The sequence below is a fragment of the Oncorhynchus mykiss genome, chromosome 10, assembly GCF_013265735.2.
Source record: "Oncorhynchus mykiss isolate Arlee chromosome 10, USDA_OmykA_1.1, whole genome shotgun sequence".
NCBI lineage: Eukaryota > Metazoa > Chordata > Actinopteri > Salmoniformes > Salmonidae > Oncorhynchus > Oncorhynchus mykiss.
Genome location: NC_048574.1, coordinates 42,722,461 through 42,848,920, shown reverse-complemented (window position 1 = coordinate 42,848,920; position 126,460 = coordinate 42,722,461). Strand labels below are relative to the sequence as shown.

Here is a 126,460-nt window from a genome sequence, read left to right as displayed (position 1 = left end):
GAAAGATGCAGGGATGGGAGGGATGGGAGGGATGTTTGCCATAAAGACTCCATTTGATCAATACCGCAATGGGATGTGGACTGCCATCAGGAGGAAATACCCCACTCAACCCAGGCCTCAGGTGATGAAATCATTGACCCTAGAAGAGGATGAAACTGTGCCGGTTTATATGAAAAAAGCCAGGATCCTGTGGAGACAGGCCTGGAATGCTGAGCCAGATAAGAATGAGATGAAACATATATTTATGGAACAGTGCATGAAAGGGCTGCCGGACCAGGTGCGCACAGAGTGTGAAAAAGTGATCACTGCGAAGAATGTGATGGAATTCACTGAGATTGCTCAACACCATGTGGAGAGATGGAGAGGAGGAAAAAGGAAGGAAGAGGATGAAATAAAGCAACTACAGAAGAAAGTCTTGAAGAAGCAACTGGCAGACGATAAGCCAGCAAAACAGATGCCTCTAACCAGCACTCCTCAACCTGCACCGCAACCTTCTAGAGCCAACACCAGTGACACTGTTACTGCTGTGGTGCAGACTATGGCGGGATTGATGACACCCCAAAGGAATGCGTATGGGGGGCAACCACCTTCTACAGGATGGCCAAGCTACAATCAAGATCCAGACAGAGGGGCTAACCTCACCTGTTATAGATGTGGAGGCTATGGTCACTGGGCATGGAGTTGTGGGCAGTCAACTCAGAGAGCTGGCAGGGTCAGAAAGGGGGTTCACAAGGTCAACAATACCAACAACCACAATGGATTGCAGGTTGAGTTTATTTGGAGAAAGATTGAATGAGTTACATGAAACATCGAGTAAATGTAAAATGTAAATGATTGGAGGGAGTACATTTCCATTTTCCCAGAGTACACTCACATATGGAATATTAAAGTTTTTATTTCCTGAGTCTTAATTTAAATAGGGGAAATCTTTTGATAAAGGAATGTTGTTTAATATACACTGCTCAAAAAAATAAAGGGAACACACCAGTTGAGTCTATGGGGGCGCTATTTCATTATTGGATAAAAAAACGTGCCCGTTTTAAGCGCAATATTTTGTCACGAAAAGATGCTTGACTATGCATATAATTGACAGTTTTGGAAAGAAAACAGTCTGACGTTTCCAAAACTGCAAAGATATTATCTGTGAGTGCCACAGAACTCATGCTACAGGCAAAACCAAGATGAAACTTCAAACAGGAAATGAGCAGAATTTCTGAGGCTCTGTTTTCCATTGTCTCCTTATATGGCTGTGAATGCACCAGGAACGAGCCTGCCCATTCTGTCGTTTCTTCAAGATGTCTGCAGCATTGTGACGTATTTGTAGGCATATCATTGGAAGATTGGCCATAAGAGACTACATTTTCCAGGGGTCCGCCCGGTGTCCTTTGTCTAAATTGGTGCGTAATCTTCAGCAGCGGGCATTTTCTCCTGGGATTCAGAACAGAAAGCACACTTCCACGAACGATATATCATCGAAGAGATATGTGAAAAACACCTTGAGGATTGGTTCTAAACAACGTTTGCCATGTTTCAGTCGATATTATGGAGTTAATTTGGAAAAATGTTCGGCGTTTTGATGACTGGATTTTCGTTTTTTTTTGGTAGCCAAACGTGACGCACCAAACGGAGCGATTTCTCCTAAACAAATAATCTTTCAGGAAAAACTGAACATTTGCTATCTAACAGAGTCTCCTCATTGAAAACATCTGAAGTTCTTCAAAGGTAAATTCTTTTATTTGAATGCTTTTCTGGTTTTTGTGAAAATGTTGCCTGCTGAATGCTAACGCTAACGCTAACGCTAAATGCCACGCTAGCTAGCTGCTGTTACACAAATGATTGTTTTCCTATGGTTGAGAAGCATATTTTGAAAATCTGAGATGACAGTGTTGTTAACAAAAGGCTAAGCTTCAGAGCTAGCATATTTATTTCATTTCATTTGCGATTTTCATGAATAGTTAACGTTGCGTTATGGTAATGAGCTTGAGGCTGTATTCACGATCCCGGATCCGGGATGGCTAAGTGCTAGAGGTTAAACAACACAATGTAACTCCAAGTCAATCACACTTCTGTGAAATCAAACTGTCCACTTAGGAAGCAACACTGATTGACAATACATTTCACATGCTGTTGTGCAAATGGAATAGACAACAGGTGGAAATTATAGGCAATTAGCGAGACACCCCCAATAAAGGAGTGGTTCTGCAGGTGGTGACCACAGACCACTTCTCAGTTCCTATGCTTCCTGGCTGATGTTTTGGTCACTTTTGAATGCTGGCGGTGCTTTCACTCTAGTGGTAGCATGAGATGGAGTCTACAATCCACACAAGTGGCTCAGGTAGTGCAGCTCATCCAGGATGGCACATCAATGCGAGCTGTGGCAAGAAGGTTTGCTGTGTCTGTCAGCGTAGTGTCCAGAGCATGGAGGCGCTACCAGGAGACAGGCCAGTACATCAGGAGATGTGGAGGAGGCCGTAGGAGGGCAACAACCCAGCAGCAGGACCGCTACCTCCGCCTTTGTGCAAGGAGGAGCAGGAGGAGCACTGCCAGAGCCCTGCAAAATGATCTCCAGCAGGCCACAAATGTGCATGTGTCTGCTCAAATGGTCAGAAACAGACTCCATGAGGGTGGTATGAGGGCCCGACGTCCACAGGTGGGGGTTGGGCTTACAGCCCAACAGCGTGCAGGACGTTTGGCATTTGCCAGAGAACACCAAGATTGGCAAATTTGCCACTGGCGCCCTGTGCTCTTCACAGATGAAAGCAGGTTCACACTGAGCATATGTGACAGACGTGACAGTCTGGAGACGCCATGGAGAACGTTCTGCTGCCTGCAACATCCTCCAGCATGACCGGTTTGGCGGTGGGTCAGTCATGGTGTGGGGTGGCATTTCTTTGGGGGGCCGCACAGCCCTCCATGTGTTCTCCAGAGGTAGCCTGACTGCCATTAGGTACCGAGATGAGATCCTCAGACCCCTTGTGAGACCATATGCTGGTGCGGTTGGCCCTGGGTTCCTCCTAGACCTCATGTGGCTGGAGTGTGTCAGCAGTTCATGCAAGATGAAGGCATTGATGCTATGGACTGGCCCGCCCGTTCCCCAGACCTGAATCCAATTGAGCACATCTGGGACATCATGTCTCGCTCCATCCACCAACGCCACGTTGCACCACAGACTGTCCAGGAGTTGGCGGATGCTTTAGTCCAGGTCTGGGAGGAGATCCCTCAGGAGACCATCCGCCACCTCATCAGGAGCATGCCCAGGCGTTGTAGGGAGGTCATACAGGCACGTGGAGGCCACACACACTACTGATCCTCATTTTGACTTGTTTTAAGGACATTACATCAAAGTTGGATCAGCCTGTAGTGTGGTTTTCCACTTTAATTTAGAGTGCGACTCCAAATCCAGACCTCCATGGGTTGATAAATTTGATTTCCATTGATCATTTTTGTGTGATTTTGTTATCAGCACATGTAAAGAAAAAAGTATTTAGTAGGAATATTTCATTCATTCAGATCTAGGATGTGTTATTTTAGTGTTCCCTTTATTTTTTTGAGCAGTGTAGTAAGAAACACTTCTTTGGAGGGATGGTATGACTTATGACCTCCATTGTAACTTTCCTTTGTGGTCTGATCAGCCTCATTGGAAAGCCATTTGGATGGAGAATCTAGGGTCATTTGTAATACTGATATTAAGGTAATTTAATCCAAAAAGGCAGTGAAATTTACATTATAGTGTCATTATATTTTCTCTGATGAATGTGGTGTGAAAATGAGCTAGGATAAGTTTTAATTATGGTAGACTCATGTTAAGTATTTGGGACATATTTTGAGCCAACAGGGCAGGGAAGAAATTGAGATATTTGTGTTTGGATTTAACACCTGTGTATAGGAGGGTGCCAGTGTACCTGTGTAATGGGGGAGGGAGGGTGTCCGTATGGGGATTACATGATAACCAACTTGGGACAATCTTGGGATTGGAGAAGAGGGTATCCTTTTAGCATAGGGGATCCCACAAAGGTGGATAGGTTTTCCATGATATGGGGAAAACCTGGGAGCACTGTTGAACTCTGTAAAGGTGATGAAATCCTACTAACCATTAAGTCCATTAAGCTTTCTGATGCAGGAACCTATACCCTCGGTCTGGAAAGGAATGGGGCTGACACGATGGGTGTGTTCTCTGTAAAAGTGCTGCCGAGGCCACAGCTGTCCCAGATGAACCAGAACCAGACCCAGACACACTCCTCCACCACTCCAAGCCCAACCCTGCCTCCACCAACCAAATTACCAAACCCTATCCAGGTAATTAATGTTGAGGATATCACAGATAGCGACCAATTGGGTACTGAAATTGGATATGACGTTAGGGAAAATATGTGGTTGGCATACATGCGATATACTGCCAAGACATTACAAAGGAAGGACTGTGTTATTTGTGCCCATACTAGGCCTGTATTGGCTACTCATCCATTTGCCTTGGGAAAGGGGGAAGGATGGAGGTGTATGCTGGAACGTTTTTACCATGTTAAACCCAACTCCACCCTTTGTAAGACTCTGTCTCTAGTGTTCCCAGACGTCCCTCCTCAAAAGGCTCCATGGGGTGTTAAGGCGTACGGAGGTAACTGCAGTTGCATCACTGGTACAGGTAGGGGTTTTGACTATGGGCGGTTGCCTGCAGCAGATTGTAGTAATAACATAACCATTAATGCCACCGGGCCAGTGAAAGGCTTGAATCAAACTAAGGGTGTTGCTGATGTATGGTGGATGTGTGGCCCAAACAGGCATTTAACACCTGTCCTTAGAGGTAACTGGCAGGGTACGTGTGCTTTAGCCAGTCTGATAATACCACTAACCATTATCGAAGTTACCGCTAATCAGCTCCTGGGATCTACTAGAAAAGCACCTAATGATGTTCACCCGTACTCCAGATATAAGCGTGATACACCTTGGTCTGAGGAAACAGATAATATACATTTCAACCTACTAGGTGTGCCAGTAGGTGTTCCTCAGGAATTCCAGGCCCTAAACAGGAATGATGGTTTATGGCATCTACTACCAATTCTTGGCCCCGCTATTGTGGATGCCAAACAGACCTCATGGATAAATTATATATACTATAATCAACAACGGTTTGTTAATTACACCCACACAACTCTTACTGGTATGGCTGAGCAATTGGAGGCTTCTACCAGGACCGCCAGGCAGAATAGATTGACTTTAGATATGATCCTGGCCAGTCAGGGAGGGGTTTGCAAAATGTTTGGTGAACAAAGTTGTACATTTATACCTAATAATACCAGCCCTGATGGGAGTATATCAAAAGCATTGGTTGGGTTGGACGAGCTTTCGGCAGAAATGAAGGGCGTGGCTGGGGTGGAGGAGTCTGGCTGGATGTCTTGGATGGGGGTGTGGCTGGGTGAGTATGCATCACTGGTGGTTACTGGATTTCTGACCCTAATTCTTGTATTTTTGTTATTGATGTGTTGTGCTGCTTGCATCATACCTTGTTTGAAGAAGTCTGTTACATATGTGGTACAGGCTTCAGGTATGATGCCCTTGCTTGGTGCTCCTGAAGGAGATGCAGATATGGAATCTAACTTCCGTGGAAAGATGGGGCTGATTGAGGATGACCCCTGGTTTGCTGTGGGTGAGGATGGGGCTGACTGAGGATGACCCCTGGTTTGCTGTGGGTGAGGATGGAGCTGACTGAGGATGACCCCTGGTTTGCTGTGGGTGAGGATGGGGCTGACTGAGGATGACCCCTGGTTTGCTGTGGGTGAGGATGGGGCTGACTGAGGATGACCCCTGGTTTGCTGTGGGTGAGGATGGGGCTGACTGAGGATGACCCCTGGTTTGCTGTGGGTGAGGATGGGGCTGACTGAGGATGACCCCTGGTTTGCTGTGGGTGAGGATGGGGCTGACTGAGGATGACCCCTGGTTTGCTTATGGGTGAGGTCGTGGAATGATAACTTCTTAAATACATTACGTGTACGATATAACTTGTCCTCTCTTATGTGAAGGTTTAGAGTCCCTGGGTGGCAAGGAGCCCACCTGGTACAGGATAGGAGTAGCTGAGAGGACCAGATGGTTTATAATAATGCTTTGCTTTGCTTTACTCTGTTTTCCATGACCAAAGTTTTATCCTATATCTAACATGTCAATAAACAATATAGTTGTATCCTATTTTTGGTAAGTGACACCCTTGTGGGTGTCAAAAGGGGAGACAAAAGCATATATCATTTGTTGATTTTTTTTTCTATCTTTCTTTGTTGATTTTTCTTTTTTGTATTTCTGTAAAAAAAATGTATTTTTTTGTAATAATAAACTTTTTATTATTTTCATGAAATGCTATTAACATATTACTATGTTGGGACTGCTGAAATAAAGGATAATGAGTGACACCCTTGTGGGTGTCAAAAGGGGGAATCAAAAACAGTTTATATATATGTTAATCAACAAAGGGATGTGCATCACTTCATATATTCACAAAATAAAGGTTTAAAGTTCCTGGGTTCATCAGCAACCTAGTATATTGGATGGTGTGGTTACACCCATCGGGGGTGTAAAAAGGGGGATTATGAGAATTCTGTGTTATGCACTATAACCCGTTACCATATACAGTATGTGATTGAATATTATCTGCTGTTGGCTTGTGTGGATGTATGTGTTGTGCAACATAGCTGACTTGAAACATTGTTAACAGTTTCAGGGCCATGGGCCTTTCTCATGATGGAAAAATACAGAATGACATGAAGACAGGAACTGTGCAATGAGTTGGGGGGGCACATTCAGAACGTAGGTTGGATGGGGATTGTCACTGCACAGCTATTTCAGGTCTCTCCAGATATGTTTGATTGGGTTCAAGTCCAGGCTCTGGCTGGGCCACTCAAGGACATTCAGAGACTTGTCCTGAAGCCACTCCTGCGTTGTCTTGGCTGTTCTTAGGGTCGTTGTCCTGTTGGAAGGTAAACCTTCGCCTCAGTCTGAGGTCCTGAGTGCTCTGGAGCAGGTTTTCATCAAGGATCTCTCTGCACATTGCTCCGTTCCTCTTTCCCTCGATCCTGACTAGTCTCCCATTCCCTATCGCTAAAAAACCACAGTATGATGCTGCCACCACCATGCTTCACCGTAGGGATAGTGCCAGGTTTTCTCCAGACGTGATGCTTGGAATTCAGGCCAAAGAGTTCGATCTTGGTTTCATCAGACCAGATCATTTTGTTTCTCACGATTTTAGAGTCCTTTAGGTGCCTTTTGTCAAACTCCATGCGGGCTGCCGTGTGCCTTTTACCGAGGAGTGGCTTCCGTCAGGCCACTCTACCATAAAGGCCTGATTGGTGGAGTGCTGCAGAGATGGTTGTCCTTCTGGAAGGATCTCCCATCTCCACAGAGGAACTCTGGAGCTCTGTCAGAGTGACCATCAGGTTCTTGTTCACCTCCCTGACTAAGGCCCTTCTCTCCCGATTGTTCAGATGGGCCAGGTGTTGGGAAGGGATCACAGCAGTGATTGAATGAGGGTGTGAGGTATGAGTTGAGGTGTTCAGAGGTTTGACTTCAGTGCACGGCAGAGGTTGAGGTGTTCATAGGCTTCAGTGCAGGACAGGCTCATCATGGATGGATGGTGTTGGAGAAGAGCTCAACTCTTCCACTGAGGGCAGGACAGGATTTGACTGGGAAGACAAAAAACAATAACACAACAAACTACACAGTTAGACAAAAGAGCTAAGAATGAGTTAGTCTAAGCAAGTAGTAAAATCATTGATGTGTAATAATGTGATTGTGTTTGTGTATATGATTGACTCTACATACAATAATGAGCTACAATTGACAGGTCTACTCACAGTGCTTGGAGAGGAAACATTCAATGTGCCTGTGGATGAGAGGGCACATGAGACGTGGCTTCATTTCATGTCAGGAGAGAGTTGACAATGGTAGTGGAGTGGAGTAGTCATCACCTCTTAAACAGGGAACATGAGGGGACTTGGCTGTAAATACAAATAGCAGATACATTCCACTACAGCAGCTCCATCACTTGGGCAACACGTTTCTCCATGAAGTTAATCTCAGACATCTCAGAATTCCCAAAGTCAAACACAGACTGCTCATCTCGCCCACTTGACACATCAAAGTAGCCCAAGAAATGTTCCTGAATGAAGCCCTGATCAACCACACCATCATCCACATCATCCGTACCTGACGATAACTGACAACTGCAAGCAGACTGGTTGCACCATAGGTCCCAGAGTGGTGTAGAAATGATTTCTCCCTGGGGCCTGGCGTTTTCCCTTATTTGGTAACCTAACCAGGAAAACTCTGCACCCTAAAGTTTTATACGGTCTAATCAGGTCACACTGCAGCTACCTTATACTTGTTCATATATGAATTATATTTAGACGAGACTACCAAGACACAGAGACAGCAACTGCTAGACAATAGAACTCACAGGGCTGAGCTTGCTTTATGCATGTTTGCATGTAGGCCTATGCAACTGTAGGGCTTATAAAAAATGTATTCACAGTCTATGTCATCACTATTATGTTGATTGATTATTTACAGTTAATAATTTTGGATCGAAGAAACTCCAAAATGTTGTGAGGTACAAGCCCAATACACCACACTAGGATCATTCTCTGATCCTAATCCTTTGATTGGTTGGAGGATGTCCTCCGGAAGTGGTCATAATTACCATGTAGGTCTATGGAAGGGGTTAAGGCATACAAGCCTCCTAGGTTTTGTATCGAAGTCAATAGCTGTCCTCCGACTACACCATGGTGCTAGCCTAGAGTGTGTTGTTGAGACTACTGTAGACCTTCATTGCAAAACAGTGTGTTTTACTCAGGTATTTGGTGACGTGACTATATTTAGTACAGTTTTATCTAAAAAAGGAGAACTTTTTTAATGTTTAATTATTTTTTTAAATTCTGAAATTCACTGAGTAGGATGGTCCTCCCCTCCCTCCTCTGAGGAGCCTCCACTGATGCTGACATGTTCTGATTTACTTTACCCATTCTCCTATCACAGTAGCTTTTATTATGCTTATTCTTGGGTAATTATTTATAACCAGTTCAGGTTATTGATAGTTAGTTAGCATTATAGTACAGGTACTTTAGGTAGAGATATAGAAATTGCTGTTTGAACAGGACGTATGGTTTCCCTTTTCTCTATGAACTAATCAAAAACCACAGTTTCCTCAGAGAAGTTCCTGCACACTTTTAGAACTGGTGTTTGTCCTGACCATGTGACCTAACCAGGAGAAACTCCAAGCCCTAATTTATGCCTCAGAATTAATTTCCCTCTCAGAATTAATTTCCCTCTCTTTATGTCAGTCAAAGATGACTTTGACTGACATAATGTCATCCTTCAAAATGTCCCCATAACTCAGAACACGTTGAGCTCTAGTCAATTAAACAAAGTGTTTGACATGTGCATGGTCAAATTTGAATGAATGGTGTGTGAGTGTGTGCGGTACGACAATTATTGCATAAAACTTCTGGTAAACTACAGCCACTCATATCTGATGATGAGGAAGGACCATTTATTAGGCTGCCTACTGTTCTCAGTGCAATTAAACATGAGCATTTGAACATGTGATTCGTGATGTGGGAATGACAAGAACTGTGAGTATCAAGGTTACAGGTGATTCCTGGCCAATCTTATATAACACTGATTTGCATAGGGGGGAGTCGTGAATACGTTTAGTGAAGGAAGTGCCGTAATGCTGACATACTGCTGAATGGTGCTGACACAGAAAAAGTGACAGATGAGTGTGAAGGTACCAGGGCAGTATTAAATATGGGGCTATTTATATAGACTTAGCATGGGGTCTATATGGTGGCAGCCTTGGAGTGCTGCTGTGTTCATTTTCCTCTGGGTGCTCTGGGCCTGGTGTGGTGTGGTGGAGGACTTTAACCATGTGGAGCACTGTAATGACTCTCTACATGCTCAGCCCACCATGGGGCTACCTGGGGGGGCAGCAACCGGAAGAAGATATGCCAGCACCTGGAGGACAAGCCCTGATTTGTCACCCTCTATGACCCCCACAGACACATGCCCCTCTAATCTGCCTACACCTTCAAATGGTCTGACGGGGAGAAGTGCAAGGATCAGCCCTGAGGTGAGTTAAGGTCTGGGGACAGAGGGAAGATGATCATTGTAACACACACTATGACAATTCACAGTTCTACAACTTCAATTGTGTTCTTATATGAAGAAGACTATTCTGGTCCCTTAGAAATGGACTTATATATAAACTAAAGCTCACTATCTTGATCAGAGAACGTGTGAGCCTTTGTTTCGCCCACACATTCCATAACTCACTATCTTCCTTTAGTAATAGCATGAATCCCCGCAGTAAATATAGAGCTCTTGAATTTCACCTAATTACAGCAGTAGGTTATAATTTAAAAGATAAGATACTAGATCGGTAGACAGTCGGGCACTGCTTTCCCGCAGTTCTGCTAACGACGCCAAGAGCAGGTGTTCGGGTACAGATTGTAAGAAGCTCTGGTAAGCAGGTGCATGGGGTTTCTCGGCTAGTGATTCCGAACAGATGGGAATTAAATCAGGAAGCCCCTTTGTTAAAGAAACAGACAATGTCACACAGTATACAGTCTGATAAATAAAATCTTTGGCTTTGGAAAAAAAAAAAATATTTTCTTCATTCCTGAAATGTTAAATCTGCACACCCTGTACAAAACAGTCTGTATCAATAGGCACCTGTCTCGCCGATAATCAAATTGATGACCTCTCTCTCTCTCTCTGCCTCTTTCTCTCTCTCTATCTCTCTGCCTCTCTCCATGTCTCTCTGCCTCTTTCTCTCTCTCTATCTCTCTGCCTCTCTCCATGTCTCTCTGCCTCTCACTCACACACTCTCTCTCTCTCTGCCAATCTCTCTCTGCCTCTCTTTCTCTCTAGTTCTCTCTCTGCCACTCTTCCTCCTTCTAGCTGGCCTCCAGTAAAGCCAGTAGTAATATGGAGCCCTTCCCCCAGTCGGCCTAGATGCACATGCGTCTCATGGACAGTCAGGCGGTGCTGGATGACTTTGCAGATGTGACCCAGAACAAGAGAGGCCAACTGAACCCAGGCCAGCACCAGTCTGAGCCCCTGGAAAAGGCAGCCACCTACATCCTGACCAACGTAGTGCCTTAGATCCGAGAGTTCAACACCGGCCCCTGGGCCCAGCATGAGGACCGCATCAGACAACACCTCAACAACTACTTCCGTGGCAATGCCTAGGTCAACACCAGGAGTCACCTCGGCCGGGAACATGCTCAGACGGTGACAACCAGGACTGTGTGGGCATACCAGAGTACATGTGTACGGCCTACTGCTGTCCAGACTATTACCACAATGCCCCCTACCTAGAGCGCTACCGCCTCCCCGTATTTGGGGCCTACGGCCTGAATGATAGGGTCAACAATGTTGTGGTAGAGGTGCCTATCAAGACCCTAGAGAAGTTTCTGAAGGGATGGATGGACGTGGACAAGAACTACCAGATATTCTACAATTAAAGTGTTCCTGATGACATGTAGCCATACTAGGAAATATTTTGTCTCTAGCTAAATGATGACAGACATAAAAGCAAGGTTGTAGTATTGTGATGTGGATGCATTTATTCATACATACACTAGAGGGCGCTTCTGACAAACATCTGTGGTCAAATGTTTCTTCATGTTTCTTTAATCTGCTTTGAAGCGACCTTTGATGGTTATGTGATTGTGAAGAAACGCATAAGACTGACGCAACAATGTAATTTCATTTGTGTTGATTGACAAAGAGCCGGGAGGGAGAATCGTGCTGTGCTTGGTGTAACATTCATCTATTACATCCAGGGGAGAATGACTGCCCCTCACAAGTTGACCGACCACGGTACTGCAGGTATTGTTTCCAGAAAACAGGATACCCATTATACAGAATTGGGAAATGGCGATCTCCTTGGTCAATATTCATGGTATACAGTGCACTCGGAAAGTATTCAGACCCCTTGACTTTTTCCACATTTTGTTACGTTACAGACATATTTTAAAATGGATTAAAATCCTCATCAGATCTACACACAATAGCTCATAATGACAGAAATATCTTATTTACATAAATATTCAGACCCCTTGCTATAAGTCTTGAAATTGAGATCGGGTGCATGCTGCTTCCACTGATCATCTTTGAGGTGTTTCTACAACTTGAGTGGAGTCCACCTGCGGTAATTTCAATTGATTGGACATGACTTGGAAAGGCATACACCTGTCTATAGAAAGTTCCACATTTGATAGTGCATGTCAGAGCAAAAACCAAGCCATGAGTTCGAAGGAATTGTCCGTAGAGCTCAGAGACAGGATTGTGTTGAGGCACAGATCTGGGCAATGGCACCAAAAAATGTTTGCAGCATTGAAGGTCCCCAAGAACACAGTGGCCTCCATCTTTCTTAAATGGAATAAGTTTAGAACCACCAAGACTCTTCCTAGAGCTGGTTGCTGCCAAACTGAGCAATTGGGGGAGAAGGGCCTTGTTCAGGGAGGTGACCAAGAACCCAATGGTCACTCTGAGAGATCCAGAGTTCCTCTCTGGAGATGGGAGAACCTTCCAGAAGGACAGGTTCTCCCATCTGAGCCACTCCTCAGTAAAAGGAACATGGCAGCCCTCTTGGAGTTTGCTTAAAGGCATCTAAAGAATTGTCATACCATGAGAAACAAGATTCTCTGGTCTGATGAAACCAAGATTGAACTCTTTGGCCTGAATGACAAGAATCAAGTCTGGAGGAAACCTGGCACTATCCCTACGGATAAGCATGGTGGTGGCAACATCATGCTGTGGGGATGTTTTTCAGCGGCAGGGACTGGGAGACTATTTAGGATCGAGGGAATGATGAACGGAGCAAAGTACAGAGAGATCCTTGATGAAAACCTGCTCCAGAGAGCTCAGACCTTAGACTGGGGCAAAGGTTCACCTTCCAACAGGTCAACGACCCTAAGCACACAGCCAAGACAACGCAGGAGTGGCTTCAGGACAAGTCTCTGAATGTCCTTAAGTGGCCAAGCCAGAGACCAGACTCGAACCCGATCAAACATATCTGGAGAGGCCTGAAAAGAGCTTTGCCACGAAGCTCCTCATCCACCCTGACAGAGCTTGAGAGGATCTGCAGAGAAGAACGGGAGAAACTCCCCAAATACAGGTGTGCCGAGCTTGTAGCATCATACCCAAGAAGACTCCAGGCTGTAATTGCTGTCAAAGGTGTGTCAACAAAGGGTCTGAATACTTATGCAAATGTAATTTCATTTTTTAAATTTGTTATGCATTTGCAAACATTTCTAAAAACCTGTTTTTGCTTTGACATTATGGGGTATTGTATGTAGACTGATGAAGAAAAAAAAACAATTCAATCCATTTTAGAATAAAGCTGTAACTTAACAAAATGTGGGAAAAAATCAAGGGGTCTGAATACGTTCCGAATGCACTGTATAAAAAAAATCTGCAAACACAATCATGGTACCAGTAATTGCTCCAATTTCACCACAAGTCTTTCACCAGATGCCTTGAAACGATAACTTTAAAATCCCTCAGCCTGCAGTACCTCGTCAGCCGTCGACTTGAGAAAGTCAATGAGAGGGAACAATACTGAGCTACCCTCCAACGTCACTTCCTAGAGTAGCTCACATTGTGTATCTAATGTTTCCAACAATTCCTCCACGTAGCAAGATGGTGACACTTCCTGACATTCTTGCGCAACTGAGCATTCTCATCGGCAACAATGAGATGACGTCATCGATGGCATTGTCAGATTTTTTTTTTTTTACCGTCTATGATTACATGAGAGTAAACTTAACATTAAAATTCGGGTTCTTAGACAAGCATTGCATCACTGCTGAAACATTATGCCTTGAGCCGCTGGTAACCTCAGGGGCCCACAGACAGGAAAATGTGTAGAATTGCAAGACATTTGTTTTAAAACGGCTAAATATTTAGCTCAGCCTCATGGCAAATTGTGAACAAAAGCAGACGATGAGCTTAAAGAACAGCAAATAAAGATCTCTGCCTCATGACAAAAATGTGTAGAATAGCATGACTAAACAGTACAGTTTTCTCTCTGCACCGTGGCACAATGTGTTGAAATGCAGTAAGTTAGCTGATTCCCCACTCCAAAACCCCCCCAAAGTCGGTGCCCTGGGGCCCGAAACGCAGTAGCCTGGTATTGGTTACCGAAATACATCAATGCCATCTCATTTAGAAAAGACCGTTGAAGAATGACAGCCTCTAATTGCAGGCTCAGAATTCAGTGGTGAGATAAATTCATAACTGCATAGTAGTTTGCCAAAACACGACCCAGTTAAAACTTCTTTGGGAACGGGGGGCAGTATTGAGTAGCTTAGATGAATAAGGTGCCCAGAGTAAACTGCCTGCTACTCAGGCCCAGAAGCTAGAATATGCATATAGTTAGTATATTTGGATAGAAAACACTCTGATGTTTCTAAAACTGTTTGAATGATGTCTGTGATTATAACAGAACTCATATGGCAGGCAAAAATCTGAGAAGAATCCAACCAGGAAGTGGGAAATCTGAGGTTTGTAGTTTTTTAAGTGATTGCCTATCCAATATACAGTGTAAATGGGGTCGGATTGCACTTCCTAAGGCTTCCACTAGATGTCAACAGTCTTTAGAACGTTGTTTCAGGCTTCTACTATGAAAGGGGAGCGAATAAGAGCAAAACACACATTTATTGTCTAACATGGGAGTCCTGGGAGTACCATCCGGTGCTATTTCTGTCTTTTGTGATACCTCTCCTTCTTTGGAAAATGGCTGTATGGTTTTCTGTGGCTAGGAGCTGACCTAACATAATCGCAAAGTGTTCTTTTGCCGTAAAGCCTTTTTGAAATCAGACACTGTGGCTGGATTAACAAGAAGTTTATCTTTAAAATAGTTTATAATACTTGTATGTTTGAGGAATTTTAATTATGAGATTTCTGTTGTTTGAATTTGGCACCCTGCAATTTCACTGGCTGTTGGCGAGGTGGGAAGCTATCGTCCCACATATCCCAGAGAGGTTTTAACCTGTAATGAAAGTATTCCCCCATAGTTCTCCTCGCCTGGGCATGTTCAGTACAAAAACGTTTTTGGGAACGGTGCAGATGGAAATCTATGAACGTAACTGTAACTGGTTCTCCTCGTCATCTGAGGAAGAGTAGTCAAGATCGGACCAATGCGCAGTGTGGTATGTGTCCATGTTAATATTTAATAAATCAACTGAACACTGAATAACAAAACAACAAAGAGAGTGAACAAAACAGTCCTGTAAAGTGCAAACACACAAAACAGAAAACAACTACCCACAAACACAGGTGGGAACAGGCTACCTAAGTATGGTTCGCAATCAGAGACAACGATTGCCAGCTGCCTCTAATTGGGAACCATACCAGGCCAAACACATAGAAATACAAAACCTAGACTACAAAACATAGAATGCCCACCCCAACTCACGCCCTGACCAACCTAAACAAGAAACATAACAAAGGAACTAAGGTCAGGACGTGACAGTACCCCCCCCCCCCCAAAGGTGCGGCCGCAAAACCTAAACTCGTAGGGGAGGGTCTGGGTGGGCATCTGTCCACGGTGGCGGCTCTGGCGCGGGACGTGGACCCCACTCCACCATAGTCTTGGCCCCTTACGTGGCGCCTTTGGAGCGGCGACCCTCGCCGCCGACCTCGGTCTGGGGACCCTTGCAGCGGGCCCGGGCGACTCCGGCAGCGCCGGAGTGAAGGGTGACTCCGGCAGTGACTCCTCTTTCACCCCAGCTGCCAAACTAACCCTGATACAGTTGACCATCCTACCCATGCCAGATTACGGAGACATAATTTATAGATCGGCAGGTAAGGGTGCTCTCGAGCGGCTAGATGTTCTTTACCTTTCGGCCATCAGATTTGCTCCTTATAGGACACATCACTGCACTCTATACTCCTCTGTAAACTGGTCATCTCTATGTAACCGTCCTCACTCCCCCCTGAAATATCTACTGCAGCCCTCATCCTCCACATACAACACCCGTTCTGCCAGTCTCATTCTGTTAAAGGTCCCCAAGCACACACATCCCTGGGTTGCTACTCTTTTCAGTTCGCTGCAGCTAGCTACTGGAACGAGCTGCAACAAACACTCAAACTGGACAGTTTTTTCTCAATCTCTTCATTCAAAGACTCAATCATGGTCACTCTTGTGGCTTCTTTCTGTGATGTATTGTTGTCTCCACCTTCTTGCCCTTTGTGCTGTTGTCTGTGCCCAATAATGTTTGTACCATGTTTTGTGCTACTACCATGTTGTGTTGCTACCATGTTGTTGTTATGTTGTGTTGCTACCATGCTGTGTTGTCATGTGCTGCTGCCTTGCTATGTTGTTGTCTTAGGTCTCTCTTTATGTAGTGTTGTGTTGTCTCTCTTGTTATGATGTTTGTTTTGTCCTATATTTATATTGTATTTATGTTTTATTTTTAATCCCAGGCCTCTGTCCCAGCAGGAGGCCTTTTGCCTTTTGGTAGGCCGTCATTGTAAATAAGAATTTGTTCTTAATTGACTTGCCTAGTTAAATAAAGGTTAAATGAAAACAAAAATAAATAAAATGGTATTGTAGAATTCTAGTGGCGCTGTTTACTCAGTAGTGCTGAATTTCAGCCTCAGCTGATTTTCTTTAAATCAATCAAATGTATTTATAAAGCCCTTCTTACATTAGCTGACGTCACAAAGTGCTGTACAGAAACCCAGCCTAAAACCCCAAACAGCAAGCAATGCAGGTGTAGAAGCATGGTGGCTAGGAAAAACTCCCCAGAAAGGCCAGAACCTAGGAAGAAGCCTAGAGAGGAACCAGGCTATGAGGGGTGGCCAGTCCTCTTCTGGCTGTGCAGGGTGGAGACGATAACAGAACATGGACAAGATGTTCAAATATTCATAGATGACCAGCAGGGTCAAATAATAATAATCACAGGGGTTGTAGAAGGTGCAACAGTTCAGCACCTCAGGAGTAAATGTCAGTTGGCTTTTCATAGCTGATCATTCAGAGTATCTTTACCGCTCCTGCTGTCTCTAGAGAGTGGAAAACAGCAGGTCTGGGACAGGTAGCACGTCCGGTGAACAGGTCAGGGTTCCATAGCCGCAGGCAGAACAGTTGGAACTGGAGCAGCAGCACAACCAGGTGGACTGGGGACAGCAAGGAGTCATCAGGCCAGGTAGTCCTGAGGCATGGTCCTAGGACTCAGGTTCTCCGAAAGAGAGAAAGAATTAGAGAGAGCATACTTAAATTCACACAGGACACCGGATAAGGCAGGAGAAATACTTCAGATATAACAGACTGACCCCCGACCCCCTAGCCCCCCGACACATAAACTATTGCAGCATCGGTCGGGAGACACTGTGGCCCCGTCCGACGTTTAAACATATAGATTTTTCTTTGTACTTCCTTCATTCCAATGCATTAGCTGTATCAGTTGATTCATCATTGTTGCTTTTGTCAGGTCAGTCAGCTGTTTAGAGAACTCATTGCTTTGTTTTTCAGGTGTACGCGGGTATTGGAGGTCTCCTTGCTGTCTGTGGTCAGAAGAGTATCCCATTTATTTAGCTTTATTATTTTCTATCAATATTTGTTGTCTTTCCTGGAACAGCTGATGATGGTCGACAATATCAGTAGACAACTAGCCAATAGCTAGACACCAATACGCATCCAATCCATCCAACAAGTATACGTTAATGACAGTAGGCCTATAGTTGACTCTTTTGGTTAGAAGCATTTGATTTGGCAATGCCACAGGCCTACATTATTTTGTGTGCCCATGAAAACAGTTTTCAAGGTGAAACATAATGAAATGTTATGTTGGCATAGAAACACTTACAGTGGATTTTCTGAGATCTCCAAGATTCAGATATCGTACAGAGTTTAAGTTCAATGTTTTAATTCAGTTGTTAAATGCTTAATAATGACAAATACATGTCATTAATGTACGGAAAGAAAGGTAGTGTTTTATTTCACAGGATCTGTGAAGACTCCAAGTGTTCAACTCATGTAGGGCTATTATATGGAATGCAGGCTACCTGTTCTGCATGTGTTCATATGTGTAAAATTTCCTCGGCTGAAAGGGTAGGCTACCGGCAGTGTTTTATGCCTAGTGGAGGGTAAATGCAAGTAAACGCAGTTTACACTCCTTTTTTTTCAGAAAAATACATTAAAAGTATAGGGAGCGTAATTTATTTTCTCACCGCGACCGGCAATCAGAGTTTACCCAACTATTTAAAACATTTTTTTTTACCACTACATCACTGGCTACTGGTAAGCCTATTTGACATTCATGGTAATACACAATAGCCTATACAAGTAAATTAACTGTGTGTTAGGGTGACCATCACGTTTTTCCGGGAGGCGGGAGGCCTGTGTACCAGAGTCCTAGCTTAAAAATGGACCAATAGAAGTATAAAGAGGGGTTCCGGTGGAATGTAGGAATGGCAACATGCAGGAACGCCCCGCATTGCTGGGCGCAAATGCACCCTTCTCGAGATGGAGAACAACAGATGCCGGTGACCCAGTGGCATGTATTCATGTATTCATGAATGCCAAGGGAAGCCAGGCTTCCACAAAAAATGTACCAAGAAAAAAATGACCAATACTAAATTATTTATCTTTTGTCTCTCTGAGGTTTCATCATTTCCCTTCCATTTGCAAGAGGCTGAATGTATCTCAATGGAGGAGGGGCGAGCGAAACAGCGCCCCTCTGACTCTGTATGTGTAGCCCATCTATCTGATGCTGTCTGGTCGAAAAGAGTATGACATTGTTGCTGCCCTTTGCATTGAATGCAAGGGGAGCTAGCGAGCATTTGGTCTCCCTTGATATTTTTTAAAAATACAATAATATCCAAACAGCTTTGAGCTAAACTGAGTGAGCTAAACTGTGAACGGTCCTGGCACACCAAAAAAAAGTGTGAAGGGACGCCAGTTTGGATTTGGCTTCACACCAATCACACCACATCAAGCCAAATGTCATTGACAGAAAAAAACATGTGAATTGTTTCATCTTGTTGTGTTGTTGTCCTCAGGTGACTAGCTAGCTAACTAAAATTGTCCCTTTCCTAAATTAGCCATGGACTGAGATAGGGATTTGGACTTGTGGTTTTGCTTAATGATCCAACCATAAATTCATACATTGTGCCTCTGGCCTGAGAGGATGGAAGTTCAGTATGTAGCTAGACGTAGTAGGCAAATGTTAAGTAGCTGGCTAATCGTTTCCCATGAAAGGAAGTTAGGCTAGTGATCAAGCATTTTAGCCAGGTAGTCTAGGACAACAAAAACTAAAAGTGTGCACTGCGTAACAAAGTCATAGACTGTTTTGGCAACATGAAAAAGGAGGATGGCATTGCAGTTTCTCTACAAGTAGTATGAGTCAACATGTTTTTTCTCCTTATGCACACACAAACACACAAATCAGTATCACGGACTGCAACATGAATGTTTAAAGTCATCAGTGTATTAGACTAAGCATAGGTGGTTTGATGATGTTGAAATGTTGAAGTTGAAATGTTGCTGTGGTACTGTTTTCTTTGCGAATTGTGTTAATTTTCTGGTGTTCTAAATCAATAGTTGTTTAGTAGTCTGAAAATCTCGGCAACATTGACTTGATTGACCATGCTGTAGGTCATGTAACTTCGTTACATGCAATACGCTTTTGTGAACTCCACCAGACATGTTGCTCTCCGTTTTTGTGATGAAACAAAGGTGTGGTTGAATCTATTCTGTGTTTTATTATTGTCTTGGCCTTATGCATATATATCAAGGTGGCAAGTCATATGAACTAGCCGGTTATATAGAGCAAACAACGCAAGTATCACAACACATCGGTTGTAATATGTTTTTTCCCTGGCTTGGCTTCCTCAGTGACTTTACTCATGAGCCACTACTGCGGTGACCATAGCAACGAAATAAACAAACATTTTCAACATGTGAAAAAGTGAATAGTTGTAACACCAAAAGCATTCATAAAAAAGTATTTAAAGGCAGGATAAAATATTAACTCAAAATGAGGTTAGAAAACAATGATTTGTTATTGTTAGACGTAACTCTGTAAACCTATAATCATATAATTTCACAGTCAGCTAAATTAGATGATTTGTTAAAGGACGTGCTGATTTATCACCACGCAGGCTACTTTGTGTTGAGCGTGTTGGAATGGGAACGCGCCTCAACCAATGAAAACTGTTGGTGGGCGAGGCCGGTACGGGCCGAACCCCCCTCGTTACATGTGCTGCAGCGAGGGGTACTTGCTCCGGTGTGCACGCGGCATTTCTTTGCGCTCGGAACAATGGACAAGGATACAGGTGGAGAAAATATAAACGAATTTCGAGAGAATTTCATATAGGCTGCTGGAGTGTAGGCCTACAAAATAGATAATTTGGTCACGGATGTGTTTTTTTTTTTTTTACTGTGTATATTACACATTTACTTTGTTTAGCAATGCATTCTAAAAATGTTGGACCATTTTGCGAATGTCTTCCATTTCAGGTAAGATATCTATAGCACACGATTGAAACAATTCTTAATTTGATAACCATACTGTGTTGGTGATATAGCTTAAAACTGAGGCAAACATATTCAGGAGAATATATCTATCTATCCATGAACTTTAGTGCGCAAAGTTCCAAACGCATTCTTGACGGTTTCCAAAGTACCCTATATTTTCAGAGGGGCGTGCCTACGGTGCCTTCGATGGTATCCGTATGGTCTCATATTTAGGTATCTTAATAATAAATGCACTATTACAACGACAACGTCGAATCATCATTATGGCTGTTCTCAAACGTGTGCTTCTGCCATACCAGTTAGTGAATATGCCAAAAGACTAAACCACGTTTTGAAAACTGTGCTGATATAGCTGATACCAGCTCCATTTCCCCCACTGGCCAGAATAGGCCCGTGATTTAACTTCTTCTCACTGAAGGTCAATGGTGCGTAAAGAACCCCTCAGGGTTGAATCCACAGGGCACATTTTACGGATCAAATCGTGTAGTTGAGGGTAAAAGCTATTTTGTAACTAATTTATAGCCCTCCACATCACAATCAAGTTGGTCATGCTTGTCTATAACGCACACATGAAAGGTCTATGTATGAATTCTATGAAGTCAAAGTAATTTCATCTATTTTCCCATTCACAAAGCATGTATAGCTAAGCACGTCATGGTAATTAACTGTGCAGTTTGCCACTCTGATCTATAACACCAACGTTAAAGGTCAATGTTAGAATTCTATGTAGTCAATGTAATGCCATTTCCATTCATATAAACATACCTCACTTATCAAAAAGAACACGGACACAACACAGAATTTTCGGCCTAAAGAAAATATGACCATTTTCTAGATGAAGCACATTAAACAATTACGGAGGACTTCGTTTTATATGTTTACTTTTTCTTGAATAGATTTAACAAAGATTCATATTAAAAGCATTCCAATTAAATTCCCCATTTCAGACTCATAGCATTAACTATTTAAGTGAGTAAAACATACTAACACAGGGTGTTAAAGCTAGTAGCTAGCTAGCCATTTCACACCGGTTACACTTACCCCCCTTTGACCTCTTTCTCCGCAGCCACCCCAGCAGCTGGGCAGAGCCCAAGTGAGTTATCTGTTAGCATCAATGTAAAAATATACATATGATGTCATCTATCGAAACGCTTCTAGCGCGCAACGCTAACTAGCTAGCTATTTCATACCGGTTACACTTTGAATATCAATCTTTGTTAAATATATTGAACAAAAATATTATCGCAACATGTAATCATTTCAAAGATTTTACTGAGTTATAGTTCATATAAGGAAATCAGTCAATTGAAATATATTCATTAGGCCCTAATCAATGAATTTTACATAACTGGGAATACAGATTTGTATCTGTTGGTCAAAGACACCATAAAAACAAGGTAGGGGTCTGGATCAGAAAACCAGTCAGTATCTGGTATCACCACCATTTGCCTCATGCACCGTGACACATTTCCTTTGCATTGAGTTGATCAGGCTGTTCATTTTGGCCTGTGGAATGTTGTCCCACTCCTCTTCAATGGCTGTGCAAAGTTGCTGGATATTGACGGCAACTGGAACATGCTGTCATGCACGTAGTCCCAGAGCATCCCAAACATGCTCAATGGGTGACATGTCTAGTGAGTATGCAGGCCATGGAGGAACTGGGACATTTTCAGCTTCCAGGAATTGTTTCCAGATTCTTGCGACATGGGTCCGCCGTGCATTATCATGCTGAAACATGGGTTGACGGCGGCGGATGAATGGCACGACAATGGGCCATCAACAAAATGAAATGTTTTCGTTGTCTGTAGCTTATGCCTGCCCATACCATAACCCCACCGCCACCATGGGGCACTCTGTTCACAACGTTGACATCAGGAAACCGCTCGCCCACTCAATGCCATATACGTTGTGAGGCCGGTTGGACGTACTACCAAATTCTCTAAAACAATGTTGGAGGCGGCTTATGGTAGGGAAATGAACATTAAATTCTCTGACCACAGCTCTGGTGGACATTCCTGCAGTCAGCATGTCAATTGCACGCTCCCTCAAAACTTGAGACATCTGTGGCATTGTGTTGTTTGACAAAACTTCACATTTTAGAGTGGCATTTTATTGTCTCCAGCACAAGGTGCACCCGTGTAATGATCATGCTGTTTAATCAGCTTCTTAATATTCCACACCTGTGAGGTGGATGGATTACCTTGGCAAAGGAGAAATGCTCACTAAGACTGATGTAAACAAATTTGTGCACAACATTTGAGAGAAATATGCTTTTTGGCATATATAACCTTTCTGGGATCTTTTATTTCAGCTTATGAAACATGGGTCCAACAATTTGCATGTTGCGTTTATATTTTTTCTCAGTGTATATTCAAGAAAAGTCCAACTGAAAAATGTAAGTAGTATTAACTTTAGTAGGAATGATTATTCAGCGGGGCCTCCCGGGTGGCGCAGTGGTTAAGGGCCATCAGAGTCCCTGGGTTCGCGCCCAGGCTCTGTCGTAACCGGCCGCGACCGGGAGGTCCGTGGGGCGACGCACAATTGGTCTAGCGTCGTCCGGGTTAGGGAGGGATTGGTCGGTAGGGATCTCCTTGTCTCATCGCACACCAGCGACTCCTGTGGCGGGCCGGGTGCAGTGTGCGCTAGCCAAGGTTGCCAGGTGCACGGTGTAGCCTCCGACACATTGGTGCGGCTGGCTTCCGGGTTGGATGCGCGCTGTGTTAAGAAGCAGTACGGCTGGTTGGGTTGTGTATCGGAGGACGCATGACATTCAGCCTTCGTCTCTCCCGAGCCCGTACGGGAGTTGTAGCAATGAGACAAGATAGTAGCTACTACAACAATTGGATACCACGAAATTGGGGAGAAAAAGGGGTAAAATTCAATAAAAAAAAAAATTTAAAAAATTGAATGATTATTCAGCAATGTCCTCAACATCCTCAGCAAAAAACATTTGGTGCTAGCTACATCTATTAAATTGAAATAAAATGTTCATATTATTATTATTTTGATATACAGTACTAGTCAATAGTTTGGACACACCTACTCATTCAAGGGGTTTTCCTTATTTGTACTATCTTCTACATTGTAAAATAATAGTGAAGACATCAAAACTATGAAATAACACACATGGAATCATGTAGTAACCACAAAAGTGTTGAAGAAATCAAAATACATTTTATATTCTTCAAAGTAGCCACCCTTTGCCTTGATGGCAGCTTTGCACACTCTTGGCATTCTCTTAACCAGCTTCACCTGGAATTATTTTCCAACAGTCTTGAAGGAGTTCCCACATATGCTGAGCACTTGTTGGCTGCTTTTCCTTTACTCTGCGGTCCAACTCATCCCAAACCATCTCAATTGGGTTGAGGTCGAGTGATTGTGGAGGTCATCTAGTGCAGTACTCCATCACTCCTTCTTGGTCAAATAGCCCTTACACAGCCTGGAGGTGTGTTGGGTCATTGTCCTGTTGAAAAACAAATGATAGTCCCACTAATCACAAACCAGATGGGATGGCGTATCGCTGCAGAATGCTGTGGTAGCCTTGCTGGTTAAGTGTGCCTTGAATTCTAAATAAGTCACAGACAGTGTCACCAGCAATACACCATCACACCTCCTCCTCCATGCTTCACAGGGGGAACCACATGCGTGGAGATCATCCGTTCACCTATCTGCATCTCACAAAGACACGGAAGTTGGAACCAAAAATCTCAAATTTGGACTCATCAGATTAAAGGACAGATTTCCACTGGTCTAATGTCCATTCCTTGTGTTTCTTGGCCCAAGCAAGTCGCTTTTTCTTATTGGTGTCCTTTAGTAGTTTTTTTGCAGCAATTTGACCATGAAGGCCTGTTTCACGCAGTCTCCTCTGAATAGTTGAGATGTGTCTGTTACTTGAACTGAGGTATTTATTTGGACTACTATTTCTGAGGTTGTTAACTGTAATGAATGTATCCTCTTATCCTCTTTTTTTTTCTTGTGGCGGTCTTCATGAGAGCCAGCTTCATCATAGCGCTTGATGGCTTTTGCGAATGCACTTGAAACTTTCAAGGTTCTTGAAATGTTCCAGATTGACTGACCTTCATGTCTTAAAGTAATGATGCTGTTTCTCTTTGCTTATTTGAGCTGTTCTTGCCATAATATGGACTTGGTCTTTTACCAAATAGGCCTATCTTCTGTATCCCACTCCTGCCTTGTCACAACACAACTGATTGGCTCAAATGCATCAAGAAGGAAAGAAATTCCACAAATTAACATTGAACAAGGCACACATTGTTGATTGAAATGCATTCCAAGTGACTACCTTATGAAGCTGTTTGAGAGAATGCCAAGAGTGTGCAAAGCTGTCATCAAGGCAAAGGGTGGCTACTTTGAAGAATCTAAAATCTATTTTGATTGGTTTAACACTTATTTGGTTACTACATGATTCCATATGTGTTATTTCATAGTTTTGATGTCTTCACTATTATTCTACAATGTAGAACATTAAAACTTGTTTTTCAACCACTCCACACATTTCTTGTTAACAAACTATGGTTTTGGCAAGTCGACATCTACTTTGTGCATGACACAAGTCATGTTTCCAACATTTGTTTACAAACAAATTATTTCACTTATAATTCACTGTATCACAATTCCAGTGGGTCAGAAGTTTACATACACTAAGTTAACTGTGCCTTTAAACAGCTTGGAAAATTCCAGAAATTATGTCTTGGCCTTAGAAGCTTCTGATAGGCTAATTGACATAATTTGAGTCAATTGGAGGTGTACCTGTGGATGTATTTCAAGGCCTACCTTCAAACTCAGTGCTTCTTTGCTTCACATCATGGGAAAATCAAAATAAATCCTCAGAAAACAAATTGTAACCCTCCACAAGTCTGGTTCATCCTTGGGAGCAATTTCCAAATGCCTGAAGGTACCACGTTCATCTATACAAACAATAGTACGCAAGTATAAACACCATGGGACCATGCAGCCGTCATACCGCTCAGGAAGGAGACGCGTTCCGTCTCCTAGAGATTAACGTACTTTGGTGCGGAAAGTGCAAATCAATCCCAGAACAACAGCAAAGAACCTTGTGAAGATGCTGAAGGAAACATGTACAAAAGTATCTATATCCACAGTAAAACAAGTCCTGTATTGACATAACCTGAAATGCCGCTCAGCAAGGAAGATGCCAATGCTCCAAAACCATAAAAAAGCCAGACTACGGTTTGCAGCTGCACATGGGGACAAAGATCTAACTTTTTGGAGAAATGTCCTCTGGTCTGATGAAACAAAAATAGAGCTGTTTGGCCATAATGATCATCGTTATGTTTGGAGGAAAAAGGGGGGAGGCTTGCAAGCCAATTAACACCATCCCAACTGTGAAGCACTGGGGTGGCAGCATCATGTTGTGGGGGTGCTTTGCTGCAGGAGGGACTGGTGCACTTCACAAAATAGATGGCATCATGAGGTAGGAAAATTATGTGGATACATTGAAGCAACATCTCAAGACATCAGTCAGGAAGTTAAAGCTTGGTTGCAAATGGGTCTTCCAAATGGACAATGACCTCAAGCATACTTCCAAAGTTGTGGCAAAATGGCTTAAGGACAACAAAGTCAAGGTATTGGAGTGGCCACCACAAAGCCCTGACCTCAATCCTATAGAACATGTTTGGGCAGAACTGAAAGAGCGTGTGCCAGCAAGGAGGCCTACAAACCTGACTCAGTTACACCAGCTCTGCCAGGAGGAATAGGCCAAAATTCACCCAAATTATTGTGAGAAGCTTGTGGAAGTCTACCTGAAACATTTACCCAAATTAAACAATTTAAAGGCAATGCTACCAAATACTAATTGAGTGTATGTAAACGTCTGACCCACTGGGAATGTAATGAAATAAATAAGAGCTGAAATAAACAATTCTCTCTACTACTATTCTGACATTTCACATTCTTAAAATAAAGTGGTGATCCTAATTTTTTACTAGGATCAAATGAAAACTGAGTTTAAATCTATTTGGCTAAGGTATATGTAAACTTCTGACTTCAACTGTTTACAACAAATACACTGCTCAAAAAAATAAAGGGAACACTAAAATAACACATCCTAGATCTGAATGAAATATTCTTATTAAATACTTTTTTCTTTACATAGTTGAATGTGTTGACAACAAAATCACACAAAAATTATCAATGGAAATCAAATTTATCAACCCATAGTCACACTCAAAATTAAAGTGGAAAACCACACTACAGGCTGATCCAACATTGATGTAATGTCCTTAAAACAAGTCAAAATTAGGCTCAGTAGTGTGTGTGGCCTCCACGTACCTGTATGACCTCCCTGGGCATGCTCCTGATGAGGTGGCGGATGGTCTCCTGAGGGATCTCCTCCCAGACCTGGACTAAAGCATCCGCCAACTCCTGGACAGTCTGTGGTGCAACGTGGCGTTGGTGGATGGAGCGAGACATGATGTCCCAGATGTGCTCAATTGGATTCTGGTCTGGGGAATGGGCGGGCCAGTCTATAGCATCAATGCCTTCCTCTTGCAGGAACTGCTGACACACTTCAGCCCCATGAGGTCTAGCATTGTCTTGCATTAGGAGGAACCCAGGGCCAACCGCACCAGCATATGGTCTCACAAGGGGTCTGAGGATCTCATCTCGGTACCTAATGGCAGTCAGGCTACCTCTGGCGAGCACATGGAGGGCTGTGCGCCCCCCCCCAAAGAAATGCTACCCCACACCATGACTGACCCACCGCCAAACCGGTCATGCTGGAGGATGTTGCAGGCAGCAGAACGTTCTCCACGGCGTCTCCAGACTGTCACGTCTGTCACATGTGCTCAGTGTGAACCTGCTTTCATCTGTGAAGAGCACAGGGCTCCAATGGCGAATTTGCCAATCTTGGTGTTCTCTGGCAAATGCCAAACGTCCTGCACGGTGTTGGGCTGTAAGCACAACCCCCACCTGTGGACGTCGGACCCTCATACCACCCTCATGGAGTCTGTTTCTGACCGTTTGAGCAGACACATGCATATTTGTGGCCTGCTGGAGGTCATTTTGCTGGGCTCTGTCAGTGCTCCTCCTGCTCCTCCTTGCACAAAGGCGGAGGTATCGGTCCTGCTGCTGGGTTGTTGCCCTCCTACGGCCTCCTCCACGTCTCCTGATGTACTGGCCTGTCTCCAGGTAGCGCCTCCATGCTCTGGACACTATGCTGACAGACACAGCAAACCTTCTTGCCACAGCTCGCATTGATGTGCCATCCTGGATGAGCTACACTACCTGAGCCACTTGTGTGGGTTGTAGAATCCGTCTCATGCTACCACTAGAGTGAAAGCACCGCCAGCATTCAAAAGTGACCAAAACATCAGCCAGGAAGCATAGGAACTGAGAAGTGGTCTGTGGTCACCACCTGCAGAACCACTCCTTTATTGGGGGTGTCTTGCTAATTGCCTATAATTTCCACCTGTTGTCTATTCCATTTGCACAACAGCATGTGAAATTTATTGTCAATTAGTGTTGCTTCCTAAGTGGACAGTTTGATTTCACAGAAGTGTGATTGACTTGGAGTTACATTGTGTTGTTTAAGTGTTCACTTTATTTTTTTGAGCAGTGTATATATGGGGGATTGGAAATGATGCAGACAATAACATTGATGGAAGGTACAATCTATCTGCAATATCAATACCCCCCCCGCCCCCAGAAAAAAAAAAATTAGGCCAACAAGGTTTCAGATGGCACTCTATCCCAGATCTTCCAAAGTGAAAGTGGCTTATTTTTTTGTTCGATGCGGAGATAGAGCAGTGTCTGAACTAGGGCTAATGTTGTCCAATGACCTCTTATGATGCGTAAAGTATGCAATGTCTCCTGTCACTCCCAAATTCGGGAGGACTATCAGGGCAATCTACCCTTCCAATGAGTTATTGCATTAGAAAGCAAAATAGAAACCACCTAAACTAAATGCAAAACTGTTTGGACAGCTGAACAGTCGGCAGTCAGTTACTCTACAGTATTTCCAGTAAATCTGCTTAAGGGATCCCGCTAGCTGACATCCTCTGTTCTCTGGTTGACATCACGGTCTGTTATATGACTGTCTGTTATGTAAAGCTGCAATTGTTGCCCGTCTGTATCTGCTCTCAGCCACCATTTCCAGCGTCTGCCTGAGGATGTGTGTTGTTCCCCCAGGGCTGGTGGCGGTACTGCTGACGGTACTCCAGTGGGCAGGGCGAGGCCTCCCTTCTCCTGTCAGGCCCATCTGTGACCCCCGCGTTCTGGACCGCTTCATCATGGAGGCCCGCGACACAGAGACCGCTCTGGTGAGACACTGACTGACTGGGCCTAACCACCACTAGATGGACCTGGGCAACTTTTACATGTCTGGAAAATGTCACATTAGAAGTGAAATGGATGAGGATATTATTACAGTGTATTATGTACAGAGACACTTCATCTTTATTTGTGTGTCTGATCTTGCTCTAACTGTCAATCTGTCTTGCCTTCTTTCCCTCACGCAGCGAGGTTGCAAGGCAGGGTGTGGCGTGACAGGCACCTTTGTGGTTCCACTGACCAACGTTGACTTTGTGGTATTGGAGACAAAGGATGTGAGTAACTGTCTATCAGTTAAATACCTACTGTACATGAATAGCACAAGCCAGGGCCATATAGTATAGAGAGAAGTGTTTGGCCCATTTCCTCTGGTTTCTCTACACTGAGTGTACAAAACATTAAGAACACCTTCCTAATAAGAGCTGCAACTCCTTTTGCAGAACAGACTCAATTTGTCAGGGCATGGACTCTACGAGGTGTCGAAAGTGTTTCACAGGGATGCTGGCCCATGTTGACTCCAATGCTTCCCACAGTTGTGTCAAGTTGACTGGATCTCTTTTGGGTGGTGGACCATTCTTGAGACACACGGTAAACTGTTGAGTGTGGAGAAACCCAGTTCTTGACTCACTCAAATCTTCAATCTGCCCATACCGTAACCCCACCGTCACTATGGGACATGGTTCACGTTGACATCAGCAAACCGCTCTCACACACAACGCCATACACTTTGTCTATGGTTCAATCTTTTGTCTTGCCCATTCACCCTCTAAATGGCACACATACACAATCCATGTCTCAATTGTCTCAAGGCTTAAAATCCTTCTTTAACCTGTCTCCTCCCTTCATCTGAAATTAATAAGGGATCGTAGCTTTCACCTGGTCAGTCTGTCATGGAAAGATCCTGGTCAGTCTGTCATGGAAAGAGCCTGGTCAGTCTGTCACGGAAAGAGCCTGGTCAGTCTGTCACGGAAAGAGCCTGGTCAGTCTGTCACAGAAAGAGCCTGGTCAGTCTGTCATGGAAAGAGCTTGGTCAGTCTGTCATGGAAAGAGCCTGGTCAGTCTGTCTTGGAAAGAGCCTGGTCAGTCTGTCATGGAAAGAGCTCTGGTTCAGACAGATCTGTGTTGATGACCGCATCTGTGTGTCCTGCATGAACTATATTTAGGGGGTAGATCAGCTTTAACATAGATTGTGGCTTCTATCAATGTATCAATGTAATTGTCTGCATAATTTCCAATCTCCCATATATTATTGTCAATATATACACAGTACCATTCAAAAGTTTTTGTTATTTTTACTATTTTCTACATTGTAGACTAATAGTGAAGACATTAAAACTATGATTATAACACATATGGAATCATGAGGTAACCAAGAAAGTGTTAAACATCTATTTCTATTTGAGAATCTTTTGAAGTAGCCTCTCTTTGCCTTGATGACAGCTTTGCACACTCAGGTAAATGTTGCAATTCTTCAGCCATTACTGAATCTGCAACCAAAAACAAGCTACGTATGGACAGTACCAAAACAAATGATTCAAGGATTCTGTCTCTTCGCAGCAAAATCTGCAGAGCTGGGATGGTTGTAGCCACCATATTGCCCAGAAATGTGTATAATTTAAATTGAAAAATTCAAAGTTTTGAATCCGGTGTGATTTTGTGTATCAGTTCATAAACCACATGGAATCGGTACTTTGGAAATCTCTTCACAACTATTTTAAAATCTGAATGGCACAGCTGTCTTCTTTGGTCCTTAAATGAAACTGGTATAATTTTCTTTAACCTATTTTGGTCTTTAATACAGGGCCGACAGACAAGTGCCTTACTTTTTCCCCCTTTCACTTGCCTCTTCCATTTTTTTGCGGTAATGCTACAATTAGTTGGATGTAATTTTGGGTAGAGCAGACATTTCCATATATTTCTCTTAGCTGCATGTGTGACGTAACTCCAGCAGTAATTTTTATGATATCATTATCAAAGATTAAAGCGTTTTTAAACATTTCGTCGCCCAACATTTTTTTTAAATCAATTTGTATATTTGAGTTTAACCATAGTATTTGTATATTTGATTTTAACCATAGTATTTGTATATTTGATTTTAACCATAGTATTTGTATATTTGATTTTAACCATAGTATTTGTATATTTGATTTTAACCATAGTATTTGTATATTTGAGTTTAACCATAGTATTTGTATATTTGAGTTTAACCATAGTATTTGTATATTTGATTTTAACCATAGTATTTGTATATTTGATTTTAACCATAGTATTTGTATATTTGATTTTAACCATAGTATTTGTATATTTGAGTTTAACCATAGTATTTGTATATTTGAGTTTAACCATAGTATTTGTATATTTGATTTTAACCATAGTATTTGTATATTTGAGTTTAACCATAGTATTTGTATATTTGAGTTTAACCATAGTATTTGTATATTTGATTTTAACCATAGTATTTGTTGTAATATTTGTGTGTTTTTTTCTGTGGTGGATTAAAGTTAAATTGCGACCAGCTTTCTATGGCTTGTTTTTAAAAAAGCAATATTTTGGAGATGATTTCATTTTTAAATGACCAGAAGTGAGTGGTTGTAATATGAATAAAGTCCTGTATGAACTTCCATTGAGTCCATTGAGCTCTTTCTGCCAATACATGTATTTACCTACAGTGTACCCATTAATACTGGAATACATTGGCCCTAATGTGCATGGTTCTTTTGCTATATACGGCAATGTATAATGACATATTCAGGGAGTTTTGTTTTAACGTATGTGTTTATGTAATGTGTAATTTGTGTGTGTTTTCCCAGACTGAGGAGCAGGCTCTGGAGGTCCAGTCGGGGCTGTTTCTGTTCGGCCAGGCCCTGGGTGCTGTGAGGGAGTCAGTGAGCCGTGCTGCCGTAAAGAGCCTCATCGACAACAACAAGAGCAACATCCACAGCCTGGGCCAGGTGCTGCGCAGCCTCCACATCAAGGTGACTCACTGAGGACTGTGAGTGTCTCGTCTACAGCATGACCAGTGGATGGGACTGCGGTGTGAGCAGGGGTTCCGTGTGGCTCAGTTGGTAGCGCATGGTGCTTATAACGCCAGGGTTGTGGAGTATGCACTCGCTGCTGTAAGAGTGTTTACTAAAATGTAAACAGTTTGTTACGTAAGACCAGGAGATGTTCCTGGTCTGATCAATTGACCAGGGAAAAACTCCTGTCCCTTTTTAAGTGGATGTGTCTCAGTGTGCACATACTGTTCCTCCACAGCAGAGAGCCTAGTTGTAGATTGGAGTCCTTGGAAAGATCATGGACCCTGGGTACAGTCAGTCAGACGTTCCTCTCCCCTCAGCATGCCACCACCTGCCTGCTGTGTTTGTTTGCTTCTCGGTCAGAAGCCAGGAACTTTTCAGGGCAGGGCAGTTCAGTGACTGAAACGGCTTTGAGCAGGCCAGACATAGCAGTGGGAGTTATGGAAAGGGAACAGAATGTGTCTTCTATTTGGGCGCGTACCGTTTTTGGTATGGAGTAGCGGGGCGGGGCAGGAAGAAAACCTGGAATTAGAACCCCTTCCACAGAACAGAGGAGTGGTGCTTTCTTTTTAGGGTTTGTATGTTAGCCCTTGTTCTTCCTCTCATCCATTGAACAGGACCTGTCCCTCTCTCCAGTGCCAGCAGTAGGTGACTCGGCGACCAGGAAGGTGTCGTCCCTATCCGAGCTGCTCCGTGTCCACACCAACTTCCTACGAGGGAAGGTTCGCCTGCTGCTCACCAACGCACCTGCCTGTCAACAGAACAGCACGTGATTGGAGCTTTCCCGGAAGACAGAGGCTGTGATTGGACCGTTGTTTAGAGAGAGGATGAGGTCATTGGACTTCTGCTGAAATCTCTGAATGGACTTCCAAGTATGGAATGTGTAGACAAGGTCGTTGTTGACTGGATAGAAACTGGTGGGAAAGTCAGTTGATGTGGGTGGAGCTGATGAGAAACCATGAACGAGTGAGAGAGGAAAAAAGGTCACTTCTACAACTCATTGACCTCATCGGTTCCTAGTACTACCTGTCAGTACCACAATGAGCTCCGATGCATGCAGCGGGAATAAGCCACAGACAGTACCCGCTGGGCACAGACGTCAATTCAATGTCTATTCCATGTTGGTTCAACTTATTTTCATTGAAATGACGTGGAAACAACATTGATTCAACCAGTTTGTGCCTAGTGGGTACAGATCATATGAGAAGATGATATATAAAGTCCTAAATCCAATGATTTCGATTTTTCATTTTATTTATACATTGTCTTAAAATGTGTTTTTGTATAACTTTTGTGTTATAAATCTCTATTTTCATATACGAGTGTGTACTTTGAAGTCTTTGAACCATATGTTATGATTGATGCTCAGGTTTAACATACTGTAGTCAGTGGTTTGTGTGTTCATGTAATATGCTTGTCAGTACTGTTGTAATTCAGACAATGTATTAGTCACTTCTCACTGTGTGCTCTCTGCACTCGGACTGTCTGTGTGGCCCTCCCTCCGACTTACCCTGTCTTTGGGGTCAGAGTAGACATTGTAATTTCACCACCAGGCAGCACACACAGCTCTCTGGCCTAACAAGCAGAGCACTGAGTCTGAGAATTGAGATCAGTTCCTAGTGGAGACCGTTCTGGACTCTGCTGCCCTCTGCTGGATAGACCTTGGCATCGTTGCCCTACTTCTGCCCTGGTTATACAAAGAACAGAAACCGGCTCTGGCTCTAAAAATATCATCAAGAAATCATCTCATTATGTGTATATAGACCTAGTCATTTTCACAAAAAAACGAAACAAAAGAACACCAATCAAAGAAGATCAGTAATGTCAACATGGGTAATCATTAATCAGATTAGCAACCACTCACAGATTAGCGATGATAAATCATTGGATATTGTGTGTTAAAATATAGGGAGGCAAATATGATCATTTGTTTAAGGATATCTTTTTAATGTTCTCCAGTTCAGACACACAACATACAGTGTGTCATAGCCTCTATATGAAATGTTAACGTCATTCTTTAAACCCGTTCGTTACGCTTCCTTACAGTGTCTCAATCCTCCAGTAGGTTACGGATTCCAGACTAAATGAAAACAGACACAAACAGGTGCAAGTCTTTTTCGGCAACCCAGCGCGAACCTTGGAAAAGTAGAGATTTGCATCTTTGCAATGTTTTTTTGTTTGTAACATTGAGCCAACGCCAGACTTAGTGTCACCGTGTAAACAGGTGAGAGTGTGCTTCCAGTCTGTTGGCTGTCATATCCCCGGTTTCCAAATTTCAGTCATATTTTTTAAAATAGAAAAATACTGCCTTTTCTTTCTTCTTTTTTTGGAAACATGGGCATCTCAAATGGACAGCAAACAGGTGAGCTGATATTCCAGAAAATGACTTAAACAGTGTGCATGGCAGACATTATAGTAAAGGATAGCAAAGCAACCACAACCATCAGAGTCTGAAACAATACTGAAAGAGTACTGACTGAAGGTGTTGACAACATACTGTACCTGCTCTAAGCTATTCGGTAATACTATGTCACTTCTCAGGACAGTAAGTGTCACTAACAATTACCAACAGCACCACCATCAAGATTCAAGTTCCCTTGTTTTGTAGGTTTGGGTTGAGCACAGTTTCAAACCATGCCTATCTCTACCATTATCACTGCTTTCCTCTACCATTATCACTGCCTTCCTCTACCTCCATCATTATCAATGCATATCTACCATTATCCCTGCCTTCCTCTACCTCTACCATTATCACTGCTTTCCTCTACCATTATCACTGCCTTTCACTACCTCCATCATTATCAATGCATATCTACCATTATCCCTGCCTTCCTCTACCTCCATCATTATCACTGCATATCTACCATTATCCCTGCCTTCCTCTACCTCCATTATCACTGCTTTCCTCTACCATTATCACTGCCTTCCTCTACCTACATCATGATCACTGCATATCTACCATTATCACTGCCTTCCTCTACCTCTACCATTATCAATGCCTTCCTCTACCATTAACCCTGCCTTCCTCTACCTCCATCATTATCACGGCATATCTACCATTATCCCTGCCTTCCTCTACCATTATCACTGCCTTCCTCTACCATTATCCCTGCCTTCCTCTACCTCCATTATCACTGCCTTCCTCTACCTCCATCATTATCACTGCATATCTACCATTATCACTGCCTTCCTCTACCTCCATCATTATCACTGCCTTCCTCTACCATTATCACTTCCTTCCTCTACCTCTACCATTATCACTGCCTATCTACCATTATCCCTGCCTTCCTCTACCATTATCCCTGCCTTCCTCTACCTCCATTATCACTGCCTTCCTCTACCTCCATCATTATCACTGCTTTCCTCTACCATTATCCCTGCCTTCCTCTACCATTATCACTTCCTTCCTCTACCTCTACCATTATCACTGCCTATCTACCATTGTCACTGCCTTTCTTTCCTTCAGTCTCTCTCCCTATCGCTCTCCCTTTTTCTTTCTCTCTGTATCCACATTTTCTCTCTAAATCTGCTATCTCTGCAGCTCTTACCATTGGCCACTTAACAGATGCAAAATAACTCCTCTTAAATGAATTGTCATTCCAGACAAAAGCTGTCGTCGTGATTGATGTGGCAGTTGACAAAATGTGCAAGTAATGCCGACCGCCCCCAGAACCCCACCCACGTCCAGTATGTCCTTCCTACCCTAGAGAAACCTGAGCCATATCCCTGTCCCCACTGCTATTTATGTTGAACTCAACCATGCTAGGATTTTAGATGTAGTTTTCATTCACAGATCATTCATGTATGTTAATAACTGTCTATATGTGCCCATAACTTGTTGCACTTTGACCTTGAAAATCTAAGATATGAAAGAAAATCAAACAACAAGAGCTCAAATCAGCCGTCTGAACTTGCACCTGATTTGTCCCTTCACTCATAAACCAAACCATAAACATAATATGTACAAATACCACTTTGTTCTCTTACACTTTAACATTTTTTTACAGTTTGTTTTCTATGTGTCTTTTGTTCTTTTTCTGAGTCCCGGTTCTCTGTCCAGTCCCCTGTGATGGACCCCAGTCTATAACCCCGGAGTGTGATCATCATCATCCCAAAACAAGACAGGAAACAAAACAGGAAAAACATCCCACTAGGTGTGTTGTTTGTGTTACATGTGAGTAATGTTTATCAAATGTTTTTCGACTCAAGTTTTAGAATGTATCCTCTGTGCACCGGCGACATGTCAGGTGCCTGCTGATGATTAGTCTCTCCATTGCCATTGTTGTTTTCAACGTCAATGCTTTCCTAGCGTCGTCTCAACTTCGGTAACAGTTTTGTTCCTCACGAATGTCCAGAGTTTGACGTGTCCCTGTGTTCAGTTGTGCAGTTGAAAGATCTGAAACGTGCGTACAAGGTTTTTTTTTCCACCTTTGACCTACAGTATGTCAGTCTGACCCCCCTTCATACCCCCTGCCCCTCAACAACAGAGAGAATCTCAGAACAACAGAAGAGATGAAAATACTGACATATCCAGTATCCAGAAACCTGTAGCACGCAGCTAAAAGTCCACTGAGGAGAGGATAAGAGTGCTTAAAACTAAGATAAATTGTTCAAAGACAACCCTCATTTCCAGGAAAATATTTAGAATTATATCCATTTTTACCATTGAGGCAATTCACGTGAAATATGACATTTTCACAATTGAAAAACGAGTATTGGCCTATCATGGATAAACACTGCAGGCTGACGGAGTGGTAAAGTCCAACAATATTTTTTTTTACAGAGGAATGATCAAAGACAATCTTCAGTTGAGACGGTAACGCGATGACCGTGCAACACTTCACAGCTGAAGTAAGGAGAGAAAGAGTGAACTAAAAAGAGAGGGGGGGAGGGGTGAGACAGGGCTTCAAACAGTCTCTCAGGGCAGCAGGTGCTCGTGGCACAGCCTCGGTGATAAGAAATGAAAAAAAAATAAAGGACATATTTGTTCTTCTTGCTCTAATCATAGTCAATATTCATCCCCTGATACCTCTTTTGAAGTATCTACAGAACAGAACATAGTTTCCTTCATGAAGTGCACAAAGTTCAGCAGATATAGAAAAAACAAAAAGAAATGACTTTTCAAGAAGAAAAGAAAACAACAATAAGAAAACAAGGCCAAACGTAAAAATAAACACACTTTCCACTCCGATGTCCGTGCTCCGTTTAGAAGGAAAAAAAAAAAAAATCATGCAAAAGATCCCAGACAGCAAACCAGTTATGAATCTTAATATTCTCTTTATATATTTTACAAGGATATATTCAGTCTTTTCCCCCTTGAGTAAAGCCCAGCCACAGTGCAACACTGAATGCAAGAAAAAAACGAAACAAAGTGCGATAGATCAAAAAGAAAGATGAAACATTTGGCACTTTTTTGAACGTAATTCCTTGTGTAAGATCACGTCAGGATGAGCCTCTCCTGGTGGTCCGTTGGACCCTCATTGAGAGAGGAGCGTTATCACAGTTCTTGGCACCAAGAATGCTGGTAAAAACGAGATATCAGAATAACCACTTTTTTTCATTCATATCCTTACAATTGATCAATAATACATCATTTACATGTATGTGTTTGTATAAAAGACTCCAAAGAGGGAAAAAAAGGAGTCATGAAGAGGTTTATTTGAGAGAGAAGGGAGGACGAAAATGAGACTGGGAGGATTGTGTGAACGTTGCGATCAAGAGCCACAGGAACAGACAGGAAGAGAAAGTGAGTGGGAGTCAGAGAAGAAGAGAAGCAGTAATATGGGTTGAGAGAGAGGAAGATAGACAGAGTGAGAGAGAGGAAGAGAGTGAAACACACAGATTGTACAGACATATGAACAGGTTGGAGGATGTGTGATAGAGTTGTGTTAGTTGTAATGATGGGTCTTTGTCCCAGCAGTCCACAGCCTGAGTCAGACTGAGCCATGTGTCCCAACGGTAGGGGGCGACAGCACAGCCTCACGGGGAGATTGACAGAGAACAGAACAACAGAGAGAGAGAGAAAAAAAAAGAAAAAAGCAACACAGAAAAAGAGTCCCAGGAAAAAGCTGGAGGATAATCCCAGTGAGAGAGAGAAAGAACAGGAGGGGATCCATCTGTGGTGTTTGTTTGTATCTCTGCTGAACCACAGGTTGTGCCTGGTCCTATACTCGGGTGGTGGAGTGTTGGTGTGGCAGGGCGTTGTTGCTGTGGCCAGGGGTGGGGGTGGTGGGGGGGGGGGCGGGGCGGGGGGGTAGGTGTTGAAAGGGTGGAGGGGCTGCATGCCACTGATGGTGCTTGGGATCATGGTAATGGTGTTGGCCGTCATCAGCGGCACGTCCTCCGGTGCCCGCCGCAGGGCCAGCGTGTAGTCTGGTGGGCCCACCTGCGCCCGTAGAGGCTCCAGGTCGCCGTGGAGACCCCGGGAAGGGAGGGGCGTGCCGATGCCGTGCTCCATCTCCACCCTCTGCTGCTTCATCTGCAGGGACATGAGCTCCTCCTCCTGGCTCAGCGCCAGGTCGTTGTGGGACGGGGCGCCCACCCCTCCCATGGTGGTGCCCATGCCGCGCTGCGGGGACAAGCGGCGGTGGCGTCTCTGCAACAGCTCGTGGCGTTTGTCCCGTTTGTAGTAGAGGGCTGCGAAGGCCAGCACGTTGAGGAAGAGCAGCGAGGCGCCCACCGCCACTGTCACACTCAGCTCCGTGGAGTAGTCCCTTATCTCGTCAGGGAACGGGTTGCGGCGGGGCGGCTCGGAGGGGTCTGGCTCGGGTTCGGGGGGGTTGGTGGAGATGACGGGGTGGCGGGTGGAGCGTGCCCCAGGGGGGCCAGGTCGGTGGGCGCGGGGACCTCCTCCTCCAGGCGGCAGGCGGGTGGTGATGGGGTAGATGTCCTCATGCATGGAGTGCAGGTGAGGCACCAGCTCCAGCCAGAAGGCCACCTTGTTGGCCCGGTAGTTGTCCCTGACGCGGGGCTTCAGGCCAATGTGCAGGTACTGCTTGTCCTTGGAGCTGAACTTGGTCCAGATTACCTCCTCAAAGCGGTTGGGCTTGGTGTGGATGAATTTAGTGTCCTGGGGTACAGGCAGGTTGGGATCCCTTATGGGAGGGAGTGTGAGAGAGAGAGAGAGAGAGAGAGAGAGAGAGAGAGAGAGAGAGAGAGACAGAGACAGAGAGAGAGAGAGAGACAGAGAGAGAGAGAGAGAGAGAGAGAGAAAAGATTATCACAAGTATTGAGCATGTACTGTATGCATCTGATAAAGTTTCTAATCTGATATTTCAATGCCGTGTCTAGGTCTTGTCTAACTCCAGTACTGACCCGGTCTTGGCAAAGTTGGTCCAGTACGTCATGACCACAGCACTGAGCATGACGTCATTCTTGGAGAAGTTACAGGGGAACAGGTCGGTGGCTCCCACCATGGGGACCCCAAACACGTAGGGCAGCTCATCCCCGTGGGCCGCGTCCGCCCACTCTGGCCGGGCCTCCGTCTGGCAGTGGTGGTGGAAGGTGTAGAAGTAGACAGGAGACTGGAACTCAGCGTGCAGCTTGGCTGTGGCCACCGCTGGCGCCACCCACTGGTGATCTGTGAACAGTGCCAGCAGGGTCTTCCTCCTCATGTCTCCGTTGTCCCTGTCGGCCCAGTCTGTGTACATGAACTTTATGGTCTCCCTCAGGATGTCCTTACCTGGAGACAGAGACAGACCGAGAGCAATGGAGAGAGCAAGCAAAAGAGATTAGAGAGAGACAGAACGAGGAGGGGGAGAAAGAGACATAGACAGAAAGGGGGGAGAAACAGAGCAAGAGAGGGGAGAGACAGAGAGAGGGGGGAGAGAGAGAGAGAGAGGGGAGAGACAGAGAGAGGAGAGAGAGAGGGGGGGAGAGACAGAGAGAGAGAGGGGAGAGACAGAGAGAGGGGGAGAGGGGAGGAGAGACAGAGAGAGAGGAGGAGAGAGAGAGCGAGAGGAGAGAGAGAGCGAGAGGAGGGGAGAGAGAGACAGAGAGAGACACACAGAGAGAGGAGAGAGAGAGAGAGGGGGGAGAGAGAGACAGAGAGAGAGAGACACACACAGAGGGAGGAGAGAGAGAGAGGGGGGAGAGAGGGGGAAAACAGATGGGAGAGAAAGACAGAGGAGAGAAAGAGAGAGGGGGATAGAAAGAGAGAGGGGGGAGAGAGATAGATAGGGGGAAAACAGATGGGAGAGAAAGACAGAGGAGAGAAAGAGAGAGGGGGATAGAAAGAGAGAGGGGGGAGAGAGATAGATGGGGGAAAACAGATGGGAGAGAAAGACAGAGGAGAGAAAGAGAGAGGGGGATAGAAAGAGAGCAACAAGAGACGGGGAGGAGATGGGACAGAGAGACCTTGAATAGCCAGCAATGAAATACTAAACAATAGTAAAATAAAATATATATCTACTCTTAGCACACACGGGTAACTGGAGCATTACTTCTGCTCCTGTGGGGGTGTCTAACATGCAGTGGTGTAAAGTACTCGAGTAAAAATACTTCAAAGTACTACTTAAGTAGTTTTTTGGGGTATCTGTACTTTACTTTTTCTATTTTTGCCAAATTGTACTTCTACTTCACTACATTCCTAAAGAAAATAATGTATTTTTTACTCCATACATTTTCCCTGACACCCAAAAGTACTCCTTACATTATGACTGGAAAATGGTAGAATTCACACACTTATCAAGAGAACATTCCTGGTCATCCCTACTGCCTCCAATCTGGCGGACTCACTAAACACAGATGCTTCGTTTGAAAATGATGTCTGAGCGTTTGAGTGTGCCCCTGGCTATCCGTCAGAAAATTGTGCCGTCTGGTTTGCTTAATATAAGGATTTTGAAATGGTTTATACTATTTTTGACACTTAAGTATATTTTAGCAAATGCATTTACTTTTGATACTTAAGTAGATTTAAAACAAAATACTTTAGATTTTTACTCTAGTATTTTACTAGATGACCTTCACTTTTACTTGAATCATTTTCTATTAAGGCATCTTTACTTTTACTCAAGTATGACAATTGAGTATTGTTTCCACCACTGCTAACATGTTTGTGTGTATGAGGACATTTATAACAAACTCTCACCCTCAGGGTATCCATACAGGTTGTCCACAAAGTTGGAGATGGTGTAGTCGAAGGAAGCTGCAGAGATCCCATCATCCCCCTCACTGTCGTCCACAAACTTCAGCCCTTCTCCCTGGTTCACCCCCAGCAGGATGTCATAGTTCAGGAACTCCCCCTGGTGGCAACACACACACATAGCATCACAGAACAATGGAGGAAGAAAAAGACACTGCTACAGCAACAGTAATCGCATTAACATAAGAGACTGAGGAATCCAGATATTTTGTATTTTTTTAATGGTGACTGGAGCCAGAGGCTGAGTCTGACCTGTTGCATGAGAATCTCGGGGTCGTCGGGAACCACGTCTCCATCCACCACGGGGCCGAAGGCGATGTGATACCTGGCCGGCTGGATGTCCTGGTCCACCAGCTCCCTGAAGCTCTTCCTCCTCAGACACTCCACCAGGTCGCCCGTGTCCCCGTAGCTGCAGCCTACCTTCTTAGCCAGGATCTTGGTGTACATAAGGGGCCGGTAGTTGACCGACCAGCTGGAGATGGCTGAGCCGCTCTGGGCTATGGCCCTCTGGAACAGCCCTGGGGGCCACAAGAGGGTCAGAGGACTTAGTGTAGTGTAGAATGTGTAGATCCCTGAGTGTATAAATATAAAGTGCATTTGGAAAGTTTTCAGATCCCTTAACTTTTTCCACATTTTATTACGTTACAGCCTTGTTCCAAAATGGATTAAATAGTCCCCCCCCCCCTCAATCTACACACCATAACCCATAATGACAAAGCAAAAACATGTTTCAAAACTTTGTAAATCTTTATAAAAATAATAATAATGAAATATCACATTTACATAAGTATTCAGACCCTTTGATCAGTACTTTGTTGAAGCACCATTGGCAGCGATTACAGCCTCAAGTCTCCTTATGTATGACACTGCAAGCTTGGCAAACCTGTATTTGGGGAGTTTCTCCCATTCTTCTCTGCAGATCCTCTCAAGCTCTGTCAGGTTGGATGGGGAGCGTCGCGGCACTGCTATTTTGAGGTTTTTCCAGAGATGTTCGATCGGGTTCAAATCCGGGCTCTGGCTGGGCCACTCAAGGACATTCAGGGACTCAGGGTACTCTTGCGTTGTCTTGGCTGTGTGCTTAGAGTCGTTGTCCTGTTGGAAGGGGAACCTTCACCCCAGACTGAGGTCCTGAGCGCTCTTGAGTAGGTTTTCATCTCTGTACTTTGCTCCGTTCCTCTTTCCCTTGATCCTGACTAGTCTCCCAGACCATGCCTCTGAAAAACATCCCCACAGCATGATGTTGCCACCACCATGCTTCACTGTAGGGATGGTATTGGCCAGATGATGAGCAGTGCCTGGTTTCCTCCAGATGTGACGCTTAGCATTCAGGGTAAAGAGTGCAATCTTGGTTTTCATGGTCTGAGAGTCCTTTAGGTGCCTTTTGGCAAACTCCAAGAGTGCTGTCATGTGCCTTTTACTGAGGAATGGCTTCCGTCTGGCCTCTCTTCCATAAAGGCCTGATTGGTAGAGTGCTACAGAGATGTTTGTCCTTCTGAAAGGTTGTCCCATCTCCACAGAGGAACTCTGGAGCTCTGTCACCTCCCTGACCAAGGCCCTTCTCTCCAGATTGCTCAGTTTTGCCGGGCGGCCAGCTCTAGGAAGAGTCTTGGTGGTTCCAAACTTCTTCAATCTAAGAATGACGGAGGCCACCGTGTTCTTAGGGACCTTCAATGCTGTCTCAGAGCTCCACGGCCACGGCTTGGTTTTTGCTCTGACATGCACGGTCAACAGTGGGACCTTATATAGACAGGTGTGTGCTTTTTCAAATCATGTCCAATCAAGTTTTAGAAACATCTCAAGGATGATCGATGGAAACAGGATGCACCTGAGCTCAATTTTGAGTCTCATAGTAAAGGGTCTGAATACTTATGTAAATAAGGTATTTCTGTTTTTTTTATTTTTTTAAAATACCTTTACAACAAAAAAATATTTGTTTTCGCTTTGTTATTATGGGGTATTGTGCGTGGATGGAGGATCCACCACCGTGGCACCGTGAAGTATTACATATGGAGGGAGCACTGTTCCGGGTACACTGCCTCTCTCCAAAGCCCCACTTAATCATTGTAAACATTAGGCTTGGCAAATCCGCTGGTTTCCTCACATCACATACGGAGGCAGCGACAAGAAAATGGCGACAGGCCCGGCACACAGTCGTGTTGGCGTTAACACTGACTGGTGGCTGTGTTAAACGGAGAGAGAGAGAGAGAGAGAGAGAGAGAGAGAGAGAGAGAGAGAGAGAGAGAGAGAACTGCTGCACCGTTATGTAAAGTGCCTTGTTGTCCCCCTGTTTTCATCTGCAGATTCTGACATTAATAATTAAGACCCCCTCCCCTCCATTCCATCCCCCATCCTCTGCAAGTGCCCCCTCCCCTGCTCCTCTCCCTATGAAATCAATTAAGACTCGTCTCAGCTGCGGCTCAAGTCCTGAGCTCAGCTCAGCTCTGCTCTCTCCTGCTCAGACAGACATCCATATTTTCAGTCCTCATTAGAGTTCTGTCAAACACCTGTCTCACATACACAGGCACACATCCATATTAACACAGTCCCAAAGTCCTGACTCACACGCCAGTCTCTCCCTCTGATAGCTACACAAACTGAGACTCCTATTCCTATACCAAAGTCAAATTCATACAGCTGTCTGGTGCATATTGATCTGATTCTACGAAACCTATTCTATGTTTCTGATAGTCGTATCCACACGGGCCGAAAGTTATATCCAATTTTATACCTCATTCAAATTCACACATCATCCTAGGGTTCAATTCCATACTACCTTGTTGCTCAGTTAGACACTATGAAACTGAGGCAAGAGGGACGTTTGTCTTTAAGAACACCTTTCTGGGTTTCCTTGGTGACACACACCTGAAGTACACTTAAAATCATCTTGGATGTTGCTATGGTAGTGAGGATGAAAATGACAGTTTGTGATAACGATGACAGGTTTGACAGTGACGGTGGGGATTGTTGTCCTAGATTCGTTTCAGTAGCAGTTTATTACATGTTTACATGTAGGCCGTACCTGGCAGCTAAACAATGAATTTCAGTACACGTCACACACAACTAAATACATCTCAAGGCGCTTTAAAAGCAACGATGGTGATGATGAGATCGCTGTCATTATAGAGGATGACTGATGAATATTTTTGATGATGTTGGCTATGCTGCTGTTGTTGCTAATGACTAAAACGATGATGACTGGTCCTTACCCTCAGAGTGGTGGGAGAGGATGAGCAGATTGACACAGGAGGCTCCGGCGCCGGAGCCAAAGATGGTGATCCTCTCTGGGTCTCCTCCAAAATGGCCAATGTTCTCATTGAGCCAACGTAGAGCCTGGATCTGGTCCAACAGACCATAGTTCCCCTTGGCTGACTGGTCCCCGGTACTCAGAAACCCTGCAGGACAGAGAGCGAGAGAGAGGGGGATGAAGGGAGGGATGGAGGGATGAGGCATGTGAGGGTGACAAGGGTGATTCGATGACAGAGGGAATATTAATGAGAGAAGAAAGAGAGCAGAATGAGAGCGAGGAAGAAATAAGAAGGCAGAAGGGGGTTAGTTGAAGAGGAGTAGGAAGAGATTCAAGGAGAGAATACCAAATAATTTAATATTTCATCCGGGTCTTTTTCTGTTCTCCACAAACAAAGATGGCAGCAGCATTCGGTGACAGTGGCCTGGGTATTTACGAGGCTGCAGCTCGTTAGCATCCTCAAGTGCTTTAACAGAAACTTTGCTAAATTAGTCAAGCACTGTATTATCTGATAAAAGCAATGACACTCATTTTTAATACCCATGTCGTTAAATGAACGCAGTAAAGAGAGCTCGTTAGGAGAGGCACAGGAGACACGTTTCATATGCTTCCAATATAGAGGAAGAAATGAGTGCAAGTGGCTTGCGAAAGTATTCACGCCCTTTGGCATTTTTCCTATACTTATATTCCACCATAATTTGCAAATAAATTCATTAAAAATCCTACAATGTGATTTTCTGGATTTTTTTCCCTAATTTTGTCTGTCATAGTTGAAGTGTACCTATGATGAAAATTACAGGCCTCTCATCTTTTTAAGTGGGAGAACTTGCACAATTGGTGGCTGACTAAATACGTTTTTTGCCCCACTGTGGATATATATATATATATATATAATGCAACAAATATATATATATTTATATATATAGCGTATATATCTATAAATATATGCTATATATCTATAAATATATGCTATATATCTATAAATATCTATAAAAAAAAAATACATAAAAAAATTAAAAAAATAAATAAAAAAAAATATATATATATATATATATTTAAAAAAAAATGGTAAAAAAATATATATATATATACTGTATATATAAACCTGTTACCACTTCATAAACCCATTATCTCCTTCACCATCATTGTTGGACAGCTAATTGGTGTTGCTGGTGTTTTCACATAAAACCCTGGGCACACTGGTAGCAGAGCAGCACTCTGTTATCTGTGGGTCTGAGGCCTAGCTACTGCTTTACGAGACATACACACACTCATCGGCCTGCCTCTCTGCCTGTCTGCCTGCATCACTGTCTGCTGGTTAATTGGTAGTTTGGACTTGATAGTTACTGGGTGGATTGTAAACAATGCCGGCAGTGATTAATACCTGTGGTACTGACATGCTACAACTGTACCAGGAGAGGAGCACACGTGTGAACTGACATGTGTTAGACATGACTTTATGAAAAGGGATTTGATAGCTAGGAAGTGGCATTCTGCGATCGGTGATTATACATATTATACAGCGTTTTGCCAAAAACTGTATTATTGCCTGAATAATGACCTTGACAGGCAGATTAAATGGATCATGATGTGTCAGTAACAGAATCCTAGCTAAGCGTGTTGTGTAATTGATTGTCCTTGAGCAGAGCATGCCATCTTGCCTCCATGATTCCACACCATGCAGATCAAGGAAAACACCACTCCAGGAACTACAGTACAAGGAACTACATGGGAAAATATGGTGAAATCCTTCCATGGCTCCGGGAGAGGGTTTTGTATTCTCGGTAGCCCTGTTTGTAAGGAGCAAAGGGCAGAGAGAGGGAGAGAGAGGCCTGGGGAGAGACAGAGGAACAAAGACATATGAAATGCAGCTATTCACTCATCCACTGCTGCTTAACTATCCCCGGCACCAAAGTCAAAGAAAAGAGACCAAAATAATCTGACCTCTAACCCCTGTGCGAGCGAAAGCTCTTGGCCTCCTGTGACTCAGTGACCCTACGACCCTTAAACTGTGACCCGTGCTGCTGGCCAGGGCCAGAGGTGTGAAGATGTGTCAGCTCTCATAACATCCATGTGCTGAACTGTCTGCCTGCCTCTGTTGCCTGGCAACCGGCCAGAGCTACAGTCACAGAGATCTAGACACACACACATGGACTTAGAGTCAGAGACACTTGCATGCTCACATGAGCTTCTCCCCACTGCCTTTGATTGGGTAAGAGGGAATATGGTTATCTGCCAATATTTAAGATAAGTCTCTCTCTCTCCTCCTCCTCCTGCCGCTCTCTCTCCCTCTGTTTTCTTTTCCATACTCTTCCTGTCTGCTAAGTTGGGCTTCCTGCCGACTTTAGAGCTGAGAGCAGCAGTTTATGGGGGCCGAACTCATGCATATTCAATACTCGCTTTAGGTAATGGCCAAGGAACTGTGAGGAGAGTCTTCAACCTCGGAGAGCGAGAGAAGGAGAGATCTGGCAGAGAGAAAGAAAGAGGAGAGAGACATAAATGAAGGCTAGAGAGCACTAGATTGAGAGTGATTTGAACAGAAATGAAAAATATGAGACGAAGAGCTCTCTAAGCATCCACCAGACAACACTTCATGAAAAACTACCCCTTCCTGCTACTGGAACCATGGTAATACCATCACAGCTGCTGGTAATACCCTACCACCACATACCAATATGATGGTTGTTTAAAATTCTCAAGTCTTATATTGTGAATGATTGATGTTTCTTCTTCAGGGGAGACGGTGAGAAACCATTATCATTAATTAATTGTAGCTTGCATAACTTAAATAACTTTATAAATCATACAGACCTGGTATGTGTGGGATTGAATTGTATGTTCTAATCATGAACTATGAGCAATGACACACACACACACACACACACACACACACACACACACACACACACACACACACACACACACACACACTGAAACAGTTGGCTATGAGTGGAGTCAGAGCTATGAGTGCCAATTAGGAGTAGTGATGTGCTGTTCTCCATTACAGTGGCTCAGTAAAAGCCTGCAGTGTTCACTGTTCCAAGGACAGAGCTGTCAGTGTGTGTGAATAGTTGATTTGTTCTGTGAAAACTGTATTTCACACCTCATGATTCATGAGGTGGGCGTGTCAGGCGGTGATCAAATCAGGTCATTAAATTAGATAAGCACGTGGTCGCCACATGTTGTATGTAAACACCTTTGATCTGACTACTTTGATATGGATTACTTTGATGTACGTTCTGCTGCCGTGTGTGTGTGTGTGTGTGTGTGTGTGTGTGTGTGTGTGTATGTGTGTACCCAGGTGTGAGGGGCTTGTTGTGATCCTGGGGGTAGTGTTTTGGGCTATATGTAAGACAAAAGACTTGATGCTTTTAATCAAGTAGAGTCCTTGGTCAGTTGTGGGACAAAGATGTGTTATGCCGTTGATCAGGGGCAGTGTATTAAACTATTTGAGGAACTAAGGTCTATTGTGCCTTTTGATACATTTTGTGGGGTGGAGACGAGAGGAGGGGGTTGGCCATGTTGAAACAGTTCTGGTGTTGAGGGTAGGGTTTTGGTTGGGGGGCCAGTTGAAACCGTTTTGAATGAGGTGCGTTTTAGGTTCTGGGCTGAAATCCAGCATTGTAATCAAACCGGTTGGGGCGAGGCTTACATGCTGACCACACCGCTTACGTCGCGTGTGCGAGCATGGCAAAATAAATGTAAACATACATGTTTTTCAATTATTGCACCTACACTGCTCGCATGCGCCAACAAGCGTCTGCGTTGCCAAGTGCTAAAATAGAAGTCAGTTCTATTTGTGACGCTGAACGTGGTGCAAGTCCTGCCTCTCCCATCTCCTCATTGGTTTATAGAAGCAGATACCCACGTGCCATCTCCTCATTGGTTATACACACATGGGTGATTGAAAGTTGAACTCAGTTTGGTCGGTCGTCATGGTAATTATGAAAGTTAGATGCAAATCGCCATATAAAGTCCAAAGAAGAAATAGCCTGGAAGGAGGAGAGATGACTAGAAATGATTTGGTTGACAGTTTTGTGTGTGGATTAATTGTTGGAGTAGAGGACCTTGTGCATTTCAGGTAAAATAACAACTCAACGTTTATATCCCATGACAAATTAGCTAGCAATTGCAAGCTGGCTAAATAGGACAAATTAGCTAGAAAATGCAAGCTAGCTAGCTAAATTGCCATAAATATTTAATGCTTTTGACCTGTCCCCAAATTAATATAATTGGTTCAGAGTTTGTTTTGATATTTCAACCTGCGTGTCATAATCGCGTTTGGTGTGGGGTGACAAAATCAATTTGCGCGCGGCCAGTTTGGGTACGGTGTTAGGGCTCCCAGAGCATTCACACCTGGCCCAGTGGGGAATCAACAAGCAGTTGGCTGGACTTCACAGAGCCTTGGAAGTTCACTTTGGTGCAATTTTTCTATGAAATATTTTCACAACTCTGAGCACAAAGATTTTAAATCTGATCATCAAAATGTCTCATGTTTCAAAACTCTAAGCACATTTTCAATTGACGGAGTACAACAAACACATTCACTGCACCAAATAACTCGTTCAATTTGGATACACATTCAATCTAAGTGTCTGCTTTTCAAAATGCAATATTCACTTCACTTTTGATATGATTTACTATCAGTTAATCAAACTGTTCAAAATGGATAAGTAACGAACCAAAAGTATGTAATGCCTAGTTAACGGATATAGTTTGATAACGGCTGTACACCGTACATTTCTATATTTTTACCTCATAAATGTATACATTTGAGTCAATTTATGTTGGAAGGTAAAACCAAATCATATCTGGATGTGGCTTAAAATACTACATCATAGGACAAAGTAGAAAGAGTCACTACGTGCTACAATTTGGAATTAAAGTGTACAGTGCACTGCTGAAAAACCTGGGTTATATCTAACAATATATTCCACTCATTATCTGAATGCCATTGATACTTCGTAAGCTGATGCATTTCAAGGAGCGAGACAGGCGATACTGTATCAGTTGACAAGTCATATAAGAAAAGGCGATCTTGTGGTGTTGCATGGAGGGCAGAAATGACATACAACACCGTGCAACGTTTTTAAAGCAGCCAAATGCTTCACAATACTTTTCTTTACAAGGAGAATGAGATTGTAAGACTGGAATACAACCTGCCGAGGATAGAAATAATAATAACAATTGCATGTCAAGTTATAGTCAAATACTGCATGGAATATTATATATTTACCATGTACTATTCTTTCTATTCAGCACTTCAAAAATAACAGTTTTGAAATGTCTATGTTATATTTTTGCTATTGGGTAACATGGTAGTTAATAAGACAAGAAATGGTGAGCATATCATTATCTAGTCGATGTTTTTCATGTGCTTTATCACACAACTGAACAATCATTCAGACAAAAACACACAAGTGTTTATATTTGTGTTTTTCCATAAATCAGCTAGTCTCAGGTTGTCTCGATATGGATTTTGTTTGTAGCATCTGTTACAGTTGCATTTTTTTTTTAAAGATTTGTTTTCAGCATGCTTTCATTTATACTTTCTTTTGTCATTCATGTGAAGCAAGTTCAGGGAGTGAGTGTTGTAATAAATACAAGGAACAATGAACACGAAACACAAACAACGCACCGACACGAAAACAGAGTCAATAACACCTGAGGAAAGAACCAAGGGGAGTGACAGATTTTGGGAAGATAATCAAGGAGGTGATAGAGACCAGGTGAGTTTCATGAGGCGCGCGAGACGATGGTGACAGGTGTGCGGGATAATCAGCAGCCTGACGACCTAGAGGCCGGAGAGTGAGTATACGTGACAATAACTGTGTGTTATGAATTTACAATGGAATCAGTTCCTAATCTACTGAAAGTTCATGGCCAAATTATTTTATTTATCATTCCCCCCCAGTGTCTTGGTACTAAAGGTTTTCTGTACCAAATCCTTGGATTTTGATGGATACGACATGACATTGACAGCCCCATTTCACCCCCCTTGGCATTTTTCCTTATTTGATGCCGTACAACCTGGAATTACGCCTACCACAACACGCCTACCACTTTGAAGATGCAAAATATTTTTTATTGTGGAACAACAAGATATAAGACAAAAAAAACTGAAAACTTGAGCAGGAATAAATACTCACCCCCCACAAAGTCAATACTTTGTAGAGACACATTTTGCAGAAATTACAGCTGCAAGTCTCTTGGGGTATGTCTCTATAAGCTTGGCACATCTAGCCACTGGAATGTTTGCCCATTCTTCAAAGCAAAACTTCTCCAGCTTCTTCAAGTTGGATGGGTGCCACTGACGTATAGTAATCTTTAAGTCATACAACAGATTCTCAATTGGATTGAGATGTGGGCTTTGAATAGGCCATTCCAAGACATTTAAATGTTTCCCCTTAAACCACTCAAGTGTTGCTTTAGCAGAATGCTTAGGGCCATTGTCCTGCTGGAAGGTGAACCTCCGTCCCAGTCTCAAATCTCTGGAAGACTGAAACAGGTTTCCCTCAAGAATTTCCCTGTATTTAGCACCATCCATCATTCGTTCAATTTTGACCAGTTTCCCAGTCCCTGCCGATGAAAAACATTCCCACAGCATGATGCTGCCACCACCATGCTTCACTGTGGGGATGGTGTTCTCGGGGTGATGTGAGGTGTTGGGTTTGCGCCAGACATAGTATTTTCCTTGATTGCCAAAAAGCTCAATTTTAGTCTCATCTGACCAGAGTACATTCTTCCATATGTCTGGGGAGTCTCCCACATGCCTTTTGGCGAACACCAAACGTGTTTGCTTATTCTTTTCTTTAAGCAATGGCTTTTTTTCTGGCCACTCTTCCATAAAGCCTAGCTCTGTGGAGTGTACGGCTTAAAGTGGTCCTACAGACAGATACTCCAATCTCCGCTGTGGAGCTTTGCAGCTCCTTCAGGGTTATCTTTGGTCTCTTTGTTGCCTCTCTGATTAATGCCCTCCTTGCCTGGTCCATTAGTTTTGGTGGGTGGTCCTCTCTTGGCAGGTTTGTTGTGGTGCCATATTCTTTCCATTTTTTAATAATGGATTTAATTGTGCTCCGTGGGATGTTCAAAGTTTCAGATTTTTTTTTAACCCAACTCTGATCTGTACTTCTCCACAACTTTGTCCCTAACCTGTTTGGAGAGCTCCTTGGTCTTCATGGTGCTGCTTGCTTGGTGATGCCCCTTGTTTAGTGGTCTTGCAGACTCTGGGTCCTTTCAGAACAGGTGTATATGTACTGAGCTCATGTGACACTTAGATTGCACACAGGTGGACTTTATTAAACTAATTATGTGACTTCTGAAGGTAATTGGTTGCGCCAGATATTATTTAGGGGCTTCATAGCAAAGGGGGTGAATACATATGCATGCACCAATTTTCAATGTATTTGAAAATATATAAGTAATTTTTTTCATTTCACTTCGGACTATTATGTGTACGTTCATTACATGAAATCCAAATAAAAATAAAATGGGAAAAATGCCAAGGGGGATGAATACTTTTGCAAGGCACAGTAGTTTATTACTTTTAAAGGATGTTATAATATATATTTTAGTTATCAAGATGTTAGTACTGTACTACTACACTAATACTACATTGTAACATTCTACTACTTTCTAAGATGGTAACCTTTTACACGCATACCCATATACGGGTTGTAAATGGCAGATTTGGGTACTGATAAGCACAAACTGGAACGCAGTGGCTGAAAGTAAGATTATGTAAATGACGTCAGAGCTCAGGCTCTGCGCTTCATAGCTCTGTATGGGTTTTGACTGACAGCCATTTTCTATAGGCTAGACCTACTATATTTATTTCTTAACCTTCCTAATATTAAGCATATTGCTTATCTTTACAACAGGAGTATAGCCTTCCTGGTTGGCATGAAAATGAACCACGGGAAAATCATCTTCCATTTGCTATTTAAGTGCATAGATTACATGTATTTTTTTTTTGCACACCTCATGTAGCCTAGCCCATAGGCCTATATGTTTTGATAAGGTTTGAATCACAAATGAAGTGGCCAAATAACTTCTTAAAATTAAGCACATTAATCCACTTTACAAGGGGTATAGAGCATAACTTGCATACATATGCAACACATGAGTTTCAAGTTTGGGGGAAGATATTTTTCACCATAAAAAACAAAAACAAAAAAATCGGTCACTTTTGATAATTGTGTATTTCTGCTATTTGGCCATTCGCGCTTGTTCTGCTGTGTACGCATTGCTGCGCTGTCACGTCCTGACCTTAGTTCCTTTGTTATGTTTCTTGTTTAGGTTGGTCAGGGTGTGAGTTGGGGTGGGCATTCTATGTGTTGTTCTAGTTTTGGTTTTCTATGTGTTTGGCCTGATATGGTTCTCAATCAGAGGCAGCTGTCAATTGCTGTCTCTGATTGAGAACCATACTTAGGTAGCCTGTTTTTCCCACTTGATTTGTGGGTAGTTGTTTTCTGTCTCTGTGTCTCTACCAGACAGGACTGTTTCGGTTGTTCTTTTGTTTACTTTGTGTTTCAGTGTTCAGTTATTGAATACATTTAACATGGACACTTACCATGCTGCGCTTTGGTCCTCCTCTTCTTCCACCGCCAACGGCCGTTACATGCGCTTATAATGTGAAGAAATAGCCTAATAATTTATCAACATTTTAGGCTAAATGTTCTGATCTGCTACGTCAGCCTCATTGCGTAAAAACGTTTTTTTGATGCTAGTGGTTGTATTAATTTGGGATCTATCGCATCCCACAACTGTCCCAGACTAATATACTGTCTCAGACTAGTATGTTTGGAATATTTATTTATTGCACAGAATAGGTAAACTTTTCTACTATGGGGGATAGTAGATTGACATAGGCTAATGCTTTTGCTGTTCGTTAGGCCTACTTATGTTCTTGGCTGACGAAAAGTACATGTGAACAGTTCTTCCAATATCTTCAATATGCACCTCAAAATTGGATAAGGACGTGCGCAGTTGCGTCCCCGATGTGTCTGTCTTCACTTGTAGCCTGTGAGAAAGACCCAATCACATGATGGAGAGCCATGTGAGTGAGAGGTGCTTCGGCGCAAGCAGCACTCAGGGAGAATAGAATTCAAATTATTATATTTTGCACGAGGGCACAACGGCCACAGGCCGCAAAAGGCATGAATATTTTTAGGGGGTTTTACGGCGACACAATTTTCAATTTGGATACACATTCAATCTAAGTATCTGCTTTTCCAAATGTAATATTTAATACATTTTTTCTATGATTTTCATGTCATTTGATAACAATACAATTAACTATCACTTTGAAAACTATTACAATCAAACTGCTCAAAACTGATAAGTACTGACTCAAAATGATGTAATGCCTTGTTAATGTATATAGTTTTATAAAAGGCTGAACACTGTAAATCTATCAATTTGACATCAATTTATGTTGAAGGTAAAACCAAATCATATATGGATGTAAATACATCATAGAACAAATTGGAAAGAGTCACTGTGCTACCATTTTGAATTATAGCGTAGTGTACAATAGACTGCTGGAATATCTGGGTCTACTTTTAAAAATCCACCTTTCCAGAAAAAAAGTATCTCCATTGCCACTTGTTATAGACCCCCCTCAGCCCCCAGCGGTGCCCTGGACACCATAAGTGAATTGATTGCCCCCCATCTATCTTCAGAGTTTGTACTGTTAGGTGACCTGACTGGGATATGCTTAACACCCTGGTCGTCCTACAATCTAAGCTAGATGCCCTCAATCTCACACAAATGATCAAGGAACCTACCAGGTACAACCCTAAATCCGTAACCATGGGCACCCTCTTAGATATCATCCTGACCAACTTGCCCTCTAAATACACCTCCACTGTCTTCAACCAGGATCTCAGCGATCACCGCCTCATTGCCTGCGTCCGTAATGGGTCTGCGGTCAAACGACCACCCCTCATCACTGTCAAACGCTCCCTAAAACACTTCACAGAGCAGGCCATTCTAATCAACCTGGCCCGGGTATCCTGGAAGGATATTGACCTCATCCCGTCAGTAGAGGATGCCTGGTTTCTCTTTAAAAGTGCTTTCCTCACCATTTTAAATAAGCATGCCCCATTTAAAAAATTTAGACCTAAGATCAGATATAGCCCTTGGTTCAGACTTGACTGCCCTTGACCAGCACAAAACATCCTGCGGCGTTCTGCATTAGCATCGAATAGTCCCCACGATATGCAACTTTTAGGAAAGTCAGGAACCAATATACACAGTCAGTTAGGAAAGCTAAGGCTAGCTTTTTCAAACAGAAATTTGCATCCTGTAGCACTAATTCCAAAACGTTTTGGGACACTAAAGACCATGGAGAATTAGAGCACCTCCTCGCAGCTGCCCACTGCACTGAGGCTAGGAAACACTGTCACCACCGATAGATAACTCTATGATAATCGATAATTTCAATAAGCATTTTTATACAGCTGGCCATGCCTTCCACCTGGCTACCCCTACCCCGGACAACAGCTCTGCACCCCACGCAGAAACTTTTTCAAGTCCCCCCCGCTTCTCCTTCACCCAAATCCAGACAGCTGATGTTCTGAAAGAGCTGCAAAATCTGGATCCCTACAAATCAGCTGGACTAGACAATTTGGACCCTCTCTTTCTAAAATGTTCAGTCAAAATTGTTGCAACCCTTATTACAAGCCTGTTCAACCTCTCTTTCATATCGTCTGAGATCCCCAAAGACTGGAAAGCTGCCGCGGTCATCCCCATCTTCAAAGGGGGAGACACTCTAGACCCAAACTGCCCTGCCTTTCTAAAATCTTCGAAAGCCAAGTTAACAAACAGATCACCGATAATTTTGAATCCCGCCGTACCTTCTCCACTATGCAATCTGGTTTCCGAGCTGGTCATGGGTGCACCTCAGCCACGCTCAAGGTCCTAAACGATATCATAACTGCCATTGATAAAAGACAGTACTGTGCAGCCGTATTCATCGACCTGGCCAAGGATTTCGACTCTGTCAACCACTGCATTCTCATCGGCAGACTCAATAGCCTTGGTTTCTCAAATGACTGCCTCGCCTGGTTCACCAACTACCTGGTTCACCGACTGCCTCGCCTGGTTCACCAACTACCAACTACTTACTAGAGTTCAGTGTCAAATCGGAGGGCCTGTTGTCCGGACCGCTGGCAGTCTCTATGGGGGTGCTACAAGGTTCAATTCTTGGGTCGACTATTTTCTCTATATATCAATGATGTCGCTCTTGTTGCTGGTGACTCTCTGATCCACCTCTACTCAGACGATACCATTCTGTATACATCGGGCCCTTCTTTGGACACTGTGTTAACAAACCTCCAAACGAGCTTCAACTCTCCTTCCGTGGCCTCCAACCACTTTTAAATGCTAGTAAAACTAAATGCATGCTCTTCAAACAATTGCTGCCCGCGCCCGCCCGACTAGATTCACTACTCTGGACGGTCCTGACTTAGAATATGTGGACAACTACAAATACCTAGGTGTCTGGTTAGACTGCAAACTCTCCTTCCAGACTCACATTAAGCATCTCCAATCCAAAATGATATCTAGAATCAACTTCCTATTTCGCAACAAAGCCTCCTTCACTCATGCTGCCAAACATACCCTCGTAAAACGGACTATCCTACCGATCCTTGACTTTGGCGATGTCATTTACAAAATAGCCTCCAACACTCTACTCAGCAAATTGGATGTAGTCTATCACAGTGCCATCCGTTTTGTTACCAAAGCCCCATATACTACCCACCACTGCGACCTGTATGCTCTCGTTGGCTGGCCCTCGCTACATATCCGTTGCCAAACCCACTGGATCCAGGTCATCTATAAGTCTTTGCTAAGTAAAGCCCCGCCTTATCTCAGCTCGCTAGTCACCCTAGTAACACCCACCTGTAGCACACGCTCCAGCAGGTATATTTCACTGGTCATCCCCAAAGCCAACACCTCATTTGGCTGCCTTTCCTTCCAGTTCTCTGCTGCCAATGACTGGAACAAATTGCAAAAATCACTTAAGCTGGATACTTATATCTCCCTCTCTAACTTTAAGCATCAGCTTACCGATCACTGTACACAGCCAATTCTGTAAATAGCTACCTCATAACTACCTCATCCCCATATTGTTATTTATCTTTTTGATCTTTTACACCCCAGTATCTATACTTTCACATCATCATCTGCACATCTATCACTCCAGTATTAATGGTAAATTGTAATTACTTCGCCTCTGTGGCCTATTTACATTTGTACACACTGTATATAGATGTTTCTATTGTGTTATTGACTGCACGTTTGTTTATGTGTAACTCTGTGTTGTTGTTTTTGTCGCACTGCTTTACTTTATCTTGGCCAGGTCGCAGTTGTTCATTTGAACTTCTTCTCAAGTGGCCTACCTGGTTACATAAAAAAATACACATTCATATAGCCCAATACACCATCCTTAGGATCACAGCAAGCCTAGGTACACACACACACACACACACACACACACACACACACACGAGGTGTGAAATACAGTTTGACAGATCAAACTCTACATCAACTACTTGTATGTGTGTGTGTGTCCAGCCACTTAGGTATTGTATAGGAACTACCTAGTCTGCAGTGTGAGGGAATAGGCCCTACATACTAGAGGTCGACAGATTATGATTTTTCAACGCCGATACAGATTATTGGAGGACCAAAAAAGCCGATACCGATTAATCGGACGATTTTTTAAAATGTATTTGTAATAATGACAATTACAACAATACTGAATGACTACTTATTTTAACTTAATATAATACATCAATAATATCAATTTAGCCTCAAATAATGAAACATGTTCAATTTGGTTTAAATAATGCAAAAACAAAGTGTTGGAGAAGAAAGTAAAAGTACAATATGTGCTATGTAAGAAAGCTAACGTTTCAGTTCCTTGGTCAGAACATGAGAACATATGAAAGCTGGTGGTTCCTTTTAACATGAGTCTTCAATATTCCCAGGTAAGAAGTTTTAGGTTGTAGTTATTATTGGAATTATAGGACTATTTCCCTCTATACCATTTGTATTTCATTAACCTTTGACTATTGGATGTTCTTATAAGCACTTTAGTAATGCCAGTGTAACAATATATAGCTTCCGTCCCTCTCCTCCCTCCTCCCTGGGATTGAACCAGCAACACGATGAGAATTAGCACGCGCTAACTAGCTAGCCATTTCACTTCGGTTACACGAGCCTCATCTCGGGAGTTGATAGGCTTGAAGTCATTAACAGTGCAATGCTTGATGCACAACGAAGAGCTGCTGGCAAAACGCATGAAAGTGCTGTTTGAATGAATGTTTACGTGCCTGCTTCTGCCTACCACCACTCAGAAAGATACTTAGATACTTGTATGCTTGTATGCTCAGTCAGATTATATGCAACGCAGGACACGCTAGATAATATCTAGTAATATCATCAACCATGTGTAGTTAACTAGTGATTATGATTGATTGTTTTTTATAAGATAAGTTTAATGCTAGCTATCAACTTACCTTGGCTTACTGCAATGAGCGAGAGGCAGGTCGTTTTGCGTTGGACTAGTTAACTGTAAGTTTGCAAGATTGGATCCCCCGAGCTGACAAGGTGAAAATCTGTCGTTCTGCCCCTGAACAAGGCAGTTAACCCACCGTTCCTAGGCCATCATTGAAAATAAGAATGTGTTCTTAACTGACTTGTCTAGTTAAATAAAAGGTATACAAAATAATTTAATAATAAAACATTTTTAAAAATGGCAAATCAGCGCCCCAAAATACCGATTTCCGATTGTTATGAAAACTAGAAATCGTCCCTAATTAATCGGCCATTCCGATTAATCGGTCGACCTATACTACATACCCAGTGTCTCAGATACGAACAGGACAATTATCAGGAAGTAACCGAACAAACAGCTATATTAAGAATACATGAGTAGGTGAATAGAGCTCTACCCAGAGAGGAGAGGAGGAAGGGGGGTTTGGAATGGAAAGAAAAAGGAGATGTGAAAGGCGATGGATACAAAGGAAGCATATAGATTATGTGCATTATTCAAACGGAACGTGGATGATGAAGAGTGATGGACAGATGGGATGAAGATCACGGAAGGGACTTTACATTGTCCAAACACATCTCTGTGTATCAGAGGGAGGGAACCAACCCATCATAGATACAAGGCCATTAAGAGAGAGACCGAGATATACACTGCTCAAAAAAATAAAGGGAACACTTAAACAACACAATGTAACTCCAAGTCAATCACACTTCTGTGAAATCAAACTGTCCACTTAGGAAGCAACACTGATTGACAATACATTTCACATGCTGTTGTGCAAATGGAATAGACAACAGGTGGAAATTATAGGCATTTAGCAAGACACCCCCAATAAAGGAGTGGTTTTACAGGTGGTGACCACAGACCACTTCTCAGTTCCTATGCTTCCTGGCTGATGTTTTGGTCACGTTTGAATGCTGGCGGTGCTTTCACTCTAGTGGTAGCATGAGACGGAGTCTACAACCCACACAAGTGGCTCAGGTAGTGCAGCTCATCCAGGATGGCACATCAATGCGAGATGTGGCAAGAAGGTTTGCTGTGTCTGTCAGCGTATTGTCCAGAGCATGGAGGCGCTACCAGGAGACAGGCCAGTACATCAGGAGACGTGGAGGAGGCCGTAGGAGGGCAACAACCCAGCATCAGGACCACTACCTCCGCCTTTATGCAAGGAGGACCACTGCCAGAGCCCTGCAAAATGACCTCCAGCAGGCCACAAATGTGCATGTGTCTGCTCAAACGGTCAGAAACAGACTCCATGAGGGTGGTATGAGGGTCCGACGTCCACAGGTGGGGGTTGTGCTTAAAGCTCAACACCGTGCAGGACGTTTGGCATTTGCCAGAGAACACCAAGAATGGCAAATTTGCCACTGGCGCCCTGTGCTCTTCACAGATGAAAGCAGGTTCACACTGAGCATATGTGACAGACGTGACAGTCTGGAGACGCCATGGAGAACGTTCTGCTGCCTGCAACATCCTCCAGCATGACCGGTTTGGCGGTGGGTCAGTCATGGTGTGGGGTGGCATTTCTTTGGGAGGCCGCACAGCCCTCCATGTGCTCGCTAGAGGTAGCCTGACTGCCATTAGGTACCGAGATGAGATCCTCAGACCCCTTGTGAGACCATATGCTGGTGCGGTTGGCCCTGGGTTCCTCCTAATGCAAGACAATGCTAGACCTCATGTGGCTGGAGTGTGTCAGCAGTTCCTGCAAGAGGAAGGCATTGATGCTATGGACTGGCCCGCCCGTTCCCCAGACCTGAATTCAATTGAGCACATCTGGGACATCATGTCTCGCTCCATCCACCAACGCCACGTTGCACAACAGACTGTCAAGGAGTTGGCGGATGCTTTAGTCCAGGTCTGGGAGGAGATCCCTCAGGAGACCATCCACCACCTCATTAGGAGCATGCCCAGGCATTGTAGGGAGGTCATACAGGCACGTGGAGGCCACACACACTACTGAGCCTCATTTTGACTTGTTTTAAGGACATTACATCAAAGTTGGATCAGCCTGTAGTGTGGTTTTCCACTTTAATTTTGAGTGTGACTCCAAATCCAGACCTCCATGGGTTGATACATTTGATTTCCATTGATCATTTGTGTGATTTTGTTATCAGCACATTCAACTATGTAAAGAAAAAAGTATTTAATAAGAATATTTCATTCATTCAGATCTAGGATGTGTTATTTTAGTGTTCCCTTTATTTTTTTGAGCAGTGTAGTAAGAAGACTAGGAGAGATACATAGACAAAACAGAATTATAGAGACAGAGGGACAAACACAGGGGTCAGGTTGTGTATAAAATCCCTTAATGGAGGTAAATCCACAGATGTACACGTCAAATGTCCTGTGTTTGTTCTTTACAGATGGAGTATTACTGTAAGCTGTTTGTCCTCCACAGATGAGGCTGTGCTCACAGAGAAGTGCTGTGTTTTCAGACTAAATTGTTCATGGACGGTTTGCTCTTTTTAATATTGTTGTAAACACGAGCCTGTGTCTAACAGCGTAAAATTGGACTCATAAGTGAAATTGCTCATTGTAAGGTAACCTTTGAGATCAACTGTATCCACCGTGGCCTTCATCGGTATCTGTGTGTTTTATAGAAACCACTATGGCACTGCATTCTGTTATTGGGCTGTTGTGCTCTCTACAATGTTATCCTGTTGTGGTATGCAGTATTGGGTTGTGGTATATTCTATTCTCGTGTGTCGTTTGACCATCTAAATTATGATTCCATACAGTAACATCACAACCCTTTCTCTTTTCATTTCATGCTTCCTCCACTCGGTTAATTTGTGCAAGGGAATTCACTCTCTCCTGACAGCCCCATGCAACAATAACCATATGATCGCAATACTGGCTCTATTTATTCAGTCTGAGCCGGGGTTGTAATTATATTGTACATCCAAACCAATAGAATGTATGCTGAAGTATTAATAACTAAAATAACTCCTTGGCTGCATCAGGAGAGAGCTGGGAATCATAATTCTGTGATTTGGTGTTTGTTGGTTGCAGAGGGAGAAAAACAAACACATGAGATTAACTCATTAAGAGTCATCCGATTTTGTCAATCAGATGGGACTGATCTGATGGAGAGAACGGGGATGAGATGAACAAAAAGAAGAAGAAGAATGAGGAGGAAGAAGAAAAAAGGAGAAGGAGGAGAGCGGAGGGTTCTTGATGTGAGACAGCCCCTCTCTCTCTCCCACAGCCCAGTGACGGTGGGCCCTTTCCCAGAGTTCATTAATTAGTTAATTAGTCAGAACAGATGGCTTTGCAGCACAAATCAGGAGGCTGCATGGGCCTGGAGCAGCCAGGAGGAAGGTAGGGGCAAGGTGAGCAGGCAGCAGCGTTGGGGTGGAGCTCTACTGTAGGTAGGTACTAGTATACACACTCCTAACTTCACCATGCTAAACACTCCTGGACTGTACATGGCAGACATTTAGGATTTTCTTATAGACATATTCCCCCCTTTCACAAATCACAAGCATATCATGAATTAACTTAACATCCACCAAGCGCTAAAAAAGAAAGTGAAACCCCTTATGTAACTGTATGTGAGTATATAGAGATGTGTGTAAGCCTATATGTGTGTGTGTGTGCGTGCGCGCCGTGGCCACATTGCATTAACATTTGTTTGAATGAATTTTTTTTTGTTGCTTCGCCGCAGATTTAAAAAGCACTTCTGATGGTTTATTTTTAGATTGTTCCCATCTCCCCCTTCTGTTGCTCCTTCCCTCTCTTTAGCTATGTCTCTCTGTTTCTCCCTCTCTCATCTGTCTCTATCCCCCTTCTCTGTCGTCCCCTCCCTCCCTCCCTTCCATCTCTCTGTTAAAGGCACAGGCTGAAATACGGTTGGCATATGTGAGTGTGCGCGTGCATAAGTATAGGATAATACTGTGTGATTATGTGCTAAACCTATTGTAGAAATGTGGAGCAGTTGTCTTTCTCTTTTCAGGCCAAAAACGTTTTTGTCCATTGAGAGTGTGGGTGGTGAGGATGGATGGCACATTGTACTGTTACATATTCAAACATACACGCACGTATGCAAACACATACAACACACACCCACATGTACGGACACACACACCACACACACACACCACACACACACACACACACACACACACACACACACACACACACACACACACACACACACACACACACACACACACACACACACTTCAGTACAGTAGAGTAACCCATTAAAAGCAGAACAGAGGGAGCGAGAAAGAGGAAACAGAGAGAGAGAGAGAGAGAGAGAGAGAGAGAGAGAGAGAGAGAGAGAGAGAGAGAGAGAGAGAGAGAGAGAGAGAGCGAGAGAGCGAGGTTAGTCTACTCGCCCACGTACCAAAATGTTCAACCATGTTAGAGGAATCGAGGGCACTGCATCATCTCTCTGCATCGCTCAGCAGGATCTCTCTCTACCTCTGTATGTCACTGTGTGTGTGGTGCATAAATACTGTACACTACACACGGGCAAACTACACACAGCACACATACAGTATGTAAATCACACAGACAAAGACTACTATTTGGCTTGGGAATGATGCAAACATGGACTCCATTGAGGACTGTTTGGATCAGTGAATTAGAGGCATGCAGAGCAAGGATTAGATAGTGCATTAAGGAAACTTAAGTTCACACAGCGGATTGTTCTCACGCTCCACTCGCTAATGTTTCCAGTTTGTCAGACAGATGTAGAAAAGCATAACAGCCCATGACACATGCACCTCAAAACAGGCAGGCCCAAATCTAGCAGGCAGGACAGAGCTGCTGCCAGGTGCACCTCAAACTCTCAGTATGTTCCCTCTACTGGCTGGCCCCGTCTGTCAATGCCTATGTGGATCACGTTCCACTGTGTTTACACTAGTGGCAAAGCTTGGACTGTATCCTAAAATACTCCCATTTCTCTCTTTATGAATACTCTGATGTGTTGAGACAGGCTTGATACAATAAACCAGATCCCATTACCCAACCTGGCAACCACAATGGAGACTGTGGATGCTCTGTGGTGTACAGTACACAAACAAACAGCTGTAGAAACAAACAGGCAGTCAGCCCCTCAGAGCAGCTGACTAAACTCCTGTCCACTGGCTCAGAGTCTGTACACAGGGACAGGGCAGAGCACACAAAACTCAGGTCACATGGTACAGCTAGGGCCAGATGGTTCTACTGTTCTGGTCATGTGATCAAGACCAACTCCAGGACCTAGACCTGTAGACTATAACTAGGACCCAGATATATTCCTGGTCAGTCCATCCATCATTAGGAAAAGCGCCTCGTTCTATATAAGTGTAAGTCGTCTAATTAAGCAGAGTGAAACCATAGAATAAGAGTTCTGGGACCTGATGGTGCAAGCAGGAAGTGGTGTCATAGTATGCAGACAGACAGACTCACCGAGCACGCCCAGACGGTAGTTCATGGTGACCACGATGACGTTGCCGTAGGCTGCGAGGATGCTGGCGTCGAACATGTTTCCCGTCCCCTCCATGTAGGAGCCGCCATGGATGAACAACATCACTGGCTTCTTCCGACGGTCACGGATATCTGTGGCGAAGAGCGGGACGTGGACATACACAGAAGTATGCACAAACACAAAAAGATGAGAGGATGAGAGAAAGAGAGTAGAAACACTTTAGATTCTGAGAAAGAGATGACAACTTTCGGTCTATCTACAAAAAAACAATCCACAGGAATGTCCACAGAGCCATTCACAAAAAAATCCTTCATTTGCATACAGATGTAGGATCTTAATTGGATCACTCTTTCGTTGCTGAGATTTTTCCTGCACAGGCTAAAAAGGCTTCTAAAGTTTAATTTCCACTGGTCCTAAAGGAAAAATGTATCAATCCCTACAAAAAAATGTCCATTAATTATAGTCAACATAATAATACACATTCCCTGTTGCTCCAGGATTATTTACCTGATGTAGCAAACTGGCTCAAATTAAGATCCTACATCTGTATGTGCCTTTTGATCTCCCTCATCTTTAACTTTATCCCCAAAGTTTGAAACATACACTTCTTCTGCTCATTCCTACTCTTCATATTGAACTGAGGTGACATTATAGGTTGACGCAATAGTGTTGAAAGCAAAAGGTTGGAACCTATCCAGTACTGTCTCTTATCAATGGTTAGCCATTTTAGATATTGGAACATCGTCTTAGTGTTGTCATGGCAGTCTGTATTTTTCTGTCCCCTCTTGTAGTGTCGTGGTCCTATCTGTAAGTTTCCCTGCATCCCCTCTCTCTGTGGTATTATGGTACAGTCTGTAACTCTCACTGTCGCTTCTGGTGAGTTATGGTAGTCTGCCACTGTCTCTCCTACTGCAGTATAATGGTACGATCTGGGTTTTTCAGGGTCCCCCCCTCTCTGTGAGGTACTGTGGTACAGTCTGCGTATCTTTAATAAGGCAGAGCTGCCAGTGGTTCCCAGTTAGCCTAGCGTCTGCCCTGTGGATAATTCATATGAGAGCCAGACCAAGTGGAAACATAAATAACAGCCACAGCATCTGTTTACCCTGATGACTTTCTGGAAGGAGATGGGAAAGAGACAGAGGGAGAAAGATGGGAAAAGAGAGAGAGAGAGTGATGAGAAAATACATACTGTAACTTAGAGAACGATGGGAAAAGAGACAGGAAGGAGAGCGAGAGAAAGAAAAGAAAGAGAGAGAAGAGGAGAGAAAGAAAGATACATGGCCCCTGAACCGAGACAGAGAGAGAGGGAGTGAGCAAGAGAAGGAGAAAGAGTAATGTCACAAGAAAATGGTGGGATGGGATGAGATTAAACAAACCATTACAAAGTTGTACATGGCAAGGTCTCTGCACGGACACAGAGATGCATGTAGGAAAATGCACAAAAGCGCGCACACTGACACACACAGAGACACAGGCAGGCAGCTGCGATGCTGAGTCGCTATGGAAACTGCCTCCTCTCGCTCTAATAGAACCGCACCAGCCATTCCATTGCATTGACTCACTCAGAGCCTGTTGCCGTGGTAACACATTCTACTCACGTATTTGCACACCCGCCTGCATCACAACCTGAATCTCAGGTTACACATGCACCAGAACGCATCACTCACACACCACTGCAACAATGTACAATTTATCAATACACATACATGCAGTCACCTTTTATAGAACATACAGTGCACTCGAGAGACATGAACATTCACACACAATACATTAAAGCCCTAACACACACACACTCGCACTCTTTTCCCATCTCTCCGATATTCACACTTATGCAACCAACATTGCATATGCACACACTCAGCAATGGAGGAATTCACACACTCTCCCACCCTCCATTCCCTTCCCCCCTCTCTCCGGTGTGTTGTGAGCCTCTGGTGATTTCCCAGAGGAGATGTAAACAAGTTCAATTATCCCAGCATTACCAGGCCAGCAGAGCCCTGGGTGTGATGCCTGGCTAATGGATCAGCTCTCCTCTCTGTCACCAGGCAGTCACACTCCACAAGCACATGACAAATGACACACACACACACACACACACACACACACAGGGACAGAGAGGGACACGTAGCACTGGACTGGCGCTCATCTAGAGCAGAGCTAGGACACTTGGAATACCTGGAGCAGGAAATACGTTTCCCATTTCACGGAAGTTCAGCATTCATGGCGCAATTGAAATGTAAAGCATAGTTTACTGTGAATGCCGTCTACGCACACATTGCCTTTAAATGACATTCGGCCTACGCTGAACTTCTGCGATCAGGGTTGAACTTCTGCGATCAGATTGAACTTCTGCAATCAGGGTTGAACTTCTGTAATCAGGGTTGAACTTCTGCAATCAGGGTTGAACTTCTGCAATCAGGGTTGAACTGAGACCTTTGTCTCTGAGACTGTCGCTGTATGTCTGTTGTATGCATGTGTGACCTCCAAAGGAAGCAGGACAATATATCTCATTGTATAACCCACACAAAGCATTCAATTATCTCTGTGTGAATAAGAGCTAAATTAAAGTACACTGACTGTACAAAACATTAGGACCTGCTCTTTCCATGACATAGACTGACCAGGTGAATCCAGGTGAAAGCTATGATCCCTTATTGATGTCACTTGTTAAATCCACTTCAATCAGTGTAGATGAAGGGGAGGGGACAGGTTAAAGAAGGATTTTCCTTGAGACAATAGCAACATGGATTGTGTATGTGTGCCATTCAGAGAGTGAATGGGCAAGACAAACTATTTAAGTGCCTTTAAAAGGGGTATGGTAGTAGGTACCAGGCGCACCGGTTTGAGTGTGTCAAGAACTGCAACACTGCTGGGTTTTTCACACTCAACAGTTTCCCGTGTGTATCAAGAATGTGCATTCTGAAATGATTCAGGTCCCTGGACCTCTTCCACATGTTGTTACTTTACAACCTCATTCTAAAATGGGTTAAATAAATTATTTTCCTCATCAATCTACACACAATACCACATAATGACAAAGTGAAAAACAGTTTTTTTAGAAATTTCAGAACATTTCTTAAGAATAAAAAACAGAAATAGGTACAGGTGCATCCTGTCTTCATTGATCACCCTTGAGATGTTTCTACAACTTGATTGGAGTCCAACTGTGGTAAATTCAATTGATTGGACATGATATGGAAAGGCACACACCGGTCTATATAAGGTTGAAGGAATAGTCCAAGACAGGATTGTGTCGATGTAAAGATCTGGGGAAGGGTACCCAAGATTTTCTGCAGCATTAAAGGTCTCCAAGAACACAAAGGCCTCCATCATTCTTAAATGGAAAAAGTTTAGAACCACCAAGACTCTTCCTAGTGCTGGCCGCCTGTCCAAACTGAGCAATTGGGGGAGAAGGGCCTTGGTCAGGGAGGTGACAAAGAACCTGAAGGTCACTCTGACAGAGCTCCAGAGTTCCTCTGTGGAGATGGGAGAACCTTCCAAAAGGACAACCGTCTCTGCAGCACTCCACCAAATCAGGCCTTTATGGTAGAGTGGCCAGACGGAAGTCACTCCTCAGTAAAAGGCACATGACAGCCCGCTTGGATTTGGCCAAACGGCACCTAAAGGACTCTCAGACCATGAGAAACAAGATTATCTGGTCTGATGACTGGTGCAAAGGTTCACCTTCCAACAGGACAACAACTCTAAGCCCACAGCCACGACAACGCAGGAGTTGAATGTCCTTTTGTGGCTCAGCCAGAGCCTGGACTTGAACCCGATCAAACATCTCTGGAGCGACCTGAAAATAGCTGTGCAGCAATGCTCCCCATCCAACCTGACAGAGCTTGAGAGGATCTGCAGAGAAGAATGGAAGAAACTCCCTAAATACAGGTGTGCCTGTAATCGCTGCCAAAGGTGCTTCAACAAAGTACTGAATCCTTATGTAAAAAAAAAATGTTTTTGCTTTGTCATTATGGGGAATTGTGTGTAGATTGATGAAGAGAAAACAAGCAATTCAATACATTTTCAAATAGGCTGTAATGTAACAAAATGTGGAAAAAGTCAAGGGGTCTGAAAACTTTCCGAATGCACTGCACATGTGCGTTGGAGGTTGATTGCATGTTTGTGCGTACATGTCTAACATGATGTTGCAGCATGTCTGTTCATGGTGAATAAATAGGTCTTTGAGCCACATGCAGCAGTCTCCAGGTGTACTTGTCTCCTCAGAGAGATCTCCCTAAGTGATTGACTCACATCTTGTCAGACAGCATTTCATTAAACTATTAACAATGTTAGTAACATACCCAGTCACAGGAGCAGATTTTAGACACTGCCCCACGCATGTGGCATGCATGTAATATGCATATGTATATAATATTTACAGTGCCATAGATTTTCAAGCCGATTTAAGTCAAAACTGTAACTAGGCCACTTAAGAAGATTCAGTGTTGTCTTCGTAAGCAACTCCAGTGTATATTTGGCCTTGTGTTTTAGGTTATTGTCCTGCTGAAAGGTGAATTTGTCTCCCAGTGTCTGTAGGAAAGAAAACTGAACCAGGTTTTCCTCTAGGATTTTGCCTGTGCTTAGCTGTATTCCATTTTGTTTTATCCAAACAAGACTCCCTAGTCTTTGCCAGTACCAGCGTACCAATAACATGATGCAGCCACCACCATGCTTGAAAATATGAAGAGTGGTACTCTGTGATGTGTTGGATTTGCCCCCAGCAATGCTTTGTATTCAGTTGATTTCCTTGCCACAATTTTTGCAGTACTACTTTAGTGGCTTGTTGCAAACATGATGCACGTATTGGAATATTTTGATTCTGTGCAGGCTTCCTTCTTTTCACTCTGTCATTTAGGTTAGTATTGTGGAGTAACTACAATGTTGTTGATCCATCTTCAGTTCTCATATCACCACTATTAAACTCTAACTAACTGTCTTAAAATCACCATTGGCCTCATGGTGAAATCCCTGAAGTTTCCTTCCTCTCCGGCAACTGAGTTAGGAAGGACGCCTGTATCTCTGTAGTGATAATGAATAACTTTGCCGTGCTCAAGGGGATATTCAGCGTCCTTTTATTCTCTTTCTTTACACATCAACCAATCGGTGCCCTTCTTTACAAGGCATTGAAAAAACCCTGGTCTTTGTGGTTGAATCTGTGCTTGATATTCACTGCTCGACTGAGGCAACTTTTTATTAATTTCGAACATTTTCTACAAACAAAATTCCACTGACATTATGGGGTATTGTCAATTTAATCAATTTAAAATTCAGGCAGTGACACAACAAAATGTAGAAAAAGTAAAGGGGTGTGAATACTTTCTGAAGGAACTGTACATCATATATATGTAGCTGTACATCCCTTTGTACAATATATATAATTCATTCATTCTCATGGAGGTGTTGCTAAGCTTCAGCACCGGAGCGAACATGGCAGCAGTGTCTGGATTCATGTGTATGTGAGAGTGCTTGGAGGTCATATGTGTGTGTTTTCACGCATGATAAGATTGCATGTGTTCGTGCATGTGTTCGTGCATGATAAGAGTGCATGTGTTCGTGCATGATAAGAGTGCATGTGTTAGTGCATGATAAGAGTGCATGTGTTAGTGCATGATAAGAGTGCATGTGTTAGTGCATGATAAGAGTGCATTTGAGTGTGAGAACGTGTGTATCAATTTCCTCTCTAACCTTGCAGTGACAGTTGGGGATGAGCCTGTGTCCAGATGGGGAGAGGACAGGAGCAGTCTCACTCAGCCTGAATCCCAGGCCTACAGGGCCAACAATGCCCTCACTGTCCTGCCTGCTTCAAAACAGCCCCGAAAATATTCTCCCTCTCTCCCTCTTCCCCTCTCTCCCTCTCCAAACGGATTAGCAAGCTCTGTCTCCTTTTAAACCATAGCAATTAGAGACGGCATAATGGGACAACTTAACACGTAAACAGCATACACACTCTAACACATGCACGCCCACATCATCACACGCACATATATACAAATCAGACACACAAACACCTGATCAGATGCACACACAAAGATGCACGCACACACAAAACACTATGGTAACAGTCTGATCTTTCAAACCTATTGATTACATAAAGTCAATGCATCTTTTCCTGGCTAGTTTTAACAACTGATTACCTGTTTATTTGCATGTGTAATGCATGTCAGTTAGCAAGCTCCACTGCTTGTAATCCATTCAAATGACAGCCTACAAGCCCCCCGCCCCCACCACCCACCCAAACTATCATGCTTTTACTCTAAAAATCCTCCCCTATTCCCCAACAAATAACTTAATAAAGAAATGGTAAAGTGGATCAATCAAATGACCAAATCCAAATGATGGAAGGTAAAGAATATTACACAAGGTTAAATATTCACTGACGCAAGACAGAATACAGTCAAAACAGCATGACTTTGTAAAAAGTTCTATGCATATCAAATTCTGTTTATTGGTTGATTAACCATATAGCGAAAAAGGAGAAAACTGCTCTGTGGCAAGGATGGGTGGAACAACTGAGGTGTGTGTGTGTGTGTGTGTGTTTGTGTGTGTGTGAGAGAGAGACAGAGTGAGAGTGAGAGTCTATATCAGTCTACTTCACACCATTAACTAGTGTAGCTAGTTTTAAGTATATGGTATAAAATAATATATAATTGTATATATTATATTATTATATTATTGTGAGACGATTAGAATTACAGAGAAAAATAATAAGTGATTACACTTAGACACAAACTAATAATATAAGTTTGTTATTCAATTTAACTATCCCCTCCAAAAGTTTGAAAAATACAACAAAAAGGGTAAAACATGCAACAAAAATACCTTCATCCCTCGGTTTGTTCATTGTAGACTCATCGTGTTTTTTTGTGAGTGGACCTAAGGTTCAGAAAAAAGGGAGGGAAAAGAGAAAAGAGAAAATTCAAAAAGATTGCACTTTGCTGAAAAAGCAAAAAACTAAAAAGTGAACAAGAACACAAGAGGAAAAAAAATGACAAAGCAGGAAGAGCAACCTCGATCTCATTTTCAAAAATCTCCGAAACAACCCGAAAGCCAAAAGTAAGAGAGCATTACAGATACAACTTGCCCTGTGGAGACAACTAGCCTGTTCCCCTGCACAGTGCCTAGCCAAGAGCTGCCTGGTCAACGACCCCAGAGAACATCTCATTGTTTTTCTCTTCCCATTTATTCCCTACACGTTAGTGCTTTGTAGAGGAAAATCAATGAAGAGAATCAAGCCATCATTCTTTGCCGTCAGAAGGCAGACAGGGGAATGCCAACCCATCATGAAGCATGTGCCCACTTAGCCCCTTAGCCCAGCGCTGCAGCCCTCAGGCTACAGGGTATCTGGGCTCTCTACACCACGTCCATGGGGACTGGTCTGCCACTATACACAACTACACTGGAGGGGATGACCAGGGACACACACGCACACTCCAGCGATGTTAATGCACGTGATGAGTGTCTCTCCCTCCTCCAGTGTAACCATACAAGAAGCCGGCCAGGGAGTGGTGGTTCAGTATTTACGCAGCCATGTGAGGACGTCTGACAGGGCTCCCCTATGCCAAGGTCACAGAGGTCCACGTTCCGTTTTAATGGTGACGGCAGTTAAACGCTCCATAGGGGAAAGACAATAACGCCGCTCTCTGTAAGCCTGGCCAATATGGATCCTGTTCATTTGTTTATTGTCTCCATCTGTCAGCGGAGCGCTACATGGCCAGCCCAATCACTACACAGCTTTTATCGTCCCTCTCAATCACTGTTAGCATTTAGCACGCTAGCCTGTACACACACACACACACACACACACACACACACACACACACACACACACACACACACACACACACACACAGTGTGCTAATAACATAGTGCCACCTGGATTGCTAGCTATGCTAACAACACACTCTCCCTTTATGGTGCTAACACACTCCTTACTGGGCACACAATGGTTGAATCATTTCAATGAAATTATGTCGCACCAATGTGGAATAGATGTTGAATAGACGTCTGTGTCCAGTGGGTCCTCTCTCCCTGTGTGTTGGCGATACACTCTCTCGTCTAACAGACACAGTATACTCTCTGTTGGTGAGCCAGCAGCTTTATCAGTCTCACAGTGTGCTAACTACATCTCTCCCATTGTCTTCTGATGGCTCCCTTATAAGGTGCTAACAACAGCCTCTGTCACGCTGTGCCACAAAGACAGATCTATTGGCAAAACGCATGGCCAACACTCTGCACTGCTGGACGAATGGCTGCTGGAACAGGGACACACCCAGAGCACCAGCACTGCTCTCTCTGCTCTCTCTCTGCTCTCTCTCGTCATTACTATAGTGCTTCCTCAATCCTCATATGCAAGTGCTATTTTATAAGGGGAGTGATCAATGTTGACCCGATTCCCTTCCGCCCCCAGTCCCCTTGGTGTAAGGGCAGTTCCAGTAAGGGGGTGGGGGTGAGGGGCGACAGGTAGACAGCCTGTAAATGGAGGGGAAGGAAGATTAGCCCCTCTGTCCAGTCAGCACTTTCCCAGCAGCACTTTAATACCACACCTAACTGCTTAATGGAGAGCACAGTGATTTCATACCTGCTCTAATACCCATTAAAAAGCTTAAGCTGCATACAGAGAGCAGCTCTGCTGAAATGGAACCCGTCTCCCTTTGAAATAGAGTGGCAGACTTCAGTTAAAGACTTTGCATGGGCGTAATGCTTCCTGGAAGCCCAATTCTGTCTCTGATGGGAGAGGCTCAATCCGGGATGATTGTTGGATGTGTTTTGTTGGGATCTGTTGTGCTGTCAAAGGATTTTTTTTTTGTCGTGTTGGAGGAGAAAATGTAATGTGCTGGAGCGCACTTTGGGACATTTTCTGCAGTGCATTTTGGGATGCGACAAGCAGGTATGATAGCGTTGTTTCCTAACAGAGACATGGCTCTGTGGGGAGAGAAACAAACAGGTTTGTCTTTGTGTTCAGCGACGATGTCAGCATGTGCAGTGGTGCTGCATGGGGCTGTAGCTGGGGCCTTCTCTCACATCTAATTGACAGAGCCAGTTCTACAGAGTTGTCAGCTCCACGTGGACAGCCAGCCACTTAGAGTAGGACATAGTTACAGCACCTATACGCCTGCTTCAATGGCTTGACATTGAACAAGATGTCTGAGAATGGCCAAGAACACCTTAATACACACATCCATCCTTGAAACAGTCACAAATACTCCACCGGACATAAGTCATAAACACGTATACCATACTGCAGTATTTACATACGGTACATCAAATCAAAATCAAATGTATTCATATAGCCCTTCTTACATCAGCTGATATCTCAAAGTGCTGTACAGAAACCCAGCCTAAAACAGCAAGCAATGCATGTGTAGAACACTACCTGCCTCATTTTAAAAGGGACAACCTCATTGCCACTTTCCTCATCTCTCAGCCATCAATCTCATGCCAATGAACTCATTGTTTCACTTCCAGGAAAAGGATGGCGGCACAACAAGTTTGGTAAAGAACGGTAGACACCTCATTTGTCTGCATACTACTGAGCAAGAACAGTGTTACTAGATGTGAAAGCCTTCCCTTCGGTTTCTAGACAGGTCAATAAGGGCACAAATACATTTTTCATTCTGATTATTTTACCTTGCAGAATTCTTCTGCAGCTTGGCCCCTGATTCTAACACCATTTATAAAGTGAAATTGGCAGGAAGATGCAGCCAGGATCAGTCATGGAACCAAAAGAGTGAGAAAATAAAGAAAACACATCTTACGCATAATAATCAACCACACCGATGAAAAAAACACGTCTAAAGAATTTTAACAAGCTTGATTTGAATATATGTGCAGTTGAAATGTAGCTGGGTCAACAGAGGAACAGAGTATCCATTTCAGCCCTTACATGTGCTCCAATTAGGAGCTGGGCAGCAGACTGACTGACACATGATGTAATGGGCTGGCGTTCAGTGAAATCCAGTGGTCCACAGATGATCATTTAGCTCAGCTCCTGTCCCCCTCCTCCAAGTCAACACTGTTTCTCCACGGTTGAGTGAGCGTGGAGCGGCCTGAACATAAGCTGCTGTCTGCTGTCCTTCTCCATTTCCCCAGTGTGTCATGACCGTACTGTGCTGTGTGTTTGACGAGGTGTGAGACACAGCATCAGGCCCTCACCGTGCTTCTCCAGCGGCTCACAGTGTTCACAGTGCCATTCCCATACCCCTCCCTCCGTCCATACCTAGCTCTGTGGCCCCCGCCTGCTGAAATACGGACGATCCGACCGTCTGGGGGAAATAGGAATGCAATGACACAGTGCTCTCGCCGAGCAGGCTGGCGGCTAATACAGTACAGGGGATTCTCCACGTGAGGAACCCAGGCACAGCTGGACTAAAAAGAGCCCCTGTGTGTGTTTGTCTCTGACATTAGGTCAGCTTTGTTTTCATTATTCTAAAAAGCAATTCAAATTTCATTGGCGTTGAGGGCGCAGCAGGCTACATAGCGGCCTGGTGGGGAAGGACATGGAACTGATTTGCATTCAGAGCCTGTGACCTCCTCTACCACAGCCCGCATAGAGAGGAGGAGGGAGGGGGGATACAAAGAGAGAGGGAGGGAGGAGCTCAGAGGCTGAGAGCAGAGGGGGTTCTGTCTGAGTATTTCCTCCTTCCACGGTACTACTCTTAAAATTGGGCAAAAGGGTGTGATGTGTGGTTTCCTCTATGGTCTGTGAGTGTTGGGTCATTCTGAGGCCTCAGATGAGGGTCCATTAGAGGGACAGTCAATAAGGGGGATACATAGAGTGGTGCACTAAACAGGCCTTGAGCGTGTGGGATATTGAACTGTGATGTGTGGAAACTGTAATAATCCATAGACCCGAAGCAAGTCAAAATATGTCAATACTGTATGAACTACATCTGCTGTATGAACATGGAACATTGATATTTTGACTTTCAAGAACACTCAATTGTTTCACACACAGGAAGTAATAGATGAGGACAGTGACAGGCCTGTGTGAGCAGTGACCCCTAACAATATGTGACAGAATATGACAAGAACACAAGCCACATGTAAAAAAACACACTTTCACTCACAGATAGGCACTCCTGTACCCTTGGGAATAACCAAATCACACACAATCCATTTTCCTCCCAAGCAGCATAACCCATAGCAACTTGACATAGAATATGATTTCAGCCAATCACAAGCCAATCGCAGGCTTCCCAATTACAGTAATCTCCCCTTCTCTCCAGTACCTAGACATTATTTAGAAAATATTTACAACATAACTCACTACCCTATTCATACACTATTTAGTGTTCAAGGTGCTGCCTCACTTGATTAAACGCAATTAATCAACAGGATGAAAAATGTCTGTTGGCCAGGTCGAGCTAGAATCCAGCAGTGTTTCTGGTGCCCCTCGTTTCCCATCCCAGCCCAAAGCTCACTTTCAAAGGCATCCCTCTTTTGTGTACATGGAATTAGATAAACCTTCAGTTTCTGGGCTAATTAGCTGTGGAGTTGTGCACTAGGCAGGAGCTAGCAGAGGTGCGACTGCTACAATACAGTACACAACGATGTCTCATTTCCCCCGAAGAACAATCCTGATCCAATTTTCACCAGATCAAGGGCTGCTGCGATAGCAAAAATAGAATAATTTGTTTGAGGTTTGTTCTTGCATCAGAGGCAATTCACACGGTAGTTCTTCTGCAGTGTCAATTGTTATTTATTCATTTATTTATACATTCATATCAGTTTCCCCTCCCCCACCAATCATCATCACCCTACCAGTCTTCATGTGTTTTATACTCTGAAGCTTGAAATGACTCTTGAGCACGTACCATCTTTCTGTTTGGCTGTGGAACATATTGATCGGATTAAAACGGAAATTAATTTGGAACACTGCCAAGACGTGGCCTGGTGGATTGTGATGTCACATCCTTCGCAGTGTATTGCTGCTGAGTAGACATCACAATGGGATTGCAAACACTCAAACTCTCTGTTACAACGCCTCATACACAGTGAAATATGCATGTCGGCTAAATGTAGACTGCAGCCTAAGCCCATTACATCTAGTATACTGTGTGAGCTGGGTTTTGACATATCATGGGGTGAAGCAAAGCCCAATATGTTACTACAGTAACACTATAGAGCCTAGACATTTACTTAGGTCTATAAAAAGCGTCTCTATTGTGAGGTCAGTGTTACAGTACAGGGGGATCGACATACTGCAATTCTGTGTGGAGTCAGTACTGTGTGTGTGTGTGTATATACATGTATATACACATACTGTGTGTGTGTGTGTGTGTGTTTGTGAAGGTGGCTTATGTTAAACACTACCTGCTAATTAGCTTTACTGAATACTGAACAATCTTTGAAGAAAAATCCTTTCCTTTCCAAATGTGTTTAATTGGTCCTGATTGAAGAGAATATTGAAGTTACACTGTTATGTTCCATTATGCTTTTATTGAGTCAAAATAAATCAATGCTTGGACAACTAATCAACTACAAGGGGGCAGAGCCTGTCAAAAGAAAATAGTAAAACACTTTTTTATCCCTCTCCTTAAAGCCAATCCAGAGTCTGTACTTCAACCCAACAGCAGCCCAAACTCTGGTTTGGGCTATGCTACGGTATATCAATAATACAAATTTAAAAAAACATTAAACAGCAGGAAATCTTACAGATTGTGCCTTTAAGTTATTACGTCAATCTTCAGCAGTAGATTTCTGTCAAATAGAATATAATCAGAGATCAGCAGACCCCCGTCAGAACACTGCTTGATGCAGATGGAAGCAGGCTGATCTGCTGAGGCAAGCACTTCTTACTGAGATGATTGGTTTGTGGCAGATAGTGGGAACCAACGAGGCTAGGATTCTCAGGCCCTCTATTGCAGTGATGCTTTGGGTCAACCAATTATGACAAGCTAATGTATAGAGGTTGACCTCCATGACAACCAAGGAGATGAGCTATCATCTGCAGCATATGAAGTCTCTCAACCTGATCATAGGTGCACTGTGCTTACTGGTTACTGAGCTGAGCATGTTAACATGTCATACCTACATTATCATCTTCAGGAAAGGAATTTAACTTTGGAGTGTATGTGTGTGTGTGTATTGGTGTGCTGGTCTTGAAAATAATTAAATATGAGTGCTATAAATGGCTTAACCCCAAACGGACTGGTAACACTGCCTGAAATCTGATTATAGCTAATGCTCAACTCCAATGAGATTCAGTACACAAAGGATTTCAGGAGCACAGCTGAAATTCTCAGAACCGAATGCCCTTGATACAAGCAAGCCCACTGGGCAGCCTAAAATGGAGATACAAATCCCGTATATGTAAATGCTAAACCTAGAAGTCTCACAAGTATGTGCACAATATTGTTTTCCCGAGCACACAGCGAGGAAACAAACACAGCCCAGTTGGGTCAGACAATAGAGATGATCTGGTGTAAACATACAATTCATCAATTTGCTTCATTAGAGGGACATGTTTTTTTTACTGTGGTCTAGATTTTCGGTTGTCCCTCGCCAAGAACTCATGTTCATTTTACGTTTATGTTACCTAGTACATTTTTGTCATTGACATGTCTCAATCCTCAAGCCATGGGTAAATATACTTCCTCAACAAATGTGGACACACAGTGAGGGAGTAGCATAGCTAACAAACACTGACCTTTTGACCGAGCCGACCCTTCAACAAAGTGATGGGGGTTTGACAGTTATGTATCATTTTGGAGGATGTTATATCAATAGTTTGGACTCCAAGGTTGTTGTTTTTTGTTGCTAGCTGGCTCTAGTCGGCTGTACCTGTGCCAAGACTCCAGTATTTTTCATCCTATAGCGTGTTATCCATCTTCTTTTTAAACAGTGAGCCAACATGTTTTGAGCACTTTTATGGTTGGCCAACACTCCTTTTCTCATGCTCCCTCTCATCTCTCTGCAGCAGACACATAATGAGAAACATGTTTGGAACGTCAAATCGCAATGCATATAGAATCGTGAAAATCTCAATAAATATCGTGAGTATAGTGTATATTGATTGACACATTGCTTGATGTGTATTGATGAGTATAAAGGGCTCATTTGTGAAACAGACCTTGGTCTCGGCATGACTCCCTGTTAAAATAAATAGAATATCCTATTGTGAGGTCCTGGGCAATTTCCAGCTCTTACTATACACTGAAGCTAAAAATCCCTTGCTCTGACAGGACTAGCGTACAGTATGCATATCAAGGAAACCTTGCCTGAACAACAGACTAAACAGTAATCGAGGCTGACATGAGTGTAAGTGCTGCTATTCTTTGGTAATCTCATGGGTGTCTATTGGCTCAGCTTAAGAGCCCTTGTGTCTCTGATTACAATCTCCTGAAAGAATGATCCAAATGATACCACTCTATAAAGATGCTTCAATAGCGTTCCCTCTTGCTGGGACCAAATAACAGTTGCACTGTGACATAAAAAGGCTGAGGAGGATGACACATGCAATGCATCCTGGTCATTTTCACACTACCGTCTTACTCTGGAGTGAGATAGCCAAGAAGGACCTGCTTCTCAACCGGAGACGAAACAAACACAAGGTTAGTAGTGATCGGTGTAAATGTGGTATCTTACTGCTAACCTTAAATGAACCTAACCTACTCCACACCAGTTAGAACAGGATGTGAATAAACTATCTGACCAAAACTGAGGAGATCTCTTCATCCCCAGCAGTAGAAACCCTAGACAGTCTGTCCTAGCCTGAGCCTGCCTGACTGGAAGTTTACTCTGGCCTGATAGATGGAACAGGAGCTGGACTCACCATCCTCAGTGGGCACGTAGACATTGAGGTACAGACAGTCCTCACTCTGGTTCTGAACGTAGCCTGCTGCAGCATCCAGGTTGTCAGTGAACCACACCGGCAGCATAATCTCAGGCAGCACCCCGTGTACGTTCTGCGGGCATACAGGGGCAAACTGGGTGGCGTTGCGAATCTCCTGCCAGGAACCTGGTGCCTCAGGGGGCTGGAAGCGACGCTCGCCGATGGGCGGGGTGGCATAGGGCACGCCCAAGTACTGCTCCACGGGCCCCAGGATCTCGTTGTTGAGCTCCTTCCTGACGCCGCGCAGCTTGCCATAGCCCGTGGTGACCATGGGGTGTTTCCCGCTGAGGTCGGCCCGCTGACAGGAAGACAGGGTCAGGCAGAGGGCCAGGCTCAGGAGACACACCAGACACGGGTCAGACATCCTGCGGGGGCTGGAGCGCCGCGTCCCACCAGAACCCTGCCGTCTGGGACCACTCTCTGAGAAGAAGGACATGTCCTTCAGTCTTCTGGCCAGAAAAACAAATTATGACCAAGAGTTCACTCGTGGGCAGAAATGGGTATAGAAAGGACCTCCAAATAACCTAAAATTAGTAGGTTATTGGAGATACTGGGATAAATAAGGTATTGGGAGGGGTGGGGGGGTGGGGGGGGGGGGGGTAGGGGGTGGTCAGAAGCAGAGGTGCAGAGTGCGTCTTCCTAGCATGGTGTGAGAAGTGAGAGAGCAGGTGTAGAGATGGGGATGGACGGGGGGCATCCTCAGCTAGACTGTCTGCTCTGGTCCATTCTCCTGAGAGCTCCAGATAGGCCAGCTGCAGACTGACAGCTCCCACGGCCAACACGCCACACCTGGGTACACACAAGGGTCAGAGGTCATGTTTCATTAGTGGGTCTGTGTTTGGAGAGACACACACGAGTCATTAACTATAGCCGTTTTTAGTATTATGTAAAAACAGCAGTCCTACATCAGTTACATATGCACGTAAGATTTGCATTATATCGTGTACATTGTGCACTTGAGCTGACAGAACTAAGACATGTTCCCATTCACATGTTCACATCTTGGATACTGTATATCCATCCATGCTACGGTACTTTGAAGTGTAAAATGCTCTCCATGTAATCGACTTGACTCCTCAGAGAACACAACAGCAATAAAAGCCCATTGACACATCAATCAGGAAGCCTAAAAAAAGCGTGACACCCCCCCCCCCCTCCGGTGCGTCTATGTTGGCTTCCCCCTCACAGCTTTGTTTAGTTGGTTCCTGCCTTCTCATGGTTCCACTCGAATGGGCGGCGCTAATCTGGCCCTGGCTTTGGGAGATGGAGCCGTTTAGGCGTGATAAAGGCTTTATGAGGCTAGCGCTCACTGTCTGCTGAATACCTCCCACCCCACCCCCACACCGCCCCTCACCTCCCCTGCTGCAGCCACTCCACCTGATGACAGACTAACACGCTACAGTGATGGCATATGATGCTACAACACGCTATGACAAGACAAGGATGTGAGCCCTATCAGGCTGAGGGAAAGAAGAAAGGAGCTAGCTATCTGCCTGTAAAGACAACAATCCGGGGCGGCAGGGTAGCCTAGTGGTTAGAGTGTTGGACTAGTAACCAAAAGGTTGCAAGTTCAAACCCCCAAGCTGACAAGTTACAAATCTGTCGTTCTGCCCCTGAACAGGCAGTTAACCTGCTGTTCCTAGGCTATCATTGAAAATAAGAATTTGTTCTTAACTGCCTAGTTAAATAAAGGTAAATTAACATATTTATATCCCTGACTCCATTTTAAGACTGGCTGTCTGTAAATGTCATGGAAGTGACACAGCTATACTGAATGGATGTTATCGACTATGCTGTAGCCTACACATTCAACTGAGTCACTATTTTTAAAACAACAAAGCTGGTTGCAATTTCAGTTTAATCTACCAGAAAAGACAGAACAAATATCACAAAAATGATGGCTAAACTCAAATATACTAATTGCTTAAAAATATATATATTTGTTGAGAAATGTTTTTTTTTAAACGGTATAATCTTTGTAAAAAAATATCCTAAATAGGACTGGTGGTTCTCACACATGCAGTTATCAAAAATATGGAAACGTCTTCTCTATCCAAAATTACAACCAACTGATTGCAGCATTACCGCAAAAATGGAGGAGGCAAGTGGTAGCCAGAGAAGGTAAGGAACTTGTCTGTCGGTCCTGCTTTAAAGACCAAAATTGGTTAAAGTTGTGATGAATAAAAAAGTATACCAGTTTCATTTAAGGACCAAAACATTAACAGCTGAGAAATACAGGTTGCAAAATAGTTGGTAAGAGATTTACAATGTACCGATTCCATGGCACATGGTTTATGAACTGTTACATAAAACAACGTTTTTCAATTTAAATGATACAATATCCTTGCACCCAATAGAATGTTATATACAGTACATTCGGAAAGTATTCAGACCCCTTGACTTTTTCCACACTTTGTTACATTATAGCCTTATTCTAAAATGTATTAAATAGTTTCCCCCTTCATCAATCTACACTCAATTGCCCACAAGGACAAAGTAATAAACAGTTTTTTTTGCAAAACTGAAACAAAACTGTAATATCACATTTACATAAGTATAAAGATCGTTTACTTAGAACTTTGTTGAAGCATCTTTGGCAGCGATTACAGCCTCGAGTCTTCTTGGGTGTGGCGCTTCTTGGGTATGAAGCTTGGCACACCTGTATTTGGGGAATTTCTCCCATTCTTCTCAGCAGATCCTCAAGCTCTGTCAGGTTGGATGTGGAGCATTGCTGTACAGCTATTTTCAGGACTCTCTTAGAACGGGTTCTGGGCTCTGGCTGGGCCTCGCAAGGACATTCAGAGACTTGTCCCGAAGCCACTCCCGCATTGTCTTGGCTGTGGGCTTAGGGCCATTGTCCTGTTGGAAGGTGAACCTTCTTCTCTCCAGTCTGAGATCCTGAGCGCTCTGGAGCAGGTTTTCAACATGGATATCTCTGTACTTTGTTCCGTTCATCTTTCCCTCAATCCTGACTTGTCTGCCAGTCCCTGCTGTTGAAAAACATTCCCACTGCATGATGCTGCCACCGCCATGCTTCACCGTAAGGATGATGCCAAGTTTCCTCCAGACATGACGCTTGGAATTCAGGCCAAATAGTTCAATCTTGGTTTTCATCAGACCAGAGAATCTTAGTCCTTTAGGTGGGCTGTCATGTGCCTTTTACTAAAAGTGGCTTACATCTGGCCACTTTACCATAAAGGCCTGATTGGTGGAGTACTGCAGAGATGGTTGTCCTTCTGAAAGGTTCTCCCATCTCCACAGAGGAACTCAAGAGCTTTGTCAGAGCGACCATCAGGTCCTTGGTCACCTCCCTGACCAAGGCCCTTCTCCCCCGATTGCTCTGTTTGGCTGGGCGGCAAGCTCTAGGAAGAGTCTTGGTGGTTCCAAACTTCTTCCATTTAAGAATGATGGAGGCCACTTTGTTCTTGGGGACCTTCAATGTTGCAGAAATGTTTTGTTACCGTTCCCTAGATCTGTGTCTTGATACAATCCTGTCTCGGAGCTCTACGGACAATTTCTTCGACCTCATGGCTTGGGTTTTGCTCTGACATGCACTGTCAACTGTGGGACCTTATACACTGCTCAAAACATAAAGGGAACACTTAAACAACACAATGTAACTCCAAATCAATCACACTTCTGTGAAATCAAATCAAATCAAATTTTATTTGTCACATACACATGGTTAGCAGATGTTAATGCGAGTGTAGCGAAATGCTTGTGCTTCTAGTTCCGACAATGCAGTAATAACAAGTAATCTAACTAACAATTCCAAAACTACTGTCTTGTACACAGTGTAAGGGGATAAAGAATATGTACATAAGGATATATGAATGAGTGATGGTACAGAGCAGCATAGGCAAGATACAGTAGATGGTATCGAGTACAGTATGTACAAATGAGATGAGTATGTAAACAAAGTGGCATAGTTTAAAGTGGCTAGTGATACAAATCAAACTGTCCACTTAGGAAGCAACACTGATTGACAATACATTTCACATGCTGTTGTGGAAATGGAATAGACAACAGGTGGAAATTATAGGCAATTAGCAAGACACCCCCAATAAAGGAGTGGTTCTGCAGGTGGTGACCACAGACCACTTCTCAGTTCCTATGCTTCCTGGCTGATGTTTTGGTCACTTTTGAATGCTGGCGGTGCTTTCACTCTAGTGGTAGCATGAGACGGAGTCTACAACCCACACAAGTGGCTCAGGTAGTGCAGCTCATCCAGGATGGCACATCAATGCGAGCTGTGGCAAGAAGGTTTGCTGTGTCTGTCAGCGTAGTGTCCAGAGCATGGAGGCGCTACCAGGAGACAGGCCAGTACATCAGGAGACGTGGAGGAGGCCGTAGGAGGGCAACAACCCAGCAGCAGGACTGCTATCTCCGCCTTTGTGCAAGGAGGAGCAGGAGGAGCACTGACAGAGCACTGCAAAATGACCTCCAGCAGGCCACAAATGTGCATGTGTCTGCTCAAACGGTCAGAAACGGACTCCATGAGGGTGGTATGAGGGCCCGACGTCCACAGGTGGGGGTTATACTTACAGCCCAACACCGTGCAAGACGTTTGGCATTTGCCAGAGAATACCAAGATTGGCAAATTCGCCACTGGTGCCCTGTGCTCTTCACAGATGAAAGCAGGTTCACACTGAGCACATGTGGCAGACGTGCCAGTCTGGAGACGCCGCGGAGAACGTTCTGCTGCCTGCAACTTCCTCCAGCATGACCGGTTTGGCGGTGGGTCAGTCATGGTGTGGGGTAGCATTTCTTTGGGGGGCCGCACATCCCTCCATGTGCTCGCCAGAGGTAGCCTGACTGCCATTAGGTACCGAGATGAGATCCTCAGACCCCTTGTGAGACCATATGCTGGTGTGGTTGGCCCTGGGTTCCACCTAATGCAAGACAATGCTAGACCTCATGTGGCTGGAGTGTGTCAGCAGTTCCTGCAAGAGGAAGGCATTGATGCTATGGACTGGCCCGCCCGTTCCCCAGACCTGAATCCAATTGAGCACATCTGGGACATCATGTCTCGCTCCATCCACCAACGCCACGTTGCACCACAGACTGTCCAGGAGTTGGCAGATGCTTTAGTCCAGGTCTGGGAGGAGATCCCTCAGGAGACCATCCGCCACCTCATCAAGAGCATGCCCAGGCGTTGTAGTGAGGTCATACAGGCACGTGGAGGCCACACACACTACTGAGCTTCATTTTGACTTGTTTTAAGGGCATTACATCAAAGTTGGATCAGCCTGTAGTGTGGTTTTCCACTTTCATTTTGACTCCAAATCCAGACCTTAATGGGTTGCTAAATTTGATTTCTATTGATAATTTTTGTGTGATTTTGTTGTCAGCACATTCAACTATGTAAAGAAAAAAAGTATTTAATAAGAATATTTCATTCATTCAGATCTAGGATGTGTTATTTTAGTGTTCCCTTTATTTTTTTGAGCAGTGTATATACAGGTGTGTGCCTTTCCAAATCATGTCCAATCAATTGAATTTACCACAGGTGGACTCTAATCAAGTTGTAAAAACATCAAGGAGGATCAATGGAAACAGGATACACCTGAGCTCAATTGCAAGTCTCATAGCAAAGGGTCTGAATACTTATGTAAATAAGGTATGCGTTTTTTATACATTTGCAACATTTCTAAAAAACAGATTTTCGTAATGTCATTATGAGGTATTGTGCGTAGTTTCATGAGTAATTTACATATTTAATTCATTTTAGAATAAGGCTGTAACGTAACAAAATGTGAAAAAAGTCAAGGGGTCTGAATAGTTTCCGAATGCTACAACCATCCCAGCTCTGCAGATTGTGCTGTAAAGAGACAGAATCATTAGATCATTTGTTTTGGTACTGTCCATATGTAGCTTGTATTTGGTCACAGGTTCAAGGCTAAAGAATTGCAATATTTACCTTGCGCAAACTCTGCAAATAGCACTGCTGGGTGATAATAATCTTAGCAAAAATGTGTATCTGTAGAAACTATGAGAACAGAAAGGTTCAGAACTTTTGTGAAAGAGCACTGTTGAAGAATATATGGTAATTAGAAATCAAAACTGGATGGCCTTCAGAGATAGATGGGAGGGGTTGAGGATAGCTGAAGGCTGGGACCTAAAACAAACAAACAAATAAAGACAACTAATGTAAAATATATTGTGTCTGTAAAATGTATACAGTATGTATAAGCTGGAAGTAGAAGCCTAAGTATTGTTGTCAATTATTCGTTTTTACTCCAATTAGGGGAGGGATGGTTGGGTTAGGGGAAAATAATAAAAGAAAATATATATATTTAAAATATATACAGTACCAGTCAAAAGTTTGGACACCTACTTATTCCAAGTTTTTAAATTTTTTTTTTTACAATTTTCTACATTGTAGAATAATAGTAAAGACATCAAAACTACTACATAACACATATGGAATCATAACCACCAAAACGTGTTAAACAAAATATATTTTATATGTGAAATTCTTCGAAATAGCCACCATTTTCCTCTGACGGCTTTGCACACTCTTGGCATTTTCTCAACCAGCTTCATGAGGAATGCTTTTTCAAGTTTCTTGAAGGAGTTCCCACATATGCTGAGCACTTGTTGGCTGCTTTTCCTTCACTCTGCGGTCCAACTCATCCCAAACCATCTCAATTGGGTTGAAGTAGGGGGATTGTGGAGGCAGCACTCAGCACTCCATCAATATCCTTCTTGGTCAAATAGCCCTAACACAGCCTGGAGGTGTGTTTTGGGTCATTGTCCTGTTGAAAAACAAATGATAGTGGGACTAAGTGCAAACCAGATGGGATGGCGTATCGATGCAGAATGCTGTGATAGCCTTGCTGGTTAAGTGTGCCTTGAATTCTAAATAAATCACAGACAGTGTCACCAGCAAAGCACCATCACACCTCCTCCTCCATGCTTCATGGTGGGAACCACACATGCATTGATCATCTGTTCACCTACTCTGCATCTCACAAAGACACAGCATTTGCAACCAAAAATCTCAAATTTGGACTCATCAGCCCAAAAGGACAGATTTCCACCGGTCTAATGTCCATTGCTCGTGCTTCTTGGCCCAAGAAAGTCTCTTCTTCTTATTGGTGTTCTTTAGTAGTGGTTTCTTTGCAGCAATTAGACTATGAAGGCCTGATTCATGAAGTCTCCTCTGAACAGTTGATGTTGAGATGTGTCTGTTACCTAAACTCTGTGAAGCATTTATTTGGGCTGCAATTTCTGAGGTGCAGTTAACTCTAATGAACTTATCCTCTGCTACAAAGGTAACTCTGGGTCTTCCTTTTCTGCTGGCGGCCTTCATGAGAAACAGTTTCATCATAGCGCTTGATAGTTTTTGCGACTGCACTTGAAGAAACTTTAAAAGTTCTTGAAATGTTCCTGGTTGACTAACCTTCATGTCTTAAAGTATTGATGGTATGTTGTTTCTCTTTGCTTATTTGAGCTGTTCTTGCCATAATATGGACTTGGTCTTATCTTCTATATGCCATCTCTACCTTGTCACAACACAACTGATTGGCTCAAACACATTAATAAAGGAATGAAATTCCACAAATAAACTTTTAACACGGCACACCGGTTAATTGAAATACATTCCAGCTGACTACCTCATGAAGCTGGTTGAGAGAATACCAAGAGTGTGCAAAGCTTTCATCAAAGCAAAGGGTGGCTACTTTGAAGAATCTATATATCTAAATATATTTTTGGTGACTACATGATTCCATGTGTGTTATTTCATAGTTTTGATGTCTTCACTATTATTCTACAATGTAGAAAACAGTAACAAAACAACAAACAAAAACAACTCTTGAATCAGCAGGTGTGTCCAGACTTTAATGGTACTGTATATTTCCCCAAAATATATATGGGGGATTGGAAATGATGCAGACAATTACATTGATAGAAGCCACAATCTTTCTGCAATATTAAAGCTGGGAAAAAAAGTGTCACTCTTACTCTAAATGTCTGTAATTTTAAGATTCACACATTATTTGAATCTATGTAATAAAAAAAAAGAAAATAGATATATTTAACAATAAGAGCAATGGTGTGAAATTGTACATTTCATTACTGGAGATAAATGGAAAAAGTGAGATACATGACACTGTACCTGTCCTTTAAAAAGGTTCAATATTGTGTGGGTCGTAACGGAGTGAGAATGTGTGATTTGAAAAGACGTTCCTAGGTTGGTATCTCAGACCGCCAAGTGGAGAGGCAGAGGAAGGAGTCAGGTGCCAACCTCTCTCACAGAGATTTACACCCAGATGAGAGACCTCTTCTGACCGATATGCCATCGGTTTGCCAGCCAACAACTACCCGTCCTGTTTTAAATATGGCCCATTAAAACAATGAAGTACGACAATGATGATTATGATCCCAGTTTGGCAGGTGTAAAAGCCAGAGCACAACTTCCTGTGTCACATTGTATATGAGGGTAATAGGACAGAGATTAAGATAAAGCATGATACATTTCTACCTTTAAAGTTTCAGCCTATTGGTTTTTGAGATGTGATTGTGGACAATTGGAATTCCTATACTTGATGACTAAGGATTTGTGTATTGATCTGTGTTGATCCAATTGTTGATCTGTTTCTCAACATTATGATGTTGTGGTATTGGCGTTGGTGTCATGTTAGACTGTAATGGTTTCTCAGGGTGTATATACCTCATGACTGCATCCAGATATGAGTCACCCTCGTGTTTTAATGAGATCTCTTTGCTCTGATTATTGGAGATCCTCAAATGTCGTTAGTCATGCATATTTATCAGATATAATTAGGGCCTGCTGCATATCGCACTTGGCAAGTGGGCTGAAATTAGATTTCATAAATATGCATTTGTTTTTTTGACCCCACACCCCCCGAAAAACAAGACAAGACAAAGAGAAGGAAATGAAAGGAATATGACACACTAAACAACAATAGGGAGACATAGCTATGGCTGCATCGACCAAACCTTCATAATCACCACATGTCCACCCGGTTTTCACTCCCACAAATTAGAGAGCAGGAGACGAGGAGCGAAGGTAGTTATGCTAGCAGATGACAGTACAGTGTTGGCCTACCACTGGAAATTGTGCGCTATCATTAATACGGGCAACACACCTGGAGGGCATTACTAGCAGCAACCCCCCAGCCATATCCATAATATTATTGATTTTATGAAAATGGATCCACCACTATTTTCTCAAAAAAATAAATAAGACAAAACAAGCCTAGGTACAGACAGACAGGCAGGCAGGCGCGCACACACACACACACACACACACACACTAAATTTCAGTCTGGACATAGGCATGCCAAGCATAGTTAAATTCACTAGGCTATTGATAAGGCCTAAAAAGACAGTATACAATGAAAAACAAAAACAACAATATGTTTTAAATAGGCTGTCTAAACAGATACAGGCAGCATAATTGCTCCCCGTAGGTGTATTATAGGCCTATAGACAAGGAAACTGAAGACTATGGAGGGTTTCACACCACCCAAACTTTTCACAGGAGCTGGACATAGATCCAGTATGAAGAGAATGGGGAATGTCCACTCACCGTGACACTGTTCCCAAATGTAATGCTTTATAAACATCATGGAATCATCTCACAGACCATATTTGGACTTCTACAGAAATAGCAGACAAAATTGCATCGCATTCGAGCCATGTATGTTCTCAACAAACTCATGGACGGTGAATCATTCTAATACGTCCCCCCCCCCCCCCCCCCCCCTTCAAATTAAATGAAAAACAATCTGTTTGTTAAATAGGATATGGTCAGAAGCATGATATCATAAATCACATCTCTCATTCCATGAGCAAAAGGCATTGTGTGCACCCTATCCCCCACCAGAAATATCAAAATGAACTCTGAATTCATTTGGAGACATTTAGCTATTAGCGCTGCTTGAACATTGGGGCACGTTTGTAAGGACACACATCAGTTATTTCCACCACTCCCACCTCAGCGCAAGCAAGCTCTTATAATAAGGCGCCAGGGTTGGAAAATAGCAGAGTGCCAGAGAAGTGCAAGTCGAAATTGCAAAAGAGCACGTGCCTTAACTTCTGCCGAGTCTCTGAGAGACAGGTTTATTTATATATCAGCATGATAAGGTCAGCTCATAAATCACTCACAGATAATATTTCTCTCTTCGCGATGCAGTATACGTGTGTGTGTACAGTAAATGTGTGTGCGTATGCAGATGTCTCTCAGTCAGGAAGGTGTTGTGTGTTCTGGCCCAACAGAGTGCTAGCATTAGCGTTTAGCTCACGGGGAGGAATCCCACATGTGAGCCCTTATTGATTAGCTTAGCGTGGGTTAGGGTCACATTCTACAGGGCCTGCAGTCTGACAGACTTCCTCCCCACTGCCTGCCCAGCTCCCTGAGTGTGCACGAGCTACAGACACAGACACACTCTCACACAAGATGCGGAGTATTGACTGCAGGGGGAGGGGCTAGTGCACAAAGCTCTAATTATTCCATTATCAGCTCACACAATGAGAAAGACAACACTAGCTATATCTCTAAGGAATGACAAGGGGAAGCAATGAAACCAGCCCAAAAATGATATAACCATTGACATATTGTTCAGGCCCACCACATAGGCCTACAATATGTGTTGAAATAGGGTCAGATAGTACAAGCACCAGCAGCCCCATCAGTAGAAGTGTGTAGGGTTGTGTAAAAGGCCTACAAACGTAGGATCTTAATTTGATCACTCTTATGTTGATGAGAATTTTCATCCACAGCAGGAAATGTAAACTTGTAGTGTATTCAAGGTTTAAAAAGGCTTCTAAAGGTTGTAACTTACTTCACCTTTAAAATTTCCGACATGATTTGCCCTAATGTGAAACGTATCAACCCCTACAAAAATATCCATGAAATATAATCCACATGTATGTAATAATTGACTGTATGTTTGTTTATTCCATGTGTAACTCTGTGTTGTGTCGAACTGCTTTGCTTTTTTATCTTGGCCAGGTTGCAGTTGTAAATGAGAACTTGTTCTCAACTAGTCTACCTGGTTAAATAAAGGTTAAATAAACATTTTAAAAAACATTTCCTGTTGCTGCAGGATTTTTTTCCTGCTGTAGCAAACTGGCTCAAATTAAGATCCTACATCTGTAACAGTCATTGTGGCTTTGTCAGGTGAAGCTGTTTGATGTAGTAATACCTTCTGCCTCCAGGACAGTTTTAGAGGTGTGTTTAAGTGGACGAATGGTCAAAGTGAACCGTGAAAACCCTGCAGAATGGTGGCGTTTGAACAAACAGCGTGTCATAAGCTTCTTTGTCTCTGCCGCCGGTGCTAAAAAAACACATGCACTGTTTCAACTATCAAGCTGTTCTGTACTCCTGTGTTAGTGTACTTTTGTGGATGTCAAGCAGTTTATAAGGCCAAACAACAGAATGCCAACGTCTCTGGGATAACAAACTTATGTTTCAATCCACAGCAACTCAGGTGTCCGTTTCTATGAGCAGAAAACACACATGTGCACGCACACACACACACACACACACACACGGCGGATTTACTGCAAGTACAGTAAAACTGAAAGCTGGATAATTCAACTCTAATGTTATTCTTAGTTAATCTATCCCTGGTTAATATACAGTGGAGGGCAATATCCCCTCTCCTCTCCCACTCTGACTGAATCTCTTCTGATTCTTAGTTCAATCTATTCTTAGCAAATCTGTTCTGGACAGCAATATCCCACTGAAGGTTAATCTGTCTGAGAAAATAATCATTTTAGCATGTTATTTCTTGTTCCAGTGTTAATTTCAGGGTGACCTCATAATCACACTGAACCCCTGGGCTGTCATCCTTCATGAAGGCTGGGAGCTTCATCCCAGAATTCCCTCTGTTCCGTGTGAGCTCTCTTTCTCTCCAAGCAGCTCCACTCTGAGAAGTGCTCAGTCAAACACTACAGAGTTCCCGACCACCACCCTCAAACCCCATCTCACTCCAGCCAGGGGAATTTAGATTACAACTAAACAAAGTTCCCAACTTAAAGTTACGATATTAATTAACCCAAAGTTCAACCATGACTTCAAAATAGTTTCTAAAAATGTAAAATGATTAAAGTTTCTGGCTAGGGGAATCCTAGAGGAGCCAGTGACAAGGAGACAGAAGACCATTGAGTTCCTTTGAGATTTTATTTGTCATTATTTCTCCCAGGATGCATTCCTACAAGTCACAGCAGGAGAACCAATCAGATAAACAAGTTCATGAATAATCAAATAAAAGTAAATTAAGGGGCCTCTAACGAAGCAGGAGTAACGGTTGTTAACGAGTCAGGGAAAGAGACTAGGGACATAAAACAGCGGGCAGAAGGGAAGGTGAGACAAAAAAAAATGGCTCTCCGCCGGACAATTAATGTGTCGCCCACAGGGACCACTGGTCTTTAATCTTAATGCTAGCAGCCCACATACCAGCCAGTGACCCTTCATCTGACTACCCTCCACACACATACATAAAAACACGGAAACATGCCCGCACACAATAATTATTGCCCAGATAAAATTCAATAGATTTCTACATTATGTTTTGTATGCATGTACAGTGTAGCTGTGTTCGAATAGTCATACTAACCGCACTAACCATACTATTTGTGACGTAAATTGAGTATGTAGTATGTTTATTGGTCATAGTATGGATAGAGTTAGTATGCCACAAGTTACCGGATGTCGTACTCCTTTCGCCAAAATACGAAGACTACACACAGTGGACACTATTTCCATACTTTTAGGGCCGATGACGCAATTCATCGAACTTGCCAGTATATTAACTATATGCTAACTTAACTACCCAACGTTTATTGACTTGATTATTCGCGTCAATCTTAGCTAAGTGGTATAGTCGTGCGTTCTGAGACTCAATGAACATAAATTCGCTCTGGCCATCTACTCCGATTTCAGAGCACTCTCATCTGAATGTGCCAGCGCGCAGAATAACTGATTAATTTACGAACGCTCAACACCCGTTGAATATGGCCCGTGTCAGTAAACGTCGGCAAAAAAAAAGCGTCATTAAATTGTTGCCAGCAGCACAGATAGTCACCAACGCTCTGGAAAACCATCTCTGCTAGGGCAGTTGTGGTCAGAATGCTCGGAACAATCCCCACTCCTCAGCCAGAGCGTCCAGTATGCATTCTGAACGCTACCAGAGGGAAACGCTCTGAATTTACGAACGGACAATCTGGCAACTCTCTGAATTTACGAACACGCCGAAGTGTCAGGCTAGTCATTTTTATGCTAACAAGCTAGCAAGAGGTTGCATAGCAACATCCTCAAATTCCGGTAGTACGCTCAACTGAAAGGATACCATTTGTTTACAGTATACAAAAATGAACTAATAGTACATTAGTATACAGTATGTTAGTATGGGTATTCGAACACAGTTTATGTCTAGGCTGGCATTCGTGAGTGCCAGTGTGCGTGTTACTGAGGTACACTGGTGTGAACAATCTGGCCACACACTAATTACTATTTATCGAGGCAGCAAACTAGGTGTGTGTGTGTGTATTGGGGGAGTGTGAGCAGTTTGACAGCTGCTTCCCCTCTAGCCACGTCTAATTTAAGGAGAGCGATCCTGGCTGAGAGGAATGGTCTGAAAGGTTGAATAATGAACCCAAGTGGCCCCATAACACAGAGCGCAGCAAAGCACAATCTAACTGACCCATTGTGTCTGCGCCAAGTCATGTCAACTGCGTTCAAATGTCATACCGGCTCTTCTATGACTGCTTACTGGTGATGTTTAATGTTCCAATTGATAGAAGGATAATCAACATTTGTAATAGATTTGAGCTGTACTCGTATCTTTCAAAGTGTATATGGAATCACTTAAAACATGACGTGGTCATGTTACACCAGCTGAGAGATGATGAATATGACTGAATATTGCAGGTTGTGTGCAGGCTGGTGTAACATGGGAGGTGGCCTGTGTATGGGGAAAAGTGATGTACCTGTAGAACAAAGGGATGAGGGGTGGTCTAAGGAGTGGTAATCACTCTGAGCCATATCAAATGCAACAGCTACACTTCATCATGGATTAAAACAGATACAGCCCTCACATACCTTCACTTGCCAAACACCCCCCCCCCCCCCCCCACACACACACACACACACACACACAAACACAGGCACACACACAAGTTCCAGCAAATTGGTCCATGCCTAGGGGCAAGACCTGGGAGCTAGGCAGGGGAGCTGGGAGTTTACAGCCAGGCTCAGGCAAGAGAGAGAGTGGAAGAGAGAGAGGGGAATAAAGACAGAGAGATAGAGAGAAAGGGTGGAAGAGAGAGAGGGAGGAAGAGAGAGAGAGAGAAACAGGAAGAAAGAGACAGAGAGGAATGGAGGGAGAGCAGAGCAAGGACTAAATCCTGTTTGTGTACTCTCATGTGTCTGTCAGGGTGTGTGTGGGTGTGCATGTGAATGTGTGAGTTTGGTGGTATGCCGCCGTGCATGCCAGAGACAAACAATGTGTGTGACTGGACCGGGTGCCGGCCGGGCCCATTGATGTGAGTGTATGACACACACAGGCTCAGAGTGTGGCATTTCATTTCTAAAAGCTGGAAACCTTTTCATATGTCTCTGAATGAGAGGGCAGAGTAGTGCAGTGTTCTCTACTGTGGCACACACCTGCATCTCAGTCTCACCCCTTCTCTCTCTCTCTCTACCGCCATCCCTCTCTCGCTCATAGGTGCTGCAGGTGCCTGATCTATGGCATGGAGTGGCAATGTACAGATGAGAAGAGGCGAGAGGAGGATGTGTGAGAGATGCTGGGGGAATGGGAGGTGCACTCATTTCTGACGCGTGTGGCGTTCTTGCGAGCGGTTCTCGACCCGACGGAAAGAGGGCTTTGATTTAGCTGGGGGTCCAGGGCGCCCTGGATGGGCTCCATCCATCTTGTAAAGTAATTACGCTACGAGCGTTTCCATTGGAGGGAGGAGGGGGGCAGCTGGGGGATCTCAATAGCTTTGTAAATCACATTCTCTCACTAGAAACTAGAGGGAGATGGAGGCTTAGAGAGTCCTATTATATTTCAGACTTTGTAAAAAAAGACTGTAAAACACTACTGTCACACCTTAAAAAACCCATTTAGAATTTAGGGAAAGTGCAAGGAGAGTGGGTGCTATAGCATGAGAGAGACATTGTAATGGTTCAGGTATAGCTTTACTAACTTCATTATCTTCACAGCTTTGCAGGTCTGTGTCTTGGTCAAGTTTTTTTATTATGTTTTATTGTACTTAATTTAGTTAACTAGCTATGGATTGTTATAACCTGCTTTAGCAACATTAATATACAATAGTTTGCAAAGATAGAAGCAATGTATGTATTTGACAGAGATCAAGCACAAAACACATGTAAGCACGGAGGCACTCTTTCACCCTGCCTCCCTCTCTCTCGGGACAAGAATGACTAAATGTGTCTTCAATGAGGTTGCCATCCTCTTCACTCTGTCTTTAGGGACAGCAATCACATCCCCCACAGTCACGGCCTGTCTCAAAGTGGACTTAGCTAGCATTAGCACGTCCACAGCCAAGTTATCCTTTCCTCCGACCCTAACATGGACAGAATGATAAGCGGTGTTAGGGCTAGTTGTCTTGGCATATATATAGATCGGGGGTCGGAAGGTTGGTCTGGCTTGATATGTTTCCCCCGAGGACCCAGCTATGTCACTCAGGCCTGCAACTGGCCTAGGGGATAAATTGCAGCAGATACGAGATTGACCATCCCTTGACTCAAACACAATACCATAGTTCCATGCCTTTTGGCGTTTGAGATATCTTAATTACTCCATACTGTCTATGTTGTCTGTAGCTTAGTTCACACAGAGTTCAAATTATCTTATTTTTAGTTGGTCAGAGTTGGTGATGTCTGGCTCTCTTTTTTAGCAATGTCAGATACAGAACACCTTGAGGTGAACCATAGGATCAACAAAATGTGCAACTATGCGCATTGAAAAATAAAGAAATCATTTACCTATTTGTCGGTAGGTTGGCATTGTATCACTTCTACACTGATAGTTAAGACATGCAATATTTGTACTCATGTTATTGCTGATAGTCGGGAACGTTTGTTTTTAAAGGCTGGAATAATTGTCTATGCCGGTTTTGGTCGAGAATCAGAACAATGTGAAATTAAAGTTTAAATTGATATCCGGATTTGGCGCGTCTGAAACTCTTCAATCTGTCACGAAAAGACTACAGGTGCATGCTGCCAAACTCATCAGTGGGAAGGCATCCCTCATGTGTCCCTACAGCGGCGCTCTCGAGGCACAGGCAGTCTCTCAGGCCGCAGAATACTTCTCACTTAGCAGACGCTCTTAACCAGGAGCAATTAAGATTAAGTGCCTTGCTCAAGGGCACATGAACATATTTTTCACACAAGGGCACGTCAACATACTTTTCACCAAGTTGGCTCGGAGATTCGAACCAGCGATCTTTCGGTTACTGGCCCAGCACTCTTAACCGCTATGCTTTCAATTTGGTTGTTCAATAATGTCAAAAAAGGGATCTCTTTTTGGTTTCCTTTGTTTTAGCAGCAGCTCCTTCAAATAATTTATTTATGCGGTAGTTGTTTCTCAATATTTATATCAGCTGCTTCTAGGGGGGGGGAACGAAATGAAATATGCAAACGGCTACGAGGAGTCATATTGCTGCATGCAATGGATTTTTTTAATGATGTTACTGGTGGACAAAATGAGGAAGAGTTCTAGGACATTTCTAGTTGGCCTTGTAATCTCCATACACCTCATTTCACCTGTCCATCAATATATCTGTCCACTATACAGGTTTGGCTAACAGTACGAGGAACTTCCAGAGGACTCAACAGGTTGTTATTGTCATGAATTTTGCCCTGGAGGCAGAACTGAGCAATTTCTGCTAGATGGGCCAGCTGCAAAGTCAAAATTGTATATACCGTAAAGATTTACGAAAACAAAAATGTGCTTTTTCGTCTTTAAGGTTAGGGTTAGGCATAAGGCTTAGCAGTGTGGTTAAGGTTGAGGCTAAGGCTAGGTTTAAAATGAGATTTTATGACTGTGGCTGTACCAGCTAGTGACCACTCTGCAGAGCTGCCTCCAAGGCAAGAATCATAAATGCCAACCTACGAGGGCTCAAATCACCATAGCTTATATACAGTTGGGCAAAAAAGTATTTAGTCAGCCACCAATTGTGCAAGTTCTCCCACTTAAAAAGATGAGAGAGGCCTGCAATTTTCATCATAGGTACACTTCAACTATGACAGACAAAATGAATGAATGGATTTTTAATGAATTTATTTGCAAATTATGGTGGAAAATAAGTATTTGGTCACCTACAAACAAGCAAGATTTCTGGCTCTCACAGACCTGTAACTTCTTCTTTAAGAGGCTCCTCTGTCCTCCACTCGTTACCTGTATTAATGGCACCTGTTTGAACTTGTTATCAGTATAAAAGACACCTGTCCACAACCTCAAACAGTCACACTCCAAACTCCACTATGGCCAAGACCAAAGAGCTGTCAAAGGACACCAGAAACAAAATTGTAGACCTGCACCAAGCTGGGAAGACTGAATCTGCAATAGGTAAGCAGCTTGGTTTGAAGAAATCAACTGTGGGAGCAATTATTAAGAAATGGAAGACATACAAGACCACTGATAATCTCCCTCGATCTGGGGCTCCACGCAAGATCTCACACCGTGGGGTCAAAATGATCACAAGAACGGTGAGTAAAAATCCCAGAACCACACGGGGAGATCTAGTGAATGACCTGCAGAGAGCTGGGACCAAAGTAACAAAGCCTACCATCAGTAACACACTACGCCGCCAGGGTCTCAAATCCTGCAGTGCCAGACGTGTCCCCCTGCTTAAGCAAGTATATGTCCAGGCCCATCTGAAGTTTGCTAGAGAGCATTTGGATGACCCAGAAGAAGATTGGGAGAATGTCATATGGTCAGATGAAACCAAAATATAACTTTTTGGTAAAAACTCAACTCGTCGTGTTTGGAGGACAAAGAATGCTGAGTTGCATCCAAAAAACACCATACCCACTGTGAAGCATGGGGGTGGAAACATCATGCTTTGGGGCTGTTTTTCTGCAAAGGGACCAGGACGACTGATCCGTGTAAAGGAAAGAATTAATGGGGCCATGTATCGTGAGATTTTGAGTGAAAACCTCCTTCCATCAGCAAGGGCATTGAAGATGAAACGTGGCTGGGTCTTTCAGCATGACAATGATCCCAAACACACCACCCGAGCAACGAAGGAGTGGCTTCTTAAGAAGCATTTCAAGGTCCTGGAGTGGCCTAGCCAGTCTCCAGATCTCAACCCCATAGAAAATCTTTGGAGGGAGTTGAAAGTCCGTGTTGCCCAGCAACAGCCCCAAAACATCACTGCTCTAGAGGAGATCTGCATGGAGGAATCGGCCAAAATACCAGCAACAGTGTGTGAAAACCTTGTGAAGACTTACAGAAAACGTTTGACCTCCGTCATTGCCAACAAAGGGTATATAACAAAGTATTGAGATAAATAAGTATTTGGTCAATAACAAAAGTTTTTGCAAATAAATTCATAAAAAATCCTACAATGTGATTTTCTGGATTTTTCTTTCTCATTATGTCTGTCATAGTTGAAGTGTACCTATGATGAAAATTACAGGCCTCTCTCATCTTTTTAAGTGAGAGAACTTGCACAATTGGTGGCTGACTAAATACTTTTTTGCCCCACTGTATGAGAGCAGAGCAGTGATCTATGTCCTCTGAGACGCACGATGCTGAGAAGAGCAGAAGTGCAAGCCAAATGTCATATACGCTCCAACATGGGACATAATGTATGAACATTGATCTAATCATATATATATGTGAAAAGGTAATAGTTGCCACAAGATAAATCCGATTTTTTGTAAAAAATGTAACTGTCTAATAGATTGGTTTTATGCTGATTATGATATAAAACCCCCAGTGTATTGTGTCTGGTCACGGTTTCAGCAAATGTTTGGTTTTGATGTCACCATTTTTACCTTTCAGTGGCTCAGTTGCTGCTATAGCTAGCTTCACTAGAGCCAACTGTGATTCACAGCTCTCTCACTCCCCATGTCCAGAGTGAACCGTGTCTGCACCACCTGCCTCCGTCTTACATAAGAGCCTGAGAGTGCAAAGAAACCCTGGGCGGCAGGCGGCGCAGCACGCACGCACACACACACACACACAGCTGTGCAATCAGGGGATAAATGCAGGAGAGACGGTCTAAGTAGTAGGCAGGTACTATACCAAAACGAGAACCCATGATGTTGGACCCAGATGGAGTGGTTTGGAGGATGATGGAGAGCCATAGGGATGTGGAGTGATACAGGAATATTGAGAGTGATATGGGAGTAATGAGGTTTGAAGACTAATGCAGAGCATGTAGGGAATAACCAGGTAAAATGGATGGTGACAGACAACGGTGGTGTAGAATGACATGGGGGAGGTAGAGTGATACAGGGTATTCAGGAAGGATAATATGGACAGTGACATAGGATGATGTGGAGATGGTTATGTGATACTGTTTAGAGTAGGATGTGACAGGGAGTGATTAGAGATGAGTTATGAGGAGGGTCAGGGGTCAACCAATCATAATCATTTGTCTCAAGGGCACCCCGTGTTGCTCTAAAATAAACAATCAATATACAATTTTACAATCATCACGTGACACGCAATACATAATTGGTTAGAAATGAACTTGTAGAATATCAATAGAGCGTTTGATGACGGGGACATGTGAGAGCTGTAGAATGAACCAAGTCTTGATCAGCCTCAGCAGACATACAAAGCTTCCTTTTGATAAATGGTTAATATCCTGCATTAGTTAAGATGCTTGTTATGTGATGTATCATCATTTGGAAGGCCAGATGCTCACCTTCAGGGAGCCTTGCATGCTTTAAAACAGAGCACATTCCAGAATGTTTCATTACACAGCACTGTACACTAGCGCTTGGCGTTAAAAACTAAGTACATCACTTATAAATGGGGACACAGACGTTACTCAACTTGGGGTGAAGCAAATGTGTGGCCAGGTGGCAAACCCAACCCTTGTGATGAATAATGTCTGGAGGACTGCTACACCCTTGCAAAAAAACACATTTTGCAGTTTCATGTCACGTGAAACCATATTTTTTACATGTATTAAATGTAGAGTTCATACCACCTTTTCACATGTGAGGAGAATAACATGTTTTTTAATCTCACATTTATTTATTTATTTATCCATTATTTTATCAGGTAAGTTGACTGAGAACAAGTTCTCATTTGCAGCAACGACCTGGGGAATAGTTACAGGGGAGAGGAGGGGGATGAATGAGCTGTAAATTAATTGTAAACTGGGGATTATTAGGTGACCGTGATGGTTTGAGGGCCAGATTGGGAATTTAGCCAGGGCACCAAGGTTAACACCCCTACTCTTACAATAAGTGCCATGGGATCTTTAATGACCTCAGAGAGTCAGGACACCCGTTTAACGTCCCATCCGAAAGACGGCACACTACACAGGGCAGTGTCCCCAATCACTGCCCTGGGGTATTGGGATAATTTTTTTAGACCAGAGGAAAGAGTGCCTCCTACTGGCCCTCCAACACCACTTCCAGCAGCATCTGGTCTCCCATCCAGGAACTGACCAGAACCAACCCTGCTTAGCTTCAGAAGCAAGCCAGCAGTGGTATGCAGGGTGGTATGCTGCTGGCAATTTCATGTGAATTGCAGTTCTACATGAAATTTGTGGTTTCACATGTTAAAACCTTTCACAGGTGAAAAACATTTGCCATTCCACATGTAAAAAAAACTCCACAAGTGAAACAATCTCATTTGCAGGTTCACATGTAAGAAAACTCCACATGTGAAAATCTCACTTTCACATGTGGAATTGCAATTTCACATGTGAAAAACAATCACATGTAAAAAATGTAATTAGCAGTTTCATGTGAAAAACATCTATGTCACTGTTTTTCACATGAACTTTCAATTTCACGTGAAAGTAAAAATCTAAATGTGCAATCTCACTGCATAGCCACATTAAACTCCACATTAACTACAATATTTGTAAACAAAATACAAGTAAACAAACACTGTTTAGCCTAAAAAGCATAATTTACAGTATATAATTTTGATATCATGGATGGTCCAGCCTCATACCTCAGCTTTTTACCAAAACTGAGGCAGCGAGACGCCTTTGTTAATGTTTCAATTAAGGATTGCAGCTTTAAACACCTTTAATAGAGTCGTAGTGTTATTATATAGTGGAATCCTCTAGGGAGTGAATTACTTTAATAGAGTCGTAGTGTTATTATATAGTGGAATCCTCTAGGGAGTGAATTACTTTAATAGAGTCGTAGTGTTATTATATAGTGGAATCCTCTAGGGAGTGAGTTACTTTAATAGAGTCGTAGTGTTGTTATATAGTGGAATCCTCTAGGGAGTGAGTTACTTTAATAGAGTCGTAGTGTTATTATGTAGTGGAATCCTCCAGGGAGTGAGTTACTTCAGTCGTAGTGTTATTATATAGTGGAATCCTCTAGGGAGTGAGTTACTTTAATAGAGTCGTAGTGTTATTATATAGTGGAATCCTCTAGGGAGTGAGTTACTTTAATAGAGTCGTAGTGTTGTTATATAGTGGAATCCTCTAGGGAGTGAGTTACTTTAATAGAGTCGTAGTGTTATTATATAGTGGAATCCTCTAGGGAGTGAGTTACTTCAGTCGTAGTGTTATTATGTAGTGGAATCCTCTAGGGAGTGAGTTACTTTAATAGAGTCGTAGTGTTGTTATATAGTGGAATCCTCTAGGGATTGAGTTACTTTAATAGAGTTGTAGTGTTATTATATAGTGGAATCCTCTAGGGAGTGAGTTACTTTAATAGAGTCGTAGTGTTATTATATAGTGGAATCCTCCAGGGAGTGAGTTACTTCAGTCGTAGTGTTATTATATAGTGGAATCCTCTAGGGAGTGAGTTACTTTAATAGAGTCGTAGTGTTGTTATATAGTGGAATCCTCTAGGGAGTGAGTTACTTTAATAGAGTCGTAGTGTTGTTATATAGTGGAATCCTCTAGGGAGTGAGTTACTTTAACAGAGTCGTAGTGTTATTATATAGTGGAATCCTTTAGGGAGTGAGTTACTTTAATAGAGTCGTAGTGTTGTTATATAGTGGAATCCTCTAGGGAGTGAGTTACTTTAATTAGTCATGGTGCTATTATATAGTGGAATCCTCTAGGGAGTGAGTTACTTTAATAGAGTCGTAGTGTTATTATATAGTGGAATCCTCTAGGGAGTGAGTTACTTTAACAGAGTCGTAGTGTTATTATATAGTGGAATCCTTTAGGGAGTGAGTTACTTTAATAGAGTCGTAGTGTTGTTATATAGTGGAATCCTCTAGGGAGTGAGTTACTTTAATTAGTCATGGTGCTATTATATAGTGGAATCCTCTAGTGAGAGTGAGTGAGTTACTTTTGTGCCATTAATATATATTATTGCAAACAAAAATAATGATATTGAAAGCAAAACATAAATAGGAAAGTATTGATAGCAAAACAAAATATTGCAAGGAAATAATGTTCTATTGCGAGAGCAAATTAATTGTATATGGATGCAAAACAATCGTTTTCAAATATTTAGTTCAAAATAAAACGCCTCCCTCTTTCCTACAATTCCCCGGTCTTTGGTTATTACACTGGCCTTTGCTTTCGCTTTCTTTTTTTCCATTTGCAAGTTCTGGCCCATTCATTCCAGCAACAAAGCTTAGCAGGGTTGGTATTGGTAGGTCCCTGGATGGGAGACCAGATGTAGCTGGAAGTGATGAAAAAAGTTCACCCGGGGAATTTATTTTTTCACGAGGGAAAAAGGTGAAAAATGTCAAATGTGAAACTTGACACATGTTCGAAAACCACATCTTACTCATGAGAACATTTCAAATGGGATTTGCACACACGTGTTCGAAAAGCACATTTTTTTCACGCTGTTTTTTTTTGTAAGGACAGGTACAAATTAACTTCAGGGCCAAAACTACAACACCTCTGTCTGCTCTGCTCTGACTCGGGCCTGCCTCTGTCTATTTGGCTATCTGCTTACCTTCTGGTTTGCGCGTGTTTGTTTGCTTGGCTTGTCTCCTCCACCGCTGCTGAAACCTAGTCCCTGAACTGACGCAGCAATGTAGTCCAGCTGGGATCTGAGTTTCCAAACAACTGAATAATTTAAGGCAGTTTTCAGAAAAGCAGGAATAAACTGCATTGCTGTTTTTTTCCCCAGCGGTATAATTCCCTATTCCCCAGCAAAGTGATAGTGGGGCTTTCACCTGAAAGTGTATTTATTCCGCAAAAACCCACTGGCAGTCCACTGACTCCACAAACGGAAACTCCTCCCAATTATGCCTCTGTGTTTACTTGTGTTTTCCCTTCAGGTTCACCCGTCAAGCGAAGGAGCTCTATGTCCTGTGACATCAGGGCCTAACACCCACAGGAGCCGCTTACTTACTAATCCCTGGCCCCTGAAACACAGAGGGAACCAAGATTTGACACACTTTATCACACATAGAAGCTATATTCCAGCTCTGTTAAAAAGAGATTCTCTCTTCTCATAATCCTTGATTATCCCTGTAATGTGACAGGGTGAATGCAATAAGAGGTCTGGAATGTGAAATTAAGAAATGGGACATAAGCAGCCCTGTGTCATGTTGTTGGGTTGTGACTCGATAGTGACACGTAGCAGAGGAATGCTCAGGAAATAATTGCTCCCGGGTCTTGACAAAGGGACAGGCTGGGGACTGTATCTAGAGCTGTGGCCACCAACTGGTCTATCTTCAAGGCATTCCTAGTCGATCGCCAAACATTTCTGTAGAAAAGCCAAAGATAAACCTTTGCGCTCCTATTTGTTTTAAATTCGTATCGCGCTGTTGGCACCGAGTGCTAACTCAAGTGTCAGATAGCTCAAATCACAGTGCCTGGAACTTCCAAGACACCACAGCAAAGTTTCATACTAAGTGAGATTTCCGAACTGTTAAAACCAACACCAGAAAGAGACTGTCAAAGAATGCAGCTAAGAACTCCTGTTTTTATGAGTGTGTTCATGTTTGTTTTTATTCAGCACTGTTAACATTGGTTTTTATGAAACACTTTTACAAACCATAAAACGTGCCTCTCCCTACTTCCACTCTCGCTACAACCAACCAACCAGTACTGCAACTGCAATGAATGAGTAGCCAAATGTAGCCTGTTGATAGGCCTGCGTTGTTATTATTACCGGCTTGTTGTTTCCATTTTAATATCAAGGAATATTTGACTTTCTATGGTCATAGGAACCATATGAATTTGTGCCTGAGGCAGAAATAATGCAGTGCGACTCGAGTTCCACCAACAGGTGGAAGACGGTGTCCCCTCTCTCTGGTCAGTCTCAGCGGAGGGAGGGAGAGAGCAGAGAACGTAAGAGGCGGACCCTCTGTTGCGCTCTCCCTCCCTCCACTGAGACTGACCATCAGAAAAATCCAGTAAAAACCAAAAAGCAAATTAGTTCAATTTATGCTCAGCTGTGCCCCAAGTAATACAACAGATCTATTTAGCTCAAGTTTTGAAATATAATATGGTCTGAGAAGAACAATATTGTCATGCCAAGCATAGCCAATATGCTGTGATCATGTATTAGGCCTAATGCACAAACCTTATTCCTACAGAACCGTTTATAATAGGTTAATGTTGCATAGGTTTACGTTTTTTACATTTTTATTTTATTTTTTAAGTTTGAGCGGAAGATCTCAGCTTGGATTTTGACTTAGAAAGTGATCTTGACTCAGAAAAGGTTGGTGGCCGCTGATCTAGAAGCTAATTGGACAACACTGGGTTTGACTAGGAAGAGTTCCGCTCCATCATTTACAATGTTGTTTTGAATCATCTCTACATTACTGGTCGGAAGGTCACAAAGCTTGCAACAAATGTGGCATGTTTGACCAGTTTCCCCATTTTCTTTTCCTTGTAATACAGTAAAAGCTCAAACTTTAGTCTTCACATTCTAAATAACACGAGCACTTTCCATCGGGCCTCCATAGCCTGTCAGTCGTAGCTCACGATGGAACACAACGAAGGAAATCTCCTTAGTCAGCAGCTGCAGCGGAGGCAGGGCAGGGCAGGGGGGGACCAGCCACTCCTCTCAGTACAGCCAGTGTTGCTCTGCGTCCCGGCAGGCATCATTAGCCTGGTTCACTGGGCCACATTTGGGGATTTGGGGTTAGGCACCCATCTGGGCAAATAACCACGGTTCATTGGGCCATGTTGAGAGCTTTTTGGAGCCTGGCACCATCACAGGCAGCTGCTGAAATATAGATCTTGCCTTGAGAAAAGTGTTGAGTCCAGCCGATGATTCACACGCTACACTGGTCTGTTTGGTGTGAAGCCTGTGAATGTAGCAAATGATGAAGAACAAAAACAATGACAGCTGGCTACAGTACATTGAGGTGGTGAATAGGTCAAACAAAGTGGTGCACTGAGATCAGCTCTATGTGAGAAAGGACCGTACCGACATCATTTGTATGCGCAAGAGGCAAGTGTACTCTGAGATTTCCTGTCCTCGGAGGGAACTGTACGGAAGTCAGCGTAAGACAGGGTTGTACTGATATCAGCCTGGTAAGTGTGTGAGAGAGGACTAGGGATCACCTGGATGGGAAATGAACCAGCACTAAAATGACCTTGTTATATACGGTGAAGACATGAAAAAGATGGCTGCACTGGCCACACACACCTGCAAAATGCAGCGTTTTCTGTAAACAACCCTATTCATTCTACCAAGAACAGATGTCTACATCCACACATTTCTACTTGCCTGACATTTCACTACATATTGCCATGGAAGTTGCATATGATATGGCATGGTTATAAAGTTTCACTTAGGACAAGAAGCCGACAACTTCAAAAAAGAACAGGATATGAAAATAAAAGCACAAAACCGAGCCAACTGTCTTAAAGTTCATATCGGAGTGTGAAGGATGCAGGCTCCACCCACCCTGATGATGGTTTAAATGGTAATCCAGCTGCAGTAGATGCCTACAAGCTGGCCCCGTGTAAAACAGAACACACATTAGTTGTGCCAGGCACCAGAGAAGAAGTGCATACTCAGGGGTTGGTGCAAACTGAACATCGGCGTACCCTTCATTATTCATCCGCTCTGAGGAAAGGCCCCATATGCATGCATCCATGATGAACTCACTGCTAGGCTACATTTTTTTTATTTATTTTTTTTATTTCACCTTTATTTAACCAGGTAGGCTAGTTGAGAACAAGTTCTCATTTGCAACTGCGACCTGGCCAAGATAAGGCATAGCAGTGTGAACAGACAACACAGAGTTACACATGGAGTAAACAATTAACAAGTCAATAACACAGTAGAAAAAAGGGGAGTCTATATATACATTGTGTGCAAAAGGCATGAGAAGATAGGCAAATAATTACAATTATGCAGATTAACACTGGAGTGATAAATGATCAGATGGTTATGTACAGGTAGAGATTGGTGTGCAAAAGAGCAGAAAAATAAAAATAAATAAATAAAAACAGTATGGGGATGAGGTAGGTGAAAATGGGTGGGCTATTTACCAATAGACTATGTACAGCTGCAGCGATCGGTTAGCTGCTCGGATAGCAGATGTTTGAAGTTGGTGAGGGAGATAAAAGTCTCCAACTTCAGCGATTTTTGCAATTCGTTCCAGTCACAGGCAGCAGAGAACTGGAACGAAAGGCGGCCAAATGAGGTGTTGGCTTTAGGGATGATCAGTGAGATACACCTGCTGGAGCGCGTGCTACGGATGGGTGTTGCCATCGTAACCAGTGAACTGAGATAAGGCGGAGCTTTACCTAGCATGGACTTGTAGATGACCTGGAGCCAGTGGGTCTGGCGACGAATATGTAGCGAGGGCCAGCCGACTAGAGCATACAAGTCGCAGTGGTGGGTGGTATAAGGTGCTTTAGTGACAAAACGGATGGCACTGTGATAAACTGCATCCAGTTTGCTGAGTAGAGTGTTGGAAGCAATTTTGTAGATGACGTCGCCGAAGTCGAGGATCGGTAGGATAGTCAGTTTTACTAGGGTAAGTTTGGCGGCGTGAGTGAAGGAGGCTTTGTTGCGGAATAGAAAGCCGACTCTTGATTTGATTTTCGATTGGAGATGTTTGATATGGGTCTGGAAGGAGAGTTTAGAGTCTAGCCAGACACCTAGGTACTTATAGATGTCCACATATTCAAGGTCGGAACCATCCAGGGTGGTGATGCTGGTCAGGCGTGCGGGTGCAGGCAGCGAACGGTTGAAAAGCATGCATTTGGTTTTACTAGCGTTTAAGAGCAGTTGGAGGCCACGGAAGGAGTGCTGTATGGCATTGAAGCTCGTTTGGAGGTTAGATAGCACAGTGTCCAAGGACGGGCCGGAAGTATATAGAATGGTGTCGTCTGCGTAGAGGTGGATCAGGGAATCGCCCGCAGCATGAGAAACATCATTGATATATACAGAGAAAAGAGTCGGCCCGAGAATTGAACCCTGTGGCACCCCCATCCCTATAGCCCCTTCTCTTCCCTGGACCTGGCCTGCTCAACACAGCCACACGAGACTCCACCAGTCTCCACACAGAGAAGATGCAGTATAGGTCTACTAGGTGAATCTCTCTACTCCGACAGGCTAGGGTAAAGATACTCTCTCTACTCTGCCAACAAAAAAAGTATATGGTAGATTCAATGCATCTGTTATATATGAAAATGCTATGTTTGTGCTGTGAGCATGTCAAAGTGTGAATAATGAGTGTGCCTCATAGGTGAGTGCAGACCCTTAAGCCCTACACCCTCTTTTGCATGTAGTCTTTGATTTGATGGCAGCGTTATGACACAGCGAGTGCTGCTCCAAGCATGGGGCCAGGGTACAGGCCATAGACTTAGACATAGCCTGTTGGTTTTAGTCAGTGGAAAACCCCTTGTGAGTTCTAACTTTAAGTAAATCAATCATGTTGATGCTCCCCCCCCCCCCCCCCCTACCCCAGACAACAGATCCAGAATGCTGTACATTAAAAACGAGCACAACTCAAGAGGGCTCTGCAAGTTCCGTAGTTCAGGGCTCTCACTTGTAGCTCACACTTTTTCCTCATAACCGTCCAAATCATTGGACTGATAGAATCCTTCTCCATACATCATGTACACATCGCAGACGTTCCCGGAGTCATTAGTGTAGTTAGGAGCACTAGCTGATTAGGAGCCCATCATTCAGATCAGTGGGCAGCGCAGAGACTGATCTGCTATCATTAAGAAGGCCAGAGTATAAACGTACCCAGGACCTCCATCTGAACAGAGGTCCTCTTGTCTGAGCTGAATCCTGCCATTGACTGAGTACTGCCCAACCAGCAATGAATATAAATGGGCCTCTCTCCTTAGACGAGAGTGTGTGCATTCACTTGCGTAGTCACAATGCACTCTCCTGTGATGTGCATCTGATCATACCTGTGTGGGAGTGTTTGTGCGGGTGTGTGTTTTACATGTGTGACTGTTAGGGCGTATGTTGATGACAGTGATCAATATTAAAAATGTCCTTTAAAGTGGCACTCCAGTCTCCTTTTCACCTCATTTAACACCTGATTTACTTAGCAAAAGGCACATCTCAATAGGAGGTCCAGGTAAGTCATGACATGGCACAAGTGTGTGTGGGGGGTGCTCCTCAAGTCAGAGGGAGGCCGATGACATCACGACTTCCCATCAGACCAACTCTTTGAATGCCCTACTCCTTGAAGTTACCAGTTGTTTATTAAAAAAACACAAAAATCTTTTACCTTTACTGTATTTATACTTGGGATATCGCTTTTCAACAGGAAAAGTAAAACAAAAAAGTAGCTGCAGGACGTTAAAAGAAATCACAAATGCCATCAAACACACGTCAATCTATTTAACCTATGGTGGAGGGATCTGGCACTCCTAAGAGCACAAAGCCTACAACCATTATCCTATCAAGTGAAAAAATAAATAAGTCCCTACGTAGCCAACCGGGCTAGCGATGGGCGCAATTAAGCCCCTAAATGGCTCCTCGGTTGGTGAGCAGCACTGCCGGCCCGACTCATAAATAGGCATGCCCTGATTCAAATCAAATCTGATACCGACCGTCTTGGTTCCATTTTATTATTGGGTAAGACGGAAAGACAACTCGGCATCGTGGGTTGTTCTGCGGATAATAGCCAGCCATAATGTTACCGTCAAAACGTCAGGAGGCGACAGTTTATCAACAGGCAAAGGCCACTGATATAGCCCACCGTTGAAGGAAAACATTACAAATTCACAGGAAGATTTGCCAATTGACATCTCATTTCCCAACAGTGACAGTGCGCCATGATCGATACATGGGAAGAACCTATGGAGCAACCGCATCACCCAGATGCTTGCACACACATAAAAGCTATAGGAAATCATGACAATTATGTTTCAAAAAGGTAGGAATAGGCTTACCCCAAATATTCCCAATGTGCGTGAGAACGCGAGGGTCTCCCTTGAAGATGTGTCTTGTTCGCTCTCTTGTTTTATGGGGTTATGGTTTACGCCATTTCTTTATTTTGCATGATTATTTCTCAGGAAAGTGACGTGTCGCAGGCTTTCGCACATCAATTCACCTTCTCGGTGTCGGTCTGTCTCCCCCGTTCCCCCCCCAAAACACCTAATGCCCCCTCCTTCTGTCTTTCCTCTTTCTGACAACACCCTTCTCTCTCTCTCTAGTCGACAGATAGCTCACCACATGTTTGATACCTTAAGAGAAAGCAGAGAAAATAAAACAATAATAAAAACAAATGCGTATAACGCATTAGCGGCTAACTCAACGCAAAGGATGCTCGTCTTCTCTCCGTCTCTCCATGGTGATACATTTCCACGGCGCCTCCCTCTGTTGCGAGAAGGCCAACATTAACGAATTATTTAAATGAATAAAATAAAGACTCTCCAAACGGGGTTTCAGACCTCTCCTTTGCTTAGCCTACTTGCGATTCTTCGTTGATGTTTTATATTGGCTACAAAGGGGAGCTATGAATGGATCTTCCGTTTCGTTGTGGCTTCGTTTGGCATATCATAATTACTTTTACAGGGTTGTTGCCTAACGATGTTCATTATTTTGCAGCCTCTCGCTCGTGAATATTCCTCGGCTGCTGCCTTAGAAGAGCTGCTTGTGTGTTTCATCTCTCTCTTTCTTTTTCTTTCTTTCTTTCTTTCTCTCTCTCTCCCTCTCGCTCTCTTTTTTTTTCTCTCTTTCTCTCTTTTTAAAACTGACACATGCTCACTCGAATTCACTCAAAGCTGCTGCAGAATGAGTGCGGTTCCCATTTTTGCCACAATAAGGATGTCTTATTATCTGCCGAAGCCACTCTGTATCTGTGAAATAATATTTACATACATGTTGTTTTGTCCACACTCGGAGCAGTTTTAACTCTATTGAATAAAGTATATTTTCAGATGGAGATCTGCATCTGGGTGACGTCATAAAATGTTAAAGCGATAGGAACATTTTCCTTCTACCTCGTCGACAGATAACCCATCTGAGATACAGTAGATAGCCTATGTTGCACCGGGTCTCGGTATCTTGAAATAAAGCATCTGTATTCAGTATCCAATGACTTCAATGAACCATGTGATGTTGCATTCAGTCCTACAAAATGTGTTATAGGTATAGGCGATGCCAGAGTAGCCTATGATGACAGAGGTTCACTTCTGTGGCACCTTGGGAGAATCTCAATTGCATACTCCTCACATCCTCTCTCCTCGCCTCCTTCTCAAAACCTATTGGAGGAGGAGTTTCTCTGACTTTCTCATCCAATAAGTTTTGAGAAGGAGGTGAGAAGAGAGGACACGAGGAGTATGCAATTGATGTTTATGGCGCCGAAGGAGTGGATGTCGATTAAGGCAGCCCCCCACACCTCTCTGATTCAGAGGGGTTGGGTTAAATGCGGAAGACACATTTCAGTTGAAAGCGTTCAGTTGTACAACTGACTAGGTATCCCCCTTTCCCTTGTGCGGGCCCTGTCTTGCTCAGTCTGAGTAAAATATATAATGTATAGCCTTGGTATTCAATGGGCTGAGGAAAGGGTTATGATTATTGGCTGGTGTTTCAGTGTGCTGTTATTCTGTAGCAAGCGAAACTCAGATGTCATGTTAAAATGAGAGAGGGGGTGGGTTGTTGGGTGCTGGTGTCCCCGGGGGGTCTGTGACCACTCATCACAGGTAAGGGGAGAGCAGAGGACTGACAGAGAAGAGAGCTGGCGGCTGCAGGCACATCATCCGCTCTGTGAGTCCGTGTGATTAACCACAACAACAAAGCAGAAGAGCTGCCCAAACCAGCCCCAGGGGTTTTACTCAGCAACTCTGCGTGTGTGTGTGTGTGTGTTTGTGTGCATGCCGTGTGTCCTATGCATGTGTGTGTACCAGGAGATCATATTCTTTAGGTTAGGACATGGGTCAATAATGCACTAGAGTTCTATGAGTTTCAATCATGAATCAACTGTTCATACACAGTTGTCCATATGAAGTTGTAAATGAATGGGTTTGTTGCCTAGTTATGTAGATGATAGCTTGCAGGTTTCTACGTCCGAGGTTGTAAATGCTAAGAAAGGTCACACACACATACTACACACACACACACACACACACACATCAACCCCTAGCCCACCCCGCCTGTGTATGTCAACAACTTTCGGCTTGATTAAATCCGTATCGCGAAAGTTCAGCGTGGCCGTGTTTACCGTGGATGCAGAGTCTCTGCGAAAGCGGGAGCATTGGCTTTTTACATTTCAATCGTGCTTGACTCAAACCTTTTATTTCAGACATATAATGTTGTTCATCTATATTCATCTCAGTCTGGGCCATGGTCTCGCAGACAGTCATCACCGTACACATCATCAAATAAGGTGAGGGAGGGAGAAGAGAGATGGGAAAGGATGAGGGGAGTGAGTGGGAGAGAAACAAAACGGACAAAATAAGAGCAGGATTTGGTGAGGCACTGAGTTTCAGAACGCTGTCTGTGTAATACACTGTGTCATAATCAACTGTATGCTTACGGTATACATTTGTGTGAGGACTGGGTTAAATAGGCGGAAGTACAGGTGATTGTGAATGTACGTATGTTGGTAGCAGGATGGCGTTTCATGTGCTCGGGAGCATTCGTGTGATGCATACAAAGTGTTGTATTGGGTGTGTTTTGTAGGCAGGGCTCTGCTTACAGTCTTCTCTGACCAGGTGCTAATTGGAGCCAGTGGCAAAACCCATCAGTTTGTTTCCATCGACTTTAGGGCAGGAGCACAAAGCACTCTAATGAGCACCTAATTATACTGACCACTCTCTCTATAGCCAAGACCACAAGACAGGACAATGCTGTTACACACACACACACACAAACACACACGCACACACAGACAGATACAATATACACTGAGTATACTAAACATTAGGGACACCTTCCTAATATTGAGTTGCACCCCCTTTCAGCTCAGAACAGCATCAATTCATTGTGGCATGGACTCTACAAGGTGTTGAAAGCGTTCCACAGGGATGCTGGCCCATGTTGGCTCCAATGCTTCCCACAGTTGTGTCCAGTTGGCTAGATGTCCTTTGGGTGGTGGACCATTCTTGATACACACAGGAAACTGTTGATAGTGAAAAACCTAGCCTGGCACCTACTACCATAACCCGATCAAAGGCACTTCAGTCTTTTGTCTTGTTTCACTCTCTAAATGGCACACATACACAATCCATGTCTCAATTGTCTCAAGGCTTACAAATCCTTCTTTAACCTGTCCCCTCCCCTTCATCTACACTGCTTGAAGTGGATTTAACAAGTGACATCAATAAGGGATCATAGTTTTCACCTGGATTCACCTGGTCAGTCTATGTCATGGAAAGAGCAGGTGTTCCTAATGTTTTGTCCACTCAGTGTATATTATTGGGCTCTATACAGAGCTAATGCTTTATGTGCAGTGTGTTTGCGAGGTGGTGTTTTTCTCTCTCAGTAAATTACTCCAGTGTGAATGCATCCCTCCATGGTTGTGTGGGAGGGGAGAGAAGTTTGGGACATTCAACATGGCGCAGTAGAACAGTGCTCTCTGTTGGACATAACTTGTTAGTGTACCCACACACAGAAATGGATTTGAGCTTTAATCCTATTTAGTCTATACTCTATAGATGTCGTGTCAATTAATAGAGACGACTCAAACCCAGAATCTCTAGCGGCACAGGTAGCACTATGATGCAGTCCCTTAGACCACTGCGCCACTGATAAAATATACTTAAGTATCAAAAGTAAAAGTATAAACCAGACAGCACAATTTTATTTTTCAAAATTGATTTACGGATAGCCAGGGCCACACTCCAACACTCAGATATAATTTACCGACGAAGCATTTGTGTTTCGTGAGTGCGTCAGATCAGAAACAGTAGGGATGACCCGGGATGTTCTCTTCATAAGTGTGTGAATCAGACCATTTTCCTGTCCTGCTAAGCATTCAAAATGTAACAAGTGCTTCTGGGTGTCAGGGAAAATGCATGGACATTATTTTCCTTAGGAATGTAGTGAAGGAAACGTAAAAGTAGTCAAAAACATCAATAGTACAATACATATACTCAAAGTATTTTTACTTAATTGCTTTACACCGCTGGTAATGATCCAGACACGGCTGCTATGTCTGTGTGTCAGGAGCAGGTGTCTGTGTCGTCTCGTAAGGCTGTGTGAATCATGTTCCTCTATCCCTGTCATTTCACACTCCCACTGAATGCCTGATTATTTCACCGCACCTCATCTCCTGGAGTGTTATAGTTTTTCACCGTCGGTTTTCTCTGATGAGAGGTGGGTGTTCAATCAATTTGGGTTTGAACACATTACACACACGAGTGCTTCTAAAATGATGGACCTCCTAAAAATCTAAACTCTTACATTGTCCTCCCATTGTAAAGCAATGGACTGCCAGCATAGCCTACATAGAGTATCATAAACCCAGGCAGATCGTGACTTTGAAATTGGACGTCTATCCATGTCCTCGGGAAATGCCTTTAAAACCAGCCACTAGGGGCAACAGTAACTGTTAGTACCATCAAGTAGGCTTGGGTTATGGGGGTTTTGGATGTTGTGGATGAGCGTAATCCAATGATTCTGGATCAGAAGGCTGCGTGTTTGATCCCAGTAGTGGATACTTAAAAAAATACATTTAAAAAAATGACCCTATCCCAAACCTTAACCCTTACCTTATCTATTCGGAATGAGTGCCTACACTTCCTGTTTTAACGCTAACCCTATCAAAAATGTATTTGAAACGTGGATAAACTTCTAATTCTGCAGTCAGGCTGTGAGATCTAATTGTGGTCCACACACACACACGCACGCACGCACGCACACACACCTTAGCTCTCACTCTATCACAGCTTCTCTCTCTCCAAAGCCTTGTCCTATGCATGCCTGCACCTCTGAAGCCCTTTGGGAATACTGATAGGGTTTCCTGTAATCTGTCCATGTGTTGTGGGTTTTTGGACCTGCCCATTGTCACAACCTCCACCGTTCCAATTATCCGCCTTGTCAGAGTCCCTGCTTAGGCTACAAAGAGGACACATTTCAAGGTGACACTGCAGTGGTGAAGGGGATTCTTTAAAGGGACGGACACAGGAGCTCAATAAATGATGTTTCCTCCCAAGATTGTTAGAATCTCAACTTTATTTCCTGTCTTGGAAAGGTTGGATAGAGAAATGGACACATTGAGTGAACAAAATTATAATGGTAGTTACTCTAATATGAGGCATTTGGAATAACTATGTATGCATTTCAACTTCTAATTGGTTCCACAATAGGTATGGTTAAGGGAAGTTGCATGCTAAAGTATTTCAGGCTTGGAGAAAAGTCACTGCAGTTCTATTTAGTTCTGTTCTGTTCACCGTGCAGTACAAAAATAGCAAAAATAGGAGTGTATGTAACTACGTATGCAATGGGTTTGTCTTTAGAAGACATTGTAGTAACGCCTGGTACAGTGTATTTACACCAGTTGCCCAGAGGGTGTCACTGTTTCCTCACCTACTGCACCCATCATCTCCTCAGCAGCAGGTCCTGCAGTGAAAGTCAGTGGGATGGAGCATGGCTCACAGTTAACTGTGACAGAAACCAAGAATGGGACAATCCTTTTAGGATTAAACTTGTCAAATCTCTGTTTAGTTACAGTAGACTACACAAGTTGTTGCATGTATAATTAAAGTTCAATATGTCTCTATCGTACTGACAGTGTCCCCCTCATTGACCGCAATGCTCCCACGGCTTTTAACACTCTCTACCTCCCTTCCCTTTTAATACAACTCTTCTTTCTATTGGCTGTCACATGATTGTCAGCTGTAGGCTGGAAGAAAGAGATAGAGAGAGAGAGTGTGAGAGAGACATAGTGTGTATGAGAGAAAGAGAGATAGCAAGAATGAGAGCGAGAGAGTCAGACAAGGAAGGAAGGAGGGAAGGAGTGTAAGAAAGAGAGGTGTGGGTGTGTGAACCATGCAGGGGGGATCTGAGTTGTAATGAGTGTCTTTGATCTCACTGACATGTCTCCATCTTATACCTCATCGACACATCTAAGTCCCCTGTCTCTCTGTTAGAAGGAAACATTGAAGCTTCACCTTCATTTGACATTTTACTGATGCTGAGAGGAGAGGGTGAAAAGGGAAGATGAAGGAAATTCAAAGACAGATGAGGAGTTGGTGAATGTGGTTTTGATGTGAATGTTGATGAAATGTTTTATGCCACCATTAGCATCACACACACACACACACACACACACACACACACACACACACACACACACACACACACACACACACACACACACACACACACACACACACACACACACACACACATTACACACACACACACACTAGCTGTATTTAACAGTCTCACTTCCCATAACCATGTCTGTAATAGGATGAGGGAAATCGTGTTAAAGGATTTAAACCTCTGCTGTGAAGCCGTGTAGGGGTCCAAAGCTCTCGCTCTCATTCTGTTTCCCCTTCTCTCTCCTCCCCCTCTCCTTTCTCTTCCAGTCACTTAATTCTGTCACACACTGTCACTCCCACAGACTTCTGACTAACCGCAGGGGTCCCATAAGGACAATGACAAAGGCAGAAATACAGAGAAAATGAATCAAAGTTTGTGTTTCTCCCTCCCCCTCTCCCCAAACCCCAGTCAGAGGCACTGCTGTGCTGTGAGAAGGGTTGTCTCTGATACAGGTAAGGAATGTAGTAATTGATAGTTACGTAAGGTGAGGTTCTATGCACTCGGGCCTCCTGAGTGGCGCAGCGATCGAAGGCACTGCATCTCAGTGTTAGAGGTGTCACTACATACCCTGGTTCAATTCCAGGCTGTGTCAGTTCCATAGGGTGCGCACAATTGGACCAGTGTCGTCTGGGTTAGGGTTTGGCAGGGGTAGGCCGTCATTGTAAATAAGAATTTGTTCTTAACTGGCTTGCCTAGTTAAATAAAGGTAAAAAATAATCAACCCAGACCTTTTAGAGATAAAAGGGCTCCTTAACATTGCAATACCTCACTCCATGATGACAAGGAGTGAACACACTTGTTACTCACCAATTCTGATGAGCCAGGTTTAATGAGAGGCCTCAGGCTGATGAAGAGAGAAAGAGAGGGACCGATACAGAGAGAGAGAAAGAAGCTGTGTCTCTGTCAGCTGAGGATGCTGATTGGCTGAATACCCGGGGCAAGAGATGGTGGGAGTTATCAACTAAAGCAGCATGACAGAATACTGCCACGTTTTCAATCTACCGGTAGTTTAATTGAAAAGATATATAAAGCAATCTGTGAATTTGAACAACAGCATAAATACACCTATTTCACCTTTGCATGACGAAAACCGATGACCACTGCTGCACTTGCTGCAACTGTTTTGAACAGATTCGATTATACTATTTAGAATGAGCAGCCAGCTCACGAACGAACAAGTGCACTAGGGTGAACAGTCGTCACTAGTTACCACAGCTATAAAGTCATCAAGCCGGCCTATTTCTACAATTTATCTTAAATTGTGATTTTAAACCTAAACCTAACCTAACATTTACCACACTGCTAACCTTATACTTAAGCCTAAACTACCGTAAGGTTTTCATGAATTTTTACGACATAGTCAATTATGACTTTGTGGCTGTGGTAACTAGTGGAAACCAACATAACAAGCATGTTCAGAAAACACATATCCCCCTAGCTGGGGATAGCTAGCTAACGTAATGCCACAACATGATAAACTAACCAAGTAACTTTCATTCTGAAATAACTTTATTTAGAAAGACTTGAAATTGCCATGGGTAGCAAGCTGGCTGCTTATCAAAGGTAGATAACTGGTTAATTTGACAAAACAAAACGACTTCTCAATGTTTCTCAAATGTAGTGTAGCTGGCTAATTCATTTCATCATGCTTTGTGATACACCCGGTTTGACGTGTTTTAGTCCACACAACATGTCGCCCTGTCACCAGTAGAACCTGATGGACAACATGGAGGGGAAACAAAATTGGCCGTACTTTTTTGTCCTACCAGATCCACAATGAGAAGGTTGTAGCTTCACAGCCTTTTCTCACTGGGCACAGACTTCAACTTCTATTCCACATTGGTTCAACGTCATTTCATTTAAAAACATAGAAACAATGTTGTTCCCACTGATTCATTTCCATATCCAACTTGAAGTGTCGTATTTTGAAGATGAAAGGTCATTCTAATTGAAATAGCACAACGTCAAATGGCTCCAATTGTGTTTGAATTGAATGCATCGTAAATTCTTGGTTGGTGTTTGGTACTGATGAAACAGGAACGAACAGATATTCATCATCACCGTGTCATCTCTCCTCTCCCCCTTGTTCTGATCAGTCCCCCTTCTCAGTTGAAGAGGCAGACAGTGAGACATGGCACCCTTCAGTCAGGCATCATTGCCTTCACATCAATACGAATCTCCTCTGAGATTAAACACAGTTCAAGCGTTAGAAGATATTTAGTCATTTATAAATGATGTTGGAAATCAGAGCATTACCGTCAGCGTCAATATTCAGCATGCTGAGGTATGATGCCTCGTTCAGTTAAGCACTCTCGATCAATTAGAACATGACATACCTCCTTCTATGTTGCTCAGCTGAAGTTGCCTATGTTTGAGTCCAATAGAGCTTAGAATGTATTACATGTAAACACGCCTATTAACACAAAGGAATCGGCAGTCACCCGTATTTTATTCACAAAGATGGAGCGACCTTTAGCAAGACAAATGAATCCGATGACTTTGATTAGTCCTGTAATCATATATTAATTCCTACACCACAATGAATCACTGAATCAATAGCACACTACCCTTGCTCTGTTTCTCAAGAAGGACACCGTGGCTGGGTCCGTTCTGGCTGTGGCCAGCAGGCGGGGCTGGCTGCCTACACTAACCTTCTTCTTCTTTCTTAATCCGGTGGCAGCTCTGTTTGTGAGAGATAGTCACGGTGTGTGAGAAAGACCATCAAGGAGGAGAGGGAGACCAGGACGAGAGGAAATGAAGGAAGTAGAGGACAGAGGGAGAGGAGGATTGATGAAGGTGGTGCTGGGGAGGCAAGAAGATGAGAGCACTGGACAAGTGTCTGTGTGTGTGTGTGTGTGTATATGTATATACTGTATATATGTGTGTTTCAGTGGAGGCTGGTGGGAGGAACTATATGAGGACGGGGTCATTGTAATGGCTGGAATTGAATCAATGGAACGGTATCAAACACATATGGAAACCACATGTTTGACTCCTTTCCATTTATTCCATTCCAGCCATTACACTGAGCCCGTCCTCCTATAGCTCCTCCCACCAGCCTCCTCTGGTATGCGGGTGTGTGCGTGTAATTGGGGGAATGGAAGAGCTCTCCTTAAGGACATGGCTCGATTTAGAAGTACCTCTTTCCCCCCTCTAAGAGTCTGTCTCTGTTCATGTCTTCTTTTCCTCTGTCTTCTCCTTGTTGGATTTGGTCCAACCGCTTGTTCTAACTTTCCATTCTCTGCCACACCCCCCCCCCCCCCCCCCCCCCCCCTCCACTTCCTCCTCCTATTCTCTCCCGAAGGCTTGTCTCTGTTGGAGTTGCAGGAGGAGCTGGTGGGTATCATTTCCCACAATCAGCAGAATACAGTCCATAGCCCCCCTCCCTCACCCTGCCTCCCTCACCTTCCCTGCCTCTCCACCTCACTCCTCCACCCCCTCCATTGCCCCATGGCCAGAGGCAGAGAGAATCCCCAGCCGTCTCAGTGGGCAGAGAGAGAACACCCTATATTTCTCTCCTCCGGGGAGATCTTTCATCTTCTGATCACAGAGGATAGGACAGACAGAGAAGGAGGGATAGAGAGGATGAAACAAAGAGATGAAGAGATTGTGGGAATGTGGGAGATAAAGGGATGGATATGGATGACAGACAGAGGTGGAGAAGATTGGGGTTAAACAGATGAAAAGCACGTAGGATATTGAGGGATGAAGAATAGACTATGAGTGGGAGGGATGCTAGGACAAACAAACTGCACAACACACACACAACACACACACACATGCACCAATCTGCCATGGATAAGAAGATTAAGGCCCTTTGAGTTTCCTGGAATGTACTCTGCTGTAGCCCCCTCTCTCTCAGTGTTGGACGCCCCAGTCTGTCACAGCTCTGGTTATGTAACCAACTAAACTACGGCCCCACAGCCCCTCAGCTGCCTGCCCGCCTGCAAGCCTCACTAACTCAGACTCTCTACTTTAGCACACATGCACACTGTCCCAAACAGCCTGCAGCACTCTGGCTGTTTACTGTCAATAGTCTGCAGCGGTCGGACACCGTCTGAAACAGTCTGGCCGTTTGACACAGTCTCAGATAATGGGAACTCTTGGCAGCTGTCTGAAGCAGCGTGACTCCTGGCTAGTTACACATTCATATACAATTAGCTGGCCTTACCTGTGCTACTGTCAACTGTCCTATCCTGTGCCATGCCCTGCCTTGCTGTGCTCTGCCTGACTCCTCTATGCTCTACTGTGCTGTATGTAACATGTTACCATGTTGAGCAGAGACAATGGCATGGTGATAGTGTTACTGTATTGCTAGGTCATGCTGGGCCAAGCTGAGTCATGCTGGGCCATGCTGAGTCATGCTACTGTTGGGCTGTGCTGAGCCATGCTGGGACAAACTGGGCCATTCTGCGCCATGCTGGGCCAAGCTGCGCCGTGCTGGACTATTTGTGTGTGTGTGTGTGTGTGTGTGTGTATGTGTGACTAAACGCCTTTAGCTCTCTCATTGAGTATAGCAGGGACAATAAGCTGCAATCCTTCGGGGAACACCTTGCTCCGACGGCGGGCCTTTGTAGAGACGCTGTGATAAGGTGTTTTTCAAAGCGGAAGTCAGTGTTCCCTTCTTCTCTCCCTAATGGCATCTATCTTTCACTCTGCTCTTCTTTCTACCTACCCCCATTCCCTATTTCTCTCTCTCTCTCTCTCTCTCTCTCTCTCTCTCTCTCTCTCTCTCTCTCTCTCTCTCTCTCTCTCTCTCTCTCTCTCTCTCTCTCTCGTTCCCTTTCTGTGGAATGTTGTTGCCTGTGTCCATTAATCTCCATTAACAGAGTGAAAGAATTCATAGTTTCTGGGGCGAAACAAAAAGGATATGGCTGCTGGAGTTTGGAGGGGTGGGGGTGTGAGGGTAGGATTTGCTGAGGAATAAATCGTGTCCATTAACTGGGTATTTTCTGTGTCTCTATCCTCCCTCCCCCCTGTCGTCTCTGCACATTTATCAGTCTGCACATGTGTCTTTCCCCCTCCCAACCCCAATAGTCCCTCATCCCCATATCCTCTCTCTCTCCATCTTTGTTCAAAGGAACCCCCCCCCCCCCCCCAAAAAAAAAAAAACATGCTAGCAAGATTTTCGGCCTCACCAGATTGGATATGTTAATTCTCTTGTGCATTGGAGTAGGTGTGTCACTGGCTCACTAGAATTGGTAGTCTGAATAAGATTCACACATTCACTAGAGTGGGTCCCAGCAAGTCACTCTATGCTACAATGGATCTGTCACTTTCATTTGTTCATGGTTTCTGGAGGAGCGACTTAATGGTTGTGAAAGAGCCTTGGTGAATGGGATCCATTCTGTGTCCTCTTATGAACACAGAGACAGCTAAAAGATGTATTTTCTGCCCGTGACTCTATATTCATTAAAATTCTCTTTAATGATATATTTTTTGAATTCCAAAGGGAAATCTTGGATGCGACATAATTGGCCATGTCTCAAAGTCTTTGAAGTGAAATTGCTTCGGTGAAGTTGACTATTGAAAACTGGATTAGGAGTCGATGGGGGAAATCAGTCATTCCTCTCTCCTCTTCCTCTCTCTCCCTCACTTTCTCTTCCTCTCTCTCCCTCACTCAAATGCACTCTTTCCTCTATTCTTCCAGTCTAAGCTGCTCTGTCAGGCGAACATCCCAATCTCTTACATTGTCCCCTTCCACATTGCCATTTAAAGAACATTCAGATCTCACTCCGTTGCTGCACTTCCAGCTCAATGTCAGGTTGGGAGGCCCATTCTGCAGCTAGCCTGTCATGATCAGATAAAAGTACAGTTCAAGACAGCGTTTAATTTTTTTTTTTTAAAACCTTCTTGAAAAACGCAGTTCAATACACTGCTATTTTACTGTTATTATTTTAACACCATTCCTCAATAGATCGGCAACAAGCTTCAAGTTACATATTTGGAAGGTATGGTATACTACTTGATCATAGCACCAACTCTAACTCTGCCTGTAGCTCAAATTGATTTCCAACCTACTTTACTCATAAACCCGAAGCCAGCACCAGCTCTTTAACCAAACATTAACGCTAGCCCAAACCTCTGGTTGAACAGTAACCGACAAAAGCTCGAAAAGCAAACCTCCATCTGTAAACCAAGATCACTGGTTAAACTTTGAATCCGTCCTTTGCAGTATCAGTGTCATGCATCCTGCACACCCACAGCCCAGTGAGTGGCGGTGTGACTAAGTGCTCTGTGAGACATGCCTCTGGAGATGGGCTCCAGTCCAACAGAGGACCGGAAGGAGAAGAGACACTGTCTACCAGTCTAGATAGGCGAGCGAGTCTAGACAGAAGATGTAGGAGTGAAGTAGGAGGAGAATCATATGACAGTAGCTGGCCTAGTCTGGGAATGTAAAGGTTACAGTCACTCACAACTCATCCCTTAAGCTAGCAGCATGTGGCAGGACCATGAGTATTGACTGCCAAATAACTGAATAGGGATGAGCACTGACCCATTCCAATACACAGAGAAGGGACTGCAAGTGGACAGGTCTTAGAACCACTTCATTTACTTTCATAAAAATGTGCATTTATTATCCTTAGGTTATGGCAACGCAACTTTTCCCTAAAAGCACGGCCATTGTGTACCATCATGATTGAGTAGCTCCATCTGAAATCAATGTGTGTTTGAGTAAATGGTCTGGAGTCAGAGGTCCAGAATGAATTCATCTGGACATTTGATGACCCACTGCTCACACACTGGTTGAATCAACGTTGTTTCAATGAAATGACGTGGAACCGACGTGGAATAGACGTTGAATTGACGTCTGTGCCCAGTGGGGAGTGACTCATTTAATTTCTCTCTGTCTACCCACACACTCCAGAGCCTGAGTATCTGATCAAGATTTCTCAGACACATAGGAACACTCAAGTACTGTAAAGAGCAGTTGAGGACACACAGGCGGATTATCCTGTAGTGTGTGTGTCTCTTCTCTCATTGGCTGTGTCTTTCCATGAAACGTGTGTGTGAGAGAAGCTGGATGGGACATCGCGTCACATCATCTTCACAGATCTAACAGACAGGTGACAGTGAGAGACAGAGGAGAGGAGATACTCACACTCTCCCTCCTGCCTCCCTCTCCCCTCCCTCTTCACACTGCAGTGGTCTCCCCCGGCAGCCCAACACCCACGTACACATGGCATGTGAGGGGCATCTGTAGGCTTATTTATGTGTCCACTAGGTAGATTAGAATGTATCATATTAATATCTGCATTGCAGGCGCTGCCAGGGCGCCTGTTGACAGACGGGCTTAGCGAGTTGATAGATGAAGGCTGAATGGTGTGAACCGAGGGTTGTCCTCTACCACAGGTGAGAGGACAGAATTGGGGTTGGGAAGGGGGATTACTGGCTGGGTGCTAGGCACTGTCCTGAATGGGTGGCAGGTAGCCTAGTGGTTAAAAGCATTGGACCAGTAACCAAAAGGTTGCTGGTTTGAATCCCCGTGTTGACTTGGTGAAAAATATACCGATGTGCCCTTGAGCAAGGCACGTAACCCTGGCTGCTCTGTATAAGAGAGGGGAGAGGAGACAAAAAATTCCACAGTGAGGCTTCAGTGATCACAGGGGCCCAAGCATTAGCCACCAGATATTAGTGACTAAGTGATTAAGGCTCTCAGATACAATTATCTTATTCTCTCTATTATCTGCACAATGTGTTACAAACAATATGTTCAACAGGATGTGGAATTGGCAGACTTTACCCTTGAAAAGGTCAAAACATGAATCATACCAGTTATAATGAATTTGGCCACCCACCTTACTCTGACTGTAACCACTGAGAGTATCAGGATATGGTAAGACCCAGATGCAGACCGTGTCGAAGTAACAATGTTTATTACAGCAACAGGTACAGGATGACAGGCAGGGTCAGGTCAGACGGAGGTCAAAATCCATGGACAAACGCTTGTACATGGCCACTGGTCGCGTTGAAGGCGGTCTTCCACCCGTCCCCCTCTCACATCCGCACCAGGTGGTAGGCGTTCCGTAGATCCAGCTTGGAAAACACAGTGGCCCCCTGGAGCGGGTAACAGTTCTTAACCATAATGTCGTTGAGTCCCCAGTAGTCAATGCACGGGCGCAGGGTCATGTCCTTTATCTCCACGAAGAAGAAGCCTGCGCCGGCGGGAGAGGAAGAGGGACAGATACATCCAGCAGCTAGGGAGTCCGCAAGGTAGGTCTCCATAGCCTTGGTCTCCGGTCCCGACAGAGAGCACAGACGTTCCCGGGGCGGCGTGGTGGTAGGGAGAAGGTCAATCCGGCAGTCATATGGTCGGTATGGCGGAATCGACTTGGCCCGGGCCTTGCTGAACACCTCCTGGTGGTCCTGGTACTCCGCAGAATGGCGGAAGGGTCCAGGGCGACTTCTGATCCTCCAGGAAGACGTCAGATTGTGCTGACTTCAGGTAATGGGTGTGGCAGAAAGGGCTCCAGCCCATGATGGCACCAGTAGACCAGTTAATGAGGGGATTGTGTTGTTGGAGCCAATAGAATCCCAATACCACGGGAATCAGAGGGGACTTGATGAGGAACTGGATAGCCTTGCTGTGGTTCCCTGACACCTGTAGGTGGATGGGAGTGGTGTTGTGGGTGACTCGGCCTATAGAGCGCCTGTCCAGCGTTTAACGTCCATGGGAATGGAGTGGGGCTGAGTGGGGATGTTCAGCTCAGACGCCAGGGTAGCGTCCAAAAAACTCTCGGCGGCCCCAGAGTCAATGAGAACCCGGAGAGATTTGGACTGGTCTCCCCACAGCAGAATGGCTTGAAAAGGGGTGCGAGCAGGGGAAACAGAAACGTATGGCCCACCAGAGTCCTTGCTCTTACCGGTGAGCTTGGCTTCTTTAGAGGACAAGGGGACACAAAATGACCAAGAGTCCCGCAATACAGACTCTTCGTGTGGATCCTGTATTTCCATTCCGCTGGCAACAGCCCAGCTCTGCCTAGTGGCAAAGGCTCAGGAAGCGGTGACTCAGCCGTTTTCGGCAGCCTTTGGGGCAGGTCGGGAATTCTTGGGTCCTCTCAGCAACGAGACCACCGGGAGCTTCCGGGTTGACTCGGAGACAAGGTGGGATCCATGGGAGTGCGAGCGAGATTGAATTTCCTCTCCCTCTGTCGTTCCCATAGTCGCATATTGATTCGGAGGATCAAAGCGATGAGGGAATCGAGATCCGTAGTTAACTCCCGAGCAGCAAGCTCATCCTTGACCTCCTCCGAGACGCCATGCAGGAACATATCGAACAGTGCTTCCTGGTTCCAAGCACTCTCCGCTACCAACGTGCGGAAATCCATCTCATAGTGTGCCACACTGCAGGAGCCCTGCCAAAGCTGGATTAGCCTCTGGGCAGCTTCTCCCCTGGAGAACGGGGCGTGAAAAACATTCTTCACCTCTGCCACGAATCTGTCCAGACTAACGCATATGGCCGGCTCTAGACCAGCAGTAGACCAGGTGAGAGCCCTCCCGGACATCAGTGTGATGAGATCCGAGGGGAAGGAGGAGGGCAGGAGCTCGAAAATGAGGGCACACTGAGCTAGAAACGTCAGACAGGTGCTTGACTCCATTGAAGCAATCCGGGGGGGGGGGGGGGGGACAATGAGATGGCGCTGCTAACAGCTGAGTTACTTCGGGGCTCTGGGGTTACCACCATGGTAGGCTGCCTCCCAGACAACCTGCGGAATTGCTCCAGAAAACCGTCCAATGCCTGGTCATGGCGTTCAGCCAACGTTTGGACCCCCTCCATAAGGCCACGAAGCAGTTCCTCATACCTCCCAATGGTGGGTCCTTGGGAGGAGATGGCGTTGCGCAGCTGGCCCCGGGTCTGCTGGGTCAGTCATGGCCAGTTCATACTATCAGGATAAGGTAAGACCCAGATGCAGACTGTGTCGAAGTAACAATGTTTATTACAACAACAGAGGCAAAGGTACAGGAGAGCAGGCAGACTCATGGTCAGGTCAGGCAGAGGTTGAAAACCAGGAGGGCGAGAAAAAGAGTCTGGGAAAAAACAGGAGCTGACAGGACAAATGCCGGTAAGCATGACAAACAAGACTAACTGGCAACAGACAAACAGAAACCACAGGTATAAGTACACAGGGGATAATGGGGAAGATGGGCGAACACTGGAGGGGGGTGGAGACAAGCACAAAGACAGGTGATACAGATCAGGACGTGACAGAGAGGGGATCTGACAATACTTAAACTTTTTACTGTAGAAAATAACCAAGGTTATTTTCAGTTCTGTTTTCAACACTTTATATATGCTTCCCTTTTTTAAGGTTACATCACAGATTTGGTCCATATGCGTTACAGTAATGCGTCTCGATGCTGAAAGTCGCCCTGACAGAGATATTAGTCTGAACCTCAGCCCTCTAATCCACAGGGCCAGGAGTTCATCCAGTAGAACTCGCGTCTGAAGACACTCTCTTTCTAATGTACCCAGTTAAGAGCGTCCCATTGCTCAGTGAACTGGTGTCCTCTCATGTATTAGTTTGGTTTAATCATGCAGATGATTTAATGAGGCTCTACAGCTGGTAGAGACAGAGAGTGCCTGAGCAAAGGCCTGCTAGGAGCAGCTGATAAGGGTAAACTTCTGCCCCCGGGGGCCAATACATCTAAATATACCTCTCCAGTATGGCTGGGAGACTGGCTGTGTGTGCGAGCTGACTGGCCCTTGTTGGGCAGTGGCAGACAACGTGGGTGGTATCACTGAGGGCTAGTCCATTAGCATGAAGACAGAAGAGAGAAGAGAGAGAGACAGAGGAATGGAGAGAGAGGGAGGAGGATACAGGAGGAGAGTTGAGTGTGGAGCTGCTAGGGGAAGGGAGGAGGAAGAATAATGAAAACAGTTAAATGCATGGGGGTGATAATTGAGACACCTGGTGATTATGCACATTCACCATGCATTATGCATATGTGAGTCAGAGTTTAAAGGGCTGTTTTCTCTATCCATGCAGAGCTGGAGCCAGCTTGGTGAGTGAGAGAGCGAAGAGAGACTGAATGAAAGAAGCAGAGGGAATGGGAAAAGATGAACATTGGCTCACGAGCTGCTCCTCAGGGATTCACACCTGGGCTAGCTGCAAAGCCCTTCTGTGAAAATGAGCCCACTCCTCAGCTCTCTCTCTCTCACTCAGCACAGGACTGGGACCTCGCTGTAAAATCACAAGGATCTTTTTCTCTCTTTCTACTTTCTTTATCGTCTTCTCTTTTATCCCTCTTCTCACCTTTCATCTTTCATTTCACCTTTCATCTCTTTATCATATATTTTTTCCCAAACCATTATTTTTCTATTTGTCATGTTTGTTTTCCTGCTCTCTTATATTTGTATTTACCTTCAAGTCTCACACACTGTCCTTCTTCTCTCCACTTCTCCCCACACACTGTCCTCTTCTCTCCACTTCTCCCCACACACTGTCCTCTTCTATACTCTTCTCCCCACACACCATCCTCTTCTCTCCACCTCTCCCCACACACTGTCCTCTTCTCTCTACTTCTCCCCACACACTGTCCTCTTCTCTACTCCTCCCCACACACTGTCCTCTCAATGTCCTTTTCTCTCTGCTTCTCCCTACACACTGTCCTCTTCTACCCACTTCTCCTCACACACTGTCCTCTTCTCTCCTCTTCTCCCCACACACTGTCCTCTTCTCTCCAATTCTCCCCACACACTGTCCTCTTCTATACTCTTCTCCCCACACACTGTCCTCTTCTCTCCTCTTCTCCCCACACACTGTCCTCTTCTCTCCAATTCTCCCCACACACTGTCCTCTTCTATACTCTTCTCCCCACACACTATCCTCTTCTCTCCACTTCTCCCCACACACTGTCCTCTTCTCTCCACCTCTCCCCACACACTGTTCCTTCTCTCTACTTCTCCCCACACACTGTCCTCTTCTCTACTCCTCCCCACACACTGTCCTCTCAATGTCCTTTTCTCTCTGCTTCTCCCTACACACTGTCCTCTTCTCTCCACTTCTCCTCACACTGTCCCCTTCTCTACTCTTCTCCCCACACACTGTCCTCTTCTCTACTCTTCTCCCCACACACTGTCCTCTTCTCTCCACTTCTCCCCACACAGTGTCCTCTTCTCACCACTTCTCCTCACACACTGTCCTCTTCTCTCCACTTCTCCTCACACACTGTCCTCGTCTACCCACTTCTCCTCACACACTGTCCTCTTCTCTCCACTTATCCCCACACAGTGTCCTCTTCTCTCCACTTCTCCCCACACAATGTCCTCTTCTCTTCACTTCTCCCCACACACTGTCCTCTTCTATACTCTTCTCCCCACACACTGTCCTCTTCTCTCTACTTCTCCTCACACACTATCCCCTTCTCTCCACTTCTCCCCACACACCATCCTCTTCTCTCCACTTCTCCCCACACACCATCCTCTTCTCTCCACCTCTCCCCACACACTGTTCCTTCTCTCTACTTCTCCCCACACACTGTCCTCTTCTCTACTCCTCCCCACACACTGTCCTCTCAATGTCCTTTTCTCTCTGCTTCTCCCTACACACTGTCCTCTTCTCTCCACTTCTCCTCACACTGTCCTCTTCTCTCCACTTCTCCTCACACACTGTCCCCTTCTCTACTC

At 43.9% G+C, this 126,460-nt stretch overlaps 2 protein-coding genes across 2 annotated transcripts; one reads left to right on the top strand and one right to left on the bottom strand.

The window, feature by feature from the left end:
* Window positions 1–20,223: 20,223 nt before the first annotated feature.
* LOC110533936 (erythropoietin) lies at window positions 20,224–36,334 on the top strand. Its single transcript, XM_021618526.2, has 5 exons — window positions 20,224–20,506; window positions 28,691–28,821; window positions 29,020–29,106; window positions 31,642–31,806; window positions 32,466–36,334. The coding sequence occupies exons 1-5, from the start codon at window positions 20,491–20,493 to the stop codon at window positions 32,619–32,621; spliced, it is 555 nt and encodes a 184-aa protein (XP_021474201.1). The 5' UTR covers window positions 20,224–20,490; the 3' UTR covers window positions 32,622–36,334.
* A 1,540-nt stretch (window positions 36,335–37,874) lies between these two features.
* On the bottom strand, window positions 37,875–108,756 carry LOC110533114 (neuroligin-2). Its single transcript, XM_036990359.1, is given in 10 exon segments — window positions 37,875–38,087; window positions 38,090–38,942; window positions 39,163–39,529; window positions 40,937–41,090; window positions 41,243–41,508; window positions 44,197–44,382; window positions 63,199–63,348; window positions 70,040–70,093; window positions 77,994–78,842; window positions 107,511–108,756. Coding segments are annotated over 9 exon segments (2,601 nt in total). The 5' UTR covers window positions 78,490–78,842; window positions 107,511–108,756; the 3' UTR covers window positions 37,875–38,012.
* Between the last annotated feature and the right edge of the window lie 17,704 nt (window positions 108,757–126,460).

What these genes read in the sequence shown, in the direction of transcription:
- LOC110533936 (XM_021618526.2), top strand. An exon ending in GCGACACAGAGACCGCTCTG is followed by an intron (nt 28,822 to 29,019) that starts GTGAGACACTGA and finishes TCCCTCACGCAG; the next exon opens with CGAGGTTGCAAGGCAGGGTG. An exon ending in TGGTATTGGAGACAAAGGAT is followed by an intron (nt 29,107 to 31,641) that starts GTGAGTAACTGT and finishes GTGTTTTCCCAG; the next exon opens with ACTGAGGAGCAGGCTCTGGA.